Here is a 101,968-nt window from a genome sequence, read left to right on the forward strand (position 1 = left end):
TTCAGATCATTCAGACTGAAGCAAACAGTTTTCATACCTCAAGCCTCACATAGTAATTCATATCTGTGCAAAAGACTACAAAGGGAAACCACATCAAAATGTACCACATCTCACCCACTTTCCTCTAAATGCAAAACAACAGAGAGCCTCTTGAGCTGGCATTTGTCTAACTGAGTTCCATTTAAAAGCCTCTCAGAGAAGCTGTACTGTTAACCCATCACAGCAAACAGGAAAAGTAAAGCTGGAGGGGACACCTGTTGATTGAAGGTGCAACAAAATTGGTCCCAGGAGCATCAAGGAGTGAGAGTTATTCAAAGGAGGTGTTTAGTGGAAACACATGGATGCAGAAATAGAACCATGTCATTCATCTGGCTGTCACAGAACAAACCCGCAGCGAATAAAGGACAACCCGAGCATGTCTGGGGCAGAGCTAGCAGGAGGGTAATTCCATTTTGTGGCGCCAGAATTGATTTTTTTCCAGACTGGGAGAAAGCAGAATTTCTGACCAATTTTTGTGTACACAGACAGTGAGTTTAAACAGTGATTGAGATCTCTAAACCCCAAAGTAATGCTTTGTCTTATTCAAAACAGATCTGGTTTTTTTCTTCTTTTTCTGGGATTGCTCTGAATCAGGTCAAGCAAACATTTCACAGGACAGACTTTTTTGCCATTCAGTGTAGACGTTATGACTCTGTGAGAAAATATTCTTATTTAATGTAACAGAAAATAGAAAAAAAGCTCCATTTGGAAATTGAAAGATACTTTTCCAGGATTAAGCAACACCATGTGGTCATTTTTTCAAGCCACCTCATTGTATGTATTTCAGAGGTGGTAGAGAAAAATAGTTCAATTACTTAAGTCAGATTTTAAAATAAAAAAAAAAAGTAATACCTAAATACCTTAAAACCTATATCTAGTTAAAGTTGCATTGGAAAATAAAATGTAATGCCTGTAGTTATTATGGAAGTAAAATAAAATACTGTGATAAAGCCAACAAAAAAGTGATGCATATTTTCCACTTAAGTTTATCTTAAACTTGGGGAAGCTCTTAGTAGAACGACGGGGCCAGAGTTTTCTGATTTGGTAAAATAGCTTTCTGTAGCCCTAACTTCTCACAAAATGCTTTTTTCATTTTATTGTATTTATTTCAGTATAGTTGTCTCCAGATAATAACTAAGCAATAACATACAAACTGACTGGAAGTTTAAAAAGCAGGATGTGGGGAAGACATGGGCTCCTAGAAAGCCTCATACTCCCTTTCTGGCTCTCACAGTAATCAAGAGAAATGGTAGCTAGAATTTGGCAGAGGTAAGGGATGTATAAATGGTTCTGCCTTTGTCACCCAGGCCAAGCAAAAGTGGAAAGCATGGAGACCATTTGTCTTGTTTTGGAAATTGGCAGTACATGCTTTTACATATGTATATATGACCTATGTATTAATTCATAACCAAAAATATATTTCCTCTTAACAATATATTTACTTCCTATAAAGTGACTGTGGCATCAAGTATTTCTAAGTTTTCTGCCCTTCTGCTCCTCTGAGATCAAGCTTACTCTTTTCATTCAGGCTTCTGCCTCTTTTCACACCATCTGCCACATACTTTCCTCCTGGCCTGTCGCTGCTAATCATCCCAAGGGTTGTGTCCAGCTGTGCCCTCCACCTATGGCTAACATGGGCCAGCTGTGCCAGAGACTCCTTTTCATCCAAAGACCCAGCAGCCAGTGGAGGGCTCAGCAGATGAAGGAAGGTTTTTCACATCTTCAGTCAGTCAAGACAAGTCCAGGCCATGCTTGGGTGCTTTTCTCTGAATGTTTGTTTAGTGAAGGAGTATTTCTTGAGCAGAAGCTGAGCTGAAGGGAAGGACAGCAGGGCACCAAGCATAGAAAGCTAGTCTTTTGGGACATGTGAGAAAAGAATTTCCTCTGTAGACTGAGGCTGGCTGGAGCTATGCAATGCCTTTCAAATATTTTGTAAGGAGATGTGTTAGGTGGAAGAGTGGAATTAGTTTAGCTGTAGTTCCTCACACCTGTGGCTTTGAGTTGGGTTAAATAAAGAAGCCTCAGCTGTAGTTATTTTTTGTGGGAGGAGTCCCTTGTTTTGAAGCAAGACAGCACAGTGACTCACATTAGAATCTTTTCATTTATTAGCACAGTTTTTCTGAAAAGTGTGGATGGAAGAACAGGGAAACCTGAAGGCTCCCTAAATGGGGGGGGAAAAAAGAATTATAGTTATAAACTCCCTGTGCAGATCTGGCAGTGAGATGGGTTTCTATGGAAAAGTTTTATTTGAAAATGGAAATCCAAAAAGGTGTTATATTTCTTCCTGAATTTTAAGATGGTTTTGTTTATAACAAACATATATAACCTTTTTATAACAAAGAAAAACCTCTAGGACTATTAACATTTACAGTATTACTTGAAATACAAATCTGCCATTGATTTCACTCCCTGAGTGGCAGCAGTTCACTGTGTTTTGCAAAAAGGTTCAGCCACAACAAGAATTAATTGGATTATCTTTATTTATTAATGCTTATTTTCTTTCACAGTAACAAGGGAGAAGGAAGGGGCAGAATGGATGTTCCTGCCTTGTGTGGGAAAAAAGGCATCTGAAAATTAGCTCTGTTTTCAAGCTGGGAGCTGATTCTTCTCCCCAGGGAGGTATTCTTCCATCTGCATTGCTACTCCGAATAAGCAGAGCTTCAGAGAAACTGGAAGAGCTTGTGGCTGGAGGGAGATTAGAAAAGCAAGAAGCAATATGATGGTGCCCCAAGGAAGATTCAGCCTCCAGCAGCAGAGACCAGAAGACTAATTTCCCCCTTGAAACATGGTCTTTGTGACTGATATCATCATCATGTCACCAGAAATTATTACCAAAAAGAGCACTGTTCAGAGCCAGGTAAACCTAGATGGTGCTAAGTTACTTCTCTAGTGAAAAAGGATGTGTCCAGTGTTACTAAATCCTCCTCACCTTCTGAGCTGTAATATTTTGGCCTTAGGCAATGTCAGAATTCAGGTATGGTAGCCCTGTTTCCTGCCCACTGCCTTAATTTGAACTTACTATATCAGCCTTATTGGGAATGCAGCCCACAGACTGGTCTTCCATCCTCAGAGGCACAGTTATGGTTCATCTTGACCCTGACTGGCTGTAAAAATGGCATCTCAAAGTTCCATGCAAAACAAGGATATCATGGATTGGCAAATTCAATTTGTTGCCCTTGTCACATGAAAAGAAAATTTTTCCTGCAGTCCAGCACACTTCCCCTGCAGTGTGGAAGTCTGAAATTACTGATCCTGTTTCAACTTGTATGCAAATCCAGTAATCATCCTGCGTTTTGACTAGTAATTGCTAGTGTTAAGTGCTGTGGGCACCAGATTCTGCTCCATCACTTCAAACAGGTAATACCTGTATTTTTTACACACACAGAGTGCAACTGAATTAAACCTCTTTGTAGAATGGAAACAACCTAGGAATGCTTTAGAACAGAGTAGTCTGGTTTAATCCAATGAATTAGGATTATTTTTACCAGATTTTTGTTTGAGTTGTGAATCCAGTTTCTTTTGAATATAGATGATGAGTCCTCCAATCATCCTTCATATCTTATATTGGCATACTGCCTCCTCTTGCTAGTGTCTTTTTACTTGTTATCTTTGTCCTACTATAAAATGTAGATTCTGTTAACTCAATATGAGCAAAATCTTTTGTAACTGCTGTAGCAATACATAAATTTAAGTTAGATGGACTTCTAGTAACCCTCTTAGTGTTGTTTGTTGAAGCACAAAGTTTACAGTTTGCTGGAGGGGCTTAGAGATGAAACAAGACCAACAAAACACAGGAAACATTCAGCCCTATTAGAACAAATGGGGTTTCTAAATCAAAATGAAAAGAGCTGCAAAATGCTGTATTGAGCTGATATTGCCATCATAATACATTCTTTTTGTGTTGGTTGTACTTGCTGCTGGTGTCAGTAGAACAAATCCCCTGATATGGTCACTTGTTCGTTAAATGAGCTGTCCAAGAATGGGCAGGGATGAAATAGCGTCAGTGAAACAGTGACTCACTTATCCTTTGAGAAGCTTTTGTCAACATCCTTTTGAGACTGATGAAGTGGATACTTCTTAGTATGAGCTATTGAAAGTTCTGGCTGGCCTTGCAGCAGCAAAAGGCTTGAAAAAAACTGAGCATGAGTGAGGAAGGGCTCAGGGAGCTAATGTAAGATGAGATTTTGACAGCAAGAAAAACTGCTGGGACAAAAGCTGGTGAGAGTAGGCTTTGGAAGAGATCTCAGAGAAGAAAGGAGAAAGGCACCTGTAGGAAGGAGAATCTGGAGTTTGGAAGAGGAAAGGGAGCCTGAGGGAGAGGAAGTATGGGCAATACAGCTGGGCAGGAGAGTGGAGAGTAGTGACAAATGGTGTTCCTCAGGGGTCGATATTGGGACTGACACTGTTTGACACCTCTGTCAGTGACATAGACAGTGGGATCAAGTGCACCCTCTGCAAGTTTGCATTCCTATTGACCGTTATGTATGATTTGTTTCCTGGGAAATATCTCTGTTTGCCTCTTGAGACAAGTGTTTCTCCTCCAAACAATGCTGGATTCTTCGATTCTTTTTGCCAGCAGCTCTTTACAACATTTACAAACAACTGGAAATCCTTTTGTGTTGGGGGAAATCTCATAGGTCCCTGGGAAATTCAATAAAAGGAGACCATTTGGGTACAAGAATCGATAAATCTGAATGCAATTGTAGCAAGTGAGATGAAATAGTGAATCGTAAGAAGGGGAAAATGGCTAAAGTGGAACACTGAGTTAGAATGCTACTTACACTGGAAAAACTCTACTATATCTTTTACTAGAAAAGACTTTGCAATGCAAAGTAGTCATAACTGACCAAAATTAATTGGACCTACTGTGACACTGAAAGGGTTAAAGAGAAAGTTAGACGTTAGTACTGTAAATGTAGGCAGGGATTTTGAAAGGGTTTATAAATTTAGCAAAATTCAAGGAGGTCAAGAATCTGATGATCCTAGAGGGACAAATACGGTGCTATTTGTATCCAGTTTGCAGACTGGGCTCTTATGGATCTTGAAATTATAAACTAGAGTTATTGGGAGGTAAGAGATACAGGATACTAGGTCTTCTGAGAAGATGCATAGGTGAGTATTTGGCGGCACCAGGCATTGAATCCCTCAAAAGGATTGTAATACAAATGAATCAGAATGTATTTGAAAGAGGTGCTGGAAATCCCTAAATCTTTTGTGTGTGTGTCTGTGTGGTTTTGAGTGTGAGTTGCGGGGGGGGGGGGGGTTGTTTGGTTTTGGGTTTTTTAAACAACAGAATATTGACAAGAATAGAGCACAGCTACAGTTGTTCAGGGTTTGAGGTACCAACTATGGTTATAGCAGAGCCAAATGAGACCTTGAAAGAGGATGTGAAAAGTTCACTGTAAAGATAGAGACAAAGGTGAAAATCAGAAACTCAAGCAGAAGATCAAAGAAGTGAAAGCTGACGCATGCTACAGCTTCTGATGCCCTGGCAGAAAAAGCTGAGAAATGCTGTGACATATCAAAGAAGCACCTGGGTAATTTGGTAGCTACTGGAGAGTATGTGGAGGGCAGAAAGTTCATAGAAGCAACTACAAGATAGAAAGTAAAGGAATTCACCTAGGAAATTGATGTTTGTCAAGCAATAACTCCTTCAGTAATGAGTCAGAACCTATCATAATTTTTCTGCTCTCTTGGTAAAATCAGAGAGGTAGAAATGTGACTATATAGAGAAGGCTTGGATACTGTCACTAGGATGAGGCCATGGAGTGTGTCCTGGAGTGTTTTGACACAGTGCAGAGAAAAAATTGACTTTCTAACTTCGTTAGAGGGGTAGGATTCAAGCCAGATAATTGTGTCTTGAAAATAACCTATCCACAGCCACTCTTGCACTCAGAATCCACTAACACAGAAATTAATTTGTAACACATCACAGTGGATATCCTTCAGATATTCCAAAATAGTGACAACTCCCGGGAGAAGATAGAGAAAACTGTAATATCTCCCTTGATAATGCCAAAGAAGTACCGCAGGATGCTGCTGAGCTTGGTGGTGTTTGAATGTCTGTGGGAAAGCAATGTATGTTGTTCTGCCTGACCTCAGTCTAAAACAGGTACAAATTCTTTAGCACATTTTTGCCTTCTCATGAGCTTTTTATTCCTGGATGTCCCAGTAGGATCAAATACAAAATATAATGGCTAAAGCTGCTCAGAGACTGCAGAGCAAATGTAATTTTTCATCAGAAAAGGAATAAATCAAAAGTCACTCTGCATATAGAGGGGAAGAAGCAAGCTGATTTATTACTTTATGAAACTGTTTATTAGGTAATTTTTTCATTCTTGAAAATTGATTAATTATTAATTTATTAATATAGGTTTTGTACAGTAAAAAGGTTTGTTGGGAGTTAAAAAATGGGGAATTTAAAAATTAGAAATCAGTCAATGCATTATAGTTGATTAAATCTTTTATCTTTCCACAGGAAAAAGCCTCAGCAGTCTCAGTATTCTTTCTTAGAGCAAGAATTTTTTTCAAGATGAAGTAGTTCCAGTAATGTCTGAAGCCTATGAAGAAGAAAATCAGGGAACAGATGGAAAAATACTTGCACGTGCTTACACCGAAGTTAAAATCAGAGAGGTAATAAAAAGTTCTCCCCACACCCAAGCCTCATTGCCTAATAAAATATAAGGAAATTCCATCTGCCACCTATCAGAGACTGAGCCATGTTAGGAATAGGTGCTCATAATTCATTTGAAATGGGAAATTAAATTAGTGAATGAAATGTCTTTACAGTAGCACAGATGTGTATGAAATACCTGGCTCTGTCAGGCTTATGTAGCACTTCTATGGGCTCCAAGGAGGGGAACACGGTATTGTTAGTACCTACTAGAGTTTCAGCTTGGTGTTATGGATTATCTAACTTATGTCTACATCTATCACCACGCATATATTTGAGTCTAGTTGACCAAAATGTGAATGTTAACAAGAAATGTCCCTGAAAAGGGTTTACAACAGCTATTGTATGACATTTTTAGGGCTCACTAGATGCATGCAGAGGTGATTGTGTACCCTAGCAGCCCATCCTACTGAGGCTCTTAAGTCCATCCACCAGCTGAGCCAGAAAAGTATTGGAGACTTTAATCTCCTCCAAGTCTGCTGCAGGCGTGACAGAAGAACATCCTCCTTCATCAATGCCCTGAAGCAATGGCAACTTTTCTTCCAGATGACAAATGTTGACTGAATATAGCAGTGGGATTTGGCAATGGAATAATTTGTAAGTAATTGGGAGCATCAGAACATGTTTAATAATATGCAGTTTTGCAGGTTATGTATAATGTGAAAACCTGACAAACTTCAAGTTGCCATGACAGCTTTGTCACAGAAACTCCACACACTTTTATATGGAAATGGTGACAGAAGTGCCATGTGAGTTTTAAGTAATCAGTAGATGAGATGGTGTTGGGGGCAGGGAGAGAAATTGGCATCCCAAAAGGGAAAATGTTATAAAATGAAGGGAAAGAGAGATTCGGGATGCTCAGGAGGATGTCAGCCTGAGGCCTCTGGGCTGGAGGGACTGGTGGGAGGAGAAGCAGCAAGCAAGGGCACAGAAGCGAAGGTTATGGGTGGGCATTAGTAGTTCTCAGTGGGAGGACATAGAAGATGACTTAAAAGCTGTTCAGAATGTGAGTAGCAAGACACCAAGAAGCATTGAATAGCTGCTAGGAGCATTGTATGCCAGACAATATGTGTAAAACAAGTTCCTGCATAATGCACAGCACCTGACATAGTACTAAGGTTACAAGCAGGATGTAGAGAAGCCCAGCATGGGGATGGGGAGGGAGGAAAGTATTTGGGTTCATAAACCACAAGAAGCTGGAACAAGATAATAAATATGAATTGAGGAAGGAAAAAGGAGTTGTTGGTGCTCCACTGTACTCAGGAGGAGGGTGGGCTCAAGAACTTATCACCATGTCTGTGGCAATGCTGGGTAATCTGCATATTTGCAGACATTGGAGGTGATTCCAAAGTGTGTTGTACAAATCTGTGTCTTCCACAGATATGAGCAGAAATGCTCAATGGAGTTTGGGAAGGCCTGGATACCTTGTGTTCACAGAGCAGTGGCTTCTGGAGATCCTGCTATAAGGTGCGGGAGAGTGCATTGCTGGCAAGTGATTCACCTTGGTGAAGAGGCCCCAACTAAGCATTGCAGCCACAGCAGCTGGTGGAGGCAGGGTTATGCAAGGGCTGCAAAGGTTGAAGAAAGGCAAGAATGAGGTAACCTGTGGTGTAGAGCATGTCCAGTGTGTGGCATAAGCCTGCTGACATGATCGGTGTGGGCTTTGTTTAGCAATCAAACAAGTAACACAGGTGGGAGACACTGAATCCTTGGTCACAAGTCCCACAGCATTCAGGTGTTGACCTTTTGCTACTCTGGAAGCTGCAGATCAGCAGAACTGAGTCCTCCATCTCCATTCTGATGTGACAAATTTATGAGCAGATAGCTAAAGCAGTTGAAAGCTCAAGGAGTCTACATCTCCACAGAGATGCAGATTTGCTAGGAAATGCTGGTTGGTTAGAGCTGCCTCATACATGCTCAGAGTATCTACTGTGCACAGGAATTTAGTGAGGTTTTTCTAGTAAAATGACATAATAATATTGTTTGTCATTCTCGTGCTGAAGGCTTAGAAGGAAATTTGAAGAAATATGTGGAAAGCACGGGTCTTGAATCCCTGGAAAGGATTTGGAATTCCAAAATGTGAGCATTATTATGAGAGCTTGTTGGACAGTTATGAATAAACAGGAATGAATATTAGCAAGGTTTCAGAAGGCTGATGTATGAAGAAAAAGTGGATCATAGAGGTGGGGATGCAGAAAAGATATAAAACTCATGAGGAACACTTGGAAAGTTAGCTGAAGACTGATGGGAGCTAGCAAGGATTTTTAATTAACAAAAATAGAGCAGAAAAATTAGAGAAATGGTGGATTTAAAGAAAGGAGATATTGCTAATATAAAGAATGACTGGGATGTGAAGAAGTTAGCAATCAAAGAGGGAATTCCTGAGATTGATTCCAGAGGACTGTGTTTGTACTTTTGGGTTACTTTATATAATAAATTGTTATCCATAGCTCATTTATGCAGTGAACTTTATTCCAAAAACTGTCCCTCCTGTGCTTGAAATAGCAACCCACAGCCCTGCCAAAGCATAGTTTATTCTCTAAGGCCAAGTTGACTCAAGTTTATCCTCAAGTTGCAGCTGGCTGTTTCACCTCCAAATAAGCTCAGCGTGCTGGTACCTATTTATTATTCCTCATCACCCTCATGTCCTGTAACTGCAACCTCTACACCTTAGTGCATCAGGAGAGTGTTACAGAAAAAGTTGCTGGGAGAGTGTTTGGGGAGAAATTTACTTGGTGAGGCCTTATCAGCCTTGGGTCTCCTCCACGTGTTCCAAGGGGAGAGAGTGCCTCAAGATAACCTCTTTGCTCCTCTGGGAGAGGCAGAAGCTGCTTTTTGACTCCTCGATGGTTCATCCACTGATGGAAAAAAACATGACCTGGTCAATCAAAAATCTAACCAATGCTCAGTAAGGTCTGTTTGTACACTAGCAGCTACCAAGGCAAATGAAGCAACCAAGGCAAATGTACCATGTACCATTCAGAGTACGTTTTTTATGCTGGCAGCATGGACTTAGCTGTCCTTCCTGGTTTTATGACGCTGAGAAATAAATCTGAGGCTGCTCTTCGTTTCTATTTAGTGTTATCTGTCTGAAGACTCTCTGGAGTCTTGTAGTGGCTTAACAGATGGAGCCAGGGCAGAGATTCATATTGTGATGCTTATTTATTAACATAGCTTTTCCTGAGACAGGGACAAAATATGTTTTTGTAGGAAACCTTTTCCCCTTTCCTGGAATGGAAAAAGAATGACATCTGGATCTCTCATCTTCAGCTGTGCTTGGGATACGTATTTTCCCCAGATATGTATTTCTGAATTTCCTGATGATCTGGTTGCTTAGAAGTAGCTCTAGTAGCCAGTTCCTTTTTCCCACAGAAATCAGTTTGAATAAAGAAGCAGTTTTCTTGTATGTCAGTGTCCCAGTTCCTTTTTAATCCTGAGAAACTACTGCTCTTGTTTATCTACCTCAGAAATATAGAAAAACACAGAAGAGTAAAAAATTTATCAGGGGCTGTAGTTGCTTGATGGGTGCAATTCAAGACTGTTGTTGACTCCATTGTCTGTAAGAGAGGGTTTTGAAGGAAGAAAGATTTTTAGGAGGAAGGTTTTTAGGAGGGAGATTTAGATAAGCAAGTGATTTAAATTATGACATTTACTTTTTAATGTCTGTTTTAAGAGAGGTAGAATAAAGAAACATTGCTGGAAGAGCCACTGTGAACTCACCCTTCCATTCATCAATCCCCATGAAAGAGAGGTTCTCTTTGGCTCTTTTCCCCAGGCGAGCAACCCTCCTTCTAGCTGGTATTCTGCATCAGTGAAGTTTGAAATAAGCCAGAGGGGTAAAGGCCCAGGGTCAGGGGACACTGAAGGGGGAGGAAATAAGGAACAAAGGACTCAGCACAGAGGCTGCATTTATGGGAAAAATCAGATGAAAGACAAACCTGGAAATTTTTGATATTTTGCTCCCCTTGGGGCCTAATTATACCAGCTTCGTACCACTGTAGAAAGAAAATGATTAATCAGGAGCATGGTATCTAACAGTTCCCGTGGAGCACAAACCCTGGACTAGTGATAGTACCATTGGCTTGACTTCTCAAAGATAGGCAACGACCACTCTATCAGCCTCCAAAATTTTTGGGTGGTGAAATGGTATAATTTTGGCATTCAATGCCAAGAGTACTAGCAGGTTTCAGGGAACATAGAGAGGCCTTCACTGCCTTGTGCTTTGCATCCTCTGTTTAGACTATGGGCCAGCATGGCCCGGAATCTGCTCTTAAGCCTGCAGGAATTCAGATCCTGATGTGTAAAAAACAATAAAAAAACAATTTTAGGCTTGGCAGATGACATTTATTGAGTTGACATATAGAAAACAAAGGTACTGCAGTGTGGGAGCCCAGCTAGCTCCATCTCTCTGCAACTTATAGCTGACATTCACGGAAATCTTTTCATTAATACTCAAAACTCTGGGAGCCAGTTCTGTTCCATTTGTTGATTCGGCTGGAAATTTTGTGTACACATAGAACAGACTGCTCCTTGGACTGGTGCTGACTTCGGATGCTACTTAAACGACCCTCTTGCCTCAGTTTGATTGTTCTCTTGCACTTTTTTTTTCCCAGGAGAAGGGAAGGGAGAGGGAATCAGGGGAACTTCACAATGCAGGAAAACCATCAGTTTCCTCTATCCTGTCACACACAAGGTTTCACAGGTGCATTTTTCTTCCTCTCGATGTGCTCAGTAGCTGAGAGTCCAAAGCAGTGAGAAAACATTTTTGAAAAGCCAGTGGTACGCAAAGAAGTGCCTAGGTGTTTCCTTGCTTGCACCTACATGATGCTGCATTTCAAAGTGAGGCAAACTGCTTTGAAATCAGCAATGGTCTAGGAAATCTGTGAGGCTAATACTGGGCTGATGAGAGAATAGTCTCTGTGCTCTCTCATGCCACTGAATTATCCTCCATCCTCAGATTTACCCTTGCTTCAGTCCCAGTGGCAAAGGTGACATGCAGCTGTGTGTTTCCCCCTGTGTGTAGAGAGGTAGCTGTGGCTGGTTCTGACAGATCAAGACCGAGCTATGATCATTCCTTCCTTTCTTTTTTTTTTCTTTTATTTTTTTTCCAGGAATACTTGCATTTAGTTCAGGAAAGTATTACTGCTGAACTATGGTCTCCTTCTTGCTCCCTTCTGCCTTTTCCTCTATTGTCTCCATTTCCTCTACTGCTCCTACCATGCACATCTCTTCCATCACCTCTTTCATCCCCTATTTTCTCTTTGCTGATGCAGTTAGGCTAGAGAGAAGCACCCTGTCTGGAAAGAGGCAAGTTGCTTTTTTTTTTTCCCAGGCTTGCCACCTGTGCAGGTCAGCACCTACTCTCTGAAAGGAAGGATAAGAGGAAGGATAATACTACTGGGACATCACAGAAAATAACAAAATCAGTCTTTAATCTCATTGGCATACAGCAATGTGGAAAATGACTGAGTAATTGGAGAAAACCAAGTCTTTCAACTTGCTTTGCAATCAAGAGTTTGCCATAGACTATATATGCAGAGTCAAACAATTGCATTTCCATATTACTGGTGAATTGTTTTCTAGGGTTTGGGTTTGTGGATTGCTGAATAAGGTTTGCTGTGTGTTTGCATTAAATGACTAAAGTAAACATGTCTCCTAAATCCCATCACTTACCATTTCTTGGCTCTGAGGGCAACCTGTACCATCTAGAGATACCCACACTACTGTGGCTTGTTTCTGGTGTGCAGATTACTTTGGGTGCTCCTCTAAAGCAGCGAAAGGAGGATTAGAAGTGGCAGGAAGAGCACAGAGAGTTTTGTAGGGTCTGGAAAAGGGATTTAAGAGAAGATGGTAAAATCACTCAAACAAATTAAGCACCTATTTGTCCTAATCATGCATACACACCTAGGCCTGTCACTCTGTGTTCCACTGTTTCAGAACACCATCCTGAATACCAGGGAATCATATGCAGGGTCCATAGCCTTCTGTGCACCTCCAGAGATGCCAGGCAGGGTAGTGCTGATTTCTCTGTGTTCCTCTGTGAGGCAGCCAAAGCCTAAGACTTCAACTCTCAGTTGAGTAAGGTGTTATTTGGACAATCTCGTATCAGCGTGTGAAGCCTTCATTATTCTGTGCAGCTGGAGATTTGCTTCTGTCTGTGTCAGCCTGTGCCCTTTCCTGGTATAAATTGAGGTGATCCTGGACCTTTTACAGTGGTGAGGTGTGTATTTTTGCAGCTTTTAAATGAAGTACTCTTGACCCTATCAGCAGGATAGCCCTTACTCTCAGTTATTCAGGGCTCTGCAGGAAAACAACATGACTCAGAGGAGGCAAAGACATGCATAATGCAAATTGTAAATGATTTAGACCAAAATAATAGATTTGGTGTGTTAATCTCTGAAGAACACCTAAGGAGATCTCTGCTGAGACCACAGGAAGGTTGAGAGAGTAGCAGACTTGCTGAGGCCTGACCTACTCTGCATCAGATCTCTCCAGGACACTTCGCCACAGCTGCAGGCAGTTGGGCAGAATGGTTGAGGTACCACCCGGAAAATATACCTGATGGTACAGAACAGTCCATGAGGACAAAGGCCATTGCTAAGAGATGTAGTGAGAACAAGCCAGTAGCATACCAATTGTTCTTCCTCCTCTCATACCCTGTAGCATCTCATTGTAATTGTTTATCCTACAGGAAAATGTTATAATACTATGGGTGTGCAGCATCCTGAAACCTGATGATATTGATGACAAACAGAATCCATGTAGAAATAAGTGGCTTTACAAAGAGGAACAATTCTTGTCTTGTGCCTATGCTCTGCAACACAGATTTTGTCTGGAAGCCTGGCATTCTTCCATGCTCAGCAGCCTTTCATTCTTTTAGAATAATTTTCTCCTCCTTTCTGGGATATGAATATAAATGACATTTCTTGCTTCAGGGCATTTGGACAGGCTCCATATAGATTCAACACACAAATTCATTGTAAACAATATGTCTGTGAAAGCTCATGCATGGATATTGCTCTTGATTGCACCTGGCTGTCCACTGTTCCACGTCAGGAGAGCTGACAGAGGAGGAGCGTGTGCCCCATAGCAAGATGAGGACCACACTGCAGAACAGCCTGGCAATTCATGCATTAGCACTCCTGCAAGACTTCCAGTGACCTCTAAGAACCATCATAAAAGAACACCAGAATGTTTCCTAGGTTTTTTTTTTTATCATATTTTTGGAGAAAAACTGATACCTTTATTAGGTTTTAACAAGTACCAGTTTTGCTTTCTATCAACACAAGCCTAAGGATGAAATCAGCCAAAAGCAACAGAAGTCTTTTAAGGGCCTCCTTAATTATTTTCATCAACTTTAAGAACAAGCCAACAAATAAAACAGTGTTGAGGCCTAAAACTAGGAAAGTTGTGAGAAATAGAAATTACTTTATTGCATATCCTGTGAGAATTTTTTACAGGAAAAAAAAATAGAGAAAATAAAATAGTAACTCACCTGGTCAATACAAGCTGTTTAAGCTATGCTATTTTTCTCTTTCAGCTCTTTTAGAAGGCAATTATTTTACTCGCTTTCACTGTTGATTTCCTTACCTAAGTTATCTCTTGGATTCTTTTATGTAACAACAAGACAAAAATACACAAAATTGTAGAGCATGATTATATGTGTCAGATGGCATGTAACTGAACAGCCTTTAAACCTCCCCTGTCTTCATCTAAGACTTTTTGCTGAGCTGAAGATGTTGTTATTGGCTGGATAATTGCCCAGTGTCAAATACGAGTTGTTCTGTGAGCAGCAGAGCTAATGAAGCCTGCTTTGCCATCATGTTTGTGCCTTTTGTCCCTTAATTCCAGTTTCTGCATGGCAAGTTCATTGCAAAATGCTTACCACAGGAGAGACTAAGGTGCTGTGATCCTCCATGTCTTTTTCTAGCTCCCTGTTCTTCCCCAAAACTTGTAGGACTCCAGATAGGTATGAAGCAAATTCTTCCCTTTTTCAAATGTGATTGAAAGGGGTCAATGGCCTCCAAAAGCCCTAAGGTTGCCAGGAAACACTAAGGAGCGGCTTGTCCCCAGACCAGCACGGTCGTTATCAATTTAGTGCTACTGCTGGTGAAAAGTGCTGCCCTGGCACCATATGCGGTATATTCTGGCCTGGCAGAGAGCTGGGTATGCCCTGACATTTGCACCAATGAGTGAGAGAAGACTCTTCCTCAGCACTCCTTGGTATGGTGGGAATCTAGGAGAACATGTGGGCCTCTCAAAGGGAGTTGCCAACTGGAAAAGAAAAGGTGGGATAAACATTTGTGTTTGTGTGAGAAGAACATGTGAAGAGCTGGATGTGGAATGTAGCTGGCAGGCTGCAATGGACTGGGCTTGTTATTACCAGAGCAGGCATCCAACCCAAAGGCAGTGGCCTCCTGCTCAACTGCTGAACTGGAGCAGTAACACGATTGCCTCGTGATTACCTCAGTGTAGCCACATGCACTGCATTTGAGTGTGATGCTTTACATGAAAAGCTACCCCTGTGCTTTGGGTCCAAAGCTTACAAGCCAATTACAGCAACCACCAGAGGAGAAAATGGTTATGGGATGCAAAAGCCCCAGTATTATAGTCCCTGGAGTTGTCCCTAGATTGTTGTCACTTTCCTGCTATGTTGAAAATAACAATACAGGTTATAACCCACAATAACTGTGTGGGTTTTCATTCATAGGATGACATACTTGTTTGGTCAGATTTACTTTTTTTTTTCTAATAGAGAATTAAAACTATGTGCAGTGCTAAAGATATTCTCATAATTTTTAGCAGATGTAAGAGTTTGGTATTAAGAAGATCAGAGTTTTAAATTAATCTAAAAAGATGAGCAATATGTTAATTTGAGAAAAATACCAACTGACTGGAAATAATAAAAATAAGAGGGGAAGATAAATCTACTGGATAATTTCAGGTTTAGGGTTTTTTGAGCTAGAGAGAATTAACATGTTCTGAATTTATTTTTCTGGGTTGTGATGCTTTTACGAAGACATGCCAGGAGCACTTCATTTGGGGAAGCATAAGCAGCTGCCCTTTCATTTCTTCTATTCATAAATATGGAAGAGTTACTTGGAGAAATGGTGCAGTTGTCAATGCCATGGCCAATGACAGGGCTGCTGGGTCCTTTCTGTGGCCTCAGGCATGAGGAACACCTGCAGATTTTGGAGCAGGAGGAAAATGAATGTGGTGCTCCCGTGGGAATGGGGAAGACTTTATCTCACATTGGGTTAACACAGTGATGCTTGGTTTCTTCAGGTTGGGGTTTAGGATCCAGCTGTAAAGTAGGTGGCTGAATTTGAAATAGCAGCCTGACACAGTCCTGGCTTCTCTAGCAGGCTGGCACCTGGCTGCAGCAAAGGGAAAGGGAATTTGGCCACATCAGTTATATGCCCCTGATATACAGAGAACTCATTTTAAGCCAGAGGAGAAATCCAGTTTAAGGGGCTGAGATGGAAGATTATGGCCTTCATATGACTTGACTGAAGCAGAAAACACTTTTTTTAAAATGACAGTGCATTTTACAAGCAAGAGTCTCCTCAGACTTTGAGGATCAGTCTCTACAAGACTTTCTATTGGAGGTCACCTAAGTTTGAGGTGCATTGACCGCGTGGTTAATACAAGGCAAGCAGAAATATGAGACAGGTAGAAACGATCAATTTACAGGATTCAGAAATCCAAACATTTCTCTTAAAGTTAGAATAAAAGGAAATTAATTCAGCAGTCACTGGGCTTTCCTGTCTGGGAATAAAACCTAGGTCTTCCCAGCAATCAGGAGGGAGTTGCACAGCTGTGCCACTGCCAAGGGTGAAGAGGTGGTGGAGGTGGAGATGAAAACATGGACACTGAGCTTTGCTAGTGCTGAAAGGGGAGGGCAATGTAAAATGTTCATAAACGGGAAAACATCAGGTTAGGCCTGACTTCTGCCAGGCAACAAATCCCTGTGGTAGAAAAAATCTTTGCTAAACCTCTCCCTTGGGCAAGTTAACTCTGAGTCACATATATGAAAGGTAAACCATGGGATTATATATCATGTAAGCATGACAGCTAAATCTTTAATGCCACCCTGGAAAATAGTGCTCTGAAAAGTGCAATGAAGAAAGGAACAATATGTGCAGTAATCAATATCCTGAAGATTTAATTCAGTACACTATTTTTGATGTTTAGTGTTGGTGAGGGACTGTCATGTTTACAAACAAATAAAAACTTTTATGTTGTTGAAATTACTTTCCACTATGGATGCTACCTAGATACTACATTAATCAGAATTTTTTCCTCAAAAACAGCCCTCTTTAAAGATTTTGTACTAACCTTGAAAATAATGGTTCTGACTTGAGCTAAATTTGTGCTGGAGAGGCGAGGTCTAACCTCTGTTTTGGCCTCGCACGTGCCTCTGTGCAACCACACTCAAGCTACTGAGAGTGCATCGCAGTAATGGCAGAGAGAACCTCACTAGTGGGGCATTAGAAATAGGAAATCATGCAGGATATTCTACTTACATCTGCTCAGCTGGCACATATAAACAAACAGGGCTCCCTGCTTGCAGTATGAAGACTTTAACAGAAACCATAATGCTTCCATTTTACAATGAAACTACAACTCACATAGTTGTGAACATATTCTGTCTCTGTCTTATCTATTTTCTTTGACTCTTGCTCTATTTTTGCCTCTCCATACTTTACAGGTACCTCCTTTCTGGTATGCTTTCTATCATGATCTCCAGAACAGATTTAATGAGTATCCTTCCCCTTTCTCTATTTCAGATGACAAAAAATTTAATCATATTTCACCTAGTGTTCCCATTTGAGACCTGCAAAGCAGCAACAACAAGCTACTCAAGCCACAGGAAAGGTACTGTTCAGAGCCCGTGACCATTCTGTGTTACTGTGCTGGAGACGCATGCCATGTTCTCTAAAGATGTTTTATTTTGTGTAACATTCTCACTTGGTAGCAGTGTGCTATTGTGAAATAATTTCAGGCACTTCCTTGTTGCACTGTGTAACAGTAGGAAAAATATTTTTTCAACCATTTAGAAACTACCAAAAATTATAAATAATGGTGGATCTACACCCCAAAATGTAAACACAGATCTTAATCATTCAAATACTTACCATAGTAGTGTGAAATTTAACAAAGAAAGATTTTCATTCTCCTGTGTATATTTTAATTCAAGCTGTGGACTTTGATACACTTTTTCATTAATTACAAAAATTCTGTAAGATTTTCTTTCAGCCTTATGGTGTCCTTAGTATAAAAAATACACCTAATTAACAGCCAATTGAAGGATGAAAGTAAGCTGAAAATATGGAACGTTGTGTCACCGTTATGCAATTATTTAGTTTCAATGAGGCAGTCATGCTTGTTTCTTCCGGAAGAGCATTGTGCCCAGTAGTGGAGTCAGCCTTCTGCTCAGCACAGGACTTTGTCATGCCATCATGGTGGCAATGATTTCATAATCCTGCTTTTGCCTGTTCAACTACAAATGTATTGATGGGTAGGTAGCAAGCTGGCCTACAGCAAGCTTCTTCAATGCAGGTGTGTGTTTACACAGAAAAGATGTAAGGAAAGAGTGGGTACCTTGCTGTCGGAATTGATCATGATTTGAGGGACACACGCAAATGCCATAAAATCTAGTCTATATGAGGAAAAGCTCAGCCAAACTTTTGCTTCCACGTGGGATGCAGTCAGTACAGAAACTGAGGGCTTTACTTCACCTTTTATTGAGTAAAAAAGATTATTAAAAGAAAAAAAAAATTGCTTAAAAGGTTGAAATCCTTATATGATTATCCCGCTAGACATAATGTAATACTAATATTGGTTACCAGAAATACTTTCTCTTTTAACAAAAGCAAAACACCAGTCAAATTCTTTGTAGCATCTTATACAAACACTTAAGGAATTTTCAATAAGAAGACAAGGAGAGTGAAGAGGATAAGAAAATACACACATAATGTAGGTAGGGCTTGTATTGCAGCAGGAAGGATAGGAGGTGAGGTGGGAATATTCAGTATCTGGGGTTAGAGAGAAGCAGATATCTACTGATTGAATGTAGTGTGATTATAACTGATTGATTAAATGCTGTGAGTGTGGATGTGGCATGCCGATGGAAGAAATCCCTGTTTTGGAAGGTGCAGACATGGAAAGAGCTGCTAGTTGATCATGGAGTGGAAGTATGTTTCTCAAGCTAAAGGCATGTTTTCATCAAGAACAGTGAGCTTGGAGGGGAATGAAGTATAAAGATGTACTGATTTTGTTGTGCCTGCTACAGCTTTTAACAGAGGAATTAGTTCTGATGAACTTACCCAACTGCCTGCCACCAGCCAGGAGGCTTTTTTTATTTTATTGGGTTTTTTTAAAGGAAGATTACATTTGGAGTTTGGGCTAAAATGCTTGGAATTGAGAGACAATTAAGTGCCCTGTATAGAAAAAGGAGCTGTTGCTAGCAGGGATGGGGAGACAGCTCTGACTGAGGCCAGCCACAGAAGGCTCCAACACTGAAATGTCACTGGCTTCATGAAGGGCTCAGCAAGAGGCTTTAAAATAAAATAAAATAAAGTTGGTAATGATATTCTAAGGGCTCCAGAAGAATGGGTGAAGCCGTGTTATTTAGCAGTTAGAGCTTAGCACTTACGAGTTTTGATAACACTTTTAGGAAAAGCTGCAGTGTAGAGCAGCTGGCCCAGGTTTGGGGTGACCCTGTTTGCCACCCAGCCAAGATGCAAAAATAGACATGCATGGCAGAAAATTGTTTCCTGGCTAAAAAGGTAGAGCATTGCTCCCTGGAACCATATGTGTGTAAAGAGAGACAGTATGCCTATATAGCATTAACACAAGGATTCACAGTATGGTATTGAAAATGGAAGTATATGTAGGAACAGCAAAACTCTTGACTTTCAAGGATCTAGGAGGCAGTGGACAAATGCCCTAGGTCAAGCTTAAAGTAAATGAGTGTGATTTTACAACATCACAGCAAAAAGCAAAGCTGAAGCAGCCTTCCTGTTAGGGTAACTTATCCAAAGGTATTTCGAGGTAGTGGTAATTAAGTAGAAATTAGGATCCAAAAAAACAGGCTGGACATGAGGAACATTGAAAAGAAAAATGCTGAGCTGTATTTAGTAGTCATATACTGATAAACTAATTTCTGAATTCCTCTAATCTAGGTCTGAGGTACATGTGCTGCAAAAGCCTGGCAAAAAGCATTTAAACAAAATGTAAAGGCAGAGCATAATTTCTTCTGTGGAATTTATGAAAAGGGCTGCACTGATTGCAGGTACTCCAAAGAGTGATGGCAGCTTAAGGAGCTGTGGGTGCAATGAAGCCACTGTAAATCCCAGCTGAAATGAATCAATATCTTCTTCCTAAATTCATTCATTTTCAGAACATGGTGGCTGGGCAGAGCTTACTAAACTATGCTCACTTTGTGTATCTTTAGAGTGAGTACTGGAACTAGAGCTGAATACATTTCTAACAGTGAACGTACATGAGAGACTATTTCAATGTGAGCAATTACCCTATAGCACAGTCAGTGTATTTGCTTATATCTGAGAGTAATGAATTCATGACTTCCAGGATAAAGGTTGCTGCCTGCTGTTTTATGGCATAGGACTAAAGAGTTAGAAGCAGTCAGACATTTATAAAACTGAGATGGAAGTTCTGCATTCTGCCTCACCTCAGGAAAATACAGTGTGTGTGGATAGAAAAGGAAAATATGGTTTTTGAAGAACAGTGCAGTTGCAGGGAAGAATAAGCAATTGTTTAGGGTGGTGGTTGTTGAATATTCATTCTGTCCAGAAATGAATAGGAAGCTCTCCTGTAAAATTAGCTAAAGCAGTATCAGGTATGAGTTGCCAGCACAGTCACTTTTGAATGAAGGTCTACAACATACCTTTGAAGTGCGACAGGTATTTGTACAGCAGGGGATATTTAAATTGGCCTCACTTTGGATAACAAAGTACTTTGTACAGGCTCTGAGAAAGGCATTATGCAAAGATGATAGAAAATCCATCAGTCCCAGAGACTATTCCAGCAAAGAGATTCTTATACAGTGAGAAGGGATTTGATTTACTGCAAGTAGACTTAGCAAAGGACTCAAGGTGAAAATGGCAAATAGAAAAAAAAAAGGCTCATAGACTGGATCTCCCCTTGTTTTGCTGCATAAATCAGTGCTGATACATGACTGAAAGGAAGGAGGGAGAGGTAGTAAGGCAGTACGGTAGAGCAGATATTGGGATGGGTGACATTTTTAGCAGTGGAGGAAAGGAGAGATAAGAAAGAAGCAGCTTAGTAATTGCCTGCAGATAAAACCAGAGGATGGTTATGGAATATGCGCCCTGACATTAATGAAAAATGCTCACAAGCTTTCATAAGCTGCAAGAGGGAACCAGGACATGGTACTGGGAAGTAATAAGCATGAAGCAATGAGGAGGCATGTTTGTAATCATCACAGGAGCCAGAAAGCAGGCTCATGCTTATCACATCCCCCAGCACAGCTCCACAGACTTCTATGCTCAGCACAGGCACACTGAGCAGGCAGTGCTCTGGTTGCCAGTTAATCCCCTCTGCCTTCCTAGGGAAGGCCTTACAGCCTGTGGAAGTGCAGGTGGGATGTGGATGAGTAGCTTGAAGAAGGAAATGTAGCCAGACCATCCTCTAGGCAGTGCCATGCAGGGAAGCATGGGCTTGGGTCCTTCCAAAGGGTGGCTGTGGGACCTGGCATTCCTCAGAAGCTGCAGCTGAGTTCACATAATGTGGATGCAAGGAGGGTTTGAACACAGGCATGGAATCTACCTTTCACTTTAGATGTAGAATTCGATGAAGACAGGGATACTTGAGAGTAATGGCCTCAATAAAGAAGCAATAACAAGCAGTGAAAGAGCAGTTTCTCCTCTGACCTTGTGCCCCACAGTAGTTCTGTACAGCTAACCTATGGAGTTTTGCATGCAGGAATGGTTTCTTGAAAGAGGATCACCAGCAAATGCTGTGTTAAGCCCGGGACTGCTTGTTCTGCCCTTGCACTTGGGCAGCAGTCCTTCTGCTACATGAATGATTTGCAGAGCTGCTTTGTGGACTGGATTTGTGAGGATGATCTGATTTAAAAAAAAAAAAAAGTAGCTGAGGGGAAAAAGAAAGTTATTTTTAACCCAGATTGGTTTATTATTCATGCTTAACAGGAGAGCTTTACCAAGTCAGGAAGGTACAAGTGGGAGGGAAACATACTGCAGAGCAGTCTAGTCTACATAGCTGCCTCAAGTGGGGCTGTGTGGCCTGGGTTTTAGCCTCTGCTGTGAGCTCAGCTTCTGGAAATATGGTAGGTTTCACTCTGCTCCAGGGTTTTTATTTTTACAACTCAGTGTTCTGAATTAGAAAGGGTGGCTGTTTGAAGTTGTTGCTTTTCCAGGAAGAGTATCCCTACTTTTGTTTTCCTTTTTTTTATTTTTTAGGACTCCTGTTTCAGGAAAAAAATAAAGTTATTTCTCTTTTTGTTATTTCTTTTTTTTCTCCTTTCTTCCCCCATTCAAAGGCTGTGTTTTAACTCACAATTTCTCCAAGCTCAGCTTAGAAATTGCAGTGGGAGAGAGAGCTCTGCTGAGGGGGTAGTGGGGAAGGCCATTTTAGGAGAGGAAGCTGATTGTCACGTCTGGACTTCTGCACTTTGACCCTCTAGACAGGTGTCCTGGGGAAGGCTGGGCTCGAGGCTTATAGTGTGAGCAACAGAAAGAAGATAAGGCAAAAGTAAAATCCTGGCTTTGAAATCAATAATAATCCTATCTCTTTATAATTGTTGGTGTCACAGTTATGTAAACCATCTCCTTGTAGCAGTGGGATGGCCAAGCACAACAGAGACAATGCCCAGCTTGGAAGGAAATAATGAAAATCATGGATTTGCTACCATAAAGGCATTAACCAAGACAGGCTGAGGCACATCTTGACAAAGGCCAGTATCCTCCTGCTCGTGGGTGCCTTTTGTGGGAGCTGTGAAAACAGAACGTTTCTCAAGCCTTGCCGCAGTGCCCGAAGTACATAAACTACTTTCTCCTCTTCTTTCCTTGTTTTCTTTTATCTTGGGAGATTACTGAACTGAGAGTCTGCCTTCTCATAATGAGGCCAGAGTACATTGGAATTATCTGCGGGCATCAGTTAATAAATAGTAGAATAAAAGGCAAAGAGCTGGCTGAGGGTGATGTGTGTCAAAGCTGCACAGAGCAGCAGCCCCTTTCTGTGCGGGGTGGGAGCAGGGGAAGACAAGAGCCGGGGCAGGAGAGTGCAGCTCGGCTGCACGCCTACTGCAATTAAACTGAATTGCCTCGCTCTGTCATCCTCCTCCCTGCCTCAAAAAGCAAGGGTGTAAATTGCTGTCAGGCTACAGCTACTAATGAGACTGAGCTACAGGCTGGCATGTTCAGTGTCCCCTCTGCTGTGCTGGAGGAGAGCAAAGTAAGAGACGGTGGGTGCATCAGTGGGGACAATGAAATCTCACAACCTACTCTCACAGAAAGCCGTCAATTCTGATTTATTACTTGAGTAGCTGTAGTAAGACACTAAGCGTTTAACACTCATCATCTCAGGAGGAGGAGGAGATTGGACCAATGTAAACAAAAGCATTATTTGCTTGATATTCTTTTTTTATTATTATTTCATGCAGAAATTGTAAGGTTGCCTATCAGTAAGGTTGCCCAACATTTTCCTTTGGAAAAAGCTGTTTTCAATTGCTTCTAGCAATTCCTAACCATTTGGATGGCAATTTTCCACACCAGATACCTGGCGCAGACCAAGTAGTTTTGGAAAATTTCCGAGATGTTGTGGTTGGTGGAGGGGGGGTGGGGCAGGTTTTGAGGCATTACCTTGGGAATATACATTCTTTTGTCCATGCTAAAATTTTATATTTTTTAAAATACTTTTAAGTGAGAAGGTAGTATTTGCTGTCCTGTGGTGATCTGCCAAGATTTGGCAATATTACAAAACCATGGAAAAAAGTACTTAAAAAAGTCAGAACTGAGTCAGCTTCCCCTGTCAGCTCAAGGGTAACGGGATGTTGTGCTCTGAGTGTAACTGAGTAAATAATTACGTGCTGTTTGTTTGCTGAGTCTTTGGTTCAGTTTTCCGAACAACACTTGTGGATTTCTGTGTTTCTACATGTGTTCATGTGGCAAAAATCAGGCCAGGTTATTAGTTTCAGCTCCCAGTAATTTTCCTTTGAGTAAGGACTGCAGGACTTGGCCTTCAGTGTGTAACTCAAACCTGTGTCTTTAATACAGGATTGTATTTATTTTTGCAGACCTGGGGCAGGAAATCAAAAATGGGAAGTGCCTTTCCCTCCTCCAGAAAAACACAATAATGAGACAAAAATAATAACTTGTATAGAACATCACATGTCCAGGTATTCTTCTAGTTGCTATCTTGTGACATTAGCAATTCAGATAAAATCTTGTGGTTTTATCTGTGTGGATCAAGGAACCTAGAAACAGTGACAGTCTATTTATTTTTTTATGGCTGCTGAACCTCTATTAAGAGGTATTATGCATGGTGTTTGATTTTTCTGCCTTTACATCCTCACATCCCCATGGTTACTCTTTGATTAAACTTTGATCAAAGAAAAGACAAATTATGTTGTTAGTTATTTAACCCTGTGTGGAAAGGGCTCTGTAAGTCAATTCTAACTCGTCTAGGCACAAAACCTGAAATATTTTTTCAAATAGAATTCCCACTGATAGAGTAAAAAAAAAGTTGTTTTTAGCAGACTATGTGTGATATGGTCTTTTACTTTGTTCCTGGTATAAACTTGTCATTCCTTGTTTTTTCATCTATTGACTGGAGCTGCCTGCTCAAGAAAGAAAGAACACTCTAAGGTTGAAAAAGCACCCTTCCGTTCAATGTTAGTGACATTGGGCAATCGATGCTTGATTAGAAAATCAAAGCCACTTCCTTTTCATTCTTTGAAAATGTTTGCTTATTTGCATCTGTCCAGACTGAACATCAAAGGTGGGATAGGTTGGTTATGTCCTTGCGATGCTGAGCAACTTCGGTGCATTGCTAGAACAGAGAGAAGTGACTCACTTGTAACACCAGAGGATGTGAGCAGCCCTGCACTCTTCATGTACCCATACTTATATACTACATGGGGTATCTCCTGTGGGCCAATTAATAAATGCACAGCTGGATTTGAGCATTGGCAGTGTATATTCTCCTATCTGTGAGTAGCTGGCTCAGGTTCAGGGCATGCTGCTTACAAGGCTTGACGGAGTAGCAACGTATATGTCCTACAGTACCAAGTACATGGTCAGGGAGAGACACCCAGGGTGCTTGGCCTCTGATGGGAGCTGTTTGGGTGTTTGACTGTGCCTTTAGTGACAGTGTGTTACAGCACGACATGGCCAGCTCTCTTCTGTACAGGGCTGAGTGGGCAGTTTCAGGCCAGCCTGAACTTTGGTATATTGGACTAGGGAGTGACGGAGGGATTGTGTGTAAGTTTAACAGGCAAATGTAGCTGGAGACAGGCTGTAGAGCTCAGTGTAGGAGCCTTGACAAATTTGGTTTTAGGAGTCTGTGATATTCATCACAGTATTTGCACTGGCAAGAGAAGAGGAAACTCCTGTAAAAGTAAGGAGTATGGGACTCCATTACAGTCAGTGCTGTAAAAACAGGACTGTGCCAAGCTGGGTGGAAAAGAGGGATTCTCATCCACTTCATAGTGCTTGAAGCAGCTGGAAAGAAGTGTTAAATTTGGTTAAAACCGGGAGGCTGGCACTCAGAAAAACCAGAGAGAAGCAATTGAAGTAAATACTACTACTGTGGCAAAATTAATCACAGCCAGGAAGATCGTTTGAAATATAAAATAATCCTGGAATAAGCATCACGAGCACTTAGGGAAAAGTCCTTCAAAATAATGTGGAAAATGAGACACAGAGACAGAAAGGAGGGTTCTTGCTTAAGCTGAGGCAGCTAACAAACTTGATAGCAACCTGGCTAGCACTTGAAACCATGAAATGCACAGTCGTTTTGGACTCTTACTTATACACATAGATTAATGTGATAATACTAAGAGACCTAGAAACAAACAACCTATTCATCTGCAAGGGGAAAGAATGACTGGGGATTTTGCATCCACTTAAAAAGGCAATTGCACTAGAACTGTAGACCTGTGTTAAGCGAGCAAGAACATTTGACAGACAAACAGTTGATCTGGACTTCATTGAAAGCGAAAAATGTATGAGATAGAAATGTGTTTGAGAACCATATGGTTTGTGGCAAGTTAGGATAGCTCCCTTCCTCCTAAAATGAATCAGGAAACAAATGCCTTATTCACTTTTACATAACAAGCCGAGGTTCATTAATCATCTGCTCCTATAACAATAGGAGACGAAAATAGCTTGGAGGTGTCTCAGGTGAATTATAGTTGAAATTTGCCATGAATTCAAACTCAAGAAAGTTGTTAAGATATGATTTCTGTATGGATAGATGACTCTTGGTCTTTCTCCTTTGCTCCTCTCTCCAGCTCAGCAATGGATTATCTCCCAGTGATGACGGACAATGACATTTAATTGCTTAAGGACTAACTTGGGGGGGACTTAAAAAATTAAACAGGCAGGGATAAAGCCCTCTTTCAAACCATTAGTTTTTTAGACCACATGGGAAATGGCATCCAGTTGTCCACACAATGAGTTCTTCTCTTCATGCAACCAGATGTAGAGAACTAGGAGGAAGAAAAATAATGCAGCCTTTAAAAGGGGGAAAGCCCCCATCAAGAGGCAGTTTTAGTCTAACTCCAGAATATAAATTAAAGTGAGTGAAACTTCATAATAGCTAAGGACAGGAATGTGTCATAAAAGTTCTTGCTGAATCTTTAAAGTTATCTTTTTTTCTTCTCTTTCTCCTTTCCCTAAATCTGAGGGCATAAACTTGCCGAACTAACCAAAATCCTACTCAGTAAGAAGAATGGCAGACAGATGCCTGGATTGTCTGTGTAGCTACTCACCACTTCTTCTGGTAATCTGGAACTGAAAGAGAAAGAATAGGATTTAATTTTAGACTTCTTTGACTGATGTTAGAACTTCTTGAAATGTACGTAACTGCAAAGTACTTTATTAAGCCTCTAAACTTTCCACCCAGATGTCATGCAGTTCAGCTGCAGATTCTTACCAGATGGATTTGCAAGCATATGTCTTTCTTGTTGGTTAGCCAAAGGAAAATGACTGAACAAGTCAGTTTATAAAAATGACTTAGGCTGATTGTGCCCTTCCTTTCACACCAGTGCTGGAAAAATGTGGGAGAGAGAACAACTGAGAAGCAGACACTAAATGATTGTCAAATAAGAAGTTAAAATAAAGATAATGAAAATTGCCAGCATTTATTGTTCTCTGCTACAATAGCTTGATGGTTATACACGCCTGGAATCGTACAATATGCACACTCAAAATGCACTTACAAGGTCTACTCTTGGCTTTCTGGAACATGGCCTCCTCCTACTTGATTGCTCATCCACTTTTCTCCATCCTCTAAGGAAACTTTTTTCAAGTTTCTCCACTTCTCTCTGCCATCCCCTGATTCACCCATGCTTTGACACTTCACTTGCATCGCTTCCTCCTTCCAGCATCCAGAAAAGCTTTTGGTTCTTCCCTCCAAGCTCAGCACTTGGACAGGCTTCCAAAAACACAACAGCTCCACAGCAAAACCAGACATCTTTCTTTCTGTTGGTGTCCTAGCCCATGGTACAGCTGGGAGTAGGAATAGATATATTTACAAATGGTGAAAAAAAGTAAAGACGTTCTTCTAAAAATGAGATCAGAGGTGTGAGTTGCGACCATAAAAGTTGTCTATCACACATGATCAGTAAAGAAAGACTTTCCACCATCTGAAAGAAGTGCAAACCTGCACAAACTGGGCTAAATCCCCAGATACTCACAGCAGATACACAAAGGGCTCAGGTCTTATCACAGGACCTTTACCAATATTGCAAAAATTATCCATTTGTGATGGATAATGAAAATGGGGAATTCAGAATTGACCAGAGTGAAAAAAACCCTCTTGAGAAAGTTTCCATTTTAGCTTACCCGCATTTCAAACCTCTGGGTGAAGATTTTAGAAAAAAAAGTACTTAACAGACCGTGGGAAATCTCAAGGCGAGAGCACAAATAATTCCAGGGAAATGAAAATGTTCCAGACTCCTGCAAGTGAAAACTGATAATGCGGTGATGGCAGCTCAGGTTGAAAGGACGCATAGTAATAAGGAATTCTTTCACTGAACCCCAGAAGAAACCATGAAAATAGTGGATATGTATGAAGAACCTTAGGAAGGCATTTCCTCTCAATTATCTAAGCAAGGTTTCACATAAATGCTGGATTACTGTAGCATACTGGGTTGTGCTAACAATATGCTGGACTGTGGACTACAGCCCATTAATCCCCACTTGGCTGAAACACAGGCTGGTAAAATGGCAAAAAGTTTGTAGGATATCTGTTCTGAAAGATAATTAAGATTTGATGTGACTTTCCTAACAGAAAAACATTGAGTAATGAGTTTGTACAGGGTTTTAAATATAATTGTTTCCCTGTTTTTCAACACAATTTGATTGGAAGAAAGATGTCTTTTGCTAAATTTATGGTTGAATTGAGTGAGATTCTTGAGATAGCAACAAACTAGGCTTGATGACTCAGGAGATCCCTTTCAGGTTAATGGATATAGCCCATGCATACTGATAAGCTATAGATAAATGACTTCTGGCTAATGTTAATGTTAAACCTGATAGGGAGTAGTCTTGAAAACTGCTTAATTTGGGTGGATGATGCTTCATGAAAACCTGAAAGAACTGCCATTTGATCTGCTGATGTTTAAAGTGTAGGAGCTGCAGCTTCATTTGCCTCCTTTGGGGTTAATGTCGGGTGTTGTATGTAGAGGTGGCAATGGGAGACCTTAAATCCAGAGGTCAAATGCTTTCTCTTTCAGGTCAAACAAGCCCCTTTGTGCAGTGAAAACAGCAAGGGCTGGGAGGATATGGGCTTAAAGCAGGCAACTGAAGCTGCTTGGGGATGCCGGTGAGTGTGATGCAGCATGAAAGGTAAGACATGACCCTGAGGAATAGAGAAAGTTTCTTGGCCTCGGCACTGATGGAGTGATAAGCAGTTGTGAGACCAAGCACAGTACAGAAGGCAATTTATTCTGCTTTGCTCAGGAAAGCAATCATTGCATATAACATTGTAATGAGACTAGACTGAGAATTCTTCTGCTTGTTGGCATGTAGAAATCTTATCCTTCAGGTATGTCCCCGTGAGACCCATACTGAGTGGCTAACCACATTCAGGTGAAATGAGGCAACAGTGTTTTCCATGTGAACCTAGAGTGCAAAACTGTCTCTTTTTTGATAACTTTGTTTTCTTGTTAGAGATGAAAATCTAAAAAGTGTGACACATACTATGTGTGGCTACCAGGACAGAGAGGAATTTTCCCTGGGGTGCCCCTCACAGAGTTTCTATATTATTTCTCTGAAGAGTCTGTCCCCCTCGCAAAGACAGTACTATTGCAGGAACTGAACAGCTTATGAAGGCTCACCAGAGCACCAAACATCTTTCTAATTACTTCACTGCATGCAGGATAATTATAGAAAAAAAAAGGATGAAAGCCTAAATGAAGTACAGAAGCCCGTGAAAAATGCCACCAGGTCAAACATTGCTGCCATCTTCTCCTCCTTTCCTACTGACCTGTCCTTTCATCTCAGCATTAAATGCCCACTTCCTTTAAACAGCTTTTTATCCTAACCAACTCTACTAATTAACAAAGCTTCTTGAACTTCATTTTTGTTGACTGCCTGCAACAGAAAGCTTTAATGCTTTGTTCCTTGTAACTGAGTAAGCTTTCTGTGCTCTGCTTGCATTGCTTCAAGCAGCCAGGCAATGGTCATCTACCGTGGCAATGCTAACTTGGCTTCTCCAGCCAGAAACAAAACAGACTCCGTGAGTTTTAGGTATAAGATGGGTGAAGGAGAATAGTCACTGTAAGACATGGACTGTAAGGGAGACCATGTACTTTATATCAGTAAACACAAACAGGAAGAATTCTGCCTTATTTATCTGCAGACTGAGAAAGCTGCTTGATATTCTTCCTCCTCAGCAGCAAATGACAGCACAAAAAGTGGTCGCGTTATTAATTTAGGTGAATAGTAGCACACATCCCTGCGTAATATAATTATTTCATTAAAGTGAAAGATCAGTTTAAAACATCATTAAAATCTAACCAGCAGAAAATAATATGATTCCACAGACATTTGATTTAATTAAAACCTGTGAATTAGGAATATTGAAATGTGTATTAGCTCTAGAAGGTCTCTCTGAAAGCAGCATCACTGGTACCTTATCCCTCTATGTGTGGTGCTTCTCAGAGAGCAGGGGGTAGCAGACAAGTGCAAGGAGTTCCTGGGATTCCAACTCAGTTAATGATCAGTGAAGCCAGCAATAAAGGTGGCTTGCACACAGTTGTTCAAAACATCCTTGAATTAGTCATGCAGGGTTTCCACATTATCAAAATAAGTATTACTCATTCAATTCAGTCTTGAGAGTCAAAGAACCGAACTGATTCTCTGAACTTGGAGAAACAATGGCTCCCAGCCAAAGCCCACTGAAACCAAGAAAAAGATCCCCTGCTGAGTTCAATAGCTTGCTGGATCTCACCCAATGCAAGTAATTCCCTTTTTTTTCTGGAGTGAGTTTTTTTTTCCTGTGGCAGCTTCACACAATATTTTCCATTGTGGCTACCTTCATTCGTACACTGCTGTTCTTTGACTTATAATTTCAGACTCATATTATTTCCAGTATTTTATAATTTTGCATTGTCAGGATAGTTTTCTCCGTGGTTTCACAGAGTGAATTGACCTAGTTAAAATTAAAGGTTGCCAGCATAAATTAGATTAGGTTGATCTGGTGGACTGAAAAAGCACTGTAAAATGCTGTGTTTGTCTTTATTTCTGTCAGTAAGAATGGCTTGGTGAAAAGACTGCTATTAGAGCTACTTGGTTTACACTGTTATAATTGCAGGTCTGATGGTATCCTATTAGAATGCAACAAGACTGAGTGATCAGTTATTTCAACTAGAAATATAATAATTCCACTTTATTTTTAGCTATGAGATTTCACATTTCATTTGAAATGCACATGAATCTGATTAGTAATAAAGTAATATGACTTACTGACAGTGAGGATATTTCTACCTTCTTAAGACCATCTATACTGTGAACTCTCAAACTCAATATAGAACAAAAATTTCTTAGCCCAAACTATGGAGATTGCAAGAAGTGGATAACTTGCTCACCATATTTTAGCACAGGCCCAGGGTCTCCTTTTCATGAGCTGTGGATACAGCAGACATAGGAAGGGTGATTAATGTTACCAACGTCATCTACCAAAAACATATTAAGTCTGACTCTTTCTAGGTACAATGCAAATACTTTGAAGCTGAACTACTATCAGCTGTCTCAGTCTTCTTATGCTTGCCCTTAAACCTGTGAGTTTTTTTGTACAGTGAAAAGCAGGCTAATATTTCCTTAAGAATGGTAGTTTTTCCTGTCAGTCCTATTGTTCCTGTACATACCTCTCATCACTACTAAAAGAGGACAACAGTAGAATGGATATTCATCCTGAATAGAGCCCAGAAGCACTTCAGTTTGGGAACTGCATCACTCTGCAGGCAGAATCCCTGCAAATGTCAAAGCAAGGTCTATTAACAATAATGCATAGATAATAATTAGGAAATAATTGATGTTGACATTGCTATTTGATGCTGTGTATGACTGCTGTGTGCATAGTAAGCTGATTGGTTGGCTCCACTGGTAAAACCTGCACTGCTTTTTAGCTTGTTGATATCCAGCTTATTCCACTATCTAATGAATGGGTGTGTAAAGATTGCTGTGCTGAGCTGCAGGTTACCAACACTTCCATGATATATGGGAGAAATTCCCCACGACTTTGTATCAGACCATAACTGTTTCTTATCAAGCCAATTTTTAACATAACTGCAGCCCAAAGAGACTCTCTTTTGGATCCTATTTTCAATGAGGAAAGTGTTATTGTTTTAAACCTACATTTTGCTTTTTTTCATGCTTTGCTGTTTGTTACTAAGAATTCATCCTATCTGTCAAAAAATATACCCGGGAATGGTTTTTGCATTGATTGTAGAATGGTTTTGTTATTTTTGGAGCTATGGCTGCATTATGGCTGTCATCTTAAAGGTATTGGGACACTTCAGATCCATTATTTTCTTTCATCCTTGTGTACAGTCAGTTGCTATTTTGAAAAGAGAAGAGGGAGAAAGGAATGGGATAAGTGAAGATGGAAAGACTTGGGACAATGAATAGGGAAACATTTTTCTCACTTTTTCTTTTAGAGGAACCCATCTTGTGTTTGTACCATTTCTATGTGGCTGCAGCAGAAAGTTTCTGCTTCTCCATGGGGTTTGCATGATCTTGGGTTTCTACCTCAAATGTCTCACCAGTTTAAGCCGCTGGGACATCTCTATGTGAATGCCATGTAGTCCTTACTATCAGGGAGAAGCACTAATGAGATACTTGCCCTTCATAGCATCCAGCGTTGTGTAGCAGTGGTTGCTACACAATGCCTGGTAAGATTATCAGCTTCCCTTGGCTTTTGGTAGGACCATTTTGTTTCCATCCTTGCATCCTAGCAGTGTTATTTACCGTTGCTACATTCTGCCCCCTATGCTCCAGAAACAGCTTTATTTCTACATCTGGGCACACACTGCCTCTTCAATATCAGCAGGCCTAGAAGATCCAAGTCTTCTTTCCCAACACGTAAAGACAACCCTGAAGCATGCTCATAGAGGGGTTTCTCAAGGCTGAGCTTGCTGGAAGAGGAAGCAAGAAATGGGCATGGGAGCACAAATACAGATTTTAATGATCAGGCTTGAAATTGACTGAGGGTCAGGAAAATGTGTGCTAACATAAGGCAAGTTGTGCTGGTGGAAAACGTAGCATAGTTGAAAATAGAACAGCTTGAAAGTTATTTAACAATGCGCTGCACACTGCAGTGGTTCAGAACAGCCAGGAAGGAGTGTCTCAGATAATAAATGCTGTAGTGGAGTTTAGGTAGGTGTGAGATGTTTGTCTGCACTAAATAGCATTAGCAGCTTGTTAAGGCCAAGTGAAAAATAAATCACTGACTTCAACAGACTTTACTGTTTACTAAGTCCTTACTTTTAGATTTACACAGTGAACTGGACTGCCATAATGCACCTTGAGTTAGTGAGCTGGTACTCCTCAGCTGAAGGACTTAGCTTGATTTGTGTGATAAGCAATATGCACACTTAAAGAAAATCAAGGTATTTCCTCATGCAGGGCCTTACAGGTTTCAGTGCATGCTCCCTTTTGCACTACTGCCAGGGAGAAACTCCTGTCTCTGGTCCTCAAGTCTCCTGAAGAAGGTATAGCAGATGGTTGGAGTAATTCATTCCTTCTGAGGGTGAAAAAATCCCACTATCTAGTATCTCCACTGAAGAGATGTTATACCTACTGAACTTATAACCATTTGGGCTTCTTTCTTCACTCTTGACATAGAAATCACCACAGCGTTCATATTCCAGCAAGCCTAAAGATTTCTTGTCCACAGACTCTCAAGATCCATTTAGACAGCGAAACCTGCTCAGATGCCAGCACTCATATTAGTACTGCATTTTGTGCTTGAATGGTTTAGCACTATAAAACGTATCTCTGAGACAAGTGCTTGAAAACCCTGCCCAAGGGACAAAACCTACATTCAACCTTCTGTATTCCTCATATGCCTTCCTTGACTCATCATCTCTCCTGAAAATTTCCTTGCCTGTCAGTTCATTACCTCACATGAGCATATGGTGGACAACCTTGTACAGAGTTTAAAGAACATGAGTCATGACTGTGCTATACCTCGTGCTGTCTATGCCAGACAGATCTGCAGATTTATCTGCCCTATATTTTTGTCTAAGCTGTGTATCATATGCCATCAATACTGCTTCACAACTTTGGTTGGTAGTTAGACTTTGTATCATTGAAGGGCTTAGGGTCACCCACTGGGCATGTTTGAGGATCATCACTCAAGTGAGAAGGAAAGGTTATTCATCTACCAACACTAAATTTCTCTTCTCTGTTTTAGTCCCTGAGGAATTTTCAGGAAGCCAGGAGATATGCTTGAGCCCCTCTTTTTGTTTTGTATGCAGCCGTGGTAGTGGAGGTGATAGTAGTAGCAGTAGTAAAACATGGGAGAATAGGTGGATGGAGATGCCACTGGCGGTACCATTAAGGCAAATATTCCCTGACTAACTGTGTTGTGTGTGTGTGACTGTAGATGGAGACAGCACATCTCAAAGACAGTTGACTAAAGGTTAAATAATCTTCCTTTTCATAACGGACCACATGAGGCTCTCTAAGGTTCCTTCAACAGACTGTGTGAACAACATCATTGCACAGTTCTTCTAGCGGTCCTAGATATTTTCCATAATTGAAAATGGTTTGTCTTACAGATCAGATGCCTTATTAATATTGTTATTATTTCTTGTCATTCTGACATCAGTTGCATTTTTATCCCTTGTGATTTCTAGAATATACGTAATGTTGGGGTTTTTTTTCAGTCCAGCAACAGCTTAATCCTCTTCCCATCTCATTACAATATGAGAAAATTGAGATTGCTTGGGGGACATTAGTTAATAAACCCATTGCCTGTAATTTCCAGACTATCGATGCATTTTTCCATCTTTACTTAATGGGATGTTATTTCTCACATTGAAATATGCAAGCTATAGTGGTGGAGAAATGCTACAGATAAATTCACACTGAAAGAAAAAAAAACAGGAAATGGTTACTATTTTAAATGAAGAAAGAAAATCCCTATTAGGCAACTTCATCTTTTTTGTTTGACTTAAAGGTGAAATCTAAAACCCTATTCTCCACTTGCACTGGTTTTATATTTGTCCCATTGACTTCAGTGGAATTAGTCCTAATGTATACCGGTATGAGAAAAACTGGATCACTGAGGTCTTGTTATTTCAGACTGTAACCTTTAATTCTCTGGCTAGAAGGATGCTGTAAAGGTTGAGAGGTTGTTCGTTGCACAGACAGGAAGATGAGATAAGACAAAGCAAAAATAAAGTGCTTCAGACTATTTCATTCCAGGGGGCTTGTCCTCACAGGCCACAGGGGATTGCCTTGCATTTCCATTAAGATACCATGTTCTTGGAATTGCATTTTCCAGGCTTTTTCTCTGGAGTGCTAAGAGAGCTCACTGACAGTGCCCAGATGCACAACATACTCCTGACAGTGATCAGGATTAGTTCTTAGTCTCTGCCAGCATCCCTTTCCTCTCCTCATCCCTTTTATTTTAACACATAGGGAAGAATAACCATGTTTTTAAATCAAGTGGCTTCTCCGTGGAAGGAATTAATGGTGAACAAAGCAAGAGTAAGTAAGCACTGACAGGAACACATAGACATTCAGGTAGAGCATCCTTTTTTCCATTTGCAGTTTACCGTACAGCCTAATAAAGACTCTGGAACAAAAAGCAGTTTGGAATATTACATATCTATATATAAAGTACAGCTGGCTTGCTCAATTTCAGTGATAGCAGGCAGCAGCTCTTGGTTCTGTGCTTGGCCATAATGGGAGAAGCACTACCTCCTCTTCTTCCCCTACCATTCCTCTGGAGCAGGCTCTCGCTTTCCCAAAGGACACTAACTGCCCCACACCACTACCACTCTATGGCTTGGAGGCCATCAGTGGTACACATATCACCACTAGCAATCTCTATTTCAGTCCATTTCCACCTTTGTGCACCATAGTGCTTATGTCCACCATGCTCTGTTGCACCATGTATTTGTCTTCAGAGTCTCATCCTACTCTGTCTCACCCTCTTGTGGCTTTCAGATACTCTTGACAAAATCTTACTTGTTTTCTGTCTCTGATTCTGCCTGGCCAGAGATAGGTTGCTTTATCTGATCTACCTGTTTCCTACATGTGCAATTCAGCCCTGCCCTCCTCCCCTGGCAGATTTGATCATCTGCCCAGACCTTTTCCTTCTGTCTCCTTACAAACCATTTGCAGGCAGCTTGGAATGTTACTGCTCTAATTTGACAGTGTTTTGTCCTTACCGTGCTCAGGTCTGAGGCAGCACAGACTACATCTAGCTTCAATAGCATGTGTTTAGACTTCTAACTATCCACTGAAATCAATAACAGGAGTCCAAATAGGAATTCAAAGCCTAAATGTTTCATTGGCGATGAGCTTTGGTCCTATAACAGGACTCTGAATGAACTTAACCTTCCTTAATCCTTCCAGCAAGCCAGCGTTTGTCCTTTCACCATGGACTGCAAACAAAGAGTTTGCATTTACAACTGATCCATCTTGCAGGAAAAAAAATATCCCTCTGAGCTCCTGAGTTCTCTAATACAAAGCATTAGTACCTTTGCTGAGGGGATAAAACTTCAGTCTTGATTGAGAAAACTGAACAAAAAGCATTTGATCTGATTGACACAGCTATTCTGGTTGAATTGGGTATTATGTTTAATCAATAAACTTTGTCCTTTAGAATACTAATGCTTATCTTGTAGTTGCTGCTTCTCAAAATACTGTTTGCTATGGAATTATTACTTTAATATGATGGACAAATATCTGACTCCATCAAGAAAGCCTGAAAGTCACAGGGTGTGAACAGTGGGGCTGTTCTTTGGGAGCCCAGGTAGGGTAGCTTATAGATAATTACTCCATCCTTCATTTCTTAGCATATCTGTTAAATATGTTATAATTTCTATTAAATGGTGTTTCAAGTGGCCACAGATTTCTAGTGTGCTAGTATATAGTGAGCATGGTTACCATGGACTCTCATTTGGAGGTCTCAAAGTACAGTCCAGTAAGCAGTCATCCTGTTTCAGTTTAGTGAGTTTTACTTAATGTCACTAGTTATGGAAAACTGACCTCTTCATGCACTTTTCAGATATTAATGAAGATTGATGGATGTATTAAAATACTAAAAGACAAATTGGGTTACATCTTTTTGATCAGTGCCTCTCAGCTCAATAACATCCTTCCACAGAAAAACTAAGTTGTAGGAGGTATAAACTTTTACATTATAATTGGAAATAGAGCTACTATGTCTGGATCATCCCTCTAAACCTCCACAGACACTTACTGAAATATAATTATTTAGGATGAAGGCATTGGTGTTAATATGCTACTGAATTTGGAGTAGGTTGTTGAAACTTCAACGAGTCCTTAGTTGTGTTTCATTTAAAATCAATCACAATGAGTAGTTAGTGGTGCAAGTCATGAAAAAAATTTAGTCCTTATTCTGGGAAGTTGGACAATAATTTAACTATTATTCTGCCAAGAGATACACCTTTGTTTACACAGCTAGATAGTTAGAAAAAAATGGTATTCCTTTTTTTTTTTTAAACACACCCTGGAAAAACAAATATCTTTGAACAAGATACGGAAGCTACAGAAATATAACATTGTGTTTGTCTTGGCTAGTTATTGCTGCATTCATGAATATTTTTCCTACCTGTTTTTAAATGAATAATGCTAGTGTGGTTTCTCAACAGATACCAATTATGATTTTGAAAGGCTTTAGACATTTACTGAATATTTTATGTAATTTAAAAGGGCTTTCTTTTACTTACTGACAAAGGTTAGTACCATTTACATAATTATAAAGAAAAAATTCTCAAAATATATTTGAGGTGATCCAACTCTTAAAATACAGAGTTTGGAAAACAATTATGAATTTGGCTAATTTTTAATAGCCTGTGAAGAAGGCAGTGGAATATTTTAATAAAGACAAAATTGTAGTCATTCATAATTATTTACAGTTCATGTGGGGAAGCACATGAAAGTATTGTATTTGTTTGTTCATAATAAAGTTGTTACCTACTTCACACACAGCCTTTGTGGAATTGAGTATTTCTCAATAGTATTAGATTAGAAACAACTGTTTCAACATAAACAAGAAAGCGTTCAATAAAATCAATTTATAAGTACTATATTCTTTAAAAATATTCATCAGTCTTGGTTCAAAATAAATAATGTCTAGAGAATACATGCATCTATATGCACTGTGGGTGCCCCCTAGGAATTTTTATATCTGTTACTCAATTTGAAAAAGAAAAATTGACAGAGGAGTGGCAGTCTCAAAAATAATGTATGCTTTTATGCTTCAGGAAAGAGAGGTGGCTGAGTAAAAGAAATATGTTAATATTGGCACCTCTACTGAGAGAAAGATGGCAATATTATTGAAAAAGATTCCACAGAGAAGAAGGATATTAGGAATATTTCAGCTGTAGTACAAGCCTTGATCAGATAAAGTAAAGCTTCATTACTCCCACCGCTCCTGAAACTATTTTATTTTATTTTTAAATATATATATTTGTTTCTATGCACAGATTCTGGGAGGTGTGGAGTTGTAAGCTCTGAAGAGAGACTGGAATCAGGATGTGAAGGAAGGGGCTGTTTTCTACCTAGGGACCTTGCCTCCAACAAAAGCCTTATCTTATTTCTCTGCTGTGTCACCATGGCATGGTACATGTGCCCTGCCTGCCTTGCTGTCAAGCTGCAGCACACTGGATGGAAAGTGTTCATTTATTGCCTAGACAAGCTCTAAGGGGCTCTGTGGCGACTTGCACTTTTGCTGAGAAAATGCCACATGCTGGGCTAAGTTCATTTGTACTCAAACTCCGTTAAAGCTAATGGGCTTTCCCAGGGATGAAGATGGTTCCTTGAAGCTGAGTGGAAATGAAAGAAGACATCACTTAGGGGAGCCGAGATATGACTGAAATGAAATACAAAACTGTTTATTCCTAGGTCAGGAGATGGCTTTCCTTTTTCAGCTTATCTTGGCCTGGAAAGAATTGTATAGCATGGGATATCCACACCCTTATCTAGGTTAGATAATAAACTATGCACTAAGATGCATATACTTCCAGACTGTGCGCCTTCCACTTCCTCCAGCCCATTGCTTCAATCTCACTCTTGCTAATATATCTATTGGTTAAAAACAGCAGTACTTTTTCCTAGCTTTTCTTGCCCTAGCTGAGAAAAAAAAAACCCCAAAACTAATGCTTTATTGGTTCTCAAGCTAAACTCGGTAGTGATGTGTGTGTTAATAATTAACTGAAACGTATTTTACAGCTAAGCCTAGACACACGCCTACTGTTCCCCCTCACCAGGCTGACGGAGGCAGCACCTCACAGAATCACAGAACCACAGAATGATCTGGGTTGGAAGGGACCCTCAAAGATCATTCTGTCCAACCCTCTGTCACCGGCAGGGACATTTTTCACTACATCGGATTGCTCAAATCCCCACTCAACCTGGCCTTGAACACTTCCAGGGATGGGGCATCCACAACTTCCTAGGCAATCTGTTCCAGTGTCTCACCACCCTCACTGTAAAAAATTTCTTCCATATGTACATATAATATAAATCTACTCTCAGTTTAAAACCATTGCCCATTGGTCTATCACTACAGGTAAAAAGTCCATCCTCATATTTCTTATAAGCCACCTTTTAGTATTTGGAAGGTTGCTATGAGGTCTCCCCAGTCTTCTCTTCTCCAGGCTGAACAGCCCCAACTCTACCAGCCTGCCTTCATAGGAGAGGTGCTCCATCCCTCTGAGAATCTTTGTGGCCTCCTCTGGACTCACTCCAGCAGGTCGCTCTCCCGCGGAGGGCACTCTCCCCCGCGGAGCCCGTTACCGTCCCCTGGTGGCAGGTGCGGGGGCAGGTGCGGGGCGCTCACCCCGCCGCCGCCGCCGCCCCCTCCCGGCCGGGCAGGGCGCGGGGCGGGGCCGGGGCGGGCCGGATCCGCTCCCCGCCCTCAGCCACGGCGGGGTCCGGCCTCTTTGTGCCGCCCGCCCCGGCACCGAGCCGTCCTCCGCCTCGCCTCGACCCCGACTGCCGGCGGGGACCGGCGGGTCAGCCCGCCCTCGCCCTGCCGCGGGGCTTCCCCGCCTCCCTCCCCGCCCCGCCGGCGCTCTACCCCGCCTCGTCAGTCTGCCCCCGGCGTGGGCTGCTCGCCGCCCCTTCCCCCGGGCTGCCCGTCATCCCGCCGTGCGCGCCGCTGCCCGGAGCTCCCCCGCCGTCGGGGATGCCGGGGCTGGCAGCGCCCCTGCGCGCCTGAGCCCGAGCGGCGAACCCGCCGCCGCCGCGGGAGGAGGAGGAGGAGAAGGAGGCGGAGGAGATGAAGCGCTTCCAGCCTGGGGTCGCGCTTCTGCTCTCGCTGCTGTGGGAGGTGAGATGGGCCGGGGAGGGGGCGCTGCCCTGCGGCAGCCCTGGGTTCGCTCCGGGGGGATCCGCTGTCGGTCTCTACTTGGAGCTGAGCGGCCGGCGGGGGGAGGCTGCAGCCCGCACCCAACCGGGAGGTGTGCGGGGGAGATGATTTATTTTGAGGTTAATGCCTTTGCCGGAGAGGGGTGGCTCCACTGGCTCTCGGGCAGTGTGCGGTCAGGAGTGCGTGGGAACGGCGGGGAGGTGCGGGCAGGGCCGGGCAGGGCTGGGTGAGACCCGACGGGGCTGCGCTGCCCGCGGGGGCTGCGGTGCGGTGGTTTACGGGCTTAGCGGCGGCCGGGCTCGCCTCCTGTCCAGTGTCTTATTGCGGGATCAGAGGAAGATTGTACGCGGTGTGATGGAGCAGAGTAGCGCGGGAACCGTAGGTAGGGGCACAGGCTGCTGGAACCTGCCCGTTCCCAACAGGCTGGCTGACTCTCCAAGGGATTCGAGGAAAGTGCATCTCTTGTTTTCATTTTAAGTGTCCTTTCGTGGGCAAAATGTCCATTGCGGGGTAGATAAGAGGTGCGGCGGCATCAGCTCGGGAGGAGCCGTGGCGGCACCGAGCAGCGTGGTTAAACTTCTGGGAAAGCCTGGGTAGCACGGCTGTCGTAGTTACAACAAACAAGAAATTAGGATCTTTCATTAACTGGAGTAGGTATTTGTCCCACGCAGTTACGGCATCATGGAATAGTTCGGGTTGGAAGAGACAAAGATCATTTAGTTTCAACTTTCCTACCATGGGCAGTGATGCCACTCACTAGATCACGGGATTGTGGAAACCAGCTCTTTTTTTTCAGCAGGCAGATCCACAGATGTTTTCTGTTGGCGAGCTATTACTTGGTCTTTGGTTTAACCTTGGGGCTGGGATCAGGCTGGGGGGCCACCCTGGGACAGGTTCATGGCGGGCACGCTGCCATGTGCAGCTCCCGGTGACAGAATTGTCAGCGTGCTGGAGTCATTGCCAGGACACGTGCGGTGGCAGCGTGCCGGGGTGACTTCGGAAACACCAGTGGGCTTGTTTTAGGTACATCTCTACATTTATAAAGCCCAGAGGTGGTGCAGCTAAAAACGTCAGAGGTGGAGAGCTGTGTTGCCTCTGTGATGGAGCAGTTTAGACAGAAAATGAAATATTTCTTTTTAAAAAGCAGCATACCACCAAACCCATACATGGAAACCAGAATGCTGGCTGTATAATTATTGCTTTCGGTAATGGATATAATTCATGAAAATTATGTTTACTACATGTTTATGCCACCTACGTAGATGAATGATTTCTGATGTGTTGCCCACTATGTCATCCAGCATCATCCCATTAAAACACTCAGATCAAAATCACCACTTAATGTAAATAAATGTAACTCTTTACCGGTTAATTGGTCTGCATCTCGTTACCCCGGCTGTAAACCTGGCCCTGATTCTGGCCCACAATTGCTCTTGACTCTGCAGAAGCTCTTCAGAAAGCAGGAATAGCAAAATGTCAATTAAATGAAACGAACACCACCATTTCCCTGAGGGATTCTGTTCATCTGAGACTGTGAAAGGTTTCACCCCTCCAGGATCTGTTTGATTAGATGTCTCTGGTCTCTTAATGTGTATTCTGCTGAAAAAGATCCTTAGTGCCTGAAAAAAGTAATTTGCATAAATCCTCTTTGGATGTAGCCAATGTTGCTGTTATTTAAGCTTATGTACTGGTTTTAATTGTGGAGTTTTTTTCCTTTTAATCTAGAATGTTTGTTTTGCCATCTGGTTTTGTGAATTTTTTTTTTTGGAAATGCTTAGGATGCCTATTAAAATGAGATGCTATGTAAATAAGGTTGTATTCTACCGGAAAAAAAAGGCCCAGAAACAGGGTGTTGGGGGTTTAAATAACTTAAACGGAGACATCTGGTTGTTTTGAAGGTTTTTGATATATGAAACTTTCACTGTCTCCTGCACAAAATTCTGTACTGGATATTATCTGAAATAGCATTGCTGCAATTGTTTTAAATCTGTTTGCAGCTTCAATATGATCTTGGTTATTATTGAACAAAGCATGAGCTGAGGAATATGTTTTTCATTCATCATTTTGCAAAAGGCTTTGACTGTTACCCAAATACTATGAAGAGGAAGCCATTTAGTCCTTCAGAGCAATTTACGAGTTTACTGATTCTAACCAAGTTTTCCTTGGTTAAATTACACAAAATACATGTTGCAAGATGTTCATGTATTGTCTGTTTGTATGCATGCAAAAACACTGTTTCTGGTTATATTGATAAAAGGAATAAACTGCTTCACAAGTAAGCATACATCAAATTCACGGTGGGTGTGAGTTTGGATGTGGGGAGCATGTGTGTTTGTGGCTTTCAGGTTGAAGCCTAGTCGGTAGCTGACTGTGCCAGGTTCCCACGAGGCAGTGATGGTTTGCTGTTCCTGGTTTAAAGGCAGAAGGTTCAAAAGAAGGACTGAGGGGCAGGGGAAGGCACTTGCCACGTGCTGGTGGGTCCTTTCACAAAGGTGACTAAAGGCACTGCTATCAAAGCAGGATTTACACGTAAGAAATTGCTGGCTCTTGGTGATAGGGTGCCAGTCCTTTCTCTAGAAGAGCTTGAGATACACTAACTACAGAAACATTCAGAGCACTGTGGTGGTAGGAGAGGGTAATTAATTTTGAGTTTTCTGGTTTGATGAGGGTTTTTCACTGTAACCACAAAGACCGTGATGGAAGAAAAATCTCCAGCCCCAGGTTCCAGGAGACTCTGCTCTGAGAAGACCTTGTTGGGGGAGAAAAGCCAAAGATGCCATGAGTTTTGCTCACAACGTAATTGCAGTTGAACAGTTTAACGAGTAAGCCAAAATGAGGTGGATAACTTGACAGGTAATTTTGGTTCCTGCAGGAAGAAATGAAGACTGTTGAATCTTTATCTGTCATTTTCAAATTAATTTGGCTACTTGGAGGTAGCAGTGTGTTATTAACTGCAGTTGCTTGAAATGCCCTTTTCCACGCGGAGCCTGGATGTCTGGTATACCAGTGGTACCACGTTATGTGATTTCAGCATTCACAAATAACCAGTGGTCTTGCTAGCATGGCTTTTGGTTCCATCAACAGGACTGTGTTTTGTCTCAGTTGGCTCTCAGGTTTATGGAAACCTTTGAGGAGGTCCTTAAAGTGATGTCTGTTTGGGGTATATATATCAAGATTTTCTGCTTCTGTTTTATCAGTGATCCCGAGGGCTTTGGCTGTCTGAGCTTAAATGTGACTTTAATGAATAGTGATATCTTTGGAATGGGAAAAAATAAAACTAAGTAGGCAGCCCCCCCACCCCCTTGATGATGAAGCGAGCTTATTTTCAGCCTGAATGAGGGCATCAGAGTGTCTCTGTGGGGCTTACTTCTCAGACTGAGTGCTCACTTTCTCTCCCACCAGTTGCAGAAGTGCTGGATGGAGGAGAGCTCAGTGGCTGAGACTCAGCTCGAGGATGTAGAAGCTGAACAGAGCTGTTTCAACCCAACAGAGGACCCTGTCTGTGCTGCAGTGGTAATAAAGGTGTTTTATTGTTACTGCTGCAGAGTCGATTGCTGGGTAGCCTCAACTTCCAAAATAATTTTAGGTACCTAAGCCTCCGGTTGGCCCAGATTCCAGAGGAATCTAGGAGCAAGTGTAACTGAATATTTAAGTCAAGATTTTTAATGGTCTCGATTAAGATAAGCTGACACCTACAGTAGTCACTGTAGGAGGTGTGAGCCATGGGTGAGAATCCCTCTGCAAAGGTTTCCACCTGGCTATCCAAAATCGAGAATATCACTTTTGGATATAGTGGCATTGATATTTCTGCACACTGAGTTTCTCTAGTGTGGATGCTGATGGAAACTGATAATTGGATGGTTGAAAAAGGTGATCAAATTAGTCCTTTTCTTATTAATTTTTCAGATGAAAGATAATGCATAAGAGCTGAGTGCCTTTTTTAAAAGAATAAGAGAATGGACATGTCATAGGAACAGCAAAGTGTGTTATCTTGAAGGAAAATTCAAATACTCCTGACAGTCTGTCATACAAGATTTGTTTAAATAAAAGCAAAGTTGGCTGGTGCTTCTCAGTTGGGTAACTGATGTGTTGAGCTTTTTAGTATTATTTTTGTAAGTGGACTTCAATAGGACAGATTTTATCAAATCAGAGAAACCTAAAATTTCTGTCCTTCCTGAAGAAGTTTGTGTTAGGTTTGTTTGTGGTTTTTGTTTGTTGTTTGTTTTTTATAAATCCTTGTAGGAACAAAAACATTAAGATAGCAAACCTACCATTCTGAAAGAAAAGACCCACACATTTTGATCATAGTAGGCACAGGCAGAGTTGAGAAAGTTGTGAGGATTATGGGGACCACCCTGCCCACTGCATCTCCTGTTTCTGGCATTTTTTTCTATCCATTAGCAGTTGGGTTTTCCTTTATATATATGTGTTATAAGAATGTATGTAGCCTTGAATGTATGAATGTGTGTGCACACCACAATTGTTGTCTCTGATGTCCCTCTCTGTGGAAACCCACTAATACTGTCCTATTGATGTTTTAACTCTTGTGGGTGTTGTGTCAGTGGGGGTTGGGAAAGAATAAGGGGAAAAGTCTATCCCAAAAATTCTGCAAGAGAACTGTTGACGTAAATGTGTCCTCTAACCCTCTCCTGCTTTTTGGTTTTAGCTACATAATGCACTTAGCAACTTAAACGATTTTTGGTGGGTTTTTTTCCTTACCCTCCTCTAGCTGGTTGCAAAGGAGCTCCTGCGCTGCTGAGTGAAGGCAGGAAAGAGCTTAGTTATGATTTATAGTTTGAGGATCCAACTGGTGCTGGCAAGTCTTCCCTGTCTCTTGACAGCAGGGAGATGGGCTGTGATTTCCAGGCGGGAGGACTGAGCTTGCACACTTTTCTCACTTTGCTCCTGCTGAGGAGGAGACAAATTCGTGTTCGCTGTGGGAAGGGAACGGTGGCTGAGTGCCATTTATATTCTCTGAGGGGAGATGCAAATAGCTGTGAGATGCAGTGGGTTTTTTGGGGCTTAGTTGTTTTTTTGGGCTTTTTTTTGTTTAAATTAGAAAAAGCATCTATAAAATCTGTTTATATTTTTTACGGCAGTCAAAAATATTTATCACTTTCCGTTATGCTATCTCCATAAAAGGGAAGTCTTCTGACTCTCTTTTCTCTTAGTACTTTCCACTCAGCTAATGAAGGTGGCTGAAAGGATGTGTTAAACTTGACCAAAGCAAGCCTTTAGACTTCAGGTGGTCTTTTAAGAGGGCACCTTTTTGGGGTTTAGCTAAAGTCAGTGCAAAATGGCTCAATGGAAACTCTTTGGTTTAATACAAATTTATTTTTGTTTACTCCACTAGGAAGAGGCTTAGGAAAACCGGAATGAGTATGCTCATGTATAGGCTTGCTGTGGTCATCTGTCTAGGCTGAGTTTACGGGCAGGAACAGATTAATGCTTGAGTGTATGCTACGTAATTTAAAGTAAAAATTTGTATCTTGCTGGGACTTCAAATTTGTTGTGATATAAAGTAAAATCCATATGAAAAATCATTACAAAAATCTAGCACATTTTACTTTTTGGGTCTAATTTTCGAAGATGCTGTGTTGCTTTGTATCCTCAGCAATGCAGTTGTTTCCAGAATTTGTTTTGCTGAAGTTTTTTTTGAAATCTTGTTAGTTTGTTATGGCAAATATAAACTCTCTTTAGACTAGCAGGAGACAGAGCCTTTTTAAAACAATTGTGTTTTCTTTGCCTGAATAGTGCTTTTTGGAAAACGAATCTTAGGTCTGTCTGAAGTCTGGCGACACAGCCTGGGATCTTGGGCATTAAGTAGCACTTTCAGGACAAGGGAGAGCTAAGGTCTTAAATAATGGACATTATCACTTTCCCCGATATCAGTATGGTAATATATGAAATGGAATGCCATGCCTGGTATTTCAGGAGGGTGTGAGAGGGGGGTCTGGGTGTGTTGAATGCTTTTTTTTCCTTTTTTGAGAACAGTGTATCTTGACAGGTGTCTCACATATTAAGTGAAAGAGTTTAACTGGTGAGTTAAAAATGTCTTTCTTATCAAGTGTGTCTTCAACTTCGTGCTAAATAGTTGTTAACTGAACCTGTGTTTTAAATAGCTCTGCTAAAAAATCTCTTCCTCTTTCTCAATGACTCAGCTTTCAGTCTGGTAAATTTTTAAAAGGAAAGGAATTAACAAGAAGTGTTTTCTAGTCTGTATCTCATCCAGTGAAGGCACAGGTTATTGCTGGCGAGCATGGTCTCTAATCCATTGTTTTATGATTTCCCCAGGTCTAGTGACCATGCAGCCACAAAGGGATTGTATCAACCCACTGATACTATGAACGAGTAAGCCACCAAAAAGAGGATGGGGGGGGAAAGCATGAGGCAATAGTTTTCCATTGGTTCAGCAGGGGTTTGTGCAGTGGTTGTAGTATCACGAAACTTGCTGCAAGGGAGGAGGGGGAATGTATGGCTTGGAGCAGGACTGTTCATTTTGGTAGCACACTTCTTGTTTCAATACATTAGGTGTTTCCTAATGGAAATCATAAAATCCTCTTGTTTGGAAAAGACCTTTAAGATCATTAAGTCCAGTGGTAAACTTAACACAGCCACATCCACTGCTAAGCTGTGTCCCTAGACAATACAAAGGCAATCATGCAGACCTTTTCCATAGTCTGCTAGAAGGGAAAACTAGCAGAGTCTGATTTCCCTCACTCTGCCCTGCCCCCACCCCCCCCCCGAAAGATGCCATTAGATGAGACTAACTTCTCCAGATGATGTCCTATCACTTTCCCAAATTGCTTGCCAAGTGTGTCTCAGAGCAGAAGTGCTTAACCAGGAGCTAATGACCTCCCCAGCCTTTCCCATCTGTGGGGTGGGAGGGGGTCATGGCTGGAGACTGTCCTTCTGGAGAAGGTCCAGCATCAGTTGCAGTGTGAGAGGGACCATTGCGCTCGAGTTCAGCCAATGGGAAACTACAAACACAGCAGTCTTCTGCTGTACACTTTACTCCATCACTCTTGTTTGGAGGTCTGAAAGAAAAAACCTTGTCCTTTCAGTGGAAGTGACTGTGAAGTGATCTGGGCCTTAGTTTCAAATTTCAATAGCATTGGGAAATGGCCGTTTGTAAAGGCTGATGAAGAGGGGTGGTGGGATGTGCCTATATTCCAGCCCTGGCTGCACTCGAGCCCTCTGTAAGCAGCTCATCCTTTCCAGCTGGAGTAGGAATGATGGTATGCCAGTTGGCTTGGTCTCTCACCTCTGAAATTGATAGGCATCATGCAACTAAATAGCTGGCAATAGTTTTGAGGATGGATCCTTCCTTCTCAGGTCTTGTGCTGGTGGAATTAGAAGTGAGGATCATGAACCCCGAGTATGCAGCCAGTACCTCAACAAATCTGTCTTTCTAAGGCAATTCCATTTAATGCTTTCTTTATGCCTTTCTAGTTACATGCATTCCAGTCCGTTTGGATCTTCCCTTAGAGCATGAAGAACTGGAGAACCTTGAAATGAAATTAATATGAGAGGAATGTGGGAAGGTGGCAGGAATCTCACTGACAGCAGACCGAAGACCACAGGCAGTGTGTGTTATACTTGATGTGAGAGGGGCGTTTTGTTGCATATTCGTCCTCTTGGGGCTCAATGGCTCTACCACCCAAGGCAAGATGATGCTTTTGTAGACCTACTCTGGCTTAGCTTGGTCTTGCCAGCAGTAACAGGCTTGTGCTACTTTATGGTTAAGACCAGATAGTGTGCCTGTGATTTTTTTATTTTTTTTTTTTTTTCTGGCACAGTTGTATCTTTCTGCATGCATGTCTGTGGATATAGGTAGACCAGCAAAATTATTTCGCGTGTCCTGGTCTGAGTCTTTTTGGACAAGAGACTCTCCTTGTCTAACCAGAGAAGTCTGGGTGTTTATACATTGCTGGTTTTAGTACAGTCCCTTTAGTGTCAACACAACAGATTGATATTCAACTGTGCAGTCTCATTTAGCTATGACAACAGACAGTGTAAAGGGTCTGTGCCTGGGGAATTGCTCAGGTTTAACTCAGTGTTTTGTTTCTCCCAATATCATTAAATCTCTTCACCGAAGTGGATAGAAAACCTGTAAACGTAGTAAATTCCTTTCCGCTTTCCTCATGATATATCTATAAATGTGGAAAGTTGGAGCAAGCACTTCTCACTGTAGTGGGTGACTGTGTGCTTCAGCTTTTGATGCAAGAACCAGACAAGGATGAGTCAAGAAAGTATTTTCTTTCATTTCTGCTCCTTGGGGAGAAAAATGCATTGCTTATCGGTGCAGATAATTATCTCAATATCGGTGTGAGATCAGAGAATTCACTGCTGACTCTCTTACAGTGTGAGTTCCCCGCTCAGGGCCCTACTTCTCTGCTGCATTTGGAGCCAGGAGTTTAACCCAGTACGAGAAGGGTAATGGGTATAAAAGTTCACGTTCATTTGTTCAACTGTCATTAAGTTTGGCAGCATTTCAGTCCAAAACAGAGGAGGACACATGCTGTCTAAATATGATACTTTCAAATGGTCAGATAGTTGTGTAGCCTAAAAAAAATAAAAGGACGGGAAGAGGAAGAAGTAAGAAGTTTTAGGTCTACTTTTACATGGTTTGCTTTTCTTTTATGCTGACATAAGCTGCTCCTATCTTGAGTGTTCTCTTGTCTATCCCAAGCATATATCCCTAATGATAATCATGATTTTCAGTGGCTCAGCAAAGGTGCTGAGGATGCCTGCTGATCCTGAGCTGCCAAGCAGTGCTGTCACCATGGATACTAGCATGCACAGTGGGGTTTGGTGTCAGGGACCCTGATTGTACTCTGATCTGCTTTTTGACTAAAGCAACTCACATCTCCTGGCTGTGATACAGAAATAATAAAAGCATATGGGATTGGGTTAAACCTCTTCAGAACTGGGTCATCCTGTAGTTTGAGATAGTGTAAGATAATATTAAGCTGTTTCAATATTTTTTTCCTGTAGCTGAAACAGTAGTGGTCTCTGTTCCCCAACTTGTGTGCTGTGTGTCCCTGCATAAAGCATATTGTGTTACACTAAGGCTGGGGGTTTGCCTGCGTATTTCTTAGGATGACCTATATATCTAGGAAAGTTAGGGAGCAGAGGAGGTGTAAGTGCCTAATAATGGCTAGGTACTACAAGTTGCATAATCTTGAGAAAAAGTTAAGGCAGATGCCTTGGGTTTGAGTGTCAGTTCGAAGTGGCGAATTAAGATCAAAGTTGTTAGTCTGTTCTGTCTTCTGTTCCCTCGGTATTTACAGAACTATGTCTTTGGCTTTCAGCAATGTTAATACCTTGTTCTTGAGGAACTTCACAGTTTGGGGCTTTCCCATAATGCCAGCACCGTGCGGCTAGCAGAACTTAATGCTGAACTTGCAGCATGGTGATGGAAAACTGTTTCAGGATCTGCAGATGATCTATGGATCTTGGAGCTTCTATTTTCAGAAGTCCAGGACTTAAATTTTGTCTTCTCACATGCTGTGGGTAGTGTTTTTGATGCTGACTTCTTAAAACCTTGGGTGAACGTTAGGAAGTTGGGTCTTGCTACACCGTCTATGTGGCAATCGTCTGTGTAGGTATCTGCACAGATATCTGCCGTCTTAGAAGGCATTGAACAGGATCCTTAATATGCTGTAGGAGACACATTGGAGTATGCTCGAAACCTGGCTGGTGAAACTGCCCAGAGTGGCTATGCTGACCCACACTGCCAGCTCTGTGTGTGCCTGCCATGAGGCACCATGTAGGAACACGTTTAGCTTGCAGCTTCACCTGGCTTTCCCTGTGGATGAAAACCACAGGCATGGCTGTGTCACAAAGCCAGGGGGATTAGGATTAAGCTTGTTTTAATTCTGTAGTAATCTTGACTTCCTATTTTTATTAAAGCCCTAATGCTGGCCCCCATCCAAAGGCAATGGAGACATCCCACTTGCTTCTAGTGAGTGCTGGGACAGGCTACCTGGAAGGTACTGGGTGCCTTTGATTTTGGCATCTCAACCAGCCTGAGGTGTGGGTGATCTTTGCTCTGTGCAGCTTCTGGAGCACTGTGGGCAGGGATGGTGGTGTCTCCCCTGGGCTGAAGGCACATGTTTATACGTTGCTGGTTCTGAAGGGTCTGGTTGCTGAGGCAGCTCTTGCTGTCGCTCACCCGTGCACCTGCAGTAGGCGGCACATTCACCCATGGTGCTGCTGGTGGAGCTCTCCTTGGGGAAGCAGCTGCTTCAGCTGGTTGCGGTCACTGTCCACGTTGCATAAGGAGAAAAGCATTGTAGTGATTATATAAAAGATTATGTAACTGGGTAATTCGGTAATCGCCTCTCTGGTGAATGCTAAGAATAGCCTGTGAATATGCATTTATTTCTGTGATAGCCATCCACAGTGATTAAGTGCTGGAAACAGTGGGTGCTGGGCAGTGGGACAGGGTGAAATACTTGTGCCTGTGATGTGTGTGTTTGCACTGAGACTCCCCAGCTTCATCACTCCTGTGCTGCTCTGGTGAGACAATTAGCTCCTGTTCCTCTTGCCCCATAGTGTGGTATAACCTGATCTGCAGGTATGGTGAAGGTATAAAACTGCTCTTGATGAGCCTGTGCTAGTTGTTCATGGCATCCTGATGAGGACATGCAATGCATAGGCAGAGCAGATGACGGAGGTGGGAACACATGTTGCTTCTCCATGAATTTGGACTGTTTCAGCTTTCTCTTGCTTCCCGGAGTATCTGTTTTTCATTCTGAAGTTGCCAGTACCACCTGCCCACACACCCCCCCAGCCCTCATGAAGTGTCTGTGAGGGGCTGGACAATTCTCAGGGCTGGACAATTTCCAGGACCCTGGTGAGGAGCAAGGACCCTCCCAGGCTGGTTTGAGACAACTGAGAAGACCATGTGTGCTTCAGCCCAGCTCCTACTTGCTCGTGGATTTATTCCTTGCTTACAGAAGAGAAGGTGACTCATGAAAAAATCAGATGCAGCCAAAGCTGGTGAGAGCTCTGCAGTGCTAATTGAAGTCTTCAGAGAGAAACTGGGGAGGAGATGGGTGCTTTTCCTTGTAGTCTCTTAGCCCTGGGAAGATTGTGCAGGGGTGAGCTAGGGATAGCTTGGGAAAAGGCAGGAAGCTCCATGAGAGGTTGTAGCGGGAAGTGAGCAAAAGAAACTCTGTGAACGCTAGTGGTTCATTTGGGAACATCAGTCCTGGCTCTGAAAATGTTCCAGCAGTTCTCAGCTCAGCTGCTGGAGTCTGAGTGGCTGCTGTTTTTTGGTGTTTTTTTTTCCCTTTTTTTTCCCCCTTTTGTGTGATTTTAATTTGCCCTCCTGTTCACTGTCCTGAAGGTACAGTTTGCCACCTTTTCTCGTTGCTGCAGCTACAATGTCTTCTCTTCCTTGAGTTGCTTTATCAACTCCTCATCTCTAGCTGCCTGAAGCTCAAGCTCTTTAACCTTACGTTCAAGCTGCCACATAATCCGCTCTCCACCTACAGCTCTGACCTGGTTTCCTCCTCCCAGGCCTTGCTCTGGACTGTTGTTCCACCCTTTTTGGCTTAGGATGGCTTTCTTCTCTCTTTTCTGTGTTATTGATTTCATAATTTGCGATAGTTTCCACTTCCTTGGTTGCTGGGTCCCTGTTCACTTTTTAAAGTGCTTTTTCTGTACTTTCCTCTTCTATTTCTTTTCTAGGCTTTCTTAAGTTCCATCTATGATTCAGCCCTCAGCACTTCCCACATGGGTTTTGCCTCTTCTATAATTTCTTTATTTTACCCTACTTGCAGAAGGAAAGGCCATACCATCTGCACTTAAAAGTGTCTTATAAATCACTTTCTCATGTATTGCAATTATGCGCTAGATACAGGTTAAAAAAATATAATTTAAAATCATTTTTATTTGAAAGAGATCGGATTTCCATCCTGTCCCTTTTGCCTGAATATCTGTTTCCTTGTATGCTTTTTCTCCTTTTTGGATGTTTGGCTAGAGATTTGAGGGTTCAGCTTGCTGCTTCACCCGAGAATTCCCTTTGCAGAATGGGTGACTCCTCATTACAGAGGGTTGCCTTTTGTACAGACCCTTTCTCCTTTGTATTTATGCCGCCTCCTTTTAGTAGGATATCAACCCTGGAATGTGCTGCTGTTGCTGTTGGGCAAAGGAATGTTAGGGGAATGTTTTTAATAAACATACGGTTGTTGCATAATGTAGATGGAAAGTAGGCAGAGGAGACTGTATGTGCAGCTCTCTGTGAACTGTAAAGGACAAGGACAGGCACAGCCCATGGATAACATGGAATTATTATGACACCATGTAAATTCTCAGATGCTTAATGGATTTAATTTTTCAGTCTTAAACTACACATCTAGAAAAAGATGTCAGTGAAGTTGAGAGGTTTTGTGCAAAAGCATGTAAGGAGCTGTGAGAGCTGTTGTGGGAGCTTCTGTGATGTGAAAACTTTTTGATTTGCAACTGTGCAGATACATTAAGAATAATTCTATCCAGTCTGATAGGCAAGTGTGAACTAGTGAAAAGGCGAGGAAACCAAAATTCATTTACTGTAAGTTTTTTAAACTGGTGAAGCCGAAATGATATCTCATTTACATCAGTTGAGGTATGTCTGTAAACTTCTGCCTAGGATGAAAGAAAAAGATTAATTCTTAGTTTCATTTCAGTAAGAGGGCTCAAGGTATGTAAATATGATATAAAAAGATATGAAGACAATTTTTAGATCTGGTGCAGAGACAAGGTACAAGATTTTGCTTTACTTTTGTCTGCCTTGCCAATGCCACATGCAGCATATATAATGTGATTCATTTTAGTAGGAGTATTATGTTCTATGTTGTGGGACCTTCAAATACAGGCTTTGACAGTGCGGATTGCTAGTTTGTGACAGGAACCCTGGAGTTCAGCTGGAGTGTGCCAGTTGAATCAGATGTGATGGCACAACTCTCACTGGTGGGAAGGAGGATAATGGGTTACATGTTTTGGAGTTTTAACTTGGACCGTAATTGGTCATCTGTTCCCTTCGAAGAAAATAGGCTGTAAAGATATTAAATTCCTTATGAAGGTTCAAGCTCAGTTAAATAGATTCAGTTAAATAGATTTCCAAAAGCAAATCTGACAGAGGAAAAAAAAAAGAAAAGGGCAGTGTCAACAAATATCCTGTTGTCTCTGGGAGTGCCTGATGGAGCCAAATTAATAACTGTAAGAAGTTTCCTTTTGAAATGTTCCTGCAGCAAGCTTCTAAAAAAGATCTAGAGAGGCTTGAAAGCAAGAACCCTTTGTAAAAAGTCTTTCCTTCAAGCAAGAACATTTAAACATGATGTGAAGCAAGGACAATTAATACTGGCTTTCCTGATACTGCCTAGAGAATGCTCGGAAGCCTTATTCGCAGTGGTAGGGATGGCACTTGAAATCACACTGTCAGCAAGAGTTGCTCTAGCCCTGCTAATGACTCCCTGGACATCTCCCTGAATGTGACTGCCTTGCTTATGAGGGTTGTAAACAGCTGGGTCTCGAGGAAGGACTGAGATATGACTGTAAACCTGTCTGTATGAACAAATGACTCTTCCAAGGTGTTTGATCTCCCTGTCTATGCAGGCTTGCCAAATTTGTCTGGACCCTACCCTCTCTCAGCCTGGTAGATGTTTTCGCAGCCAGTCGATGGTGGGGACATGCCACCATTGTGCCTGAGAGCTTGTACATGTGTCAGTTTAGCACAGAAGTGCCTGCGGAGCCAGCGTGATGGTTACAGCCAGCAGGACTGGTATCCTGCTGCTGGACTGTGTACAGCTTCTGCCTGGAGGTCTGCCAGGACCTGCAGGGACAGAGGTGCTCACACTCGGATACTTGTGCCTAAAACTTGTGCTAGAGGTGGCAAAACTACATCATGTACCTGACTTGAATATCTGGCTCTTCAACTGCAGAAAAAAAAAAATCAACATTCCATTCTCTTTCAGTGCTTTATGTTGTGGAGGAGAAATTCTTTCTTATGATGTCCTAGACTTTGATATATATGCTGTATTCATGGTAACAGCTTCTCCAAGTATGCATCTTCCAAGTTAGATTAAATCTATTTGTACATTTGTGGTATTTCTTCACCCTTTATTCAAACACAAGTAATCAAGTAAAGAACAAATCAGGTGGTTATGCCTCAGAAGTCTCTGACAGTACTTAGATTTTTATGGGAAACCAGAATTTTGCAGTTGTTTGTAATGACAAAAAGGATGCTTGCCTGGCACTTCTCACAGAAGGATTTCGTAGTACTTAAGCAATATTAAGTGTGTTGTAGCACGTTCCAGTCATGCCCAGTCCAGATGCATAGCCGTTGTACAGATGGGTAGGTGGGCAGAGAGTATTGAAAGGGTCATGCAGGGTGTTCGTGGCAGAATTGGAAACTTAAGATTTCTGATTCCCAGTTTCCCACTCCACTATGAAGAATCTGCTTTGACTTCACAGTAAATGCTTTGCAACTAGTCCTTCCATGAACTTCTGAACTTGGGCATTTTTTGGAAGTCCCATGCAAGATATCTTGTACATGGGGATGAATCTATCCAGGCATATGAGTGGTCTGGAGGAAAATTATTTGGTCTGGGACTCCATTCTATGTGGAATTATCAAATTGTAACTGGAATGTTTGTTCAGTGCATGTTAGTAGTGAATCTGAGATCAATAGATACATCCAGATTCTTACCCTTAGTGTTTTGATTTATGCATTTGGACATTTACCACTGAACTGTAGTTGTATTGGGATTGTATAATACACTTAATGACTTTTGATAATCTGATTAACCTGAGACTGTTAGTAATGGCAATACTTATTTGGGTAGAACATGAATTAACAAAAGTGTCTACCTGCATCTCACCTCTTTGGATAGCTGACTAAATGTGTTTAAGTTATTTTTGTCTTCTTACTTCTGCAACTGAAATACTGTAGGAACTAATGCTTGCATGTGAGGTTTTTTGTTCTCTCTCCCCCCTTTTTTTAATCATTCATTGAAATATGCGGTCCTAAGACTGCATAAAGTTTTGCAAAATTGGGTCAATACCACTGAGTAGATTTAGTCAAAGTAGAAATAAAAGCACATGAAAACAGTTTCAGCGCTTTCAAAAGCTGCTTTTAAGTACTTCCAGAAGCTAGGGAATTGAAAGTCCAGGTTTACAATATGTGATCAGAGTGAAACTTTTTTCTGAGAAGCTTGGCATTCTCCCAGGGTGTGGGAGGCCAGTTTTGTCTCCTTTGTGTCCTCTGGATAATTTGAATTCTATCCTTCTTCTCCTGGAAGAGTTCCTAGCCTGAAAGAGATAGGGTATACTAGAATTGATTTGTGTCAATTGTTGACATTATCCCTCTTCTCCACTTGTAAAGTACAAAGGAAATACGCACCAAGCTAGGTGGAAAGCTACACCATAGCTCAGTGGTTGAGATACTCTTTGGAGAGAGAGACCTGTGTTTGCAGTATTTGTTCAACTTATGCCCTTTCAGAGACTGAAGAACATAGAAATTCAAAGACAGAAAAGGTTGACACATTAGGTCTATTGGTTGCAATTAAACAGCCCGGGCTTGACTTGGGAAGTGCTTACATGACGAATTTGAGGAATCTGCTTGGGTCTGTTGGAGAAAAGGGTGATTCTGTCCTTGCTGCTTTTTTACGCAATGTCCCCCAAATTTTGCTACTATCTCCTGATAGAGATAGGATGCTGGTGAAAATAGATCTTTGCACTTATATTTATGCATTTCAGGTAAATAGGAACACCACCACACCACAGGAGATGCTGTCTCCTCTGATCAACTGCAGCTTAATGTTTGTTCACTTCCAGGAGAGAGAGAGAGGTTTCAGCCCTTCTGAGTGGGAGACTTGAACACAAATTTGCCATATCCCGGGAGGGCACCTTAGCTGGGTTGGGTGGATCTTGACTGCAAGGTGACAATTGCTACTGTTTCCTTTCCCTTACCTTTCTTCTGCAGATGTGTCCTTTTGACACTTAATGGGTGCTGAAAACCCCAAAGATATGTTTTTGTTTTGTTTTTGTTTTAGGCATTTGGTAAACATGATTTCAGAACCCCCAAAATTACATTCTTGTGCCCAACTCCTCAATATGATTGGGTTTCTCAGAAGATTCCTGTTGAAGTTTCAGATCAAGCTGACACTATCTGGAGTTTACCTGCTGCTACATATTTAATTCATATGCTGATATGAAGTATTTATATTTAATAAATAGCTCATAAAAACCTGTCTTTCCTCCTTTTTTCTATGTTGAGAGCATCTCGAGGTGGTGCCATGAATGTTGTTGCACATCCAGGCAAGGACTGGCAATACAGAAGAGATGTATTTCAAATAATCACCATTTCTTTCCAATAACTAGGGAGATGGGAAAGTGGTACAGTGAAGGCTGCAGAGAAGGCAATGCCTAATATGCCTTTTTCAACCTTAAAGACTTTTGTAAAACAGATCTGTATAACATTTGGGCTTAGGGTGTTGGTAGTGTCTTTTCTAAGCACCAGATTTTTTTCAGGGTTGTTGTGTTGCTGACATTGCTGTGCTAGTTCACAGTATCTTCCTCAGCTCCTTCCTGGTAAGGAATTCATGCTGAGGCTGATTTTGAGACTGTCCTTTTCCTTAAGGCAGCCTTGGATACCTTTTTCAAATTCTATTTATATGATCTGATGAAATGTTCATGGCACTGGATGTTTAATACATAAAGTGGTGACTTTATATGTTCCTGTCTAAGTCTCTCATATATGTGCTGCTCTAATTGGTTTATTTGAGAGGTTTTTTCCTAATATTTCAAAATAATCCAATGATTTAAATTTTTTCTGGACTGGTTCAATTTTCCAATCTTATGTTTCTCTGGCTGGTGACAGGGCTGGCAAATTAGGATTGATGTAGCACTGACCACCTCTATTGTTGAGATGCCATCCAAGTGCTCTGTGCAATGAAATTAATAGAAAAGAAACAGTTTTCAAATAAAAGCATGCATATCAACAACATCAATCCTAAACTTTCTTGTACCAGTGTATAGAATTGGCACTCTGGGTTTCCTTTTGCACAGTGTGGATTTAAGCTCACAGGAAACCCTGTGTCTTCAGACTGTGATCCCAATTTTATGTGCATAAATAGTGCTGGATTGTACAATATCCCCTGAGACTCCTCTGTTCTTCTGTCAGGCAGACACAGTGCAGGCAGGCCTACACATATGCCTTGCAAATAAGCCTCAAATCTGACCCAGAGGGAATACATCTGTGGGTGGATACACAGCCTAAGCTTCTACCTCCTCAGTGCTTTGCCCCTCAGATGGGTCTGTTGGCAAAGTTGAGAATGAATCCTGGTGATGGGGATGACTTTTTGTTGTTTGGTGCAGAAGAATTTAGTTTTAACTGTTGTTTTAAAAAAAAAAAAAAAGCCACTACTTTAGAGCTTGCCTTATGTTAGAAATAATCATTTACTTCATTCATTTCTTCATATATTTAAAGATATTTTCCCAACCAGTGTTTTTGTGTTATCTGCTATATTCTATAAGAAGCAATATAAAAGTATGGCCCCATGGCTAAAGGCAGTGTCACTTAGGAAAGTGGGGTTCTGCTGTTGGCTTTGCTGCTAGACCTGGGCACATCTCTTTGATTTTTGTTGCATGTTTTTCTTTTAGCACTTAAGAAGTGATCAACTTCTATTTATAGGTAGTCTTGGAAGCTATGGATTTGAAACCATAGGGAATACAGATAAGTTTGACTGAACTGCTTTAATTGAAAGCTGGGTTAAATGAAATTGAGCAGATTCTACCATTAACAGAGGTGGGGAAGAAGGATTTCTGATATCCTTTTAATGAGTACTAAGGAGGATGACCAAGTACCACAGAATTGTTGCTTGCCATGTAACATGTTGGTTCTCCCATCAAGCAATGCTCTCTCTGACTATGGGCTGAGGGTCCTCTCTGTCAGTCCTCTCTTTCATGGTGTGGGTGGTTTTTTTTTTCTAATGAACTTAAAGGCCTTTCATGAAACCTTGTTTTTAAAAAAGTAAAAAATCTGGATATCGGTTTAATTCCTTCTACTGAGAAAGATGAATTTCTCAGTTTCCCTTTGTTTAATGTCCTTGATCAGATTAACTTTCTTCTTGGCCTGAAAAGCCTTAGGCAGTGCTTGACTTGTGATACAGTTAGGACTGTTCCTTAAGGAACCACAGGCATTGCCATTAAGTGGTCTTAAACTCTCTTCCATCATTTGGAGCCAGGTTAGGTTAGGTCGTCGCAGGACTTGCCCTGCTTCTTTATAATGGCTGTCCTCCATTGGTTCAGGTGTTTCTGCTATAGTAGTTCCCATAACATACAAGTCAAATATTGTGTTAGAACACTTAGAGGTATCTCTATTGCAATCTCCACCGCTCGTCCCTTTGTACCAGACCATAGGGTATGGTTCATAATGCAGTGAACTTGCTCCTGCTCCAATTTGGATCTATCCACAGACTGCAATTCCTTAGAGTTGTATCTGCTCCAAGTGCAGCCTTATCTATGAGCTGCAGTTTCTTCAGGAGTATACCTTCTGTGGCATGTTCTTATCCACAGCTGCTTTGAGGTGCACCTGTTCCAATGTGGCCTTTTATCCATTGGTCATAATCCCTTCAGAGGTGCACCTGCTGCAGCACAGACAACCATGGCTGCAGACACTCTGGGATGTACCTGCTCTGGCATGGGCTTATCTACAGCCACAGACACTCTGGAGTGTTCTGCTCTGGTGTGGACTCATCCACGGGTGACAGTCCCTTTGACTTGAGTTCACACGGGAATTCCAGCCTGTCCAGCCTGGCAGCAATGCCCTGGTCATCTGCCAGCCCAGGCACATTGCCATGGCTGTTATCAAAATGTTCCTGGGCACAGCAGAGGAAGATAAGCAGCAGAGCAGTACAGGAAGTAGCTAAAGCAAAAAGCAGCCAGTAATGAGCACAGACATACAGTAAAGCAAGAAAGCCTTGCAAGCACAGGAGCCTGCTGATTAATACCCAAAAAGCAATAACAGCTATAAATTTCACCTAGCCCATTCCAGTCTAACCTGTTGTTATCTCAAAATGTTCAAGTCCCAGACTGGGAGCCGAAAAGGAGGGTTGCAGTTTAACTCTGGCTGGCGACCAGGCACCATCCAGCCTCTCCATCACTCTTGCCCGGTGGAATGGGGAAGAGAATCAGAATGGTAAAAGTCAGGAAAAGCATGGGCTGAGATAAAGACAGTTTAACAGGCAAAGCAAAAGCTGTGCACACAAAGCAAAACAAGGAATACGTTCACCACTTCCCATGGGCAGGCAGGTGTTCAGCCATCTTTGGGAAGGCTGGGCTCCATCACTGTTACTTGGGAAGACAAAAGCCATCACTCTGAAGGTCCCCCCTTCCTTCTTCTTCCCCCAGCTTTATATGCTCAACATGGCACCATATGGTATGGAATATCCCTTTGGACAGTTGGGATCAGCTGTCCTGGCTGTCTCTCTTCCCAGCTTCTTGTACACCCACAGTCTCCTCACTAGCAGAAGCAGAAGAGGCCCTGACCTTGTGTGAGCACCAGCTCAGCAGTAACTAAAACATCTCTGTGTTATCAACACTGTTTCCAGCACAAATCCAAAACTAGCTACAGTGAATCAAATTAACTCTACCCCAGCAAAAATCAGCATACCTCATGGTGATGCTTTCATGAAAAGAACACTCAATAAGCTACTGCATAGACCCATCCATGTGTTATATGTGGCTGTTTGGGAGGTGTTGGTCAAAATCGAGCACCTTTCTAACTCCTCATCTAGCCAGTTTGTAGGCCATAAAGTTCAGTGGGACATTTGCATGGGTGACAGGAGATGCTCTTCTTACTCATCGTGTTGTGTTTAATTGGATGGTCTGCATCTTGTAGGCATAAGATTGTCTTTGCAGTTGTTTATGGATTTATAAATCTGCAGAATGATGGGTTTTGTATTCTTTGACTGCACCTTTGTAGAGGAAGTCTGAATATTTAATGACATATTGAATATTGCATAACCTTTCCATGTATGAACTTGCAGAAGGTGTTTTGATGAATTGGCTAGTTTGTTTCTCAAACTCTCTGTAGAGTCAGAGTTCACGTGTCTGAAATGTTTTATACATGTTGTGTAGGTTTTAAGTAATTAATATTTTATGCTTACCCCCAGCTATGTGGTAGTGGTTAAAACTCAAATAAGTGGTGATTATACAGAATGATGAATATTTCATTTATTTGGTATGAAATAGGAAATAAAATATGTTACTGCCATGCTGGTTTTATTTTAAAAGACTTTGTCAAGATTAGCACATTAAAGATCTGTTTAGTGTCCTAAATTTATTCTGCTGGAAGAATGCAAACATTTCTTTGAGGATATTTTTAAAGGGTTTTTGTTGTCTTGCTTTATAAGGATACTTCTGGCACCTTTTGTAAAGGCTTTTTGCCTTGTTGCCTTCAGATATGCTAAGAAGTAGTGTTCTGTTCAAACCATTTATTAATTTAGCTCTTGCTAATTGCATATTGACAAATATATGTGACTACAAGACTGAATGAAATAAGATGGGTGAGACAAGTGTCTATATCTGTACTGTGTCTCAGTCAGTGGCAGGTGCTGTGTAAGGAAAGGCCATGAGCCTGCCCACTGTCTGAGCTCTGATCCCTTCATGCTTCTCCAACATATGGACCACTTGGATCAGAAATATAAGGGTGTAGCTCCCTTTTACTTTCTTTAATTACTGGTTTGGAATTTGTCTTCCATGGATTTTGAATCCGTCTTCTTCTGCAGTCTCTTGCAACAACAAGGGATTTTAGGTTTTGTCTGTGTACTGTGTAAAGGAGTACTTCTTGAACAAATTTTCTGCTAGGACAAGGGGCACTCGTTGAAACTAATGCTGCAGGGCTTGGCAAATAATAGTGCTGTATCCAGCCTCATTCAGCTGCACATTCAGCCTTGCTCTTGCTCATCACCCTGGCATCTGTTTTCCAGGTTGAAGGCTCCCAAACCTTCTAGACTTTTCTTGAAAGGCAGATGCTCCATCTTTGTGGTTGTCTGTCTCCATACTTTCGATTTCTAGGTACAAGCACTTCATGGAAAGCAGAAAAAGGAACTTAGAGGTGGACTTTAAATTCCTAAGAGAGAAATTAGTCACTAGTATCTGCTGAAAATTTTGAATTTCCCTTCTATAGGGAAAATGGGCTCAAACTGATCTTTAAAATAAAGCTAATTTTAATTTCTGAGCTTTTCAGGAACTGTAATGAAATAACTAATTGGTTTGAGCTGGGTTTCAGTAGTGTTACTGACTTTTAGTTGTACTTATTCTGCAAGAGGTTATTAGCTGTGTAAGGGACTTGTCAACACAGAGAGCTAAAGGCCATGAAACCTACCTGAAAAGCATGTATTGACTTGTGCCTTGTGGAGCTTCATTGCTTTTGGTGGGGCTGGACAAGGGGAAAACTAGTGTGTGTTCACCTCCTGTGAGGGAAACTATTATAGCTTAATTTTCAAATTTCAGCGCTTGGAGGCTTGTTTGAGTGTACCTGTAGGAAGAGATGGACATATTTTAGCTTGAAGGACTGTGGATAAGTGCAGCTATCAGAACATGGTTGGAATATGTGTACTGCTTCTGTAGCAAACGCTCATCTCTCTTCTGCAGCGTGAGCATAAAGGCTGCTTATCATCGTGACTGACTCTGTACTACAGAAATGGAAGTTTTACTATGTAATTTGTAGCTCACACTATTATTTAGGATTAAGTTTTGTTTCATATAGCTGTCCCACCACCACTGCAGTGGTGTCTTCCAGTGGTGTACCAAACAACATGGCTAATGTCTGTTCTGGGTCATCTTTCAGTGAGCTGAGGCATTTTTCAGATAAGAGGCTCAATATTATGTGGTATGAAACTTTGTTGTAGACAGTAGAGAGAAAGTAGAATTTGTTTATGTTTGCGGTGAGTTTTAGGTGGGGGTTTATTTTGGGCAGGAGTAGAGGTGAAGCTGTTGATATTTTTTTTCAGTTCTATTTTGTAACCTGTGTTGTTGAGAGAGTACACTTTGATACTTGGTGCCTGTTAGATTTTCTGAGGCACTAATGCCTTTATGGTATATCACAAACATCTGTTAGTACCATAGTTGAACTGAGAGATGGCAAAGGCACCCATGCCAAGACACAGGCCACAAGATGAAGTGGGACTTCCAGGCTGTTGGGGTCTCTTAACTGTGCTCTGCCTTTGAAACTGTAGGCAAATTTGACCACTTATGGATATATATGGAGAGTCAGAGATTAATGGAAAGTTCTCAAAACACATTTTACTCTGCATTTTGCCTTCTTTATCTAACTGTTGTCACAGTGGTGAGATGCAGGGGGAACTGAAAATCATCTGCAGGTTTGTTAGCATTTGTATCCATGTCATTTTTACCCATTTCAGTATTACTGTAAATAAAGAAAATTGATACTTTTGAACCCTAATTTGATTATCTAGACACAAACTACTGGCAAAAGAACTGGATTATAAGCTTTGATTTGTATTGTCAGTCAGATTACATAGTTGGGCTGTTACCAACTAAAGCTTGAATGTGTCTTACGTTAAATGCTCCAAATCAGAGTTTAGCTGCTAGGGATCTTACATGGTGGGTTAGTTGTTTTTTGTTTTCAGATGAGCTCCACATGTGGGCCTATAGTAACTGTAAGTTTGTTCATCAATGTGGAGTTTTTTTCATAAATCATATGCCCCTAATTTTAATGTGCCTTGTGGGAAATCATAAGAACTTGGGTGCCACTTTCTCAGAGACACGCTGTTTCTCCCATTTGCCTGTTCTTTTTCAATTCAAATGTGTACAGTCCAGTTCACATAGGTCTTTGTAGATTTTAGTTTACCTACATTTTGCTGATGCATGGGTTGTCATATTTTTTTTTGAGAAGGGCAGTTTTAAGCACATCTGATACTTTAGGTCAGTGACCTGTGGTTTCTGTGTCATGTAGATGAAGAATGGCTTAATTCTATGCTTTAGACCTGATCTAGTTGAATGAATGACTTATGAAATTCAATCACTGAAATCTTGGCTCAATCCCAGCTGTAAATTTTTCTGAGACTTTGAACCATGGATACACCTATTCTGCTTGCTTTGTGATGAATTGGAAATAGTCCTGTCTATTTGTTTACCTGGGTAAACAGGTAGCAAAAATCAGGTAGCAAACTTGCCAGTGTAGATAAGATGTAAAAAACTTTTAAAAAAAATCACTGTTTAGGTAAGAATGCCAGTAGTGGTGACTTGTTGAGAACTAAATCCCAAATAAAAGTACTTGTAGGCTTGCAAGGCTAATGCATTCACTGTGGGTAGTTGGTATTTGTTGATGCTACACTCAGAGGAAGACTTGCAGAAACACAGGGACATGAACAGTAATGTTAGTTTGGGTGTTTGCAAAAGAAACTGGTATGAGATTCCTTGATGCTCCTGATGCTGCAAAATGTTCTTGATTTGCTGCTGCTCAGATGAAAACCTAAATAGGTAGTCAGAATAAGACTTTTTGCATCCCTGTCCTATTGTCCTGGTCCTAGTGTTTTCTTCCTAAATCCACTCTAACCTTCAAATAAATTTGTGAAGTTCTTGCTGCCTTTTCTCCGAACACTGGGAAGGGCTTTCAATAAACCCCTTCAATTTCCTCCCTTGCTTTTCTACAGGTCCTAGCATGGGCTCTATGCCATGGAATGCAAAATGTGACAGCCGTTGAGGAGCTGGATCTGAAACCATTTGCTGTCATGACAGGGAATTTCGCTTCATTGTTTGCTTTTCCCCTCTATTTGCATCTTGATTTCTGTTGTGTCTTTTGTTTTATACTTTGATAGTCCTTATTCCCTTTTTGTGAAGTGATTGTGCAGACATGTTCTGGTTCCTGATTAGGGCTTCTAGATGCAACCAGTGATAAATGTGCAATAACAGTCATCCTGGTATACTTTCTATCAAACTCTACTTCTGGCAAATTTATTTCCGTTTGATTTTTTTTCTTTTTTTCTGTGGTGCTAAGTACAGCAAACAGCTGCTTCTACCAGCAGAAACTCTGGAGAACTGACTTTCCCACTGTTGATTTTCCCTTCAGTCCATATGGATTTCTCCTTAGACTGAGAGGCAGATACACTTTGCCTACTCAGTTATATAACACACCATTGGTTGCTTTTCGGCCCTGAACTCATAATGAAATAACCTAAATGATTATAAAAGCTTTAGCACCAGCTTCATTTCATTTTAATAGACCAATAAAAGCAACCAGTGTGCAAGCTGCTGGCTCCAGTACTCCTGCATAAACCATTAGCAAAACAATATTACTGGCTCTTGACAAAGGAAAATGTCAGTGACAAATCCAAGAATTTACTCTGAAGTCAACCAAGTGCCAGTGAATCCAGAGGCCCACTTGTATGCATGCTGGCTGCTGTGAGCTCTTTGTTTGAGGCTGAGAAGTTGGCACTTTCTCATAATTTGTTTTACATTCTGGCTTTGTCTTCTGTAAATATCCTTTGCAGTGTTTCCAGCAATGCTGGCAACTGCCTAGGCACCAGGCATCGAGTTAATTTGCAGGAGACTTGACAGGTTTTGCATTCTATGCGTGAGACTGGCTCATCTGGCTGCCTCCTATGCTCTCCCTCTGCAATACTGGTGGCTAAAGTATTTGCAACATTATACCCCACATGGCAGGTACAGTGTGTTGTCTTTGAAGAGCAGAGTCTCCCCACAAGGCCCAAAGGAGCCCCAAGATGTCTCTGCTAGAAGGCCCCTGGTTACCTCACTGGGTGGGGGCAGGAAACAAATCATCACCATCTCATGGGATCCAGCACATGGAACCTTCTGTACTGAGCAACAACAAAATCCTCCGAGCCTTCTATTTACCTAAGGTTTGTTGAGTGTACCTTGAAGGATGCCTATACAACTGGTATATTGTGTATTTCAAAGTATACAGAAAATGTAAAGCTACCTACTAACCCCAGTCAGATCTAAACTAGTACTGTTTGCTTATATGTTATCCTCTACTGTTTTGCTGTGTTTGATAAACAAAAATGCTGCTCAAGTTTTGGTACTTGCATGGAGAGACAGTGGTCTGTTATCAGACATGGCAACGTGTGAGGATGGCTGCACCCTGCTGCTTTCTCTTGAATGGTAGACCTCCCACCTGGGCAGGTCAGAAGACCTCTGCTCTGCTGACATCTTTTCCTAGGGTGGTTTGTGATTATGCTTTCTTTGCCTGAACTCTCTGCAAGGGCAATATGTGATACTGAGAGCTTTGGTCCCCTTTTCCCTGTCTTTTTGTTTGTTTTCCTTCTTTCAAGCTGAAAAACCCCCAAACACCTTTTTGATTTCACTTGCTGAATTTAAAGGTGTCATGATCATTCTTTTCCAGTAAAAACTTTCAGCATTTCAAACTGTTCTAAGATATTCATTGAGTATGGGTGCTCAAAAAAACCTCTGGTCAACTGAAGCAATTTTAAAATGTAAGAGCACCTAGAACAAGACAGATGCTTGGAGATGCAGATGACCTCAGGGACAGTGAGAGTATAGGGGAGAGGATGAAATTTCCTCAAACAGTTTGGGAAAAGAATTAATATCACTCTCTGTACTATATTCTGGTAGTTACGCATTAGGTACAAATAAGGGAACTGAGACTTCTTTCTGTGCCCCTATAACCTGGAAGAGGTTATATTATACTTGAATAAATTTGTATGGACTTTTCTTTTCCATCTCTTAGCTTTTGCAGAAGTTGGTGAACAGCACACCATCATCACTTTTCCCATTGTCCAGATCTTGTTTCACTAGGTGGATGTGGTTGCATATATACATTTTTTTAAATTTAGATTATTCTGTGATTCATTTGTGTTCTTCAGTGTCATTGGCAGCAAGCTGAAAGTTCACAGTCTGGTTTGCTGGTACCACGTGCTTCTCTTCTTGCTTCTTTTGACTGATCTTTGTAGTTGTGAACCTTTGAAGGATGCTCATCCTATTGTTTTTAGCCTCCTGATGTCTGTTCTGATTTAAAGCAGATGTTTCTAACCTATTAAGAATGCCTTTACTAGGATAGCTAGATTTTTAAATTTACAGAGCTGATCTGAAATAGGACAAGAATTTCCAGATAATCATCCTTAGACTCTTGGTGCATTGTGGATTTGTTATTTTTAGTAATCTTTCCTGTTTAGTTGTCAGTCTCACATTGGTGATCTTCCTCTCCACTCCTAAGATCAGCTGCTAGAGTCAAGGGGTTATGATTACTTTAAAGACTGAGCAGGGAGCTTTGTAGTCTGATGGCTGCAGACAAAAAAGTTTGATATTTCATTCTCTTTGAACGGAACTATAACAAATCAACACAAAAACATGTAAAGAATTTCAACAGTGTACCACTGCAAAGCCGTGCTAATTTCGGTTTCACCGTGAAGGGTTTCTCCTGATAATGTTTTCTTTCCTTTCTTTTTATTTAAATGAACATTGTACTGTTCCAAGAGCAGTCCACGTGGATGTGCCTGGAACAAGTAATTGAGTCATCTCACAGATTTAGTCATTCTGAGTGTAGGGCTTCATTTTGGTTTTTCCCCTGCAAAATATACTGTATGGCATATTTTCTTTTCTGCTCCCCTCCCGCCCCCACTACTCAAAAGAAAACATAGTTAGCCCTTTGGTAGCATTACCTGGTAGTGTAATTGCAAGCCCTGAAGTCTCACTGAAAGCTTCTGGCTAGACTAGGCTTGGAGTGTGCAGAAGTTTCCAAACTGTTATACAAGCAAGCACTACTTGTGCATGTGTAGGATCTGTTCATACTGGTGTAATACCAGCTAAGTTCTCTTTCCAAGACCGTTGTATTAAGTGGGTAATTAGAGCTCAGTGATGGCTGGGGTCTTGTTTCACCCATTCCATGCATCACCTTCATGTTGCAGTGTGTGCACAGGCATTGCTGTGATACCAGGTGTGCAATTCTGTTACTGGAGGTTTTACGAGTTTTACCTAGTTCTGTGATTGCTCTGTGGCCCTCGTGATTGCTCACATTATTGGTAGCTCTAATACTAAATTTAAAAGCTGAATAAAATCACTTCTGGGATCTGATTTATTTCTTTGTAGAGAAAATGAAATGTGTCAGGAAGCTGGTGTCTTGTCAGAGAATATAGGCCCCTATCTAAGAGTGCTGAGTAGCAGCCATGTCTGCTTCAAACAGTGAAGGCTCTGTCTTTTAGCACCAGGGACTATAACCTATAGGTCTTTTCCTGGCTGGATAGGTGCCTCTATGCCTCAATATATTTACTGTCCCGTGATGTGACCTAATATGTACAAGTAGCTTCTTGTCACAGGAGCGGACAAGCAGAGACTGAGCTGTGAACAGCCAGAATAATTATCTAACATAAATAATGAGTTCAGCTGTATTACTGCTGTCTCTGCAGACAGCAGAGGGATATGGCTTTGCTCTGTTAAACAAGAGGAAGGGAGCAGGAAGGACCCAAGACGCCTTCTATGTGTAAGATGAAGTCAGGGAGAGCCCAAAAGCCTGAGGAACAGCTGGACACCAAGCTGTCTCCCAGAGACTCTCCTCAACTCTCACTGATGCTTTGTCCCTTTGCAGAAAATTCTGCCAGATCCACATGGTTGCTCTTCTCCACTCTCAGGCTGAGGGCAGGAGCACAGTGCTGTTGGCACTACCAGCTTGCTGTGCCTGCCTTTAGGCGCTCAGCAGTGATAGGCTTCACCACATCTGCATCATTGGTCACCTTGGGTTTAAAGAAATCCCATTCTTTACCTGCAGGAAGGCATGGGGCCACGTGCTTAATAAAAAACTCATGAAGTGGAAAACATTCCTGGAATGAGGCAAATGAAGCCCAGTAAAGATAGAAGCTCTTTATTTCCAATTACAATCAAGTTTCCCAATTGCCCTTTCACTTCTGAGCCTTTGAGTTTTACTCCTGTACATAAGTCTTAATTTTTCTTTTGCACTTCGTTGCTCCTCATGTCTGTTGTGTGTGAATTTATAAGCACTGTCTGCTTGCTAATTCTGCTCAGTCTGGTTTGTAAGTGGGTACACATGAGAAGATGCTTAGCAACTGAATGCAGAGCCTCAAGAGGTGTAGCTAAGAAAGCATTTCTACTGCATCTGACTTCAGTGTTTCAAAAGTGGTTTTAGTTTTTAGATTCTTCTTGCCAAGTTTAAGAGGCATATTTTGTTTCATTTCTGTTTCCTACAAATACCACGTACTTTATTACTTTGTTCTGTATGAAACTTGGGAAATCCGCTCATCCAGGCTTCAGACAAGTTGGTTTATTCAGTGAGATAAGCAAGCGAAACCTCCCTGTGTTTCACACTAGAAACACCCTGTGCTTAAAATAGAAGGAAAGACCAGCTCTTCAGCTTTAAAAATGTTTTCCACTTCATGAGTTTTTTATTAAGCACATTTTTTTTTCCTGCTAAACATGCTAGTAAGTCTGCGAGCCTGATATAGCCAGCTGGGAAGTTGGCTAATAACATTAAATGAGAAACAAAAAGCAGGAGAAAATATTTGATGTGGACACCCAGTGGTCTACATCATGTTGTCCTCCTTCCCTTTTGCTGCTTGCTGTAGTCATTGACTTGCCTTTGGCATTCACATGAGCTAAAATATCTGCCTCCTGCTCAGATAGCCTTGTGCCAGGACTGAAACTGGAGCATATTGTTCCATCATTAAATGGGCAACACTGAATACTTGGGAAATTAACAACAGCTGCAAGTTCTTCAGCTATTTTTATTTGTACTGTGGCTATAATTTTTCTAGTGTGTTTGTGCTGAAGTCAGAAGAGGAAAGGAAAATAGATCCCCCAAGAGGCTCACTTTTTGTTTTTAATTGAAAAAAGGCCCTGCCTAATGAAGGCATCCATAAAACAAATAGTGCTGAGGGTCGCTTAGTTTATTTGGTGTTGTGTGGGCCTTTAGTCTGGTTGCTGGTATGACTTTCTGGGGATTTTAGTGGTACCTCGGCACATGGTGAGGTCACTGGTGATCTCCACAATCAGCCCTCTCCTTTAGAAGTCCTGCACTAAGAACATCTGTCTTAGCATTTTGTAGAGATTGCTGGCAGCAAACAATTTGATTTATTTATGTTTTGTGCTCTTAGCCAGAGACATAAGCCTAAATGCATGGCAGCCAGTTCGGTAGTCTTTGGATGAGACTCTAAAATCAAGCTTGGGAAGCTTTAGAGGATGATTGTAAAACAAGATTTCTTAGGTATCAGTTAACAGTCCAGTGACTTGAATCTCTTCCCAAAAGTCGCATGATCATGTGTCAGGAATGACAAGGCAGAGCCCACACTTTAAAAAGAAAGGTCAGTGTGGATCCGTGAATTGGCCAAAGGGCTCCTGTGCTGCTGCTTCCGCCACAGTGTCAGGCAGGTCTGTGGCTGCAGAGGGGAGATGGAGAGATAATGCTGGGGGAGAATGAATATCACAGTGTTGCTTGGTGCTTTATTTGAGCACCTGGAATTAATATCCCTCACATGGAGTTAGGATGCTGTCTTGAAGTTTGAAATGTAGTGAGAGAGAGCAGCGGGAAGGGTCACTGAGGGCAAAAATGAATTTTTCACTTATTCTATGGGCTTTTTAATATTCTGACTAAACACTTGGTGAATGCAAAAATGAGAAGAAACCCACACTGAAGCATTATCCTTTCTGAAAGTTCAAGAAGGTGCTCCTTAGAAGCCTTGCCATCGAGCAACTCTAGGAACCAGGCATAAGTGCATTGTTTGTTTATTTGAAGTGCATTGTTTGTTTATTTGAAGTGCATTGTTTGTTTATTTGAAAAGCAGTTTAGCAAGAATGCTTTTTTTTATTTTTGTCCTTTAACTGAAGAGAGAGGTGGTCCAATTGTTTTGTCTTTTCATGCGACCTAAGTCATGGCTAGACATCCATTCCTTAGTCTGGACATAATTTTAGGAAAATGCATACCACTGTGGGAATTCATAGCCATTCCTTTAAAAACATTGAAAATGGGTTGGTATATTTCTGGATTTGAGTTGAAATGAATAAAGGAGATGGTTTGCTATTTGTACTTGGTGACCTAAAACTTTAAGGGCAAAGCTAGATCTGTTGCCCCTAACATTTGTGCTTGTGCTTACCTTCGCTGCTGTGAACAGTAATAGAGTCTTCTTTGTATATGGAGTCCTATTCCCATATTTGAAAGACTGAGCCTATTTGGTATCTGATGTCTGATTTGGGAGTCTCTAAAGTGGATTAAAGATTTCTTCTGCTTTAGCAGAGCATAGTTTTATTGACATGGGTTAGCACCATTACAGTTAAACTGTTAGAAGTCTTCATCTTTTCATTGAAAAAGAGCAATAGCAAGTGTGTGCCAAAGGCAAGCAACCTCTCAGGGGTGAGGTGCTAGGCTTTTCCTTTCCCAAATTAGAGGCTAAGCACATTACAAAACCAAGGATTCATTTTTTTGCCTTGCGCTGTGGGAAGATAAGATTTCTGCCCCAGGCTGGCATTAGGAGATGTAGCTAATTCATGGTGTCATGCTTCTGTGTCAGAAAGGGCTTCTGGTTTGAAACTTGGTTATAGGTGAAAAATTTTAACTACTACCTTGCATGGAGGGGACGTGCACCATCTGTCTGCAGTGTAAAAGTGATAAAGCCAGTGGAGCTGTCCCATCATCAATACCCTATGCAAGATACTGTCATTCCTAAATGGTGTCCTGTTATTCAGAGACTACCTCTGATTTCTTTGGCTGCCACCCTGTTGGTTTCTGACCTCTGAAGCCTGTTTGGAAACGTACTAGGAAGAAGCCTTGACTGCTGCTCAGTGTCACTGCCATTTATTCTGGTTAACCCCAAGTTTTATTCTGCTTCTCATTTTGCTGGTTATCTTGGGCATGTCATTGTCTTCCTTGCTTCTCTCCCCTGCTGCTCCTGTTCTGTTTCTTTCTCCCATACGTGAGTTTATGTTTGTGGTTACAGTCTAGAGTGTCCTTTTCCTGCTCAGAACTGCCCTGGAAAAATGTGGGAATGGTGATGCTGCTTCTTACTGCTGTAGTGCATTTGTAGTGCTGTTTCCCCTCTGAGATGAACCTGGCTCTTGGGAAAGCATCTGACAGACTTGTGAAGAGAAGGGCAGCAAGCCAAACCATATCCTGTGAAAGCAGAAGCAATGCCCTTGAAATTTGTGGAGTTACCCACTGCCTGCACAGGGATTAAATTTTCTCCGAAAGTTCAGTTTATGCAACATTATCAACACTGACCAAAATACACAAGTGTGTCTGTGCTTGTCTCTGAGCTGTTGGTTGTATTTTCATCTGTTAGTGTGGGCAGGCACTATTAAAATCCTCAGTGCTTTCAGTCTAGTTGAATAATTTTCTAGCTACTAGGTTTATAAATTAAACATTTTCAGCCATATCACCTGCTATTATCTGTCCATAGCAATGCCTCCAGGCAGGGATCTTGAGCTTTTTTGGAGTGTAGACCATGTATTAAAGAAGAGTGAATGTTTCATTTATGCCTCTTGCACTTCTCAGTTGCTGAACGTCCCTGACGTAACCTCAGATATTCTTTGTGAGGAAATAACCTTAATAAAGAGATTTTTGATGTCTGTGCAGTCTGTATCAAAGAGAAGAGCAGAGTTCATTGCAGCATCCTGAATTTTTTTTGTCTTGTCAGGTAACTTCCCAATACATGAATATGATCTGTCATCTGCAACCTGGAATAAAGAACGTAACATCAGATGAAGCACAGATCACAAGAGTGGTAGCTAGAGGTCCAACAGTGATAACTAGGACACAGCTGAAAGCTTGATGGGGTCTCAACAAAATCCATGTATATGGACAGGTGTTTGAGCAAGGGGCATGCACTGAATAACAGGAGAGGAGGAAATGGAAAAAACTACCGACATCTAGCATGTCCTTCATCAAGTTGTGAAGTGAGGGGCTTGAGGGGTGAAAGAAAATGTGAGCCAAGTCGTGGGTTCTATACCTAACCAAAGAGGTTATGTGAATTTGTCTGCTTATGTGTATCTAGTATCTCTGTCTAGGCAGTCAACTTTGGAACCCTTTTTTTTTTTCTTCTTCTCCTTCCAGGAAGCTATTTTGAATCTGAAAAAACTCAGGTGATAACTCAAACCAAGGAAATGATCCTTTTAGAAAAATGCCAAAACTCACATGCTTTTGATTTAAATGAAGGGATATGTCACATTCTTAGTGGTTTATGTTGAAATTGGACAATTTGGGACATTGCAAATTATTGTTTAGGTACATTCAGGCTTGTAATAAAAGAAAAGGAAATGTTAAGGTCTTATGTAGGAAATTACTTCATTTGGAAAATTAGAAGGCATTGTTACTTGCCTGAAAGTATATATAAGTAAATAAATACCTATTTATTTGCTATTGTAGTCCTTTAACAGGAAATCCTCCAAGGACAAATGCTTAGTATTTCTTCCTGCTCAAATAAGTGGTTGTGAGATACAGCTGTTGGATTTGTCTCACTGGAATTTAATAATCATATGCTATTGCTATGGCGGGGTATTGGACTGTCTGATTCGGAGTCAGTTTAGGTTCTTAGTTTAAATTAAAAGGCATTGATGTTTCAGTGTACCTGAAGACCACAATAGAGCATCTCCCTGAAAGCTTGAATTGACTTGTTAAACAAATACAAATTACAGTCAGTTAACTCTTCAGCTGTTTCTTTCTCTGAGGAGAGTTTTGGCCTGAGAAAGAGAGGTGTTTGCTGCCAAATCAGTAGGAACTTTAATAGACTGCAAGAATAGAAAAATGTGATTATTAGTCTGGATGAACCCAAACCCATAAACTCCTCTCAGTGTTCCAATAACTGTGTCCCAGAGCAAATGGTCTTCTGGACTCCAATGTGGAGATGGTTGTATCACAGTCCTGTTCAATGAGCTAGGCTTGCAGACCAGACCACGCTCACATTTGCTGTGTTACTATCAAAGTTTTGGTGTTTACTTCAAGGTAGTTAGTCTAATATAGCTGAATCAAATGAACGGAAGTTTCCTTTAGAACAGTTTCTCCAGTCCCGGTTTGGTCATTAAACCAGACTGGGCCTGTACCATAAATTATACATCTGTGCTTTTCCCTTGAGATGCTGATTTGCCTTGTGAGGATGTGGAGGACACAATAATGATGGCTGCTAATGGAAGTTTCCATAGGTAAGCATTGACTTCACTGTTAAGCAGGTGGGAGTTGACCAAGAATGAAGCTTCTCCCAGCAGAGCATTCAAGTAGATGCTTCTGCTTAAAGAAGTACCTGGATTCTGACTTGCCAGGGTTTTTTAGAAACTGGTTTTCAAATATCAGAATGTTTCCAAGGTAACCTCTTTAATCTCCAGTGTGTTCGGATGCTTACTAATTTAATATACACATGATATGTGTAATCTGATTTCAAATTAACAGATGCTCCTAAAAACAATCTAATGCTAAACATGATGGGTTTCTAGAATAACCTCTTCAAGGTGAGAACTTGCCTTGGCCTTTCATACCTTGCAGGGGAACAGCACTTAGATGATATTTCATTATTATCGATTTCTTTTGTTCCCTGCACTGGGCGTGTGATTGGTCATGGATTCTGCATCTTTTTTTTTTTTTTTTTGAGACTAAGTAGTTGCTACCTTCAGTGTAACAGATGTTTTGAGGACTTCTTAGCACAAAGGATTTTGATCCAGTATTTGCAGTTTTTGAATAAATATCTCAGAATGCAGAAAAGGGAAAAGTCTTAGTTGAATAAAAAAATATTTTGTTTTCCAATATCTTCTCATAAGAAGAATCTGAGGAAGGTGTGCATCCCTGAATTAAATGTCAAGAATGAAAAATAAGGGTATTAGGGAGGGGAGCAAGAGTTGCTGTGATTATGCAGCTGCGCTCTGTCCTGTCAGCTTGTGCTCTCTCTCTGTGGAACAAACGAGCTCATGGGGGATGCATAACCTCAATAGAACAAAGCCCAGGAACTCCCGAAGCAACTGCCCTGTGTCCTGGTGACCATCAAAGAAATCTATTTTCCTGCAGCCTTTGATGGGCTGTCATAGCTTAACTAACTGGCATCTGTAGCACAATGCTGTTAAGTGCCCTGATCTTGTCTGCGCTGCAAATGACTAAGAAAATTGAGTTCTGAATTCATCTTCTTTTGCTCAGTCTCTTTGCTTTGCTTTTATTATTATGGGAGATGAAAAACAGCCCCTGAGGATTTAAGTACTAGGTAATTTAAAGGCTGTTTTCATTCTTGGGATGGTAAAGTAGAAGAATGAAATGCATGTAGGAAACTGGCAAATTTGCCAGTTCAGCATGGACTGAAGGGAATGAATGCTGGCATGGGATTAGATAAAAATGTGGAAAACGCAAATCTAGACTTTGCCCTTAATAGTACTATAGATAGCATCAGTTCCTGTGAGTAGTAAGTCTCCACCGAGGGTTGAGGCTGGAGATGAACCAAGCTTCCAGTTCTTAGTCAAAGGAAAGCAAGTTTGGTGTCCATGTTAATGCTGACATTGAAAGTTTATTAATGTTCATTAGAGGCTTAAAATTAAAACCATTGTATCACCAAATCATTTTATCTGAAAAAATTAGAATTAGTTTTGTTTCATTTTTAAGGAGATTGAAGGTGGAAATAGTGAATGTCCTCACTCTTGGCATGGTCTTCCTTTCAATTCCTGACAAATGATCCCTTCCCCCCATGCACCCTAATTTATAGGTTGTTTTACGAGGTGACTTACGACTTACTCCGTAGTTAAAGAATGCAAATAATAGTAACCTTGGTTTTATTTTTCATGCGCATATAAAAGGAAACAGAGTAATTGCAGAAGCTAAATTCAATTTTGGAGCTGTGGAACCTGCTCAGTACAATTTGGAATAGATCAACTGCTTCTGGTGGATTTGGGAAAATGTTACATCTGTTTCCTTGCAGTTGGAACGAAAATGTCTGCCACTTACCCCCTTGAAGCTCCAGTGAAATGTTGAGTCTTTTTTGCTTTTCTTGGGTGAAAATGCATTCAATATGTGGCATGCCTCATACTTTCTTGCAGGTCTTATATTAGAACTTTCAATGTAAGGTCAATTCCACCAGGAAAGTTTAAATACCTCTCCACTCCCGCAGCTTTTATGTTTGTGCAAATATTGCTGAGTTTGTGGGTATGGAAAGAAGAAGGTAAAACAACTCCTAACCTTCTCTGGTACTGAGGATCTCTTGGCACTTCATCTGGCTTGACATTCTGATGGAGATCCAAGCTGAATATTTCACATAACTGTGACAACTATCATAAGTGCATTTTCCAAACAGTTTGAAAAAGATTGAGTACAGTTTTTCCATCCAAGGCAGTCAATGGTTGTTTGAGTTGATAGCAAGTAGAATATGAGTCAGCAGTGTGCCCTGGAAGCCAGAAGGGCCAGCCATGTCTTTGGGTGCATCAAAGACAGCCTCACCAGCCAGTCCAGGGAGGTTATTGTCCCACTCTATTCTGCAATGGTGTGGCTCCACCTTGAGTCCTGTGTGCAGTTTTGGGCGCCACAGTATAAGAAGGACATAAAATTATTAGAGTGTGTCAAGAGAAGGGTGACTGAGATGGTGAAAGGCCTTGAGGGCAAGACTTATGAGGAGTGGCTGAGGTCACTTGGTTTGTTGAGACTGGAGAACAGAAGGCTGAGTGGTGATCTCATTGAAGTCTATAACTTCCTCAGGAGGAGTAGTGGATGGGCAGGTGCTGATCTCTCTCTCATGACAAGCAGTAAGACATGAGGAGATGGAATGAAGTTGTGACAGGGGAAGTTCAAATTGGATAGCAGGAAAAGGTTCTTCACTGAGAGGGTCGCTGGTCACTGGAACAGCCTCCTCAGGGGGTGGTCATGACACTAAGCTTGACAGAGTTTAAGGAGCATCTGGATGATGCTCTTAGCCATATGGTTTAGAGTTAGATAGTCCTGTGAGGAACAGGGACTTGGACTGAATGATCCTTATAGGGTCCTTCCAAGTTGAGATATTCTGTGATTCTGATAGTTGTGCTTATCAGTTTCTCATATTATTTATTGCTCACACATGTGAAGAGATAATTAGTAGGTGCGACTGCTGAGAACTGAAAGAGAACTGAGAAGTGAGTGAGGTGATATGGGTAAGGTTTTATGCAGACGATTTGTCCCACCGGAGCGCGGTACAGCCCGGCGGGTGGTGCGGAGGGTGCTGTCCGCGGTGCTGAGGGCGCGGCAGAGACCGGGGGGTGCTGACCCCGCACCCTCCGTGTCGTGGACTCTGAAAAATAAGGATCTCTTGCTTTGCCTTTTATTTCTTCCTTTTTTCCTCTTTTGGATACGGATGAAAGAATTTTATTCAATTGAAATTGTGTTGTTCTAGGACTGAAGTGCATTTGCAATTTGCTGCATAATGGCAAAAAAAAAAAAAAAAATTAACGAAATAAATGAGTCAGGTTCCTGAAATGAAGTTGCACACAAGGGATATTTGTATTCCTTTTGCGGGAAAGGTTAATATATCTAAATGTGAAATAATGCTTTGTGATGGGAAGCTATCTAATGCTAAAGCCACATTAATTCTAAATAAAAATATGATGATTAATGCATATGCACTGAGCAGCACAAGAAGTAATAAGAATTAGCTGCTTGGGCTGGAATCTTTTACTGTTGCAAAATGCACACTGATTAATTCAAGGTGGAAAAGTTGTTACTTTTAAGAATCCTATATGAGAAATATTCCCTTCTTTCTTAGAGAATAGGCAAAAAGTCTAACCAAAACCAACTCCTTCTGAAATATATGAAAATAATTCCTTATACTGTGAGTTATATGACTTTGTAATCTTGGTGTTGATGAAACAGGTGTATAACTGAAATAGTATTTGTTCTTTTTATTGTTACAAGGGAGGGAAAGCTTGGTAGAGAATAGGCATCCTTTTATACAAGAGCATCCTTCTGTTTCCTTGTTACCTCAGTAAATAAAAATACCTTAACATAATCTTGGGTTTTAGTGAGAGTTGATTCTGTCTTTTGTGGCAAGAGTATAAGCTGAAATGATTGGTAACACTCACTGGCTTGTGAGCTCTGTTTCTTAGAATAGTTTTGCAGATGGGCTACTTTCAGCTGTGAGCATCAACAGGGAATTAATTTGATGCTTCCACCTCTTGCCTAGGCACTGAAAGGGATAGCGTTCTGAAAACTGATGCAATTTTAAAGATCAGATCCTGTAAAACATTGTGATTCCTAGCCAATAATGTGCCTTCTGGAACTGCTTATTTAGTGCGGAGTTGCACTGCAGACTTTCCCATTCTTTTGTCTGGGCTTCGTCGAGTATTTGCCAGGCGCAGTAACCAATAAAACTGGGAAAGATCTGAGTTCTGCAAGAGGCCTTCTATAACAGAGGCAGCAGGTACAGACAGTTGTTTCTCACCATATGGCTGCACAGGATCTGAGAAAGGTGTTGTCCTTCCCATTTCCTCAATTACTAGTTTGATCTAGCTGTATGGAAGACAGAGTTTTGGCTCTGTGTTGGAATAGGATTATGTGATGCTCAGAAACAATAAGGTCTTGTTTAACGTTGTATATACTTCTAACTCCTTCCTATTTATCTGTGTATTAGTCCTACCAGGGCCCCAGAGGCTGTAGCCACAAGAATGACATTTGGATCAACTTGCACACTACTAATATATAGCGTATACCCAGCTAAGTGGGATGTAACAAAACAGGTCATCTCAGAATACCAGGAACTATTTCCATCATGTCAGTATAGCAGGTCACTGTTAAATACCTGCTTTTTTCTTTCTGAATCTACCTACTTGCATCCTTATACCTGTAATACATAATGGAAAAGAAAGAGGCTTGCTCTCAGTTGCTGGTAACTGACAGGGTTTTATTGACCTTGTGATTGATAGCAGACCCGTGTCTCCTAAGAATCTGTTTGAGCAGATGTCACAAACTCTCTCTGAATGTCTCTTCAGCATACAGATTGCAGTTGCCCTCCCCCTGCCCTCCACAAACAGGGCTGTCCATGGCAGGCTGCTTTTTCATTGGTGCCTATAACAAAAATGTACTGTACTCATACTGGGAAGTATTTACTGTTTGCATATGGAGCTTTAATTGCTTTTGCTTTTCTGTTATTAATTCAAGCCTCCAATAAAAGCACTAAGTGTGAATCCACTGCTCCCTTGATTGCAAAGAGTAATTAATTGGTCAGATCTATTTTCTTTTTGTTGTCCTGTGGACTGAGAGATAATGATGTGCAATGGGGAGGACATTCCTGCTACAGATAGTATTTCTGCAAATCCTGCAAAGCATAGCTAATGATCTGTGGAGTACCATCCAGCATTCAGTGAGCAGGCTGCCTGCCTGCTCTGTCGTCCCCCACACCATGTGCATACATATGCATTTGTGTTCTGTATTTTATAGTGTGATCAAAACCAGTCTTTGGTTAACGTTTTAGTAACTCCTATTTCTCATTGTTCTTACTAGCAGCAGTAACATTTGCAATTTCGATCTGTGGCAAGAAGCACATTTCCTTTCTTAAAGGAAATCTGAAATAATTTAGAGGCCACAGAAAAGGGTGGCTTGCAACTCGCATTGCTGCAGTCTTGCAAACAGTCTACAAGACAGATGCTGATTTATTTAAAATCAAACAAACAAAAAAAGTGAGGCTTGTGTTTTTTCTTTCCAGATATGCAAACTTAAGGAATGTATTCAAGCATCTGGCTAATTCACATACCATTAATTCTCTAAAGAATACATATGCACACCCAATTAGACCTGCATCATTTATTTAAAAAATGAATGTAGTCTTGTATTTATATTTTATAGCTGTGCCAAATTGCTAAAGGACATAGAAGGAAGAATTTTATAAGCAAAATGTGTAGAGCCCTTTGCCTAGAAAAGTTGAAAGTATCAGCAAGGCTGTACCTGAGCTTAGTTTAAAAACCATTGACGTACTATTTTGCTATTAGTGAATGGGTTAGTGGGTTTTTAAATACAGGAATGAATGCTTGTTAGGAACTGAGATATGGCCTGTCTTTGTTCTGGAGCTAGCAAAGGGGGCACCGATCCTGATGTCTGAGGTCCTATCGTATTGCAGTAATATAACTACTCTTCCCTTTGTATCTGTTTTGTCGGCTGCAGTGAGTTCCTGCCAGCTGTGGTTTCTTGAGGTTTTAATAGTCTAAAACAACTATAAGGATGTGACTCTCCAAAGGCTGAGAGCCTGATGCTGATGGCATATGTCTCCTCTCACTCTTGTATGGCTCTCCACCAGCTCAGCTATGAGGCCAGTACCAGTCAGAAGAATAATTTAGATCTTGGCAAGAGGCGGATTATCATAGCCTTTTTCAGAGGATGTGCGTGGGATGGGAAAAATTAATCTGTGCCCTGACCACCTTGTTCATCTCTCTGGTAACCTGAGTGCTAAAGACACTCAAATCCTTAGAGTCAATGACACTCTTGTCTTATTCTTAGCAGCAAATTCCTGTGAGGTCTGCTAACCAGCAGTAGAGACAGTGGTTAGTAGTCGCCTGCCTTATGTCAGGCTTTGCTGGAGTAAAGTTGCCATGGAGATCGGCAGGAGTTTAACTGAGCAGGGACCGCAGCAGTTCGCCCCATGCGTGTAAATCTGTTTGACATGTCATGTGTATCAGATTTGGCTCTGCTGCTCACATTTGAAGTCCACTGGCTTTTTGTGCCCAATTTCTTTGTAGGAGAGCTGAACAACTGCCATGCAGTATTCATAGCACTGTGATATTAAAAAAAGGTGGAATTGGGATTGGTGCCTGCTCTTCCAGAGCCAATATAAAAGCCAATTAGGGCACCAAAGGATGTTTAGTGCAAGTAGCTAAGCCCTGTAAAGTAGAAGGAACTACCCCAAGCTGGAGACTTTCTTAGGACAGTAGTAAAGGTATTGGCTGTCTGAAAAAGAGAATTGTTTAGAGGCAGAAACAGAAGTCCTATAACTTGGGAGACGTTGGAAGGAGGAATCTTTCCAACTCATTTTAGAACTTGTAAAGCAGATTAAAATATGGGGAAGATTGCTGAATATAAATGTCTGCTTTACACTTGTAAAGGGTCCATGTGCTCAGAAACATTGCTGGGAAAACATCAATTAAAATGCTTGGGACTGACAAAGGCTTTAAGGCTGTTGAGGTAAACGGTGACTCATATTGGCTGAGAAGTAGGAATGAAAAAACACTTAATGGCCTACACCCCAAGCTGTACTCTGGAAAGAGACTTCCCAAGGAGTCGACCTGCAGGCACTGGGATTTTAGCCAATGCCTGCTGATCTACAGCCTCCAAAGGTGAAGAGCCAAAGTATTTTTCAGTGATTTAGCAGCACGCCTGCTGCATTTACAATGCATGTATGTTTCCAGGGTGTTATAGAGAGAAACTTGACATATTTCTAATTTTAGAATAAGAGAAAACAGCCATCTAGTGAAAATATTTTGAAGGAAGGGTTAAAAATTTGGAAGCCTCGAAGCAGGAAGAGTGGGGGAGGGGGGAATAGGGCAAATGCAAAGATGGATCTTTGAACACCACTTTCTCCAACAGAAACTATGGAACCCTCCAGAATATGCTGCCTGGACTGTGGTGTCAATTTGAGAGGGGAACAAGGCTTCTGTTGTGCTTATCCTGAGGGAAAAACTCTGGTTCTTTCAGAAGAAGCTAAAGCTTGTGCATCTTGAAGACCAGTGTGAGCTTGTTGTATTAATGGAAAAAGGCCTGATCACATGCATCAAAAGCATCTTCCCCCTCTTCCTCCTCCCCCCTATCTCTTGTACCACTCTTAACAATTTAATCCATAGCAGTTTGTCTTCATGGGTTGTAATTGATCTGTCTGTGATTTAGCTCATCAGATGCTCATTAAAGAGCTTGCAACCTTTTTTATTCATGAGGAGTGAGAGTCAGGGATCTTAAAACACTTTGTCTTTGTCTTAACTGGATTCATTTAGTATTCTGGGATTTGGGGAGGCTAATAAACTAATACGAGCTATTATTTAAAGGTGAGCTGCCAAGTGAACATGAAGGATGATCCAAGCACTGCCAGTGTGCTGAGCACTCTCCAGCAGTGGGTGTCAGGTGGGAGCAGCAGAGGGAATCATTGCTAAAACCTCAGCAAGATATTCCTCACTGCTCTGTGGCGGGTGTCCCACAATGCCCTGCCTGTATGCGATCGGGGAATGCAACTTGCAGTGGAGCTCCTGGAGCTATGTCTGCAATGAAGATGGCATTTCATGCTAGGGATGCCAGCAGGATACACAGAAATATTTTGTACTTTGTAGAGTTTGTGCTTGACGTCTGGTTTTCTTTCTTAAGCGCCGCTATTGTTCCGAGCTGCCGTCTGTACTCCGGCAGTGCCCATAACGATGTGTGCTTCCCACGTTGCCGGCACACACATGCTGAGAAAATGCCTGTCGCCATCCTTTAACAAGGATACACTGACAATCTGCAAAAGAGAACAATACCCCTGGGCTGCAGAAAGCGGTTTCCTTTCCCCAGTACTTTAATGAACACTTGAGATATTTCTAGGCTGTAGGAAGAGGAGGTGGGATAGATGGTTCTTCATTCTGCTCCTTTCTGAGCCTGGCTCTGCATGCCAGACACTTCCAAAAAGATGAATAATTCCCTACAATTATTGTATTTACTGTGTAGTCATAGGCATAGTGTCATCAAATTGCTTATGCCTTAGAGTTCTCTTAAGTGACTGTAATCACAAGTGGGCTTTTATGTTGTCTGTGACCTTTTAAGGAAGGGAACATATGCAGCTGGATCCTGTGCCTGCGCCGAATGTACTGACATTGTTTGTGAACCATGGGAAGTTGTGAGGATCCCCAGACAAAGCCCTGCATGAGGGATCTGAACCTTGGCAGGACACGATGCCATTTATTTCCCAATCACTGTGTGTATCAGGATTGGGAAAGCTTTGGGAATGTAAACCTTTCCTAACTGCTCAGAGTCACAGTATTTATAAATACTCTAAGCTTGTGTTTATAATTGTATGTTATTCTGTGCAAATACTAATACCATATTTGTTCTTTCTTTGTAGTGTACAGAGGCCAAAAAGCATTGCTGGTACTTTGAAGGATTATATCCTACATATTATATGTAAGTAATCATCACTTTCCTTGTTCAAGAGAGAATTAGATTCTGTAGGCTCTTAGACTGTTGTTCTTTCACTAATTGTACTTCTTCCGTAACATCTTTGAGACTTCTATAGTAAAAATGAAGCTGCAATAAACTTCCATTTCCCTCCTTCTCTATGACCCATCTCTTTCCCTTTCTCCTTATTAAAAGAAGTGTACAGATTCATTTTGCCACACACCCCAGGTGACCTCTCCAATTGAAAACAAAACTCAGGTCCTTAAACAGCTCTTATTTCAGAACACTGAAAGGAAACAGAAGTAGAGCTGTGTGAGGACAGTTCTCCCTTTGTTAGGAACAAGGACAGGTAATCAGACAGAATACCAAGAATGCTTTGAAAGTAACTTTGTTCCTCTGCTAATGCTGTTGTTTAATTTAGGGAGTTGAGATGATTTGTTATCCGTAGCATAACTGTCCTTTTGATGAGTGATGCCTACATTCACATAAGGCTTGGTTGTGAACCAAATGTAAATGACCTGTGGGTGTATGATTGAGGATCTCTCTAAACTGCAGTTTTCTGTTTCATATTGCCCACAGAAGAACAAAAAGGGGGGAGGAAATATGTGGGTGGGAGATACATTCCATGTGGATTTTGGGACAGAAAGGAGATAAATGTGGTAAATTTTGTCCCCAGGTTGTATAACTTTATAATTGCAAGCACTTGTAAACACAGGTTTAAAAAAATAAAACCAAAATGGGGTGGAAGAGTAGGCAGCAGCATTAGGTTGTCTATTCCCTGAGCAAGCTCTTCCTTGCTGAAGGATTGGAAAATACTGTAATCCTTATGCTACCCAAGAACTTTCCTCCCTTTTCTTCTCCACCTCCACTTCATCTGCCAGAAGCGGGAGAGAAATGCTAGACAAAAAGCAGTGAGGAAGCTAGGCAAGAAACAAAGCTCACTGAAAGAATGAAACACTGTATGACTTAATCATCCATAATCCTGGATATTAACTGCTTAGGAAGTGTTTGTGCCTAGAACTCACTGTATTTTTTTCAGGTGACTGAAATGTGGAGAATTACTCATAAATGATTGGCCAGAACAGATGGGGGAATTTAAATAAGAGAATTTTCTTTGCATGCTAATAACAACAGGACTTTGGTTCCACCTACATTTTATTCTGTTTTGCTGCAGTGTGGGAAAAAAGCTGGAATGTTATGAAATTATGAAAATCCCACTGTACCTTAACATTCAGAAGTGTGTTATTCATCGTCACCTTGGTGTTCTGCTTATGTTTCTGCCCACATACTTTCACAGCCAGTGTTTGTCTCCCTTGGCAATGCTTAGATATTGGGTGTTAGTTCAGACTGTTTGTGCCCCAGGTAAATACATACAGAGTCGTGCAAAAGGAAGGGGTTCAAAAAAAGTCCTGTTGTACATTGGCAATGTCAGGTCAATCAGAAGACTGTTCTTGTGTGTTTTTGTGGTAGTTACTGCAGCACCGTGTTAGCTGAATCACTGCATAAAAGTGTTGTGATTTCCAGTCTCCTGCACAGTGTAAGTAAATGGAAAAAGGAAGGGGAAAGGGGTGGGATGAGTGTGCTAGGTGATTGTTTAGATGGTGATGAGTGTCACGTTAATGCTGTTGTTGTAGTGATTACGAGTTTAAGGGGAAAGAAGAAACACTAAGGAAGGACAATAAGGATTTGGGTATGGTAAAGCTGAGAGGATAGATAATGTATGACAAGTGAAGAAATTTGGAAAGGAGGGGAGAGAGGGTATTTGAGGACATTGGAGCCCAGTAGGTTTAAAGGGGGCATGATCAAAACAATAGGAAGGTCATTTAGATCTTCAGTGCCTGAGGTTTCCTACTTTGTTACTTATGCAATTTCAATTTCTGTTGTCTAGGATCCCCAGCTGCTTCCTACCTGAGCTGTCTTTTCACACCTATAGAGTGGAGAAGAGGCGCAACACCAATCTCAATATCTTAGGGTGAAGCCCCATTGCTTCAGCAGTTGTTTGACCCTTCACTGAGTTAATTCAATTTGCTAATCCCCCAGAAAGTTGCTCATTTTAGCACATTCGAGTCAGTGTTGAATCAGCATGGTATAGTTTTTGGCAAACACTGGTGAAATGGGAGGAAGGGAGTATTCTGCATATTATGGGGGAGGAGGCATGAATAGCTTTGTCTTCATTAGCATATGGTTATATGTTAAATCATCTGAAGGCATAATATGTAACTTTATCCTGAGAGTGCCTCCTCTGTGCAAATCTATATCTGGAATGTGCTATAGTGAAATGGGTTTTATTTTATCTTACACTTTCTGTAGCAACAGTCCATAAGAAGCAGATATATTTAGTTAAATAATTTTGCACTAGATTCCATTCCTTTCTGTCGCTGGTTTTCTGATAGAACTTTTTATCTACCCAGTTAACATATGTAGTCTTTCCTTTGGTCTCGAGACTATTTTTGAAGACTTACAAAACCCAGCAACCCTTTTTAATAATTTCCCAGCGATTTCAGTCCAGTGCTGGCACTATGTAACATCTCTCATGAAGACAGTTTGTATTATAATGAAAAAGTTGGCACGTCAGCTCAGAAATGCCAAATCCTCTGTCAATTCACAAATGTAGTGTGGAGTGCTGGGACTGAGGTATACCTGGACTGGCGTGTCTGCATGCCTTATCACTTCTGGGTAGGCACATCCTCCTGGAAGCTGCCTCTTTTTAAATTACCCAGAGTAATAGAAATCCGGTGGACCATCACATAAAATGGTGGTTTGCTTTTATCAGAAGTTTAAAGGCAAGATAGCTGAGTTAATCTTTCCTGTAAAGGCTCTGCTTGAGCCATCCAAAGACAGAGATAAGAATGTGTCTGCTAAGCAAGAGGAACACGGGATAAGAAATCCGTGTGCCAAAATAAGTGTTCTGGAAATTCAGCTAGATTTGAGGGGAGGGAGGTAAAAGTTGCAGTGATATGACTGTTCTTTTGGAGCTTAAGTTTTGGTTTTTTTTTTTTAGTTTTTTAGTCAATCTGTCTTTCAGTGTAATTATTTAAAAAAGGAAAATCTGTTAGAGATGTTGCTCAAAACTTTCTTAAAACACACTGGTTATGCTTTCTGTCTTAACAGCTAGGGCAATGGTTGAAGATCGCAGTTACAGAACTGATGCATCTTTCTGTCCAAATATTTAATAGTATTAGTACCTTTTAAAAATTATTTTTCAACTGGACACAATTGTTCTATCCTTCATATGTCATCAGTAAGCTTTAATTTAATTCAAACATACTTCTTCCAAGTAGAATTCCATTTCTTAAGACTCGACTGAGGATTTGATAATTTTTCAAAACTTTTCTTCCTCTCCTGTGTTATTCAGGTTATTCAGAACCAGAAATGAACATGGAAAGCTTACTAGGAATCTGAGAGTCATACATTAGTCTTATACTGTTAATACAGAGAATTTCCAAGACTGCTCATAACTTACTTCACTAACCAAAGTAATCATTTCTCCATATCCTAGTTCCGTGAGTTACAAGATATTGTTGCCAGTTGGATACTTTTCTCCTGTTTCAGCAAGATGTTTATTATATGGCCTGGAAAAATAAATAAACAAATATAAGGAGGAAAAAGGAATTAGCTATTGGAGTCTAACTCTTATCCTTTGGAAAAGCAGGGACCTGACTTATTCCTGACTTTGCTTAAAGAATTAGATTGTATATCTCCTTGTGTGGATGTAGAGAAAGCAATTCAGAAAGCTACCTCAAAAGGCTCTACTCTGATGCTCTACAAGGATCCTCGTTCTACTCTCACTTAAGTAAGCCAGCCCAGCCTTATTCTGGATGTGTTGATAGTTGACAGAAGAAATGGTCAAGGTACTTCTCTTTCATGACAATAATCTGAATAGTAACATAATGAATGCATTAAATGGCAAACCCACCTCTTCCGTATGCAGATGCCAGCAGCGCTTAAGATACTCCAGATGTTTTTTCCAATTCTGAACTGGGAATGAATAGGAGAGAGAAGGCTGTCTTACATTTTGCTGATGAGGAGTAGTTTGACTAGAATGACTGTGAATGTCCCCCTCATTGCAGGGTGAAATATGTTCCCTGGTATGACTGATCAATCTCATAGGTCTCTTCTGTTTATTTTTTCTTCAGTTGAGTCAGAATCACAGGATATTCTGAGTTGGAAGGGACCCAGAAGGATCATTGAATCCAACTCTTAAGTGAATGCCAGTTGTTAGCTGCCATCACATCTGGGCTTTTAATGAGGTGATGAATTCCAGATGCTAGAACCTGTGTGTTTCTAATCCTCTCCTTGCCAGGCGTTATGGCATGTTTATAAGGCAGCACAAATTTTTTTGAGTATGAATGATAAGCATGTGTCCACAGCAATAGAAATATCATGGCTGATGTCACTGGGTCAGTGAAGTAGTCGCCCATAGGGTGACTGACTTAGAGTTTTGATATTACCCAGTGTTGAGTTAACATTATTTCAGCTCCTGAATAATCCTGTTGGATTATTGTGTATTATGCTTTTAAAAAATGTGATATTCCAAGAGAAGTAGTGAGGAAAACAGATTAGAAGATTAGGAAACAGAATAACTCAGGTGGGAAGGTTCTTGGGAGACATTGAGTCCAACAACCTGCTCAGTGCAGGGTCAGCCATGAGGTCAGACCAGGTGGCTTAGGACTTTACCTAGTTAGGTCTTGAGAAAACTCCAAGGAAGAAGATGGCACAACCTCTCTGTGCAACGTGCTCTGCTGCCTAGCTGTCCTCTTTGTGGATAAATTTCTTCACATACCTAGGCTGAACAAGCCCAAGTCTGTCACTCTCTCCTCACAGGGCAAATACCACAGCCCCTGTCTATCTTGGTGGCCTTTTGCTGAGCTCATTCCAGTTTTATTCTTTTTACTGTAGATGCCAAAACAAAATGTGGTGTTTTACATATGGTCCAACAAGTGCTCACAAAAGATAATAGTTACTTCCCTTGATCCACTGGCTAGGCTTCTGTTGACACAGCCCAGGATGCTGGCTCATGCTACACTGCTGGCTCATGTTGACTTACTGTCTACCATGACCCCTGGTGCCTTTTCAGCAGAGCTGCTCCACAGCTAGCAAGATCTTAATTCTTCCCACAGGAAAGACTTTTCATTTCTTTTTGTTCAAATTTCATGAGGTTCCTGTAAGGCCATTCTTCCAACCAGTCTAGACTTTGGCAGCCCTGCTCTTGAGCTCATTGAGTAATCCCCAGTCTGGTGCAATCTCCAAACTTGATGAGAGTACTCTGTCACCAATTCCAGCAACATGCTTATCTACAGGACTGATCCAGACCTCTGTGGTACTACCAGCATTTATTTCATACTCTCTAGGAAGAGTGTATGTCTACTGCCCTCTGAGCCTCACCATCCAGCCAGGGGCTTTTTGTTTGGTCTTTTTCTTTTTAACCCATTTAGCTGTTCACCTGTCCAGACTGTAAGGTCTGAACTTGATTACAAGAACATTGAGAGAGAGAGTATGGAAAACATTTCTGAAGTTGAAGTAAATGACATTTACTGTTCTCCAGCTTGCCCACGGATACCATCTACTGCAAGTGTGGTGGTATAAGCTCTTCTTGCTGGACTTGGTGTCCCTTGCAGCTTGTAGTTGTAAGTGAGGTTCAGCTTTCCTGACATCACACCTACTTGTATGTGTGATGATTTCTAAATGCCTCCTTGGTAGCCTGTACCCGTTCCACCTCCTGAATACTGACTTTTTGCGTTGGAGCTCAGCCATGGGTTCCTTGTCTAAGTATGTTTTTACTTATCAAAGGTGTGCTAAACTGTGAAAGAAACGTGCACATTCCAGGAAGAAACATGCACATTTTCTCTTGAAGAAAGTGTTAACCATTGCTGTTGGTAATTATGTGAAGAACAGAATGAGCACAGGGGAATGCCATCTCGTAATGTCTAATTCTTATCCAAAGCAGGACCTGAATTAATGTTGAAAACATGTGAAGGTGAAAGTGCTGTATTTTTAGGCTAATATGTTTCTGCCATAGAAATCAGTTTACTGCATACAGCAGACAACTGTACAGCACATGTACACATTTATGTTGATTAAATCTGTTTAATTTTTCATTTAGAGTTAGTATAGGAACATTAATGTAAATCTCAAAAGTTATGCTTGCTAATACTCTTCATGTTTAAAGCATGTTCCTGCCATGCATGGGAAGAGTCAATTATTTTTCTGATTGTGGAAAATACTGAATATATTCTGTTTCTGGTTTTTCATGGTTTTTGAACTAAATTTCTTGTGCATTTCCACATGCCTCTCTTAACTTTGCGGGTTAAGTTTTGTTGTATTTATCACACTGTCATATTCATCTGGCTTTCGAATGTAAGCCCTTATGTTCTTGGTGGTCAGTCCATAATAATAATTATCAAGAACCTGCAAATGTTCCAGATAAAAGCATTAAAAATGTGATTTTTCTCTTGCTATTACTCAAATAGCTTAGAGGGCACTTCTGTCAATGTGTGTAGAAGAGGCTGGGAACTCCCTGTCCCCTCCCAAACTATAGATACCTGGTGTGTTGCATGATGGTAGCTACTTTCTGTGCTCCACATCCTGTTATGTTTACTGCTTTTAATTAAGTTGGCTTTCCTGATGTCACACTTAGCTTTCCTTTTGCAATTACAGCTGCATGCAGTGTCAGCAGGTGTGTGCTTAGGGCAGTAATATAGCCGCTGATTTATTCTTCCATTTGATTTGAAGCCAGCATGGAGGAGAGAGACGGGAGGCAGTGTAATAGTTCTGCACACTTCCAGGCACCTTGAATGTCTGGGACTATACAAAAACGGAGACCTGGATTCAGGCCAGGGCCACCAATTTAGCAGCGAGCAGCCACAGGGAAGGCCTGTTCGCATATGTAGTTCAGTGCAAGAACTAAGTGCGCGGTTTGTATGGTGAAGGAAGACAGCAGTAATTATCAGACCATCTGTATAAAAAGGCAACAGAAACCGACCACCATTGCTCAGTTCTATGTGGCCTTAAACAATAACATTACAAAACATCACAACTAGCTTCAGTAGTCAGTGCCCTTGAGGTGGTCTATTCCTTGCTTCAGATAAGGGACTAGATTCCCCTTGATTTTGATGCAGCTGTTGAGGTTGTAGTCCTGTCTGCTGTAATCACCCAGCAGTTAGATGCCTTGCTGTGCACTTGAATTTCCTTCAATGGATCAGTTGTCTAAAGCACAATCTGGGGAGAATTAGGCTACCAAATTAACACCCAACTCATCTTGCTAGGAGCAAGTCCTGGGAAGGCAAGAGGGATTTAATATTACAGCCTTCACAGGCCATCAAGCAGATGACTGACCTAATTTGAGATTTTAAACTACAAATGATTTTGGAGTTGGGGACTGATGAGGCATAGGCAGCTTATTCTGAGAAAGGTGAAGAAAAAGAAAAAGAGGGCAGTGTCTCTGTCATCTAGTGGAGATGTCACTCCTGTGAGATCAGACCCTCTTCTTGCTGAGGTGGAGTAGAGAACCCAGTCCCATCCCCTTCTCATTTCCAGAGGATGCGATAATCACAGTTTTGACTTATCATGAGTGAGCCTCAGTTTTTCCTGTGGAGGCTCTTTGAAGTACTCACCAGATTATTATATCTTCCATGTCCCAGGCAAGAACCCTAATGAGAGGATGAGAATGAATTTCTTCTGGCTTCCTGTCAGCGGGACAGGAAGTTTTGTACCTGGTTTGACGGCAGGTGAGCAGCATCAAGGTGCATCTGACACCAAAGTCATCTTGAAGCTTTCTAACCCTTTCTAGGTAGGGAGGCCCTGAATTAAAATTTTGAAAGACTTGGTGGCACCTAACAGCTGGCCATTAGTACCCGTATCCTTCTCTGTATTTGATCAGGCAGTGGTTTGGTGAAGGAAAAAATGATTTACTATGTGTTAGTGTCTTAAACTGAGGCAGACAGCAAATTCCTGGGTACCAATTGCCCCCTGCCAGCAGACTGCTTATGATTTCCCAAAGCAGGGGTGAGATGCAGTAGGACTGCTCGCCCACTGGGAGCAGCTTGAGATATGAAGAACTAATTGTCTGCTTAATAAGGGCACCGATGATTAACTAGAAGTCCTCGTTCCTGTTGAGATGAGAAATTTACAATTCCACCTCCAGAAAATTCAAACTTGTCATACACATTATCTGTGGCTTACTTTTGTGAGAGCTTTAAGCTATGTTGTTTCTTTGCTTTGTTCTATGAAAGAAATGCCTGCAGCCTATGTTGAAAAATGGCTAATTAAAGTTCTGTATACCAGTGGATAAAGCCCAAACCATGTCAGTTCTTGCTAGGTTCTGCCACAAGGGGAGCAGAGAAAATTTCTTGATGGATATGTGCTGGCCAGAAAGCCATGTGGTGAGGCTTGCTGCCTTTACAGACAACAAACCCTCTGTAGGGTGGCTTTCCTCTTGGGGTCTGAGAAGAGAGGGCTGGGGTTTTGGTAAGCTGTTGGGTAGCAGCAGATTGTGAGAAGGGTTGGTTTCATAGGAGCAGCTGAGCAAATACTTCCCATCCCATCAGAAGTGGGTGAGGATTTGCCGTGTTCTGTTGAATTCTTGCACAGAGACAGTGTTTATAGGCTCTTCACCTTAAGAGTAATTGAGAAATAAGCCCTTCTTCAGGTGTTTCCTGCTCTTGTTTTTCATGTCTGTGTGAAGGACGGGAGCCAAGTATCTTGTCTCATTGGAGATTTTAATTGTGTCAAAGCAGACAGGACTCTAACCTGAGCAAATATTGTTTCTGTTGCATCTATTCTCTAGAAAAAAAATTACCTGACAGACCTTTTCTTCCTTTTTGCCTTACATTTTCTTATGTGGTTACGGGCCGGGTGATTTATCAAGTATCTGGATAACTCTGTCTCTAGTGCTCTCCTGGGTACCAGCAGCAGTGTTTTTACTCTCAAGTACCGATGTGCCACTGAGGTCACAGTTGCATTCATCTATGAAGCAGTTATATTTATTATGATCTACTTATCCATTCACCAAAATCAGACCTACATTTTACAAGGCACTGTTCTTGCATGCACTGAGATCACCTTTGCCACGTATAAGAAAAGAAGTGCTTTTGGATGCTGAGAACCTGTAGCTGCAGGTGACTGTGGTGGAGTTGTGTCTCTGCTGAAACTTAAGCCATGTACATGCCAAGGAGACACAACCAACTGTAAGACCAAGGCTGGAAAGCAGATGTTGCCTATCACTCTGCTCCACCAGCCAAGGGCCTTGCTTGTGTTACTGCTCCTCAAGAGCTTAAGTGAATGCCAGTGGAAGAATGTGGCCTTTGTGTTGCAACATCTTTCTGGAGGGAGATTAAACCAGGTTGGGACACAGAAATAGTTACTTAAGTGGTACTTCTGAGTGCAGAGTTGGTCTGTGTTTTGATTTCCATTTTCAGTGGGCACATGTAACAATATGAGTTTCTTGGGATAACCTCTCTGGGCTGCTTGTAGCGTTGAGCTCTTCTACAAGTTGTTAGACATGCAGATACAGTCCTTTCATTCTACTGAATTATGAAAAGATGTACCTTTTAAATCATACATCACATTGCAGACAGTTTTCAAAAGAGAGACTGTATGCTTGGTGAAGTTGTAGATTAGTAGAGCAACTAATGGATTATATCTTATGCTATGTCATGGGTTAACTTTTGATCAATGAAACAAGCATTGCCCTAGAGAAATGCAATTCTTAGGATCACGATGTGTGAAAGAGGGAAATCGGCTTTAGAAAAGTCTCATGTAGGAGATGGGCTTGGGCCAGTTTGGGTCGATAGTAAGGTTGTTCTACTGGCATTGGGCACAACAGTCCTTCTCTGTAAAGTAAAACTAAAACACTAGTGTAATTTAAAGAAAATGCAACCAATTCAATAAATATATATTTGTGTGCTTAATCATGTTTTGCGGGTGGTTTTTTTGGTTGGTTTTTTTTTGTTGTTGTTGTTTTTTTGGTAAACCAGGATCTTAATTTTGCTGAGATTTGCTGTCAGGCAGTAAGAGACCAAAGAATGATTATACTTAAGCTTCTATGTTACTCCATTAATAAACTGATTTTATTATTGTTTTTTACCTGCTAATAAATCCGGCTTTTGCAAGTAAGTTAATTGTTGTGTTATTTGAATTGATATTGTCAGAAGCTGTGTTGTTTTTTCATAGCACATTAAGTCAAGAACAAGAGATCAACAGAGCTTTTGCTGTAGCCTGACAGCAGTATCAGCAAATGGGCTGTTTGTTCTTCCAGTCTTTTTTGGTGCTGCAATCAGGTGGTGCAACCTGCTGTTTGTATCATGGCATTGTCCTTGATTCCAGGCTCCTACCTATGGGTACATGTGTCCATTCTCACAGGCACACAAAATAAAGCCCCTGTTTGGTTTTATGGCTAAAAAGTGAAAAAATTACTAGTGTCAGATCTCAAAGGGATTTGCCTCTGAGTTGTGATACAGGTTTACCTTCATAGATCCACCCAGCAAGTACAATGCTTAGCCTTGGATGAGTTGGCTCAGAAATTGGATTATCAGGAATTGGAGCTTCTCTAAACACGGGCACAATGAGAGACTCCTCCGTCCTTTACATCACTGTTTTCAACCATTTGGAAGTGCAGTCATCTGTGTGGAAGACAAAACTTCTCTTTGATGGCTTGTTTGTTTGCCAGTCAATGGTCTCAGGAGCTTCATAAACATTCAGCAGTGTAGCATTTCTGACTTCCAGCTGGTACTTTAGCCCTCTTTTGCTGGAATAAAAGCTAAACCAGTGAGACTTTTAAAATGGTGCTGACTCATAAGCCTAGATACTTTAAAGATTAAAAATAAAAAGTAAATTCAAGTACTATGCTTCTCATACAGATGCTCCTTTAATTTTGGTGGTTTAAATGACCATAATTACACATTTTAAAATAGCTGTTTCCCTTCTCTTCTGGCTCTTGAGAAAACAGATGCAAAATAAGCAATGCAAGGATTGGGCATAGGAGAGGTGTACATCCAACTTCCATGCCCTCTCTGTTTTAGTTTAAATTTTATTAGAAGTTAAGCTCTTGGGGCTCTGGGAAATGGTGCATCCCCTCCTTATCCTGTGTATGGTCAGGTGTAGGTGTCTGAACTGACAAAGCTAGTATGAGGAGGCAGAGATAAAGACTGCTAACATCCCTAAAATCCTTCTTTTTATTTTTGCCTTAATGGCCTCAAGAAGGGCTTCTAGATTTATGGGTACTGTTTCTTCTCTGCTTTTCTGGCCTGACAAAGTCCTTAGTGTGCAGTATCAGCCAAGGGGACAGGTGCCCATCAATGTGGCTGAAATGCTTTAACCAAAAGGATGTTGAAGAGCAAAAGGGTCATGGTAGACCACAGGTTTAACAGAAGGCAGCAGTTTCCAGCCCATTTTGCAAGGGACCTGAATCTGTCTGTGCGTTTGACATATGTCTTGAAAGCTCTTGTTGGGTTGATCCACTGTGGGAGTATGGAGGGATGCTTAATTTCTTGGTCCTGATAGGACTGAAGTTAATGCTGAGTTGCTAAGTCTTATTAGTAGTTTTATGAGGTCTGGTAGCTTTGAGCATGAGCAGTTGTTAGGATCCTGGCAAGCTTTAAAGAAGAAGAGTTGGAGATGGTTCGCTTTCAGGTTCAGTGACAGCAAAGTGGGTGTCTTCTCTTTTGATATGAGCAACTTCCTTTGCCTGAGTCTCAAACAGGGTGCCTGAGTCTATTAATGAACCTTGCCATAGTGATCATGTCAGAGCCTCCAGCTTGCTTAAATAAATCCTACTTATTTGTCATCAGAAGAGTATGTAACTGTTTTCACTTGCAAAACAGCTGATTATGTATCCATAGAGCATCCTCCTCTGGCCCCAGTAAGAGACTGAAGCCTATGTGACAATGTGTTTTGTGAGCGAAGGCTTGTTAATTGAGCATGTAAATGTGTAATTGACTGTACAATTATTCAATTGAAGAGTTTTAGTTTGCATACAAATATGAGAGCACACTCATGCAGTTGAGCAGATTTTCTAAGATCAGACGCTTAAATAAATATGTGCATTAAGCAAACAGATGTGAGCACCCTTGCAAAGACCAGTCAAGCTGTGGTCACCTCCTCTTTTCCTTTGGTATGTGGATATGATAATCTGCATATTTTCATCCAAGTCTGACACCATAGTTTCTGGGTTACCTCGGTCTTTTTCCCTATGAAACGTGTTTCATTGGTGTGGGAAATGGCAGTTACTATAGAAATTGTTCAGAGGTTGCTGTTAATTTATGTTCTGGATTTTAGTGAAGTAGTACCTTGTGCTTCCAGTTGTTGGTGTTGTAATACCTTTAATATTTCATATGAAATAGAACCATTTTTAATTTGAAATGTTGGGGGCCTTAGGGGAAAGCCTGAGTTAGTACTGGGAGTTGTTGGCAGTTGCAGTCCAGTGCAACTTCTGAGAAGCAAAAAAGGATGTTAAACTTGCAAGTAACAGTACACTTTGTGTTTATTTGCACTCAGTAGTTTCTGTGCTTGGAAGCTGCTGATTTGCAAAGAATGGGTGATCTGCAGTTTTGTCTTGGCAGTTCTTGTCTCTTGCAGTGAATAAAAGCCCAGATGTCTGTTTGAGGTCTCCTGTGTTCATTTACTGTGAAAGAAAACACAGTAATACTGCTTTTCTTTATAACATGTCCTTCTTTATATAGAATTGAACACTGCATTCAGTCTTTTTGAGGTGGTTTGAGATTTGGTATATAGGAAGGTAGTTTCAATAACACTCAAAAATTTCCTGAATAGTGAGAGAGCTGTTCCACATATGTGATTGACGACTTCATCCAGCCAAGGGTAATCTGTTCTTGTTCATAGGCCCACAGAATGGTTTGGGTTGGAAGGGACTTTTAAAGATCATCTAGTCCAACTCTCCTACCTGCCCCTCTAGTGGAAGGGGACCTTCAACTAGACCAGTATGCTCAAAACTGCATCCAACTTGGCCTTGAACATTTTTGGGAGGCTTTGCCTCCCAGACTCATGGCAATGTCATAAATAATGCTTTGGTCAGGGGTGTGAATGGTGTCAGGGTTGGGAATGCCATTTTAAGCTGAGTGACAACCACTCCCCTTATGCCCCATCTCTTTATTTCTCTGCAGATGTCGCTCCTATGAGGATTGCTGTGGTTCAAGATGCTGTGTAAGAGCTCTCTCTATCCAGAGACTATGGTATTTTTGGTAAGTCAGGGCATTTGAGAATTTTATGTTTGTCTTTATCTTGTCTTGTTTGTTGGACTTAAATCAGGGTACTGCCAGCCCTAGCATTTTAAAGTACAGTAGTACAAGTATGCGGTAAAGTATACATGTACATAGAAATGCAATGATTTGGGGTTTTTGCTTATAAAATTCTCCCGATGTCGTGAGAAAACACTGGAAAAGGTTACTCATGTCAGGTTGACCTTTCCTGCTTCTGTATCCTGTGGGTTTGTACAGGCAGTGGTCCCATTTTTATCCGAAATTGCTGAATTCTTTATGCCTGTCCTAGCTATTACAAAGCAGCGGTATTCATCCGTTTTTGTTGGGCACTCAGTTTTAAAAGAGGATTGTATGAGGAGGATTGTGCTTTTAGGCAGGGTTTAATATATTCTTGCCAGCTGAATTGAGGCTTCAATTAAAAAGGAAGAGAAGTACATTTATGTCTATGAGGATTTTACTGGAGATGACAGCAAGGGAAAAGAAGGCAGAAAGATTTGAGCTTGTGAAACCAGCAGCTCCGTAATCTGGATAAAGCTTAAACAAATCACTGTTATATGCATAATGAAAAAATAAGGTAAATTCCTTTTGGAGTGGAATTTAAGAAAGCACCTGAATAAAACCTTCTCATTGTCTCATTGCAGTAGATAGAAAGCAAATAGTCTCCTGGAAAACCTGATTTCAGGCATTTTTATGTAGAATTTGAAGTCTGATTAAAAAAATAAAAGCTTTAAAAATTGAAACTAATAAACACTGAAAACCAGAATCCTGATATATACTATAATACAGAGATTTCCCAAAGCTGACTGTAGGATTTCAGTGTACAATCCTTAGTGATGTAACTGAAGAGCTCTCTATCTCAATCCCTGGGGTGACGTCGTAAATCTCTGTTTTTCTGTTTGGAACAAATCCTTTGCAGGAGTATTGCCAAAGGGGAATGTATTAATATTGGCTCAGGGAAACAGTACCTCCTTCTGCTCTCATTTCTAATGTAGAAACAAGAACAGAGTTTGACCCTTTGCATGAAATTTCTCTTGTTGCCATGCTGTGCCACGCTCTTCCTCTCAGGCATCTGGGAATTCTCCAGAGGAGATAAGCATGGTGTGTAGGCTTGCCTCTGGCCAACTTCCTTCCCTTCCAAAAAAGCACAGTTGTCATTGTCCAAGGGCCACCAAATGAGAAGACACAGCAGAAGAACCATGTGTATTTAAAAGAGCTTGCATGAGTCACTGGCATGTCTTATAACTCCTCAAGAAAACACAGTGAAAGCCACTGTCAAAAGAACAAAATCTCATATGCCCTTGCTGCATATTCCTACTTTCACAGCACCAGGGCGAGGGAATGATGAGGACAGTTTAGTTAGGTCAAAAAAGCAGCTAAGAGGAGGAGAACTGAAGCAAAATTATGTCCTTTTCCTTCAGAATTTAATGACCCATCTAGGAAGCACAAAGCAAAGCTTGTCATCATCAGTGCTGAATGCTTCAGTCTTCTGGCTTGAGCTTAAATGCCAGCTACCATATTTCCCACAGGAGGCGAAATTACAGTGTTGGGTGGTTTAAGAACATCTAAGAATCTTCTTTTAATGGCAACTGCAGAATAGTATTCCTCTGTCTCCCACAAACCTCCTGACCAGCCTAGATGCTGTAAGCCTGAGGCCTGCATCCAAGATGCACAGTTTGAAACTGTACTGATCTGGAATTTCAGTTCAGCATCCTGGTGGCAATGGTCAGGTATGAACATGAACTTTTGAAAAGGTCAAGGGTATTTTTGTTTCAGATTTGTATTTTACATGACAGAAAACACTGACAATAGTACAAATCACTAAATACGTCCATAATGCATCCATAAGTGCCCCGTGTGTGATGCCTCAAATGACAGACCCGTTCTCAAGAGACAACCTATTTAAGAAACCCTGTTAAAAGTCGTAGGCTGATGTAAAGTGTTTTCAGTGAACAGTCTGGGTTTGAGAGCTGCCTGAATGCAGGTGGGTTTTGACTTCCCTCTTTTTTTTCCCCCCCAGGTTCCTTTTGATGATGGGAGTTTTGTTCTGTTGCGGGGCTGGTTTCTTTATCCGAAGACGGATGTACCCTCCTCCATTAGTAGAAGAACCTACTTTTAATGTGTCTTACACCAGACAACCAGTCAACACTGCGTCAGGTCAGACTGCTCATTATAAAAGTTTCACTAGTTTCTTACATTTGCCAAGGTATTTTAAAAGGGTGGGCTTTGAGCTTTTGTTTGTTTTGGTTTTGGGAACTGTGGGATTCCGACAAGGGGTTGCACTTGATTAAACCACGCAGCCACCTCCTGTGATGAGTGATGTCTTCAGCCTTTCAAACAGCATTATTCAGCTGCAGTGTACAGAAGTGGTTTTGAAACCCAAGATCAGAGGACTTTGAGTTCCTTTCTGTTTTGGTTCCTAATTCCTTTATAGCTGTGTATCCATGCATGGAAGGAGGCTAGCAAGCTCCCCCTTTGCAGTGTAGACAAAATGATAAGTATCCAAAATCAACAGTACTGTGAAGAAAGAGTTTAAATACAACTGATAACATCTGGCAGAGGTGCATCTAGCGTTTTCTTCCACAGTCTGGCTGTCTTGCAAGTCTTTTCTTTTTATTTGCCTTCAATGCTCTGTGCTACAGTTTTTCTGTGGCAAAGTGGTCCATCTCCCGTGTTAGTCTGCTTGCTGTCTCTCCAGTCAGTACTGGCTGTGAGCATCAGGAGGATCTACCTAGTGAGGGCTCCTCTGACAATACCGCTTTCAAAGTTTGTAATTTCTTCCCCTCTGTTAAATAGTTCCAGTTTGGAGAATCCTGCAAAATGTGACTTACCTGTAAGCAGGAGCTGTTTGTGCCTTATTTTAAATGCAGCTCTCTCTGGTTGAAAGACCTTCTATAGTGCTGAGATTTTATCTGAGTGCACTCTCTGGTGCTTTCTTTCTCCCTGCCTCAGCAGGGCCAAACTGAGACATTTTTAACTGCTCTCCACATTGCACAAGTCAGTGCTAAAGTGTGCCAGCGAAAGTACAGACACGTACACATATGCAGGTGTGCTTGGGACACTGGCACTTTTCCTCCCAGACCATCACGGAAACAAAACTGAATATTTTGTAATGAGAAGAAGGACCTCTCGGAAAATATGGTGCCTAAAACTTCTCTATCGAAAGTCTTCTGAACTATTATATCTCTGTGCAATACTGTGGCTGCATCAAGACAGCCTCCTTACAAAAGTATCCTAAACCAACCCCCCTCACCCCCCCCCAGCTTGCTGTGACTATGAGTGTTGTGCAGAAATGCAGCATTTGGGCTGTCACTGCTCCAATGCCAGCTATTACACATCCATGTGCCTCGTGTAGACTTTGGAAATGTTCTTTTTTTATCCTTAAGCATGGACTCATAGTGTATTCCTCCACCCTCTCTCAGGTCTAAACGGTTAAAAAAGTGTTACAGACACTTTATTCACCCTCCTTGTTTAAATCTTAAGAGGTTTTTTTTAGAGCTTCCATTCTGCATCTGTTTTTCTCCTTGACTGAACAGAGAGTATTTTTCAGCTGTGGGGAAAGCCAAGCTAACTAAACTGATATTTTTAAGCCTGAAAAATAGCCTTGAGATTATGTGAACAGGGAGTATCTTTGGCTGGATTGGTAAACACTGGATTTAAATTTAGAGCACTGTTTTACTTTTTCATGATGCTTCATGGAACACAAATCGCGGACAAATATAAAATAAGCACAAGCTCTTTGACCTGTTTATGGCACTTGCTTCCAGACTGTTGTTGCTGTTACTTAAAAGCTTTGGGCTCTGAGGTAACCCCATCTTTTTTTTTTTTTATTTTTTATTTTTAGTTTTTTTACTAATCTAGGAATATTCAACAGAAAATTTCCAGGTTTGGTAGCAGTAGCCAATTCACTGTTGAGGTCGATGGAGCCCTTTAAAACATGGTTCATTGCCAGTCTCCTTCCTTCTCTGCAGTGATAGAAGCAGCGTCTTCTGCCATCCCAGCAGCATCTTCTGCTGGGAGTGCTTTTTCTATGGGCCTGATTGGGAAAATAAATTGAACACCTCACCCACAAGAAGCAGTTTGCAGATCTGGTGGTATCCCTCAATTCAGTCCTGGCCTACGTAGCCCCAAACTGGCAGTTCAGGTGCTGGCAATGGTTATGTCCCTTTATGGTCACTTACCAAATGCTTGCTCAGCTGATCCCACAAGGACGTTGATATTCAGATGTTATTTTCTTCTGCTTTTAATGAACTGAAAGATTGGTGTCCACACTTTCCTCCCCTCTCTCCCGCCACAGATTCAATAATACACGTAAATTTTAATGCAAACGGTTATTTTCCTAAAGAGCAAGCTGCAGAAAGCTACCTCAACCTCTCCAATTTCCTATAAAGATGGAAATGAGCAAGCCAGAGCTGGGCAGGATTTAACTGTCCATTTAATCAAAAATGCTTAAGAAAAAGGCTACAGAAGAGGGTAATAGCCCAAATTTTGGAGAGGTAAGATTCAGCTCCTGGCTTTTGGACAGGTAAGAGCCCAGCCTGGCTCTCCTGCAGCCATGAACTGATGCTATAAATGGATGCAGAGCACGGGCTTCTCGTTACTGCAGCAAAGTAGGGAGGCTGTGGAGCAGCTCTCTTCACTCAGACAGGCAAAAGGAAAAACTATTGTGATGGTGTGTTAAAAATTACTGTGTTAAGAAGGAAATAGCTTCATTCTTGATCTGCTTTCTATCCTCTTTCCTCCTGAGTGTCCAAGCACATCTCCTTTGGCAGACACCTCAGGCTCTGGGACAGTTTGTGTCCATGTTCCCTATCTGATTTTAATATTGTAATAACATGTTTGGGGATTTGGCATGTAGCTCTTTCCTGAATGCTTGAGGTTGTAGGAATGCTTAAAGAAGCCTGTATTCCTTCTGTGGCAATACTGAGTCCAAGGTCACAGAAAGGAATGATTGAGGGGGAGATCCCTTAGAGGCTGTGTCATTTTAGGAAACACAGATTAGCATCAAAAGAAGAAAACTTGTTGGTCAGACATGATCTTTTTTTCTCAGTCCATCTTTATTTAAGTAGACAGGGAGAAAGAGAAGAAAACTAATTTACTTCTTAAGATACAGACAGTCTGTGAATTCAATTGCATTAGGTCATCTTCACCACCCACTGTGATATCTGAGGAGGGTTACACACCACCTTGGTTCCTAATGGCAGCAGTCTTTGTTACTCGTCATGTGTCATAGCCAAGGAATTTTGTGTTTGATCATACATTTCCTTTCCATGTCCCTGCAGGCTCAGACGTCATTTCTTAAATTTAATCTGTGCAAAACAATCTTGTCCCATTGTGTTAGCCAGCCGTAACTGTCTTCAACTTGGCCTCTTGCTTCCAAGCTGTGTCATGCCTAGAAGGGAAATTATCTATTTGAGATACACTCTGGCTTATCAGCAGATCCAGTACACCACAAAATAATCTATGAAGTCCTTTTTGTAAAACTTGACACCTGAGTCAGGGCCACGGTAGAAACTCCTTTGTCCATCTGGGATCCTACACCTCTCTTCTCTGCAGACATAGTAGCTTTTCTGTCAGTGGAACTGAACAGGGATTGCTGTTTTCCCTTCAAATGGGAGTTGCTTGGACTAGTAGTGCCCTTTGTTTCACTAAGTGATTTCCACTGAATGCAAAATTGAAACTTTTTGGTGATATCTGAAGAAGTGAATGTAGTCCTGCAAGGCTGGGTTTTCTCTGGAAAGGATAAAGATAGCTCCTTGTCTTTACTTTAATGAACACTTTGAAAAAACTTGAATTTCTCCAGGTGTGCAGAGCACAGGCCCTGGGAGACCACAACCTGATGTCACTGCTGTTGTTGATACCTTTTCTCTCCTTTTCTTTCTTTCAGGGTCACAACAACCTGGAGTGCCGTATTACACAGATCCAGGTGGACCTGTGATGAATCCCATGGCTATGGCTTTCCACGTCCAGCCCAATTCCCCACAAGGAAACCCGGTTTATCCACCCCCACCTTCCTACTGCAACACACCACCTCCCCCATACGAGCAGGTGGTGAAATCCTCCACGTGAGGACTCTGGCTCTCTAACCTGACTGTGCGAGAAGAAGGTGCAATTGCAAAATGACCAAGATGGAGGATGGAGGGCATCTGCCCTTTTGAACACTTGCTAGTTCTCCAAGTCCTTTCTCCCTCCCTTCCCTGCACCTTTCCTCATTAAAGTTATTTGCAAAGGGGGTGATTTTTATTTTTTTTTCTTTTGTTTTTAGTAGAAGTGGATTTTTTCTTTGTCTTCAAAATGAGAGAAGTTGTCTTTGTAATGCTTTTAATGGAAACCTATATTTAAAACCTGTATGTCTTTCTCTTTATTTATTGTTCATTTCAATCATGGTTTTAATTGCATTGTGGCACGTTACTGATAGCAGTTCTTTCTGCAGCCCCAGAGTGATGCACCCTCCTAAGACCCCACAGCAGAAATGTCCTCATATAAGGGAAGTGACAGAGAAAGGGTAGAAGTGGGTAGGGCAATGCTTTTATCAGAAATTGTGATGACCGTATTTTTCTTCTATGATTTTTTCTTGTACAGTTTGGTTCTGATGTATAACAGAAAGATGCTGCAATAGAAGTTGCTGTGACTAGAGTACCAGCATTGGTTGAGCCGTGGCAGGGGCTCTGCCAAGTGCCCTAGAAAAGAGGGAGT

The 101,968-nt window shown here is 41.3% G+C and overlaps 1 protein-coding gene across 4 annotated transcripts; it reads left to right on the forward strand.

Moving 5' to 3' along the window:
* The first annotated feature begins 22,023 nt into the window (after nt 1-22,023).
* On the forward strand, nt 22,024-101,622 carry VOPP1 (VOPP1 WW domain binding protein). 4 transcript variants are annotated; one of them, XM_064668648.1, is made up of 6 exons: nt 39,593-39,982; nt 43,424-43,543; nt 82,009-82,067; nt 95,180-95,257; nt 97,293-97,429; nt 101,160-101,622. In XM_064668648.1, exons 1-6 carry the CDS (start codon nt 39,932-39,934, stop codon nt 101,339-101,341), a joined length of 627 nt encoding a protein of 208 aa, XP_064524718.1. In that variant the 5' UTR covers nt 39,593-39,931; the 3' UTR covers nt 101,342-101,622. The 4 variants fall into 4 exon arrangements, with proteins under 4 accessions (XP_064524745.1, XP_064524718.1, XP_064524728.1 ...); XM_064668658.1 differs by having other exon boundaries at nt 43,424-43,534; XM_064668675.1 differs by lacking the exons at nt 39,593-39,982; nt 43,424-43,543 and adding an exon at nt 22,024-22,046.
* The last annotated feature ends 346 nt before the right edge of the window (nt 101,623-101,968 follow it).

The sequence above is a fragment of the Pseudopipra pipra genome, chromosome 1 (assembly GCF_036250125.1).
Source record: "Pseudopipra pipra isolate bDixPip1 chromosome 1, bDixPip1.hap1, whole genome shotgun sequence".
Lineage (NCBI taxonomy): Eukaryota > Metazoa > Chordata > Aves > Passeriformes > Pipridae > Pseudopipra > Pseudopipra pipra.

What these genes read in the sequence shown, in the direction of transcription:
- VOPP1 (XM_064668648.1), top strand. Translation starts at nt 39,932, where the DNA reads ATGAAGCGCTTCCAGCCTGGGGTCGCGCTTCTGCTCTCGCTGCTGTGG. An exon ending in CAGAGACTATGGTATTTTTG is followed by an intron (nt 95,258 to 97,292) that starts GTAAGTCAGGGC and finishes TTTCCCCCCCAG; the next exon opens with GTTCCTTTTGATGATGGGAG. An exon ending in ACCAGTCAACACTGCGTCAG is followed by an intron (nt 97,430 to 101,159) that starts GTCAGACTGCTC and finishes TCTTTCTTTCAG; the next exon opens with GGTCACAACAACCTGGAGTG.